The sequence below is a fragment of the Bombina bombina genome, chromosome 11, assembly GCF_027579735.1.
Source record: "Bombina bombina isolate aBomBom1 chromosome 11, aBomBom1.pri, whole genome shotgun sequence".
Classification (NCBI taxonomy): domain Eukaryota; kingdom Metazoa; phylum Chordata; class Amphibia; order Anura; family Bombinatoridae; genus Bombina; species Bombina bombina.
Window position 1 is genome coordinate 166,738,393 of NC_069509.1, and position 144,179 is coordinate 166,882,571.

The following is a 144,179-nucleotide window of genomic DNA, read 5'->3' on the forward strand; positions in this document are numbered from 1 at the left end:
GGGCCACCCGAGTACGCACAAGTTTGTCTGAATGCTGTTTGGCCAGTGAGGACCATCTTGGCAGTAAAAGTCACCTGTAATCAAGTGTCTACAGCTATGATCAGGGAATCAGCAATTATAGAGGCATGGTAGCTATTAACATACAAAGCATATACCGTACAGCAGGACCAAATTACGTGTGATATCCAATACCGGAACGTAGGTGGTGAGATCAATGGGATTTAATCAGTCCCTGAGAGGGGTCCCTTAGGCGAGGGTAAATCCCTCAGTAGGTCGTACCCCTAGGGATTTTCCATCTAGATTATTGTGACATCTGTGATAGACCTCAACCTGATTCTGCATATACAGTATATATCTCTTGCTTGCAATCTTTTGTTGAAATACGCTACATTACAGCTTTGGACTGCTATGAGTTTGCTTTGATTTGCATTAACCCTTGATGCTGTTTTGATTACTATTTGGCTACATGCTACACTGCAGCCTGGAACTGTTTTGAGTCATTCTGTATTAACCCCTGATGCTGCCTTGATTACATTTTAGCTATAATACCTTTCTTTTGCTGCTATTATTAACTGTATATACCAGACTAATGCTTTGAATTTGCATTGCTTTATTAATATATGTTGCTGTTAGCACATTCATTAGACTGCTAATAATAATAATAATTTTATATGCTTTGCTTTTACAGGCATAACAATGTTTTTCATCTATATATTTTTTTATCTGGTATAGAATCTAGTTTTCCTCGCCATGGCCATTGGTATTCCTTTATTTTACATCTAAGGTGTTTTATATGTGTTTTTCTAGATGTGAATTTTTTTATAATAAATAAGCTATATATATTTATATGTTTCCTTGTGTTTGCACTGACCCCTGTCACTCTCTTAGTTTGATCTCCGTATATGTTGTTTTTTTATTTATAGAGAGAGCTGGCTAGGGCATCCTTTTATATTCCCCACTTTTTTCTTCTTCTTATTTCTTCTTTTTTTACCTGTTATAATATTTTTGATGCCCCCTGAGAACCCAGGCATACACCCACTTATCCTTGGTTATCCTGTAATCTTACATTATATTGGTTTTTTTTAGCTGATGTGGTCAAATCATACTTTTTAATACAAATGTCTGTATATGTCCCCAAAAATCCAACGCACATTTCACTGGTCTGATGCCAGCTTTTTCAAGGATAGCAAACATCTGGAAGAAGCCGTACTTTTAAACCTCAAGGTGTTACTTCATTGAAGAAAATTCTCAAACGTCCTCTGTTACATCATAATCAGCTGATTTGATAGACTGCTATGGGCACCGATGTCGCACCAAGTTACTTGTTTATGTCAGCATGGGAAGAAAGGTATATTCATCTCTCTCCCATGAGTGTGGATCTGGTGTCCTATAGGAAATATATAGATTACCTATTCTGTATCTGGAAAGGCACCAAAGAGAACTTAGATACATTTTGGCAGAACCTGAATACCAATGATTGGAATATGAATCTGAAATGGGAATGCAGTCAAACAGCAGTTTTATTCTTAGATTTAGAAATATACACTAAAGATAATAACATCTATACCAAAAATTACTTTAAACCAGTTGATAAAAATAACTACATAGAACTTAATAGCTGTACCCAAAGGTCAGTTTCATAAACTGAAAAGACAAGCATAAGTGTTCAAAGATAAATTCACAGAAAAAGCATATAAGGAGGAATTTATAGAACAAAATTATAGAAGACATTTCACATAAATATAGGTCAGAATTCCTTCAATACCATAAAAAAGAACCACATTATAAATTCCACTAATGACTTAGTGGGCCCCTTGATACTGGACTATAGTATACAAAATAAAGAAGTGGTCCAAATTATAAATAAACATTGGGATACTTTAAAAAAAGATGTGAGCCTGTGAAACATTTTACCAGACAGACCGAAAATAGTTTTCAAGAAAGCTCCTCATATAAAACACAAACTGACTTGTAGCTTTTTTTAAGGGAAGAACCCAAAACTTGGTTAAATAGAGATGCTAAGGGTTTTATAAAATGTGGCTCCTGCATGGGGTGCAAAATATTCCATATACAAGATAAGACTGTAAAAGAGGTTAAGGCTTCTAATTAAAAACACTATACAATAGAACAGCTTATAAAATGCCATTCAAAAAATGTAGTCTATCTTTTGGAATGCTCATGCCACTTACAATATGAAGGACACACCTCAAGAAAACTTTCTAAACATTTGCAAGAACACTTTAACAACATAAAGAAAGGATATGACCTACAAACAGTGTCTGAGCACTTCAAACAGTACATAATAATGACCCTAACTGTATATTAAAAAATACCGGCATCAAGAGATTGGAACCCCATTGGGGAGGGGGAGATCTGGCAAATGCATTAGGCAAATCTGAAATGAAGTGGATTTTTAATCTTAATACCTTTATACCCAATGGGCTGAATAAAGAATTTGAATTATATAATTTCCTATAAGAGTGAAGGGTTTATATCCCTAGCACTCATGTAGATATGATTTATTACTTATTTATTTTGTCCTCCTAGTTATCTCCTTATTCACTTTAAAGAGTTAATTTAATTATGTAACATCTTATACTATTAGAACCTTTTTGGATTTACATTATGGGGATCAAATTTTCATTGTCTGGTGGACACGATACGCTGTAGCGTATCATGTCTGTCAGACATCGCTGAATGCCGACAGCATACACTGTCTGCATTTAACATTGCACAAGTAGTTCTAGTGAACTGCTTGTGCAATGCCGACCCCTGCAGATTCACGGCCAATCGGCCGCTAGCAGGGGGTGTCAATCAGCCAGATCATATGAGATCGGGAGGATTGATGTCCGCAGCCTCAGAGGTGGCAGACCAGTTAAGGAGCAGCAGTCTTAAGACCACTGCTTCATAACTGCTTTTTCCGGCGAGTATGAAGGCTTGTGTGGAAACAGGGGAATCAGGGGCCATTCGGCCCTTGATAAATCGGCCCCTATGTCTTTCAGGTTATGATCATTTGGTACATGTGTTTCATATCACTAGATTTTCTCTGTTTCATATGGTGTAGTGGTATTATATGCACCAAATACTTAGTTTCACTTCGGATTGACCAGTTTGATTCCAAGCAGTTATTCATCATGTAAAGAATATTTGTATGTTTTATAGGTATATTAATTAATGTATTTATGTTATTATACATTTATTCAGATATTCTAATGTTTTCATCCAATTATATGCCTTTATTTATTATTTTTATAGATTACTCCATTGAATTCTTTAGGATATTTTTTTTTTTTAAGATATATATCTAAAAAATATTTTTAACTCAAGAGTTCTCTTTATGGTGTAATGGTCTAATACACCACACACTTACATGTACCTCCTTAAAGAATTAGCAGTTTAAATGCCAAGAGGGATCGTGTTTTTCAATGTAAATTTTGCTTACTAATATACATATACAGTGGGGAAAAAAAGTATTTAGTCAGCCACCAATTGTGCAAGTTCTCCCACTTAAGAAGATGAGAGAGGCCTGTAATTTTCATCATAGGTATACCTCAACTATGAGAGACAAAATGTTGAAACAAATCCAGACAATCACATTGTCTGATTTGGAAAGAATTTATTTGCAAATTATGTTGGAAAATAAGTATTTGGTCAATATCAAAAGTTCATCTCAATACTTTGTTATATATCCTTTGTTGGCAATGACAGAGGTCAAACGTTTTCTGTAAGTCTTCACAAGGTTGTCACACACTGTTGCTGGTATGTTGGCCCATTCCAGCATGCAGCTCTCCTCTAGAGCAGTGATGTTTTGGGGCTGTCACTGGGCAAAACGGACTTTTAACTCCCTCCAAAGGTCTTCTATGGGATTGAGATCTGGAGACTGGCAAGGTCACTCCAGGACCTTGAAATGCTTCTTACGAAGCCACTCCTTCAATGCCCGGGCGGTGTGTTTGGGATCATTGTCATGCTGAAAGACCCAGCCATGTTTCATCTTCAATGCCCTTGCTGATGGAAGGAGGTTTGCACTCAAAATCTCACAATACATGACCCCATTCATCAATCGTCCTGTTACCTTTGCAGAGAAACAGCCCCAAAGCATGATGTTGCCACCCCCATGCTTCACAGTAGGTATGGTGTTCTTTGGTTGCAACTCAGCATTCTCTCTCCTCCAAACACGACGAGTTGTGTTTCTACCAAACAGTTCTACTTTGGTTTCATCTGACCATATGATATTCTCCCAATCCGCTTCTGGATCATCCAAATGCTCTCTAGCATACTTCAGATGGGCCCGGACATGTACTGGCTTAAGCAGGGGTACACGTCTGGCACTGCAGGATCTGAGTCCCTGGCGGCATAGTGTGTTACTGATGGTAGCCTTTGTTACGTTGGTCCCAGCTCTCTGCAGGTCATTCACTAGGTCCCCCCGTGTGGTTCTGGGATGTTTGCTCACTGTTCTTGTGATCATTTTGATCCCACGGGGTGAGATCTTGCGTGGAGCCCCAGATCGAGGGAGATTATCAGTGGTCTTGTATGTCTTCCATTTTATAATTATTGCTCCCACAGTTGATTTCTTCACACCAAGCTGCTTGCCTATTGCAGATTCAGTCTTCCCAGCCTGGTGCAAGTCTACAATTTTGTTTCAGGTGTCCCTCGACAGCTCTTTGGTCTTCACCATAGTGGAGTTTGGAGTGTGACTGTTTGAGGTTGTGGACAGGTGTCTTTTATACTTATAGCAAGTTCAAACAGGTGCCATTAATACAGGTAATGAGTGGAGGACAGAGGAGCCTCTTAAAGAAGAAGATACAGGTCTGTGACAGCCAGAAATCTTGCTTGTTTGTAGGTGACCAAATACTTATTTTCCACCATAATATGCAAATAAATTCTTTCCAAATCAGACAATGTGATTGTCTGGATTTGTTTCCACATTTTGTCTCTCATAGTTGAGGTATACCTATGATTAAAATTACAGGCCTCTCTCATCTTCTTAAGTGGGAGAACTTGCACAATTGGTGGCTGACTAAATACTTTTTTGCCCCACTGTATGTTTTATGTCCTACTATGAAACTTTTGGTGTAGTGGTAACACACTCACCTTTTAGCTTTACTCTTTTTGGAACCATTTATCCAGTGATTTGATTCCCAGTTTATTTTATCTTTTTTATGCAATTTTACTATTATTTATTCTTTTGTGATTCTTCAATACATTGGGGCCTATTTAACAATGGTCTGTCGGACCTGATCCGACAGTGCGGATCAGGTCCGACAGACCTCGCTGAATGCGGAGAGCAATACACTCTCCGTATTCAGCATTGCACCAGCAGCTCTTGTGAGCTGCTGGTGCAACGCCACCCCCTGCAGATTCGCGGCCAAATGACCGCCAGCAGGGGGTTGTCAATCAGCCCGATCGTACTCGATCGGGTTGATTTGTGGCGATGTCTGTCCGCCTGCTCAGAGCAGGTGGACAGGGTTATGGAGCAGCGGTCTTTAGGTCTTTAGACCGCTGCTTCATAACTGGTGTTTCTGGTGAGCCTGCAGGCTTGCCAGAAACACGGGCCCTCAAGCTCCAACCGGAGCTTGATAAATGGGCCCCATTGTGTCTTTTGAATATTATATCTATATATATATATATGCTATTTTCCTAAGTGTAATTCAGATATATAATGGATCATCTAACAAATCAGCTGATTATGATGTAACAGAGGACAGTTGAGATTTTTCACCAATCAAGGAACACCTTGAGGTCCGGCTTCTACCAGATGTTTGCTATCCTTGAAAAAGCTGGCATCAGACCAGTGAAATGTGGGTTGGATTGTTGTGGACATTTGTATTACCTCACGGTCAGAACTTAAGGGCTTCCGGATTATTGCAAATTGTAAAGCAGTTTGGCTGTTTGCTTTTGCCGGTTTTGTCTTATGCCCATTCAGTATCTGACTAATACAGTCTGTTTTTCTGTCCTTGCTTTTAAAAAAAATATTTTAACTACTATATCCTTGTGAGCCGTGGGGCCTTATACCTACCTGCAGCATCACTAAGAGTTTAGCTATACCTCTCTCCAATGTGAGTATTGTTCCCTGTGGGATTGGATTAGTGGATCCATATATACTTCACTATATTTGCCTTTTTTCCTTCCATGCATATCTTCCTGTGATCCTCTACAATCAAGCACCTGAGGCAGATTTTCGGCCTATTTGGACTTTCTCTTCACATATCCTTGCTTATTTGCACTTTTGTTGTTTTGTATTGGTTTTTGTACTTTGCAGCATTTTGGAAACCAAGGTTAGAAAGATAGATTTCTGGCCTCCCTCTTTAACGAATGCCCTCTTGTCAAAAATATTTTTTTTGGTTATTAATAGAGCTCTTTCTAATTCAAGGGCACCCAATCATCTTTATTTGGAAGGCTAGTGACCCATGCTAAGATTCCCTGTGGGGCATATTACATTTTATTTTCCTTCATGTTAAAGAGAGTGCTTTAAAATAAAATTATATTGTAATCATATTTTATTTAAGAATTCATAGAAAATTAGTTACTCAATGATTTAACTTTGCATGCTACTCAAAATTTGGTAAAAATGTGCATACTTAAAGGAACATGAAACTCAAAGGTAAATTCTAATTCCTCAGATGGAGAATGCAGTTTAAAAAAAAAATCCAGTTTGCTTCTACTATCAAATATACTTTGTACTTTTGGTATTATTTGTTGAAAAGCATACCTAGGTAGGCATGGAAGCAACAATGCACTATTGGGAGTTAGCTGGGGATTGGTGGCTATACACATATCACTCCCAGTAGTACATTGCTGCTCTGGCACTGATTTTAACTATGTGTTTAACCAATTTTCAGGTGGTAAACACACGGTTACATACAAACAACAATGCAATAATACAATGCCCTAAAACATTTCCATTTTCTTTTTGCACTGTTACATCCCTTTAACCCTTTCATCCCGGGGGAACGTGTTTAACATCAAATGTTAACACTTGCTTAAAATAGAAATCACGTGATCATTGATGTGATCATGTGATTTCAGGGCCGGGATTGGATCACTGAGGACTGCCTAGATTGCTAGGCACGCCCCCAGTCCGATTTCCCATTGAAGAAAAGGAGGAGGGTGCAGGACGCCTAAAAAGGTAGGACGTTCCATGCCATCCTAAAGGCGTTAAAGCCCAGCACTCTTAAGTTGGCATGGGACGCCATAACAGCATTAAGTGGTTAATTACCTATTGAGAAGTGTGGAACTACTATTTTGATTAGAAATCACATATGTCTGCTTTTTGGCTTTATGGCTTTTTACTCAGTGGCGTTGATTGAGACATAGAAAACCTTGGAAGATCCCATGTGGTCATTGGGCCATATTTTAGACAGCCCTGCTTAATATGGACCATGAATATAAAGAAAAAAGAAATACAATTTAGCTCAATTAAGCACATAGATTTAAAGGGCCAAAATAGTAAAAAAAAAATTAAAAAATGACGCTCTGATTTGTCAGAGTTTGTAATTTTAAGACTATTGACCCTGCACTTATGTGTTTTTAACCCCTGCAAATGAGTTAAACACAAAGTAGAAGTACCACTCAGGACCTGCAGAGCACTGCAGGTCTGGAGCGTAAAACACCAAAGATTGAATCAGCATCGCTAGTCCACATTTGAGTCATGTGACTAGGACTGCTGATTGGATCAGCAGCATTTTCCGCTTGGCACCTACAGTGATCTGAGGGCCCCAAGTGCTACATCTACTGTGTGTTCAACCCCTTTGTGAGGGTTTAACACATAATAGTGCAGGGTCGATAGTCTTAAAACCAGATGCTCTAACAAATTAAAGCATGTCATTTTTTTACTATTTTGGCCATGTAAACAGTTTGCTTTTGTGATGTAAGTTCATTGTAATTGCTAGGAGAAATCCTTACTCCCGACGACTTTTCAAAATGTTTTAGGAGCTCCATCAAATGTGTTTGGTGTCTTAAATTGGGCATTCTTTGAACTATAGTAGCTCATGAACATTTGAGTAAAGTCCTTTTGGGTGGACAGAGTAACGCTTTGAGTGGATATCTGACCCTGTATTTTATTTGAGGTCTACAAAATTCTGAAGGAAGGCATGTCTATCCAAATAAAATATATTTGTGAATATATTCTCATCAAGTTAAACATATAGATTGTTGAATTAGAAAAGGGTTTAAAACTGCAGGTGGAAATATAAAACACAGAGCTCTCTATCTTCTTAATTAATGACCAAATTGAGTAGTGAGCATATGAAGTCCTTGAAAATTTAAATCTAAATTTTATTATTCTGAGAACCCATCAACAATTAGCATTTTCTCAAGGTCTAATGAATCCTTAGTTAACGTAAAGGGAAAGACAGCTACCCATCAACAGACACACCATACTAGCCTTAAAAAGGTTCATAACTATTTGTTGATAGCATTGTTATAAAATGTTGTTCTCATACATCATATACTGTAAAATAAAATAAAAAATAAAATATATATATATATATATGTCCAGCATCGATCACTGCAGTTAGGGAAGAGTCTTTTTAGTCGAACAGGTGGTAAATACCCTCTTGTCAGGATTTTGTAATTAATTTTAATTAATTTGGCAGGGGTGGATGGTTTTTTAGTATTAGTGTACATTTTTGACCAATTTGAAATGGGGAGTTTCCTTACCAGCTCCCTATGCCAACAATAAATGTATGAAGGCAGGCCCCCAACACCAACCCCTGTCATAAGTTTCCCAAACAAAGATAAAGAACCTCTAAGTGGAGATTCAATGAGGCATGCTTCTTCAAAAGGCACAAGCAGTCTAAAAAAAAATATCTTATTTTATTATGAGGTGATTAATTTGGCTGTATTGCAGCCAATTTGTATATAATCCTCCTATTTCATCAGACAATTAGCTTGAGCTTTCCATTGTTCAGTAATTTACAGATAGTGATAGATTAACCCAAGTTATGTGACCCTTCATGGCTACTCCATCTCCAAGGCCACCAACCATCTCTACATTAGCTAAAACCATTACAATGCGGATCATAGCGAGGAGATTGTTTGGATATTTGGTCAATATTTTCCCCCAAAAGCAGATAACATTATTGAATAATGGGAATGATTTAGATAGAGCATGAAATTTTAAGTAACTTTCTAATTTACTCCTATTATCAAATTTTCTTTATTCTCTTGGTATCTTTATTTGAAATGCAAGAATGTAAGTTTAGATGCCGGCCCATTTTTGGTGAACAACCTGGGTTGTCCTTGCTGATTTGTGGATAAATTCATCCACCAATAAAAAAAAGTGCTGTCCAGAGTGCTGAACTAATTAAAAAAAGTTTAGATGTTTTCTTTTTCAATTAAAGATAGCAAAAGAACGAAGAAAAAATGATAATAGGAGTAAATTAGAAAGTTGCTTAAAATTGAATGTTCTATCTGAATCACAAAAGAAAAAATTTGGGTTCAGTGTCCCTTTAAGAAGGGACGACACTTATTGACTGAATGGAAGAACATTTTAACCAAGTCATCTAACAAAGTATTCAAGCACTTGATGTATAATTAAGATTAGGTAGCCCTATGAAATTATCTAGGAATTAAGATAATAAGGTAATAGAAATACAGAATAGAGAATTATAGCCTGAAAGTCACTAAACATCTAGAATGGAGCTATAATAAATTGCTAATCAACTGGTGCCCTTGTTATTACTACTCACACTTGGTCAGAACAGTAGGCTGCATATGCATTTGTGTGACAAAATTATATAGTGGATACAGTGCCTCTGACATTATCAGATCTAAAATATATTATTAAAGTTTCTAATTTTATATTGTTGAAAACATCGAAATTAAATGCAGTACCCCTGAAGGATCATAGAAAATATTAGGTTACAATTATACTATATTTTTGTTTTCTCTTTCTCCGCTTTCCCTTTTTCCCCTTTCTTTTCCTTGTCCTCCTTTCCTTCTATCAGGTGAAAAACTATATTATAATAAGAAATAGTCATAAGAACACAACACAATTAAGAACAGGATATACCCACACAGGGTAATAAAGTAAAAAAGCTGCAAACAAAACATTATAAGACTCTTGTTTCAATCTTCATGACATTCATGTAGACAGAATAGAAAAATCCAATCTGAACATTGGACTCCAAGGTTGTCGTCTGGAGGGAGAGAGTTTTAAAATGAGTCCTTAATAAAGGAGTCAGCGGTCTAATCAGACAGTCAACCCCCTCTGGTCCTCCAGGTCTCCCCAAACTTCCAATTCAGCAAAGCTAGAAGAGCTCTCCATGGGTAAAAAAAATGGTACCGGCAGTGCCAAGTTCATCATGGAGCAGTTTGTTGTGTTATCCAGGTAGGCTCAGGCTACAGGACAGCTCATGGGGACAGCTGAAACCGCAACCGTGGCTAAAAGCAAGCAATCCTGAGACAGCATCAGACAATGTCTCTAAAAATAGTGTAGGGAGCGCATGCGAGGGGAACGTCCTAAGGGAGGGGCTGCTGGGGGAGAACAATAGGAAGGCTAGGTGTGCCAAGTGGGGGTTGTTTAAGAAAGGATAAGAGGAAAAGGCTGCTGGGGCCAACAAGTGGCCATTGGTCAGGAGAAAGGACAGGGGAGGGGCAGAGCAAAGGGGATATAAGGAGGGGGCCAGCAGGAAGTGGTCACTAACCTTTTTTTTCTCTGTTTCCCACCCTCCCACCCTAGAAACAGCAGAAAATGATGCAATAATCCAGAGAGGTCACATGAAGAGAACAGTAGCAGCACGGCTAAGGGCAGGACATTGACTAATTGGTTTAGTCGTAGTAAGACCGCCAGTGCTCCTCCATAAGGGGAAGAACACAGCGCAATCGAAGGGCAGCAGGTTACCTGGCTTTCTACGCTGGCTGGAGGATACAAATACGGCAGCTGTTTTTTGTAGTTAAGTGGTACAATCACAACAAGCGGTGAAGTTTGGGTCCGGCACGTGGGTGGGGCAGAAAGGGGGGTGGGAGGATCCCGCGGCATACTCAGCCCTGAGGGGTGATCCGGTGGTCTATCTAGGGGAAGGGTTGTGCCGTGGGGTTCTCCTTTCTTCACCTGCCCTGCCAGGGGGGGGGGGGGTATTTGTGGTCCACCCCCACTAGGCGTGGGTCCCAAAATTCTTGGTTAATGCAGTGGCATTGTTTGGTGTTAAAATTATCCTATGGCTGAATTTTGCAATACAAAGCTTAAAGGTGGCAAAATTCATTTAATTTAATAAATAGTGACCTTTCCACATTTCGCCATAGCAACTGTGTCCGTGTGTTTATTTTTAGATAAGATTTAGATAAGTTAAAGTTGGGATACGTGTTTAAATTTGGGTTATGGGAATTGGTCAAAGGAATGCAGCCTCCTGACCTTAGGTATTTCCCCTTCTCACTAGCTTAAGGCATCCCTTGGATGCATGTTTCCTAGCAACCAGACTCCATACCAGCAGAATCAGTGGCTCCGTAGGCATTAAGCGTTACAGCAAAGTTCACCACCTTACTCCTTGAAATTTTGACGTTAGTCTTATCATGCCATCCTGCAAACTCTGTAGGATCTATTTCTATTTAGTCCCTCAAAGAATCATTAAAGGCAGATAATGAACGCTGGGGCCCCAAAACGCCATCACTATTATAATCCTCTGTAGTGAGACCGTTCTGGAAAAAATTGCTCTGCAGTACAAACATTAGCGGGTTGAAACAGCATTTTAAGCATCTTTTGAAATACAACTTGGTAACTATCTAAGAGGTAACTCAACTCCCTGATAATATATCCAGCAGACTCCTTTAGGTTTATACAGCAGGTATTCAATATTGTTGAAGAAATTTGCAATGCAGCATTACCTATATGTTACTTAACCCAGTTTCTTCGGAGGGGGGATTGTGCAGCAGCCCCGTCACGTAGATGATCAGCCTTGCCGTAAATGGCAATCACTTCACAGCTCAACAGAAGGACATAGGCAGTCAGCAATCTTGTGACTCCTCCAACTCCTCAAATCTCCCTAGGGCACTCCAGAGGTCTTACATACAGGTCACCTTACACTAATTAAGGTCACCTTACACTAATTAAAGGTGACCTGTATGTAAGACCTCTGGAGTGCTTCATGTTTCGTGTTATGTCAATTGTTTGATTAGCACCCGAGGCTATTGCTGCTTGAAATTTGGAGTGCACTTTGCTTGACTTTTATATATATATATATATATATATATATATATATATATATATATATATATATATAAACAAATACCTTGAAGTTAGTCCTTAAACGTTAGATTAGAGCCGGGAGCTCCGCTCAGATGTGTACTGCCGCTTCAGCTATACGCTTAGCCCCCCCTCCTTTTCTTATTTTTAGCTGTTTCCTTGTACTAAAGACTAGTTTTTCATTTATTAAAAGTTCCTCTAAATCATTTTCCACCTCTGTTTTGCCAAGGCTTATCCTATTTAGCTAAGAGGTACCATGCTTATTTCTGCTTGCAAAATTTGAAATCCTGTATCAATGTGAAAGCTCATTTGTCATTTACCAGCCCATTCTTGCAGTTTTTGCAAATTCGTTTGCAGACTCATTATAGTGTACTTTGCAGAAAATACTGAATTGTATAAGGTTATGGGTCAAAGATAAATATGTTGCTATCTAATCTATCCATGTAGGCCACTTATTCAAATAACAGCCACCAAAATTGATCCTTGAGGGGTCATTCTTATTACTTTGGTTCTGTTTGACTATGATACATTTACTACAACTCTTTGCTCCGTTTCTTTAAACCTTACAAGGGAAAATGTTATGTGCTATGTCATGTCCCTATTTTTAGGTAATAATCTCAAGTGGAACACTGTATCAAATGCCTTTGCAAAATGAAATTAATCACAAAGTCTATCACATCATCTGGTTCACTTTCATCTTTGTTACTATTTCATTATATAAACAATTTTATAAGCTCGTTATCTGGTTTTCATGCATATACTCTTTTTTGAATATAGGGGATGGCTCTAATCCTTCCGCTACTGTTTATCAGCAGTTTTTTTGGTTCCTGATGCATGATTTTCAAGCGAAAAAAAACATAATTTCAATATTGGAAAAAGTTTGCATCAGATATGACCAGATAGTGGGAAAATCACGCATACATTGCATGGAGAGCGATGATTTCAGCAATATTAATCCTCCCGACCATGGGTTTTGTACTTTCTTTCAGCAACAAAATGGACACATACATTTCAATACACAAAGGGTCTGATAAAGTGCATATCTGACAGTATTTCAAGGTGATTTAGAATAATTAAATTATCCTGCACATGTGCAATAAACTCTGAAACACAGAGACCATTCTAGATGTATATATCAATATATAGAGGCCTATTTATCATATGTCTGTCGGACCTGATCCAACAGTGCAGATCAGGTCCGACGGACATTGCTGAATGCGGAGAGCAATACGCTCTCCGTATTCAGCATTGCACCAGCAGCTCACAAGAGCTGCTGGTGCAACGCCGCCCTCTGCAGACTCACGGCCAATCGACCACCAGCAGGGGGGTGTCCATCAACCCGATCGTACTCGATCGGGTTGAATTCTGGTGATTCCTGTCCGCCTCATCAGAGCAGGCGGACAGGGTTATGGAGCAGCGGTCTTTAGACCGCTGCTTCATAACTGGTGTTTCTGGCAGTATTTTCATCTTTAGAACCAGGATTTCCCTTGGCAATCTTGTTTTTTGAAATGCATCAAAGAAATACCCCATTCTGTACAGTGAAATTGAGTTTTTGTTGCAAACATGATCTGCAACTTTAGACTATCTGTAAAACCTCATCACTTAGCGGTTTCATGATTTATAGGGCTCCATTTATTAAGCTTCAGTATGAGCTTTGGAGTGCCGTCAGACTGCTGGTTCTAAACCCACTTCACCACCTGTTATATGGGATATCTAAATTCCCCTGGACTATTCTGACCAGGGAGATTGACAGCACCTGCTTGCATGTGATTGACTGCATGTGAATGTGAGCAGGTGGCAGCATTACACACTAGCTGTAGTGTGCAATGAAAAATGTAAGCAGCGTATTACTGCCCGCTAGATGAGATGCTGGGTGGACAGGGTTAACGATGTGCATCCCTGTCTGTCTGGACTTTGTTAAACCTGGCCCATATTGTGAGAACTGTTAAAATCCAATAATAGTGTGGCCACTTTCGTCTAATGGAAATATCCCACAGTGTTCTTAATTTTAGATTAATATCTCACCAAAACAGAAAACTTGGCTTTCTTAATGAATTTAAACATTTATCAGAAATGCTCAGTATACAAATCATGCCCATATAAAAATGGTATTTATACTGTTTAACACTTGTCCTAAAGAGTAGACCACTCTATCCAGTTGCAGTACACAGTCACGGACTCCATTAACCCTTTTTATCCATTTGCTATTTCAGTGATCAACATCTATTATCAGGAGTTTTGAGTGCTACCTGGGAAAAAAAAAAGAGATCAAATATTGTTTGTGTTAACAATCTACACTGTTTGATCACTTTAATAACAAAAAAACAATAAAAATAATGTATGTTCCGTTTTCATAGATGTGATAAAGATATGATATAGAGTTATAGAGTTATAATATAGAGATGATGTATAGATGATATAGATATGAAATAGATATGATATAGATATGATATAGCTAGAAAGATATGATATGTATATATATATATATATATATATATATGATATAGAGATTATATAGATACGATATAGATATGATATAGTGATTATACAGCAATGATATAGATATGAAAAAGAGATTATATAGAGAAGATATAAAGATATAGGGGTAGATTTATCATGCCCCGGGCGGACATGATTCGCTATAGCGAATCATGTCCGCCCTGCATCGCTAAATGCAGAGAGCCTACGCTGTCGGCATTTACCATTGCACAATCAAGTCTGATGAACTGCTTGTGCAATGCCGCCTCCTGCAGATTCGCGGCCAATTGGCCGCTAGCAGGGGGTGTCAATCAACCCGATCGTATATGGCAGACGAGTTAAGGAGCAGCAGTCTTAAGACTGCTGCTTCTTAACTCCTGTTTCCGGCAAGCCTAAAGGCTCATGCGGAAACAGCTTCATTAGGGGCAATACATGCCTTAATAAAGCGGCCCCATATGTATTGGTTACTTGTAAAGCGCGGCTTATTACCTGTAAGGGTCTCAAGGCGCTGCTCTTTTTTTTTTTATCGACCTCGGAAGGATGAAAGGCTGAGTGGACCTCACTGGGGATCGAACCTGCAACCCTTGGGATTATATAAAGATATAGAGCTGATATAGAGATATAGAGATGATATAGAGATGATATAGCGATGATATAGATAAGATATAGAAATTATGTAAAGATATAGAGATGATATAGAGTTATAGAGATAATATAGAGATTCTATAGAGATAGAGATGATATAGAGATGATTTAGAGATATAGAGATGATATAGAGATGATAAATAGATATAGAGATGATATATAGATGATATAGAGATATAGAGATGATATAAAGATATATAGATGATATACAGATATAGAGGATATAGATATGATGTACAGATGATATACAGATATAGAGATGATATAGCGATGATATAGATAAGATATAGAGATGAAATAGAGATGATATAAAGATATAGAGATGATATAGAGATAATATAGAGATTATATAGAGATATAGAGATAATATAGACATGATATATAGATGATATAGAGATATAAAGATGATATAGAGATAAATAGATATAGAGATGATATAGAGATGATATAAAGATAGAGAGATGATATAGAGCTATAGAGATGATATAGTTATGATGTAGAGATGATATAGAGATATAGAGATGATATAGTGAGGATATAGCGATGATATAGCGATGATATAGCGATGATATAGAAAAGATATATAGATGAAATAGAGATGATATAAAGATATAGAGATGATATAGAGATAATATAGAGATTATATAGAGATATAGAGATAATATAGACATGATATATAGATGATATAGAGATATAAAGATGATATAGAGATAAATAGATATAGAGATGATATAGAGATGATATAAAGATAGAGAGATGATATAGAGATATAGAGATGATATAGTTATGATGTAGAGATGATATAGAGATATAGAGATGATATAGTGAGGATATAGCGATGATATAGCGATGATATAGCTAAGATATAGAGATGAAATAGAGATGATATAAAGATATAGAGATAATATAGAGATATAGAGATGATATAAAGATATAGAGATGATATAGAGATGATATAGATATGATGTAGAGATGATATAGAGATTTAGAGAAAATATAGAGATGATATAGAGATGCTATAGAGATAAAGAGATGATATAGAGATGTACAGATAAAGAAATGAAATGGATTTGATTTAGAGATATACAGATTAAGGGATGATATAGAGATATATAGATGATATAGAGATGTACAGATATAGAGATGATATAGAGATAAAGAGATGTTATAAAGATATACAGATAAAGAGATTATATAGAGATGATTTAGAGATATACAGATAAAGAGATGATATAGAGATACAGATATAGAGATATAGCAATAAAGAAATTATATGGAGATGATATAGAGATGATTTAGAGACATACAGATAAAGAGATTATATAGAGATGTAGAGATCAAGAGATGGTGTAGAGATATACAGATAAAGAGATGATATAGAGATGATATAGACATATAGAGATAAATAGATGATATAGAGATGATATTGAGATGATATAGAGATATACAGATAAAGAGATGTTATAAAGATATACAGATAAAGAGATTATATAGAGATTATATAGAGATGATTTAGAGATATACAGATAAAGAGATGATATAGAGATACAGATATAGAGATGATATAGAGATATAGCAATAAAGAAATTATATAGAGATGATATAGAGGTGATTTAGAGACATACAGATAAAGAGATTATATAGAGATGTAGAGATCAAGAGATGGTGTAGAGATATACAGATAAAGAGATGATATAGAGATAATATAGACATATAGAGATAAATAGATGATATAGAGATGATATTGAGATGATATAGAGATATACAGATAAAGAGATGATATAGAGATGATATTGAGATGATATTGAGATGATTTAGAGATGAAATAGATATGATATAGAGATGATATAGATATGATATAGAGATGTACAGATATAGAGATTATATAGAGATATACAGATATAGAGATGATATAGAGATGATATAGAGATATACAGATAAAGAGATGCTATAGAGTTTATATACAGATATACAGATATAGAGATGATATAGAGATAAAGAGATGATAAAGAGATAAAGAGATGATATTTAGAGAAGTGGTTATGCAGAGATATAGAGATGAAGAGCTTATATAGAGATGATATATAGATGTAATAGAGATGTAGAGAGGATAAAGAGAGATACAGATATAAAGATGATATAGAGAGTTATACTGTAGATGGTATAGAGATAGAGATGAAATAGAGACATGAAATAGAGATTATATAGAGATAGAAATTATATAGTGATAGAGGTGATAGAGATGATATAGAAATATAGCGATATAGATATAAAGCTATGAAGATATAGAGATACAGGGATATAGAGATGATATAGGGCTCTATGTACTAAGCAGACAGTTCGCTTTCCATGTAAATTTTCACGTTTTTATCCGCGCGCAGATCAAGATTCGCTTAGAGGCATAGAGATGAAGAGATGATATAAAGTTACAAAGATAATAGAGAGATATATAGATAATATAGAGATATAGAAGTGATATAGAGATATATAGATGATAGAGAGATTTAGGGGATAAATATACATATTCACATACAGACATACATATACATGCTTACATACATACACTAGATTTGAATGAAGTATAAAGTTGATGTACAAGGGAACTGCGGCAAGAGAATGGAAGAAATACATAAACAAAATAGGTAATACATTTACTGATACTGAAGATTCATAAAATCATGTTATTTTTTTAATAAGCAATTTATTTATAAGATTTAAAATAGAGTAAGCAATTCTAAGAAACTTTTCAATTTACTTCTATTATAAAATGTACTTATAGCATTTTCTTTAACAATGTTATCCCTTTAGGGGTTTTGGGTAAACAGGTTTAGGCTTACATTCAAAAATATTATTAGGGTTACTTTTATCATAATGTCAGGGTTATGATAAAAAGGTATAATGGTTCAAGAAACATTGTGACAAAAACGAAGGATACTGTTTTTGTTGGATTTTTTTTATTATTATTATTTTTTTTTTAAATAACCATAAATGTATTCTCTAAATCTTTTGTACTGAACAATTAGGAGAACTGGGCAATATGCAATGCTTTGCAAATATAACGGTGTGTATATATGTATATATATATATATACATGTAAAAGAAATTAAAACATAACAATTAAATAGCAATGAAACAATAACTGATTAATTAATAAATCTGGACTTACTTTAAATATTCAAAACTATTTACAGTATAATTTTGTTTCTTTGGTTAACATAATTATAAATAATTTAAAAATTCGATACAAAGTAGTAAATTCACTTGAGCATATACAGTAACCGTCACAGCATTACAAAAACACAAGAAAACATTGATATAATTCAAACAAACATATAGACTGATAACAAAAATCCCAAAACGGACAGAAAATCCAAGCAGGCTGTCTTCCCTGAAAAATATAAGTAAAATAATTATTATATAAAATCTAGCTCACATTTTTTCTGTATCTGCATATGTTAAATATATATTAATGAGACAGTAAAGTCAACAATAAACTTGCATGGTTCAGACAAAGCCTACAATTTTAAACAGCTTTTCAGTTTATCGTGTTTGCCATGTTCCTTGTTCGGAGAAGGATTGCCTGATATTTTGGGGCCTGACTGACCTTGATAGGCAGGATCAGACTGGTATACTTCAGGAAAGTTTTCCTCTGTGAAAAGCACAATTGGGCTAAAAGAGGCTGCTCCCAAGTAGTGAATCGCCATAGAACAAGCAACTGAGCTGTTGTTCGTTCCTGAGAGAGTGTTTTTCTTTCTGTATGTACTCCTATTATCTAATTTGCTTCATTCTCTAGGTATCCTTTGTTGAAAATCATATCTAGGTAGGCTCAGAAGCAGCAATTCACTACTGGGAGCTTGCTGCTGAATTTGTAATGTGAGCCTAGGTAAGTCTCCCTAAGGGTGTTGGGGAAGCCAGACGTGGACTCCTTGCCAATGTGCTTAGAGGAATATGGCTGCACCTCACTGATGAGGTCAAAGAAGGCCGAAACAAAAATCTAGGGGATATCGTGTTTCTTGTTCAGAGGAGAAATGTCTGGTGTTTTAGGGGCTGGACTGACCTTGTTATGGGGGATCAGACTGATATACTTCAGGAAATGTGTTCTCTGTGAAAAGCACAATTGGCTAAAAGAGGCTGTTCCCAAGTGGTAAATCGCCATAGAACAAGCTACTGAGCTGTTGCTCGTTCCTGAGAGATTGCTTCTCTTTCTGTATGTACTCAAATGATCTATTTGCTTCATTCTCTAGGTATCCTTTGTTGAAAAGCATATCAAGGTAGGCTCAGAAGCAGCAATTAACTACTGGGAGCTAGCTGCTTATTGGTGGCTGCACATATATGCCTCTTGTCATTGTCTAACCTAATGTGTTCAGCTAGCTCCCAGTAATGCATTGCTGCTTCTTTAACAAACGATATCAAGAGAATGAAGCAAATTTGATAATAGAAATAAACTAGAAAGTTGTTTTAAAATAGTATGCCCTATCTGAATCTCTAAATTAAAATTTAAGTTTAACATCCTTTTAAGTTTTTGATAGTCTTTATCAAGTGAGAACTCTGCACCGTTATGGATATTTCACTCACCCACAAAGTTTCTCCCACTAAAAAAATAACTAATTTGCAAATAGCAAGGGAATGACAGCATGAATTTAAAGGGACATACACATCAATGGTGATGTTTGCAAGGCCTTTTTCAGTTATGTAAACACTGGTTTGGCACCACTAAAATGACTCTAGGAGGCCTATTTATGAAATGTCTGTGCGGATCAGGTCCGCCAGACCTCGCTGAATGCGGAGAGCAATATGCTCTCCGTATTCAGCATTGCACCAGCAGCTCTTGTGAGCTGCTGGTGCAACGCCGCCCCCTGCAGATTTGCAGACTATCGGCCGCCAGCAGGGGGTGTCAATCAACCCGATCGTACTCGATCGGGTTGAATTGTGGCCATGTCTGTCCGTCTCCTCAGAGCAGGCGGACAGGTTATGGAGCAGAGGTCTTTAGACCACTGCTTTATAACTGGTGTTTCTGGCGAGTCTACAGACTCGCCAGAAACACGGGCCCTCAAGCTCCATCCGGAGCTTGATAAATGGGCCCCTAGATGTTGATTTGAGAACATACATGGCAGCCTATTGGTAAGTACCCTGACAAGCAAGATTGTGCAGCACGTATCCAACAATTAGCAGACGTGAAAGCTCTGAAAATGGAATTGGGTATCTGCACATGGTACCTTTAAAAAATAAATAATTCAGAATACTTTAATGCTCAGTATTCTATAGTAAGATATAAAAGCATACTGGAGTATTCTATAGTAAGATATAAAAGCATACTGGAGTATTCTATAGTAAGATATAAAAGCATACTGGAGTATTCTATAGTAAGATATAAAAGCCTACTGGTAACAGCCCTAGGATTTATTGGCTTGTATTTGTCTTTCATTACACACAGACACTAGTTTTATTTAATGTCTTATTAGTAGAAAATCTACTAGAAAACTACAAATTATAATTTAGTATAATAGAGATTTAAAAAAACAAAGTATTATAAATTGTAACTTACCAACACCATCGCCGTCACCGATACCAGCGTCTGATAAAATTAAACACATTATTACTTTCTGAAAGCAGCTAGTAATCAAGCAACAAATTATATTACAGAGTAAATTTCAGATGTTATAACTTACAATGTAAAAAAAGTCTCTCCATCTGTCTGTATGTCTGCCTGTCAGTCTGTCTGTCTGTCTGTCTATCTATCTATCTATCTATCATCTATCTATCTATCTATCTATCTATCTATCTATCATCTATCTATCATCTATCTGTCTGTCTGACTGTCTATCCATCTATCTATCAATCTATCTATCTATCTATCTATCTATTATCTATCTTTCTATCTATCATATATCTATCTATCTATCTATCTATCTATCTATCTATATATATCTATATATATATATATCTATATATATATAAATAAATATATATCAATCTATCCATCTATCTATATACTTTAAAAAATACTATCCATCAGTTTCAAATCATAACATCTTCTTCCTAGAAAACAAGAGGTTTTGATTTAAAGGGACACTGTACCCAAAATTTTTTCTTTTGTAATTCAGATAGAGCATGCAATTTTAAGCAACTTTCTAATTTACTCCTATTATCAATTTTTCTTTGTTCTCTTGCTATCATTATTTGAAAAAGAAGGCATCTAAGCTTTTTTTTTGGTTTCAGTACTCTGGACAGCACTTTTTTATTGGTGGATGAATTTATCCACCAATCAGCAAGGACAACCCAGGTTGTTCACCAAAAATGGGCCGGCATCTAAACTTACATTCTTGCATTTCAAATAAAGATACCAAGAGAATGAAGAAAATTTGATAATAAGAGTAAATTAAAAAGTTGCTTAAAATTTCATGCTCAATCTGAATCACGAAAGAAAATTTTTGGGTACAGTGTCCCTTTAAAGATGACAAAGCGTTCAGCCTGGATTACTACAGTAAATTAAATTTGTAACACATATATGCATAACACTGTTTAAAGGATGAATAATACCTACACTTTTCGATAAAGATTATATGAACCTGCTGGATTTTTTTTGGTTTGCTTTCTCTTATTTATAATATAAATAATTATTTTTCTGTATGTATACGAAAATAAAAATTAAGATTAATTCTAGGAACCTAAATTAATTATACCACGACATACCACTAGATGGCACTACAAAGCTTAATGTTCAAAGTTGACAAGATTGTTATATAACCTTAGATCAGGGGTGGGCTAGACGTAGATCGCGGCCTACCAGTGGAATTTTGAGGTGACCGCCTGTAAGATTTCAAAAGTCTGCATAATAAGAGAAAGATTCTCACACTATGGCGACGAGGCTCTTCACTCAGAATCTAGAATTTTAGATAGAATCACCGTAGATGTGTGAGAAATATTTCTCTTATGCAGACTTTTGAAATCGGCTATGACTTTGAGTCTATGATGGCGGTATGGACACTATATTTCAGCATGCGTGAAGGGGCTGTAGCTCAACTTGCTGCCCCAGCTTTGGTTACAAGACTTGCCCCCTAATCAAGCCAATAAAATTACTTTGTAGAATGAGTCTTGAGCCGTCTTGATTGTGAGACTACTTATCATACGCAGGCGCAGTACACAGAGTGACGTAAAGAGAGAGCTCTCGCAGTAAGTAATTAGTTATTTGTGTCAAAAATACCCTTTTCAGCCAGCAGGTCCTATTTGTGGCAAAAATGCAATTTTCAGCCAGCAGGTCCTATTTGTGACAAAAATACAATTTTCAGCTAGCAGGTCCTATTTGTGACAAAAATACAATTTTCAGCCAGCACGTCCTATTTGTGACAAAAATAAAATTTTCAGCCAGCAGGTCCTATTTGTGGCAAAAATACAATTTTCAGCCAGCAGGTCCTATTTGGGGCAAAAATACAATTTTCAGCCAGCAGGTCCTATTTGGGGCAAAAATACAGTGTGTGCTGGACTATTCTTTGTGTTTTTGAATAAATACATTATTGTAATTACTAGTCCTAAAGCCCGTGTACCCGGACCAATTTTTTTTAAGTACCGCGGTTCCAACCCTTGCTCCCTCTCTCTCCCCCCTCTCTTTTGCGCTCTCTCTTTCCCGCCCCTCTTCTGCTCTCTCCCCCCCCCTCTTTTGCTCTCTCTCTCTCCCCCTCTTTTGCTCTCTCTCCCCTATTTTGCTCTCTCTTCTTCCTCTTTTGCGCTCTCTCCCCCCTCTTTTGCGCTCTCTCCCCCTCTCTTTTGCGCTCTTTCCCCTCTCTTTTGCTCTCTCTCCCCCCTCTTTTGCTCTCTCTCCCCTCTCTTTTGTGCTCTCTCCCCCCTCTTTTGCGCTCTCCCCCCTCTCTTTTGCGCTCTCCCCCACTCTTTTGCTCTCTCTCTCCCCCTTCTTTTGATCTCTCTTTAGCGCTCTCTCCCCTTCTCTTTTGCGCTCTCTCTCCCCTTCTCTTTTGCGCTCTCTCTCCCCCCTCTTTTGCGCTCTCTCCCCCTCTCTTTTACTCTCTCTCCCCTCTTTTGCTCTCTCTCCTCCTCTTTTTCTCTCTCTCCCCCATATTTTTCTCACTCTCCCCCCTCTTTTGTGCTCTCTCCCCCCTCTATTTTGCGCTCTCTCCCCCTTCTCTTTTGTGCTTTCTCTCCCCCTTCTCTTTTGCGCTCTCTCTCCCCTTCTCTTTTGAGCTCTCTCTCTCCCCTTCTTTGATGCTCTCTCTCTCCCCCTCTCTTTTGAGCTCTCTCTCCCCCTCATTTGTGCTCTGTCTCTCCCCCTCTTCTGCTCTCTCTCCCCTCTCTCTTTTGCTGACTCTCTTCCTCTCTTTTGCTTTCTCTTTTCCCCCCTCTTTTTGCTCTCTCTCCCCCTCTCTTGTGCTCTCTCTTTTGCTCTCTCTATGCCCCTCTTTTGCTGTCTCTCCCCCCTCTATTTATCCCTCCTCTTCTGCTCTCTCTATCCCCCCTCTGTCTCTCACTGCACATTCGGCCCCGCCCACGCCCTGCCCGACCACGCCCCATCTGTGTCACGTCCGGCCCCGCCCCGCCCGCCAACGTCACGCCCATCCAGCCACGTCCACTCCACGCCAGATGCCAGGTGAGGTAGGCCAAGTGTGCTTGTCCTCACGCGTAGTCTCTACTGCGCATGACAGCTTCGGACAAACACACTTGGCCTTTTATTATATAGGATTATTATCAAGACTGGTGGGTTTCTTTTTTTAGTTAGGTGACCATGTCACTTGGAATAAAATTAGAGGTAGCCCTTGCCTTACAAAAGTCTTCCCACCACTGCCTTAGATTGTAAATTTTAACTCATCTGCTTGAGAGAGTCATATAATAATTTAGATTACTGTATGTCTTTTGAAAGAATGCTTGACCACGTTCATTAAAGTTATGTGAAAGCCACATTTTTTTCTTTCAGGATTCAAATAGAGCATGCGATTTTAAGCAACTTTCTAATTTACTCCTATTGTCATTTTTTCTTCATTCTCTTTATTTGAAAAAACAGGAATGTAAGCTTAGGAGCCAGCCTATTTTAGGTTCAGCACCCTGGGTAGCGCTTGCTGATTGGTGGCTACATTTAGCCACCAATCAGCAAGTGGTACCCAGGTGCCGAACAAAAAAATGGGCCGGCTCCTAAGCTTACATTTCTGCTTTTCAAATAACGATATCAAGAGAAATAAGAAAATTTGATAATAAGAGTAAATTAGAAAGTTGCTTAAATTTGCATGCTCTATCTGAATCCTGAAAGAAAACAATTTAGATTTAATTTCCCTTTAAAGGGCCATGATACCCAATTGATGAAACACTTGAAAGTGATGCAGCATAACTGTAACAATCTAACTAGAAGATATCGCCTGAACATCTCTATGTAAAAAAGAAAGATATTTACCTCAAAATGTCCTAAGAATTCACACCCCTTGTAAAGGACTTTAAGCAGCAAATCAGTAGGTCTGTCCTGGGACAGGCAAGGGAGTGAGCTTCATGCACACTCATCTTATTTCCCTGTTCAGTTTAAGGAAGTTTACTATGAAATCTCATGAGAGTTAAGTGAAATCTCATGAGATCACAGTAAAAGAGTTTATGACGTCAGCACTGCTGATGCCGATTAGCTGCTGTTCATTTCTTCATTTTTTTTATTTTTTATTTTAAACCTGCAGCTGGACAGTAACTAAAAGATACATTTTTAAAGAATACTTACTCTGGTGAACTGGGGAAGTTGTGAGGTAAAATTTCTTCCTTTTTTTTACATAGGGATGCTCAGGTGATATTTTCCTGTGAGCTTTTTACAGTTATACTGCATCATTTTCAAGTTATTTAGCATATAAGTATTATGTTCCTAGTAAATAAGATGAAATATGCCCTGATTTGTAAAGGGCATGAAGGTGTAAAGTATTCCCCTAACCCAGGGGTGTTCAACCTTTTGGAAATCAAGGGCCACACAATAGTTAACTCATATACAATACAATGTATGGCAATGAAAGGAATGAAAAATTCAGTTAATGAGAACGCTGACTCTGCTTATTTTTTTATTAATAATTGAATGTTAGGGACTATTTCTGTGGTAGCTAATCGGAGGCAGTGCTCTAGATGACAATCTACTTTGTTGCATGTTTTGTGTCATAATGTCTTTCAAATTGTATTCCTTGACAACAGCTATTGACTCCTGACATATTAAACAAACATGTTTTCCATCAACTTCTACAAAGAAGAATGAATCGATCAATTTTTCCTTGAAATTGCGAACAACTTCACTAAAAACAAGTTTTTTGCTGTTACCTGCCATTTTGAATTTGCTATTTCCTCTTAGATTGTTGTTGGGTTTTTTTTTTATCTAGTTTGCTATTATGGCCTTAATAGTATTGCCTTGTCAAATAGTTAGTTAGGTGAAGGCATCCCAGGATCTCAATCTGCATGAAATTATTGAGGTCAATACATTAGCCCTTGCAATGGCTTCTCTGTATTTACCGGGGGGGGCAGCTCGAGATATAACTTCCTGGGGTTTGGGGTGGCCGCTTGTAAGGGGAACTGCAACTTACCAACTAAATTTTAGCCACTGAAATAAATTTTGCATGCGCCTAAGAGGCAACACCCCTAACTGTGGGACATCAGTAAAATTATTTTTGCGCATGCTTATTGAGAAGCTGAGCTTTTCTGGTTATACCAGCTCAGCTTCTCAATGAGAAGTTACTATACTGCACTATTACTATATTTGATGAATGTTTTTGTGGACAAGATTGAAGAGTCCAGAGGGCCACAAGTGGCTAGTGGGACATGGGTTGCCCACCCTTGCCTTAACCAATGCAGAAACAATGAAGCAGTAGCTTTAAAGTATGTAAAAGTTACCTTGTTTGAAAAATGGTCCCACCGTCATAATACCTTCCGCAGAACTGGGTTGATCACGGAGAGATCTGACTCCAGTGCAAGGCTATAAGAGAGTAATGCCAAATATTGCTTATTAGTGTTAAAGAAGGGAAGGAGAGAGAGAGAGAGAGAGAGAGAGAGAGAGAGAGAGAGAGAGAGAGAGAGAGAGAGAGAGAGAGAGAGAGAAATAATATTTCCTTATCTACCATATTTTCTAACTTCTTTACAAAGCCAACCTCTGGCATTCTCTTAATGTTTGGATAACTCTATGGGGCCAATTTATCAATGTCTGTCTGACATGATACGCTGTAGTGTATCATGTCATGCCAACAGCATATGCTGTAAGCATTTATCATTGCACAAGCAGTTCACCAGAATTGCTTGTGCAATGCTGCCCCCTGCAAATTTGCGTCCAATCGGCCACTAGCAGGGGGTGTCAATCAGCCCGATTGTATAGGATCTTTAGACCACTGCTTCAAAACTAAACAAAAAAAAACTAAACAAATTTAAAAATAAAATAAATAAAAAATAAAAAAAAAACCTACACAAGCCACTGGCAGACTAGCTTACAGTACCTAAGATGGCTGTGACAAGTGTGAGCTGGGAGGGTTCCAGAGCTGTTTGGGGGGAATTAGGGAGGTTAAGGAAAGATCCTTACACTACAGAAAAATAAATTTATAATAAATAGATAAATAAAATAGGTGCTATACAATGTACTGGCAGATTGTCTACCAGTACCTAAGATGGTGGTGACCAATAACCAGTAGCGATAGAAGGTGGTAGTCTACCTTAAAAATATATATATATCTTTGGGCAGTTCTGCTATACTTAATGTTGCCCATTGCATCATTTTAGACATAGCTTTAGATAAAAACCTTAAAATGATCAAAAACAATAAACAAACATGTTTGGTCTTAGCTAAATGAGAGGATGCCAATAAACAAATATTGAGATTTTTTTTCTACAGTTAGAAAGGTAATTAATATCCCACTTTATATCTATCTATCTATCTATCTATCTATCTATCATCTATCTATATACTGTATATATATCCAGCTCATTTTATGATAAATATATATATATATATATATATATATATATATATATATATATATATATATATATATATATATATATATATATATATATATATATATATATATATATATATATAGTTTAAACTGAGTGATAACAAAAATTCTAACAATTCTCTGGACTTTTGACATTTTTCTCAGAAATTCCCCTAAATATTCTCTGGACTTTTGACATTTTTCTCAGAAATTACTCGGCTGGAATTTGAAAACTCTTTAAAAGCCATCCAAGGTACTTTGTACTGGAAGCCTGGGCTGGGATATAGACCACTGATTTAACGCTTATCCAACAAAGGAAGAGTTTCCTATTTCAAATGATTATTTACATTGCATTTTTTTTAACCAACCAGGCACATATTTACAAATTAAAAAGGACACCAGTTATTGTCAAGACTTTGCCAAACACTTTACAGAATTTGTAAATTATAGAAATATAAATGTATGTATGCTTTGCATTTGTACCCAATTGTCTAATGAATCATAGGTTTTTAGTTGTCTTAAATCCATGGAAAGCACTGCTAGTTAAATATGTGTATTGTGTACTTACAGGTTGACATGAATATGATGAATTATCACACAGTTTAATTTGACAGTGCAGGAAGACGCGGCTGTAATCCCCGACAAATTTAAACATCTGGACAGAAAACTGTCCTCTACTTGAGATTCCATTTGCATAAACCTTTATTGTGGAATCCTGATTATTAGGGCAGCTGGAAAGATAATAATATTTTATTAATAAAAAAAATAACATTTTTTACATTTACAGCACAAGAAGAGCGGGTACTAATGCCAAGTCTCAGATTATAGAATAGCTGTTTTTGTCTTTTTAATAGAAACATTTTAGTGCAGGAGTGACAGCCTCAAATCCATTACTGTTAGGATGTCCTTGACACTGCAACAAGCAGAGTTTCCCTATGTCTCATTTAGGCAGTTAGGATTCTGCCTATGGTTTCTGTGTATCCAGAAGTGGTCACTTTAATGAATTGTTGCTGAATAGCTAGCTCTGACTATAAAAGAATGTGGCAAAAATATACTCAAAAATGTTCTATCATCCATACAATGGAACAGCATGTAAACATTCAGAATGTTTTTTTTCTGTTTTTTTTTTTTTTTTGCTTGAAAAACAATATGTAAAAGTTGTATAAATATAAATTAAAGTTAATACAGCAGTATCAGTTATGTACCTCCTACTAATGCTTATTAGCTAATACCAGCTTCTGCTAATGTTCACTGGTTGATGTTTATTACTCTCTAATGCTCATTGGTTGATATTTGTTATCTGCTAATGCACATTGGTTGATATTTGTTACCTGCTAATGCTCATTGGTTGATATTTGTTACCTGCTAATGCTCATTGGTTGATATTTGTTACCTGCTAATGCTCATTGGTTGATATTTGTTATCTGCTAATGCACATTGGTTGATATTTGTTACCTGCTAATGCTCATTGGTTGATATTTGTTACCTGCTAATGCTCATTGGTTGATATGTGTTACCTGTTAATGCTAATTGGTTGATGGCTATAATGAGAAAGTTCACAACTGATACTGGTGTTTAAGTTTAAAGGGCCAGTAAACAAGTGCAGCGCTAATTTGCGCTCCAGCTTGAGCGTTTAATTGCACTAGAAGTTAGCTTTTTGTGCTCGTCGGGTTGCTATCGTATTATGAGTTGAAAACCGAAAAGCACAAAAAGCTAAACTTACAATATTGTGTGCGTGTTCACATATTCCCTCACAGAAGTCAATGGAGAAATACTAAACTCTCACACTAACCGACATAAAAATATGAATATTTCACATTCAATGTTCTACACATAGCAAAATATGTTCTATTTAGTCAGAAATATATATATATATATGATGTTTTTGTGGTACAATTTATATCTATAACTATATATATATAGACTACAAAGATGATGCACTCTCAGGTCTTTTTTTACATGTTTTTATCTACTTAACTACAAAGGGCCACAATACACTTCTATAAATGTCTATATTTATATGTAATTATATGTTTATATGTGTATATATTTCTGTAAGTACATATATACACATTTAAATACATATGAACACATAAATAGACATCTTTAGACATGTATATGTATGTATGTATCTCAATATTAAAGCCCTTCTGCCTTTTTTTTCTAACACCTGAGACCTCATATCTTTAAGCCTTTATAACTTTTGTTTGCAATAGTTTTTTAAGAACAATTTTTATTAGACAGTGTTATTATGAGTGTAACTATACTTTCTTTGAAATTTATTTTTGATGTGTTTTGTGCAAGTTTTTATTTTTTTGCAAAATAGTTAACCACAGCTCTGAAGATGCGGTAATCATTCTAGCGTAAATCGCGATCGCATTTACTTTCCACTCATAATACCAGAGGTAAGCGCAAACCCCCGCGATAAACCCCTTATCGCTCTGACCCAAACTTTTGCACTCCACTTGTAATCTGGCCCTTTGTAATTACAAGACATTTCTGTTGTCTTGCTATAAAATAACATATCAGCCAAGTCTAAATATTTTTAAATCAAATTAACATGATGCCCCGGGTTTCCGGCGAGCCTGAAGGCTCGTCGAAAACAGAAGTTATGAAACAGCGGTCTAAAGACTGCTGCTTCATAACCTGTCTGCCTGCTCTGAGGCGGCGGACAGAAATCGTCAGAAATCAACCCGATCAAATACAATTGGGTGGAGTGACACACCCTGCTAGACTTTCTGAGTGACTGAGCATTTGAAAAATGCTACTGAGCATGTGCAAAAGTTCACAGTGTATACATATGTGAGTCTGTGATTGGCTGATGGTTGTCATATTATACAGGATCAAGGAAATAGAAGGAAATTATGAAATTATCAGAAAAAAATGTACCACTCATTTAGTGCTATCATATATATATATATTTTAATTATGTGTTTGTCTTTAATGCAATTCTGTTTTACTTTATGGACTTGTAATTCATTATTGATAATGGCTGTTTCGTGTTAGAACATATGTGTTTTTTTTTACATAATTACTAATACTGATTACTGACTGTTTTTACCAAGAAATATATATATAAGCCATTTTTAAATATACATAAGGCACTGGTTTTCAAACCTTTCTTTAGGTCCCCTAACAGGCCACAATTTGAGGATATCTGAACTAGAGCCCAGGGGAACCAATCAGCTGATTAGTAAACATGGTTATTTAACCTGCTCTCATCCAAGGTAACCCAGAAAACCTGGACTGTTGGGGAGGCCTGAGGACAGGTTTGAAAACCAGTGACCTAAGGTAATGACATTCACTACCTCCTTAGGCAATGAGTTCCACAATTTGATTGCTCTAACAGTGGAGATTAAATCTCCTTTCCTCTAGTCTTAAAGGGATATGGAACCCATTTTTTTTTCTTTCATGATTCAGATAGCGCATGCAATTTTAAACAACTTTCTAATTTATTTCTATTGTCATTTTTTGTTCTCTTTCTATCGTTTGTTGAAAATCAAAGATCTAAGCTCAGGAGTGTACATGTGTCTGGAGCATTACATGACAGCAGTTTTGCGAGAATGTTATCTATTTGCTAAAGCACTAGGGGCCCCATGTATTAACTGGCATGCGGAGAAGGTTCTCAACTTGAGAAGCTGTCTGCACGCCTTCGCTGCTTACGGACAGTGGATTTGTTTATTCGCTGGTCCATTCACCATTACACACTCCAATGAGTGTGTAATGTCCGTCCCTTCACTTGCGCAACCAATCGCGTAAGAAAAGGGACTGTCAATCACCTAGAGCAAGCGAGCTCTTGGTCATTTCTCTTCCCCATCACAGAGGTGGCGAAGAGTGTAAGAAGCGCAGTCTAATGACATTGCTGGGAGCAGGCTTGCATGTGTGAAACTGCCCCGCAAAGGTTTCGGAGCAGCTTATGCTGCTTCGTACACGGAGCACTAGATGGCAGCCCTAATTTTTTGCCATATAGGGCTCCAGACACCTAACTAGGTATCTCTTCAACAAAGGATACCATGGGAACTAAGCAAATGTGATGATAGAAATAAATTGGGAACGTTTAAAAAAATTGTATTCTCTGTCAGTCGCAAAATAAATTTTTTGGGGTTTCATATTCCTTTAAATTGTGAACTCCTGACACACATATAAATCCATATAAATATTTAGGAAATCACGTTTATTTACCATGAACTCACCTGTCTTTGATAATGTAATATTTTACCGGATCATCATAATTTTTGGTAGGAGTAGCGAAGCAGTTTTTCATCACCATATAAAATTGAGAAGTGTCTCCCTCGACTAGAAATACGCCAACATACAATATTGATTTTGTTGACAGAGTCACTTCGGACCCTTCATACGGTATAGTGTAGCCAGAATCTTGATAAAGGGCCATAACGACTTTAAATTGTCCTGTGCCTTCTATGCTGATATTCACACAGCTTAAAAAACAAACAAAAAAAATGTTGAAGCTGGTGAGAATACAACAAATGAATGGCTAAGTGTATATACGTTAATAAAACCTTATGTGTTATAGATTAATACATTCAACACTAAATTAATGATATATAGAATCATTTATTCAAAGCAAAGACCGGCCTAAGAATAATATAATTATATTAGTATTTTAATTAAAATTAAGTGTAATATTTTAGTTCATCTCCCTGAAAACGTTCCAATAAATATGTGAATTTTGGTTTACTTAAAAGGTCCTGAGAGTGCATTTACTTTGTACAATATTTACTACATTTCTGCACCCAGGCCAATGACCATTGCAGGGCAACACTGTATCTTGGACTTTGTATATTTATGTATATATATATATATATATATATATATACAGGTGGCCCTCGTTTTACAACGGTTCAATTTACACCGTTTCAGAATAACAACCTTTTTTTCCAGTCATGTGACTGCTATTGAAAAGCATTGAGAAGCAGTGCATTTATTAAAATAGCCAGTAGGTGGAGCTGTCCGCTTGTGTTGCAGCAAAGCCAAGCAAGCTGAAATTAATCAGTTTAACCAGACCTGAGCTATCGAGCAGATTTCAAAGGAACAAGATCTTCCTGTCTATAAATCAATCCAGATTGGAATGCATAGAAATAACTGTTTGCTGAAAAATGCAAGTGAAGTCTGTGTTGTGTGATTATTTTATTAGGTTCGTAATGCTGTTTAGCAAATGTTTTTGTTCATTTAACTTAGTTTAATTATATATTCTGTGTTGGGTGATTATTTTATTAGGTTTATAAAGATGTTTAGCGTTTAAAGTCTTTATTTCAAAGCTTTAAAAATAATGTATTAGGTGTTACTTATGACAATTTTGAGAGGGGCCTGGAACCTATCTCCCTCACTTCCCATTGACTTACATTATAAACTGGGTTTCAATTTACAACGGTTTTGATTTACAACCATTCCTTCTGGAACCTAACCCCGGCGTAAACTGAGGGCTACCTGTATATATATATATATATATATATATATATATATATATATATATATATATATATATTATCGGTTATTTGTAGAGCTTCAACAGATTTTGCAGCGCTATAAACAAAGACGGAGTGCAACAAAACATTTATAGGGATCAAACAGGTAGAGAGCCCTGCCAAGATTTGCACTGTTGTAGTCAGCTCTTAAGAAGGTGATCTACAAACAGCTGGACTCTTAGGCTTACATGCTAAGGGGGTTCAGGAGAGGAACTGGTATAAAGAAAGGTTAGTGTAGGTTGTATGCATCCCTAAATAGTAGAGTCCTTAGGGAGCACTTGAAGCTTTCAAAACTAGGGGAGAGTCTTGTGGAGTGAGGCAGAGAGTTCCACAAGATGGGAGTCAGCCTGGAGAAGTCCTGTAAATGGGAGTGTGATGAGGTAACAAGAGAGGAGCAGAATAGGAGGTCATGAGCAGAGCGAAGGGGATGGGTGGGAGAGTATCTGGAGACAAGGTCTGAGATATAGGGGGAAGCAGTGCAGTTGAGGGCTTTGTATGTCAGAGTGAGAATTGTGTGTTTAATCTTAGAGGCAAGAGAAATTCAGTGAAGGGATTGGCAGAGAGGTGCAGCAGATGAAGAGCAACATGTAAGGAAGATAAGCCTGGTAGAGGCATTCATTATAGATTGTAAAGGAGCTAGGCAGCAGCTGGGGAGACCAGAGAGGACAGAGTTGCAGTAATCAAGGTGGGAAAGGATGAGCGAGTGGATTAAAATCTTAGTTGTGTCTTGTGTAAGTAAATGTCTAATTTTAGAGATGTTTTTAAGGTGGAAGAGGCAGGTTTTAGACAAGGACTGAATGTGAGGAGTGAAAGAAAGATCTGACCCCAAGACATCGGGCATGCAGGATAGTGGTAATGATGGCGTTTCCAACAGTTATAGAGAGATTGGGGGTGGAGATTTTGGAAGAAGGGGGACAATAAGGAGCTCAGTTTTGGAGAGTTTTAGCTTGAGGTAGTGAGAGGACATCCAGGAAGAGATGTGAGAAAGACAGTTAGTGACACAAGTTAGCAAGGAAGGAGATAGGTCTAGTGTAGAGAAGTAGATTTGGGTGTCGTCGGCATACAATTGATATTGGAAACCATGGGACTTAATTAGGGAACCTAATGATGATGTGTAGATTGAGACGAGAAGAGGACAGAGGACAGAGCCTTGCGGTGCACTGACAGAAAGTGGTGATGGGGTAGAGGAGGCCCCAGAGAAGGCTACACTAAAAGTACGGTTTGACAGGTAGGAAGAGAACCACGAGAGGGCTGTGACACAAATGCCGATATATATATATATATATATATATATATATATATATATATATATACAGGGAGTGCAGAATTATTAGGCAAATTAGTATTTTGACCACATCATCCTCTTTATGCATGTTGTCTTACTCCAAGCTGTATAGGCTTGAAAGCCTACTACCAATTAAGCATATTAGGTAATGTGCATCTCTGTAATGAGAAGGTGTGTGGTCTAATGACATCAACACCCTATATCAGGTGTGCATAATTATTAGGCAACTTCCTTTCCTTTGGCAAAATGGGTCAAAAGAAGGACTTGACAGGCTCAGAAAAAAATAGTGAGATATCTTGCAGAGGGATGCAGCACTCTTAAAATTGCAAAGCTTCTGAAGCGTGATCATCGAACAATCAAGTGTTTCATTCAAAATAGTCAACAGGGTCGCAAGAAGCGTGTGGAAAAACCAAGGCGCAAAATAACTGCCCATGAACTGAGAAAAGTCAAGCGTGCAGCTGCCAAGATGCCACTTGCCACCAGTTTGGCCATATTTCAGAGCTGCAACATCACTGGAGTGCCCAAAAGCACAAGGTGTGCAATACTCAGAGACATGGCCAAGGTAAGAAAAGCTGAAAGATGACCACCACTGAACAAGACACACAAGCTGAAACGTCAAGACTGGGCCAAAAAATATCTCAAGACTGATTTTTCTAAGGTTTTATGGACTGATGAAATGAGAGTGAGTCTTGATGGGCCAGATGGATGGGCCCGTGGCTGGATTGGTAAAGGGCAGAGAGCTCCAGTCCGACTCAGACGCCAGCAAGGTGGAGGTGGAGTACTGGTTTGGGCTGGTATCATCAAAGATGAGCTTGTGGGGCCTTTTCGGGTTGAGGATGGAGTCAAGCTCAACTCCCAGTCCTACTGCCAGTTTCTGGAAGACACCTTCTTCAAGCAGTGGTACAGGAAGAAGTCTGCATCCTTCAAGAAAAACATGATTTTCATGCAAGACAATGCTCCATCACACGTGTCCAAGTACTCCACAGCGTTGCTGGCAAGAAAGGGTATAAAAGAAGAAAATCTAATGACATGGCCTCCTTGTTCACCTGATCTGAACCCCATTGAGAACCTGTGGTCCATCATCAAATGTGAGATTTACAAGGAGGGAAAACAGTACACCTCTCTGAACAGTGTCTGGGAGGCTGTGGTTGCTGCTGCACGCAATGTTGATGGTGAACAGATCAAAACACTGACAGAATCCATGGATGGCAGGCTTTTGAGTGTCCTTGCAAAGAAAGGTGGCTATATTGGTCACTGATTTGTTTTTGTTTTGTTTTTGAATGTCAGAAATGTATATTTGTGAATGTTGAGATGTTATATTGGTTTCACTGGTAAAAATAAATAATTGAAATGGGTATATATTTGTTTTTTGTTAAGTTGCCTAATAATTATGCACAGTAATAGTCACCTGCACACACAGATATCCCCCTAAAATAGCTATAACTAAAAACAAACTAAAAACTACTTCCAAAACTATTCAGCTTTGATATTAATGAGTTTTTTGGGTACATTGAGAACATGGTTGTTGTTCAATAATAAAATTAATCCTCAAAAATACAACTTGCCTAATAATTCTGCACTCCCTGTATATATATATATATATATATATATATATATAGGGAAACATTACAAGACATGTACAGTATGTTATGTTACTATAGAGCAACATATCAGCCAAGTTTTAACTTTTTTTAGTCCTCAGATAACAAGGCTAGTCACTGTCATATAGTATAGTATAAAATATATTGTTTTGCAGTTGCTATCTGATTAATCCATGTAGAGAAGGATATGTAGCAGACTAGCAGGTACATTTCAAGTGCTGAGAATTAGATTTTTTTAAATTACTGTACATGAAAAGGAAGCATTTTTTTTTTATTTACAACATCAATGTGTTTACTGTCCCTTTAAGTCTGGTGTCTGCACTTATGCTTTCCAATTCCTGTTGAAAGTATATTTTTAAAAATTAAATTACAAGTATAGGGCATAAAGTAATTAATTAAAGTAAAGTGCATTTGTTTACTATATTTAATTAAACATATATTTAAATCTCAAACGGCTAGATTACAAGTTTTGCGGTATGAGTGAAAAAGCAGCGTTATGGGTCATAACGCTGCTTTTTCACCTACCGCTAGTATTACGTCTTGGCAAAAAAGCTGTACCGCTCACTTTTTTTACCATAATTGGCAATACCGCAAATCAACTTACGCAATTTGTGTAAAGTGTTTTTTCAATGGGACTTCCATAGCGCCGGTATTACAAGCTTGTCCTGGGAGGACAAAAAGTGAGCGGTACAGCCCTTACCGCCAAGATCCGTAACGCATTCTAAAGTCAGTAGTTATGAGTTTTACGCTACAAAGCTGTAGCATAAAACTCATAACTAAAGGGTTAAAAAGTACACTAACACCCATAAACTACCTATTAACCCCTAAACCGAGGCCCTACCACATTGCAAACACTAAAATAAAATTATTAACCCCTAATCTGCCGATCCGGACATCACCACCACTATAATAAAATATTAACACAAAACCGCTGCACAACCCGCATCGCAAACACTAGTTCAATATTATTAACCCCTTATCTGCCGCTCCAGACATCGCCGCCACCTACCTACATTTACTAACCCCTAATCTGCCACCCCCAACGTCTCCGCCACTATACTAAATTTATTAACCCCTAAACCTAAGTCTAACCCTAACACCCCCTAACTTAAATATAATTAAAATAAATCTAAATAAAAATTACAATCATTACCTAAATAATTCCTATTTAAAACTAAATACTTACCTATAAAATAAAACCTAAGATAGCTACAATATAACTAATAGTTACATTGTATCTAGCTTAGGGTTTATTTTTATTTTACAGCTAAGTTTTTATCTATTTTAACTAGGTAGAATAGTTATTAAATAGTTATTAACTATATAATAACTACCTAGCTAAAATAAATACAAATTTACCTGTAAAATAAAACCTAACCTAAGATACAATAAAACGTAACATTACACTACAATTAAATAAATTAACTAAATTAAATACAATTACCTAAATTACAAAAAAAACACTAAATTACACAAAATAAAAAACAAATTACAAGATATTTAAACTAATTACACCTAATCTAATAGACCTATCAGAATAAAAAAGCCCCCCCCCCCAAAATAAAGAAAAACCCTAGCCTAAACTAAACTACCAATAGCCCTTAAAAGGGCCTTTTGCGGGCATTGCCCCAAAGAAAACAGCTCTTTTACCTGTAAAAAAAAATACAAACACCCCCCCAACATTAAAACCCACCACCCACACAACCAACCCCCAAATAAAACCCTAACTAAAAAAAACTAAGCCCCCCATTGCCCTGAAAAGGGCATTTGGATGGGCATTGCCCTTAAAAGGGCATTTAGCTCTTTTGCAGCCTAAAAACCCTATGCTAAAATTAAAACCCACCCAATACACCCTTAAAAAATCGTAACACTACCCCCTGAAGATCCACTTACAGTTCTGAAGACCGGACATCCATCCTCAAGGAAGCGGCAGAAGTCTTTATCCAAGCAGCAGAAGTCCTCATCGAAGTCGGCAGAAGTCTTCATCCAACCGGGCAGAGGATGCTCCGTGCCGAATGTCTTCAAGATGGACACGCTCTGCGCCGGATGGATGAAGATAGAAGATGCCGTCTGGTTGAAGACTTCTGCCCGTCTGTATGAAGACTTTAGCCCGGTTGGATGAAGACTTCGGCCCGGATGGATGAAGACTTCTGCCGGCTTCGATGAGGACTTCTGCTGCTTGGATGAAGACTTCTGCCACTTCCTTGAGGATGGATGTCCGGTCTTCAGAACTGTAAGTGGATCTTCAGGGGGCAGTGTTACGATTTTTTAAGGGTGTATTGGGAAGGTTTTAATTTTAGCTTAGGGTTTTTGGGCTGCAAAAGAGCTAAATGCTCTTTTAAGGGCAATGCCCATACAAATGCCATTTTCAGGGCAATGGGGAGCTTAGGTTTTTCAGTATTTTATTTGGGGGGTTGGTTGTGTGGGCGGTGGGTTTTACTGTTGGGGGGTGTTTGTATTTTTTTTTACAGGTAAAAGAGCTGATTTCTTTGGGGCAATGCCCGCAAAAGGCCCTTTTAAGGGCTATTGGTAGTTTAGTTTAGGCTAGGGTTTTTTTTATTTTAGGGGGGCTTTTTTATTTTGATAGGGCTATTAGATTAGGTGTAATTAGTTTAAATATCTTGTAGTTTGTTTTTTATTTTGTGTAATTTAGTGTTTGTTTTTTTTTGTAATTTAGGTAATTGTATTTAATTTAGTAAATTAATTTATTTGTAGTGTAATGTTAGGTTTTATTGTAACTGATGACTCAAAGTCCAAATAGGTGATTATTGTTATTGCTTACCAGAGATAAATGCACCGTATTATAACCGGTGCTGACAGGCAGGCTAACACTTTCAGTGGTTAGCACACTGGGTGGCCTCAGGCAGGCTGTACACAGGTGGTACTCAGCGTTCGCTTGATTGGTGTGCGTCTGTGCAGCTGATGTGTGAGACACTGCGGTGGATCAAACACTTTGAAACCTTTACCAGGAAGGATCGAAAGAAGAACAAAGGACAACTTCCGTGTATAAAATAAAAGAGATTTAATCCATACAAACTGCTACGCGTTTCTAGACCTACACCGGTCTTTTCTTCAGGCATACAAACAATGGATACAAATTTCTTAAGATAACAATCTTATATACAATTAAAAACGGAAGTTGTCATAGTTTTCAGCAAGGACCAATGGGCTGTAGATGGATACTCTGTATCTCATTTATGCTAATTGGGCTTGGTCACCTGTGAACATCATTAACCTTGGCATTATATATCCCAAAGGACCCATAAATATAACTAAAACAATTTAAAGAGTCCCGTCACAATCTGCTACAATAATCACCAATGTATTAGAGTGTGCCTACATAAACGTTTACAATATAATGTGTGATTCGCAGATCTTAATGAAATATAAGTCGAATATGATTTTGTTAAAACCGAGTGTACCCTCATATAATAAAATGTGAAAGTAAAATTAAAATGGAATCGACTACTGGCTAAATAGCTAATGTTTGAATTCACTTGGGGGATATGTTGTTTCTTTCTTATTCTTAAAACTAAAAATGGTACGTGTGTGAGTGTGTGTAAAGGATGTGATGTGTGTTGGACATGAACCAGAAATGTTATTTTAAACAAATAAATACAATGATGTGTGTATGTAAGTAGAATATATGTACCAAACTCCATTTGGCCAGATGGATATTTAAATATCGATACATAGAATAAAGTGATTGCAGAAATTGCAACATATGGATCGAGTTCTGTTTATTCAACGCTCGATTTCGTATGATGAACCCAAATGATTAGTGTAATGAAATTAATAACTAAAATAAAGTGCGACCCCCAGCTGTGGATCATAATACACAGAGGTTCTTTTGCATGCAAATGTTATAAAACGAACATACATGTTCATAAAACAACTGGTGTTTCTATGTGTGTATATAGTCTAACACATCTGTAATCAGTGATTATAGCGTAGACCTTTTGTTGTTTAGCTGATTTTGATCCTGTGGTGTCTGAACTTTTGTAATAAGAACAAAAGGGTAAAAATGTCGATTGAGTAAATAATCTTTGTTTGTATTCTTTATTTGAGGAATTAATTTTTGATTTATATTTCAAAAAGTTGAAAAGCATCTGATGTATCTGATGTGGCCAGTACGCCAAAGTTGATCAGACAATGATAATGTCCAATGGGAATTGGGACTGCTGTTAGTGTGATGTTAGTGTCAATATTTTGCTTGTGTTGTTCTGTACAAAGTGTTTTTGATGTTTGTGAAAGAGAATTGGTTAGTGGATTTGTGGAGTCGATTTCATGTTATTGCTAAATAAGTCTATAGGCTAATTCAAGGTGTTGAAATTGTTCTGATGTATTTAAAGTGACCAGTATATCAACGTTATTCAGACTAGTTCAGTGTACTGCATGAGTGTTCGAGCAAATATATTCTATCGTTGGTCATAAGTTTGGTTGTTAATTAAATGCTGCTAAATCTAAATTTGCATTTAAGCCATCAGGAAAAAGTGTTTTTAAGTTAAAAATCCAAAAAGTTTCTCGTTGTCTGAGTTTATTCGTTCTATTGTAATCGGCAGACCTAGGGATGAAATCTATAGGTGTGTATTTGAAAGTGTATGGATTGCCTTGATGTTTTCTTAGACAATGGTTTGGCACACTGTGTTTGATTTTCGTTTTCTTACAGTTTTTACAATTACGCAGGTGTTCTCCCCACCTTGTTTTGACTTTTCTACAGGTGCGGCCTACATATTGTAGGCCGCATATACACTCCAATAGGTATACCACAAAAGAAGAATTGCAGTTATAAAAACCCTGAATGGGATATGTATCACCAGTGGTGTGGGATCTGAAAGATTTACTACCATGTTTAATGTATTGACACGAATTACAACTGGTTTTTCCACATTTGTATGTTCCTTGTAGACCAAATATACCATTTTTGGTTTGTGTGTTGTTCTTGGATCTGTGTTGTATATGTTTAACTATTTTGCTTGGTGCTAGTTTACTTCTCAAGGTGGGAGCCCTCCTGTAAACTATCTTAGGTCTATCTTGTACAATATTTCTTAAAACCGGATCCCTTTGAATGACATGCCAATGTTTGTATATTATCTGATTTATTTTTTGAAAATTGTTGTTGTATTGTGTAATGAACATGATCTCGTCTTGGTTTGTTGTACTGTTGGTTGTTCTTTTGTTTTTGTTATTGTTGAATAATATATCATTTCTGTTTAACCTTTTCGTTCTTGTTAGTGCGTTATCTAAAATGTGGACCGGGTAATTCCTTTCCGTAAATCTATTGTAAATGATCTGACTTTGTTCAAGAAAGGTGTTAAAATCTGAACAATTTCTCCTAATGCGTCTGAACTGACTGTACGGTACGTTGTTAATCCAACTTCTGTGGTGGTTGCTGTGGTATTCTAAATAGCTGTTGCTATCAACATCTTTAAAAAAAGTTTTTGATGTAATGGACCAATTGGGACCCCAACTAAGTTATTGCACTAATACACTGGGAGCTAGCAGCACAATTATTACATCTTTTTGTATACACACCAAGTTTTATCTATCATTAACACATTTTCCCAGTTATATTATCAGACTCCATCAACCAGAGTGTTACTTGCAGCACCGGCCAACTAACATCAAACCTCTATAAAACCCCATTATTACTTTGAAACACATTACATATACACTTAATATTCAAACCACTTGTGATATCCACAAACCACACACCTCTGTCTCACACTGACCAGTGCATACACCTATTACATATTCGGTTTTCACACTGAACATTCACGCATCGCCTATTAGGTCACATTTTACACCTCCACATACACATACTTTTATTATAGCACTTTCACTTCTAGAATCCTAGGAGACCTTATTAGTAATTACTTTTAGTTCCACTACACACCATGCAATCCAAGGAAGAACGTAGTTCCAAAAGACTCAGTTTCAATCTTTCAAAAGATAATAACATTTCAGACATTATATTGGAAAGCAATGAAATCAAACCCATGAGGGACCTCTTCTATTTATTAGAGGAAGAACTAAACAAAGAACACAGACACTGGTGGGACCTCACAGCTCTGGAAAAATACACAGAGGTTAAATACATTCCTAGAGGTCTTAGGATTTTGAAACATTGTTCATTCAAAGACGATCCGGTACTTTTAAAAAAGTGGTATGAGGTACTCAATGAGTGCTCCTTTAGTCTAATAAAAATTCTAATAGAACACAGACGCCAACTTTATAGCCAGAGTAGTACCAATATAGAAAAAATACAAACAGACCTTAGAGTCTACCAGCAGAATCCGGATTATAATAAGATTTTGAAAGAAATTAACGAACGTACAGACAGGTTTCAGGAAAACATTGTCCAAACTAAAAATAAAAAATTACAAAGGGACCATGAAGACTACATTAATGATAGTGTATACACTTTTAACCGCAAGGCTAAATTTTCTCCAACATATGACCATCAGGAACTCAGACCAACACAACACAATAGGAGCAATAATAATTATTATAGACCTTCCCATTCCCTCCAAAACCGATCAAATTCACATCATCCCACACATCATACTCGACCTCATTACAGTACTACGCAATCTGATTTTGAACAAACAACAAATAATGAAGACCAACACAGATCCAACTGGGTTCCATCCAACAACAGAGCACAACACAATCAATATCCTACTCCTAAGGGCCCATACCAATCACACTCATACAAATCGCAACATTATCACCAATCTTCTAATAGAGATCATATGCCTTATAATAACAGAGAATTCAAATTTAGGCACAACACCAATAAGGACTCATATAACATGTCTTACCAGACAGCTCAAACATATCATCACAAAGGTACATACCAAGGAAACAATAGAAATCAAAATGGCAATTATAGATTCCAGGCTGAAAATTCCAGTAGACATGACTATAATAGTCATAATGACACAACACATCAGTCTAGACGACCAACAATCAACTCATCATCTAACCAGTTTTGGGTTAACAATGAGAACCCACATACCCCAACTACACCGTATGAACAATACGAACAACACAACAGATTCAGTCCACTCTTAACCATAAGAGATGACGAGAGTCCTAGTACCAGTAGCAATCCACCACCACCTTTTTTAGGAATAGGCCACAATACAAGAACGGAAAATTTTCCAACCAGATCAACAAAAAGACCTCTCATAACAGAAAACGAGGCAGGAGGGGCAGAGGCCTTACCGCCAAGAAAGCGGAATTATCCAGACTAGATCAGGGCCTCTTTAACTTATCATCACACACATTATCTGTAGAGGAAAAAAGAGTACTTAAAAAAGGCCTTTCCTTTTGTCCACCTAGTTCACCAAATATTTTCAATTTATTGGTTGATGTGAACAATTTCACACGAAAGCTATCCGTACAGAAGTATTTTGCAAACAAAAAACTAGTTAAAGACCAACTACACAACAATAATTTACAAATAATATTAACTGACAACATGCCGTCTGACAAATCAACACCATGTGTTATAACAAATATTGAAGACATAACTGATCACCTATTTGAAGGATATATACACACCAATGTGAAAAACAAATCTAACTTCAATCCCAATATTAGCAATAACAAATATATAGAATTATATCAAAATATGGTTCTAGAAGATTGCGAAAAATTACTAAAAACAACAGCCAAAAAAAACAATTATTCTTTTCACAGACATAAAAAAGCTTTACACAGTTTACAAAACAATCCTAATATCATCATCCGCGATGCGGACAAGGGGGGGGGCATTATCATTCAAGATTACAAAGATTACATTAAAGAAGCAGAGAGAATCCTAGGAGACGTTAACTATTACAGAATTCTACCTAGAGATCCTACCCCTATTTTCAAATTAACATATCAGAAATTAATAGATAAAGGCGCACTACAGGGCATTTTAAACAAAGAAGAAAGAGAATTTTTGAAAACAGACTATCCTAGCATAGCACATTACTACCATCTTCCAAAAATCCATAAGGACAAAAATAACCCCCCCGGTCGTCCTATCATAGCAGGGATTGGCAATCTGACCTACAATTTATCTTTTAATATTGACAAATTTTTACAGAAATTTGTTACCACACTTCCTTCTTACATTAGGGACAGCACTCATCTTTTACAATTATTACATGATCTCACTTTCACTAATGATAAAAAATTTTGGATTACATGTGATGTCAGTTCGCTTTATTCAAATATCACTCACAATTTAGGATTGTTGGCAGTTTCTCATTTTTTGGAACAGGATCCCTTTTTACCTGAGGACCAAAGAACATTCATTCTGGAATGTATTAAATACATTTTACAACATAATTATTTCTTATATTTGGATCGATATTATTTACAGACAAAGGGAACGGCCATGGGTACCAGGTTCGCCCCAAGTTTCGCGAATCTCTTCATGGGTTATTTTGAGGAGATCTATATACATCAAGCGAACCTTGGGGAGAACCTGGTATTCTATGGCCGTTACATAGACGATCTTATTCTAATTTGGAATGGCAGTTTAGAAGCAGCGGAATCATTCATAACACAACTCAACAATAACAACATGGGGATCACGTTTACAGCTAACATTCAACCAGATTCAATAGAATATTTAGATCTGATACTTAGTTGGGGTCCCAATTGGTCCATTACATCAAAAACTTTTTTTAAAGATGTTGATAGCAACAGCTATTTAGAATACCACAGCAACCACCACAGAAGTTGGATTAACAACGTACCGTACAGTCAGTTCAGACGCATTAGGAGAAATTGTTCAGATTTTAACACCTTTCTTGAACAAAGTCAGATCATTTACAATAGATTTACGGAAAGGAATTACCCGGTCCACATTTTAGATAACGCACTAACAAGAACGAAAAGGTTAAACAGAAATGATATATTATTCAACAATAACAAAAACAAAAGAACAACTAACAGTACAACAAACCAAGACGAGATCATGTTCATTACACAATACAACAACAATTTTCAAAAAATAAATCAGATAATATACAAACATTGGCATGTCATTCAAAGGGATCCGGTTTTAAGAAATATTGTACAAGATAGACCTAAGATAGTTTACAGGAGGGCTCCCACCTTGAGAAGTAAACTAGCACCAAGCAAAATAGTTAAACATATACAACACAGATCCAAGAACAACACACAAACCAAAAATGGTATATTTGGTCTACAAGGAACATACAAATGTGGAAAAACCAGTTGTAATTCGTGTCAATACATTAAACATGGTAGTAAATCTTTCAGATCCCACACCACTGGTGATACATATCCCATTCAGGGTTTTTATAACTGCAATTCTTCTTTTGTGGTATACCTATTGGAGTGTATATGCGGCCTACAATATGTAGGCCGCACCTGTAGAAAAGTCAAAACAAGGTGGGGAGAACACCTGCGTAATTGTAAAAACTGTAAGAAAACGAAAATCAAACACAGTGTGCCAAACCATTGTCTAAGAAAACATCAAGGCAATCCATACACTTTCAAATACACACCTATAGATTTCATCCCTAGGTCTGCCGATTACAATAGAACGAATAAACTCAGACAACGAGAAACTTTTTGGATTTTTAAGTTAAAAACACTTTTTCCTGATGGCTTAAATGCAAATTTAGATTTAGCAGCATTTAATTAACAACCAAACTTATGACCAACGATAGAATATATTTGCTCGAACACTCATGCAGTACACTGAACTAGTCTGAATAACGTTGATATACTGGTCACTTTAAATACATCAGAACAATTTCAACACCTTGAATTAGCCTATAGACTTATTTAGCAATAACATGAAATCGACTCCACAAATCCACTAACCAATTCTCTTTCACAAACATCAAAAACACTTTGTACAGAACAACACAAGCAAAATATTGACACTAACATCACACTAACAGCAGTCCCAATTCCCATTGGACATTATCATTGTCTGATCAACTTTGGCGTACTGGCCACATCAGATACATCAGATGCTTTTCAACTTTTTGAAATATAAATCAAAAATTAATTCCTCAAATAAAGAATACAAACAAAGATTATTTACTCAATCGACATTTTTACCCTTTTGTTCTTATTACAAAAGTTCAGACACCACAGGATCAAAATCAGCTAAACAACAAAAGGTCTACGCTATAATCACTGATTACAGATGTGTTAGACTATATACACACATAGAAACACCAGTTGTTTTATGAACATGTATGTTCGTTTTATAACATTTGCATGCAAAAGAACCTCTGTGTATTATGATCCACAGCTGGGGGTCGCACTTTATTTTAGTTATTAATTTCATTACACTAATCATTTGGGTTCATCATACGAAATCGAGCGTTGAATAAACAGAACTCGATCCATATGTTGCAATTTCTGCAATCACTTTATTCTATGTATCGATATTTAAATATCCATCTGGCCAAATGGAGTTTGGTACATATATTCTACTTACATACACACATCATTGTATTTATTTGTTTAAAATAACATTTCTGGTTCATGTCCAACACACATCACATCCTTTACACACACTCACACACGTACCATTTTTAGTTTTAAGAATAAGAAAGAAACAACATATCCCCCAAGTGAATTCAAACATTAGCTATTTAGCCAGTAGTCGATTCCATTTTAATTTTACTTTCACATTTTATTATATGAGGGTACACTCGGTTTTAACAAAATCATATTCGACTTATATTTCATTAAGATCTGCGAATCACACATTATATTGTAAACGTTTATGTAGGCACACTCTAATACATTGGTGATTATTGTAGCAGATTGTGACGGGACTCTTTAAATTGTTTTAGTTATATTTATGGGTCCTTTGGGATATATAATGCCAAGGTTAATGATGTTCACAGGTGACCAAGCCCAATTAGCATAAATGAGATACAGAGTATCCATCTACAGCCCATTGGTCCTTGCTGAAAACTATGACAACTTCCGTTTTTAATTGTATATAAGATTGTTATCTTAAGAAATTTGTATCCATTGTTTGTATGCCTGAAGAAAAGACCGGTGTAGGTCTAGAAACGCGTAGCAGTTTGTATGGATTAAATCTCTTTTATTTTATACACGGAAGTTGTCCTTTGTTCTTCTTTCGATCCTTCCTGGTAAAGGTTTCAAAGTGTTTGATCCACCGCAGTGTCTCACACATCAGCTGCACAGACGCACACCAATCAAGCGAACGCTGAGTACCACCTGTGTACAGCCTGCCTGAGGCCACCCAGTGTGCTAACCACTGAAAGTGTTAGCCTGCCTGTCAGCACCGGTTATAATACGGTGCATTTATCTCTGGTAAGCGATAACAATAATCACCTATTTGGACTTTGAGTCAACAATATTACGCTATGTGGCGCCCTCTTTTCTACTTCTAAATTACAGATACCTTCTTCCCGAAGACCAGAGGAGCCTTGCCGCCAGCACATCTGATTGCTTTACAAGATTCAGCACCATCATCTCACATGAACTAATATGGTTTGTCTTTAGACCAAAATCACTTATTATTTTTTTCAGCGCACCCCGCTCACGGTTCCCCTAGGGGTTCCCCTTTCATGACTGTTTATTGTAACTGAGGTTAGCTTTTATTTTACAGGTAAATTTGTATTTATTTTAGCTAGGTAGTTATTAAATAGTTAATAACTATTTAGTAACTATTCTACCTAGTTAAAATAAATACAAACTTAGCTGTAAAATAAAAATAAAACCTAAGCTAGCTACAATGTAACTATTAGTTATATTGTAGCTAGCTTAGGGTTTATTTTATAGGTATTTAGTTTTAAATAGGTTATTTAGGTAATGATAGTAATATTTATTTAGATTGATTTTAATTATATTTAAGTTAGGGGGTGTTAGGGTTAGGGTTAGACTTAGGTTTAGGGGTATAGTGTCAACGACGTTGGGGGCGGCAGATTAGAGGTTAATAAATGTAGGTAGGTGGCGGCAGATTAGGGGTTAATAATATTTAACTAGTGTTTGCCATGCGGGAGTGCGGCGGTTTAGGGGTTAATATGTTTATTATAGTGGTGGCGATGTCGGGGGAGGCAGATTAGGGGTTAATAAGTATAATGTAGGTGTTGGCGATGTCGAGGGCGGCAGATTAGGGGTTAATAAATGTAGGTAGGTGGCGGCAGATTAGGGGTTAATAATATTTAACTAGTGTTTGCCATGCGGGAGTGCAGCGGTTTAGGGGTTAATATGTTTATTATAGTGGTGGCGATGTCGGGGGAGGCAGATTAGGGGTTAATAAGTATAATGTAGGTGTTGGCGATGTCGAGGGCGGCAGATTATGGGTTAATAAGTGTAAAATTAGGGGTGTTTAGACTTAAGCAGCGCTGGTATTGGAGTGCGGTAAGTTAAGCAATGGAGCTTATTAACGCTGCCATTGTTCCAGCTAACGCACGCTTTTTACAAACTTGTAATAGTGGCGCTAGAAAAAAAGAGCGGTGCAATAACGTGCAAGTTATTACCGCACTGCTCATAACGCAAAACTCGTAATCTAGCCAAAACTTTTTAAAGGGACAGTCTATTGAAAAATTTTTATTGTTAAAAAGATAGATAATGTCTTTACTGCCTATTCCCCAGCTTTGCACAACCTGCATTGTTATATTAATATACTTTATAAGCTTTAAACCTCTAGATTTGTGCGTGTTTCTAAGCCACTGTAGGCCGCCTCTTATCTCAGTGTATTTTTATAGCTTTTCACAGCTAAAGAGGGCCAGCTCAAGATTTTTTGTTGCCTGGATCCGAGAATTAAATGAACATTACTGATTAGCATATCAACCTACTAGCCTTGCAGCTCACCTTACTAAGCCTGCCTACCTGCATGCAACTAATGCTTATGCACAATTGCGCAATAAGTGAGAAGGAAGTAAGGGAAAAGATTCACTTGTCCCACCTTTAATGTCACCCCTGACTGGTTCTGTGTCTTTGTGCATGATGAGGTCATGTTGCTGGTTGCCTGCGAAATTCCCCCATGGAGACAGAGGAAATAAAATGTCTGGGTCTGAGAGTGACTGACTCAGTCACTGAAGTGCTGCCGCTTGTCAAGTGCTGCCTGGGTCCATTGGACCCACTTTGTCCCATGGTTGAGCCGGCCCTGCAGCTAGACAATGCTAGTTTGTGTATGCCATATAGGTCATTTTGTGCTCATTCCTGTGAAGCTATTCTTGAGTCAGCACTAATTAGCTAAAATGCAAGTCTGTAAATAGCACTGAGATAGGGGGCAGTTTGCAGAGATTTAGATACAAGGTAATAACAGAGGTAAAAAGTGTATTAATATAACTGTGTTGGTTCAGCAAAACTGGGGAATGGTTTCAACAAATTAAACCAAGATAAAGAGGTCAATTTGGAACTTAGAAAGTTGTATTTTTTAATATTGTACCTTCTGTTTGAATAACAAAAACACTGGAAATTATTTATTTAAATATACTGAGAAGCATTTTATCCATATTTGTTTTTAATTTGGTTTGTCAGATATGTTAACCATCTGCAGTATAAAATTTCTATATTTACAAACAATCTTATAAGCCGTTATAAAAAATGTATCTCAGCAATTCAATGATATTTATATAAAACTACAGATGCACATTGTACAGTTAAAGAATATGATAAACCTTATAATGGGCTTCAAAGCTGCCTGAAGAGAAAGTATCATATCCAGGGGGTACACGCAGGAATAGTGAACGTAGACCTCTTCCCTCACAATAATCTGATCGGGGTCCGGTGGTAAATAAATGGTGTTGCTATATTTGGCATGTGTGGCATTTTTCTAAATGAAAACATAAAAATAACATATACTGTTTAAAACAAAACAAAAATAGTTTAGTATGTTTCTCCTGAAATACCTCAAAGGGTAAAGCCTTGATTTTGAGTGGCGCACTAACAGTTGCGTACAGACGAAAAGTGGTTTATTGGGACTGTTAACGCTTGTTGAGTTTTTCACTCGTATTACAAATTGAAAGTAAATGTGATTGCTTGAGCGCAAATGAAGGTAACGTGCATTGGGTAAGCGCAACCTCAGAGCTCTGGTTAACTGTTTTGCAAAACAAAAATGTCTCACAAAAGACATAAAAAATACATTACAAAGTACAGTTGCACTCATACACACACCATGTAATAAAATTATTAAAAATATTGCACAAAAATGTTATAAGGGCTCAAAAAAAAAAAGACTTTAAGATTAAGATACTTACATATACATGTCTAAAGGTGTATATGTATGTACAGGGCCGCCATCAGGGGGTGACAGGGGTGACTCCTGTCAGGGTCCCAATGGGCCAGGGAGGCCCCATGAGCCACCAGTGTTTTTTTTTTACATTTTGGCAGCCACCAGTGGGTACTACAGCAGAGTGCTAATTGAGCATGGGAATTGTTATTACAAGGAGTAAAGTATTAGCATTTGAGAGGATTTCTGAGTGTGCACTAAACCACTATGCACATACACATTGTCTGTTCCTTTTTAGGACATTTTGACCTTACTACTGATTATTCACATCTTTCTACAGACTTTGAGACTAACAAGACCTTTCCGGAAGTCACCAATCCACCATTTAACCTTTAAATTATTGTTTAGGCAGTTCAGGGCCCTTCCTTTCAGCCACTGCATGCTGTTGTCATCATTTAGTTGGCATCTTCCTTTACAAAAAGATAATCAGAACTCCATATTTTGTTTTCTAAATCTCATTTTTTCACAAAACTGTAGTTTACCTCATTACTTGTCAGGTCAATGTAAACAAGTGCTGAGTGTCTATTTGGGTGTCTGTGTCTGAGTGTGTTTCTTTGCGTGTCTGCTAGAGTGTCTATATGTGAATCCTTATGTGTGAGTGTGTGTGTGTGTTTCAGTGTATGAGTGTGTGTGTGTGTGTGTGTGTGTGTATGTTACTACCTTTACAACAATTCCAATTTAAATAGACACTCAAGAATAAAGTGCATATACGTTTTAGTCACTTGGTCAAAAATTGCACGTCAAAGGAGGGGGGGGGGCCCTGATCAATGGTTAAGTCAGGGGCCCCAAAATTTCTAGTGGTGGCCCTGTGTATGTATGTATATATATATATATATATATATATATATATATATATATATATATATATATATATATATATATATATATATACGTATATAAATGTCTATATATGTGTACATATGTACAAATGTATTTATATGTGTATTTATGTATTTACAGACATATATACACATATAAAAACATAAATACATAAGTACACATATAGACATATATAAGTGCTTTGGAGCCCTTTGCAGTTAAGTATTTGAAAACATGAAAAAACATATTTATGCAATATTCATATTTAATAAAAGTTTTAACTGTGTATTTACTGTAAATATTTTACATTCCAATGTTCTGCACATAGGGGAATATGTTCCAAATATTTCTAAATATATTTTCTTATACCTATCTGAAGGTATCTATACCTATATATAATTAATTTTATATATATATATATATATATATATATATATATATATATATAAATATACATTTGTGCAAAAAAAATATCATATATATATATATATAAGTTCAAGAAAAGACAGCACTCACCTGTATTTAGCAAAGTAAAAATTAGCTTTTAATGTTTCATTTTAAAAAACAAAGGGAGATTCTATGACGTTTCGGTGCTGTACTGGCACCTTTATCAAATGTTCCCAAAGTAGAGACAGTCCCGAAGTTAGTTCATCCTCAGTGTGATGTCCCACAGAAGAAAGTGTAAAAACAATACAGCTACAGTTTAATTATAGGAAATCCAGAGAGGGAACAAAAAAACAGCGCTCCAATCGCTCAAGTGATCAAGTGCGTGAAGCACGAAACGTTTGCTGTTTTTTGCACCTGTTCTTTTACTTGTATTTTGCACAATTGTGCTGACCACTTTTTACATATTTTGCATGTTTTTAATCATGTTGGAATAAAGCTGAACTTTTAACTTTTTTCTGGGCTTGGAGCGCTGTTTTTTTGTTCCCTCTCTGGATTTCCTGTGAACATGGGTGTGTGTGCAGACACACAGGGAACTATGGCTGCCGTCTGGAATCTACTATAAAAGATAGAGTTATCCCACTGTGATAATTAACTTTATACCCTCTCTCTATTTTGTGCCTAACTCACACCTTTTAAGAATAATCTAACTACCCCAAGGGTGCTCCGTTGTACAGGTTTGTTTGTTACTTTACAGTTTATTTATACCCTTCACAAATGATACAATTCCAAAAACCTGAATCGTGAAAGCGTTGCCTACGTGCACGTCCTCTTGCTACGTGGCATGTCCCAATAGGTCAGCATATTCCACCTAAGGCTTCCCCTTCAGTTAGCGTAGTAAACCACATGGCTAATTTGCATAGCTGATGACGCGGTGATGTGTTAATGCCCCTCTACAAGCGTGGTGAAGTATCATTCGTGTGCTTCTAAATGGAAAACGGATATCCAACACATGATGAAAAAGCAACTATGTTGCATATAGGCAATTTTGCTCAGTATCATGTTCCACATCTAGCAGATGATTCCGTTATTCAGACATACCAGGCTTCCGATGTTCAGCACCCGAGAGGAGCATAGGTTACTTGACTCGTAGATGTATCACGCCCACTAATGGACGACATCAAAGGGAAGTGTACTTGTCACCATTAACTGTAGAATACTGGATGAGAGATGTCAAACGCACGGTCATAAGCACTAACAGTTCCTCCAGGAGAGCTTGCTCCATCTTCATGCCCCACATATCGCGGGTGACACCATAACGTCAGGATCAATATAAAGAATATGTCCCTCTTTGTTCCCTGTTTTACGTTGGGAAAACCACTACTTCCTTTAAGGATAGAATGGCAAACCACAGATTCTCTATAAGGGAAGCATTAAAAAATGGCAAATCTGACCTGCCAGTGGCACGCCACTTTGCCACACAGAAACACAATTTGTCCAGTCTACGCAGCATGATCATTGACCATATTCCCCCACAAAAGAGGGGTGGAGATCGTGCAAAGATCGTACTCCAATTGGAATCCAGGTGGATGTACATGTTGGACACAGTATCCCCCAAAGGTCTAAATATTAAATTGGACTTTGGACCATTTCTTGGTTAAATACAGATGATATTGGCCATATAACTTCAGACCACCTGTTTTCTTACATTTGATACTATGTGCAATTATCATCACATCATCTGAGCAGTCTACAGTTTTTAATCTTCAAGACACAATCTTTTTTGTGATGTTGATATCATTATATTGTGTCTTAAAACCCTTCATCACGTAATTTTAATTTTCAAACACCTGTCATGTAAAAAGCCATTCAGTATCTCATCTCAAACTCCTTAAGGATTTTGTCACTAAGGCTACAAGGAGGGACATATTCTTTATATTGATCCTGACGTTATGGTGTCAACTGCGATATGTGGGGCACGAAGATGGAGCAAGCTCTCCTGGAGGCACTGTTAATGCTTATGACGTGCGTTTGACACCTCTCATCCAGTATTCTACAGTTAATGGTGACAAGTACACTCCTCTTTGATGACGTCCATTAGTGGGCGTGATACATCTACGAGTCAAGTAACCTATGCTCCTCTCGGGTGCTGAACATCGGAAGCCTGGTATGTCTGAATAACGGAATCATCCGCTAGATGTGGAACATGATACTGAGCAAAATTGCCTATATGCAACATAGTTGCTTTTTCATCATGTATTGGATATCCGTTTTCCATTTAGAAGCACACGAATGATACTTCACCACGCTTGTCGAGGGGCGTTAACACATCACCGCGTCATCAGCTATGCAAATTAGCCATGCGGTTAACTACATTAACTGAAGGGGAAACCTTAGGTGGAATATGCTGACCTATTGGGACATGCCACGTAGCAAGAGGATGTGCACGTAGGCAACGCTTTCACGATTCAGGTGTTTGGAATTATATCATTTGTGAAGGGTATAAATGAACTGCAGCTGTATTGTTTTTACACTTTCTTCTGTGGGACATCACACTGAGGATGAACTAACTTTGGGACTGTCTCTACTTTGGGAACATTTGATAAAGGTGCCAGTACAGCACCGAAACGTCATAGAATCTCCCTTTCTTTTTTAAAATGAAACATTAAAGGCTAATTTTTACTTTGCTAAATACCGGTGAGTGTTGTCTTTTCTTGAACGTTTGTATTATTTTTCGACATATGCAACCCGGCAGTTGTTATTTTGTGCATAGGAGTGCAATACCTTTGGGAACTTTATATATATATACAATTGTATTTATGAATAAATAGAACATATTCTGCTATGTAGAGAACATTGGAATGTGAAATATTCATATTTTCATGTCGGATTTAGCACACTTAAAAATATGGGATTGTGTTAGGTTTTTTCCACTATTTTGCTCAATTGACTTCTATGAGGGGAAATAATATTGCGCAATATTTTAAGTTCATCTTTTTACACTTGTCGGCTTAGTGTGCAAGTGAAACCTGTTTACTTTTAACTCATAATATGAGCACAACCTGAAGCACACAAAACGCTTACTTCTTGCACAGATATATAACTGACAGAGCAGTTGCAAGGTCATGTGGTCTGGTGTGATTTTTGATTGACAGAGAGGTTGCAAGGATATGAGGTCTGGTGTGATATATGACTTACAGAGGGACTGAATGGTCATGTAATCTGGTGTGATATATGTATACCTATGTATTTATGTTGTTATTTGTGTTTATATGAATTTACAGACATATATACACATATAAACACATAAATATATATGCATACATATATATATATATACATATATATATATATATATATATATATATATATATATATATATATATATATATATATATATATATAAGTGCATTGGAGCCCTTTGCAGTTACAGTGGGTATTGAAAAGAATCACCACCCTTGAAAATAATCACATGTTGTTGCTTTGCAGCCTGAAATATAAACAGAGAGAGATTTTGTTTATGCAGTTGTAATTACTCAGTGCAACTTATAACATCCATGTGAAAGATATAACACTAACATGTCAGGCAAAAATAAAGACAATTCAAAAACAGAATCACTGAGTTGGAAAAATGATCACCCCCTCCTAAAATTATTTGTAAACTCAATCAGGTGTAGCTAATCACCATCTCAATGACACACACAAAGCCATTTGACCTTTAACTGTGATCAGCTGTGGGCATATTGATTAGCTTAACATGAAAAGAGCTTTCCTGGAGCACCTTAGTCCCTGGTAGCCCTACTGAAGCAAACAATCAACTATTGGTGGCAAGGCGCTGTCAAAAGATCTCCGGGATAAAAGTTTGGACAGGCACAAGTCAGGAGATGGATACAAGAAAATATCATAGGATTTATCAATGCCTAGAAGCACAGTGAAAACTATTATTAATACGTGGAAAGTGTTTGGTACAACACAGACCATCTCTGAATCAGGATGTCGCTCCAAACTGGATGAAAGAGCCAAGAGGAAACTGGTCAGAGAGGCTACAAAGAGGCCCACAGCAACTCTGAAGCAGTTGCAGGAATTTATGACAAATATCCACAAATGTGGCTTGCATGGGAGGGTTGCAAGAAAAAAGCCACTCCTACAGACAGGCCACATGTAGTCACAATTGAGCTTTGCCATAACACACGTAGCAGATTCTGAGGCCACATAAAAAAGGTGTTAGGGTCAGATGAGACTAAAATTTAATTATTTGGCCTCAACACCAAATGATATGTCTGGAGGAAATCCAATACAGCTCACCATCCAAATAACACCATACCTACAGTAAAGCATAGAGGTGGTAATATCCTGTTATAGGGATGTTTCTCTGCAGCAGGCACTGGAGCACTTGTTAGGATAGAGGGAATAATGGATGGGGCAAAATAGCGTCAAATTCTTGAGGAAAAGCTGCTGCCCTCTGCCAGGAAGTTGTCAATGGGAAGAAGGTTTATCTTCCAACATAACAATGACCCAAAGCACACAGCAAAAATGACCACACAGTGGTTGAAGGAGAAAAAGGTGAATGTCCTTGCATGGCCTAGTCAGAGCCCAGACTTAAATCCCATTGAATATCTATCTGTGGCATAACTTGAAGACTGCAGTCCACAAATGGTCACCGTCAAATGTAACTGAACTGGAGCAGTTCTGCAAAGAAGAGTGGGCACATATTGCACAGTCTAGATGTGCAAAGTCAGCAGAGACATATCCCAACAGACTTAAAGGGCCATAATACCCAAATGTTTAAACACTTGAAAGTGATGCAGTATAGCTGTAAAAAGCTGACTAGAAAATATCACCTGAACATCTCTATGTAAAAAAGAAAGATATTTTACCTCAAAAGTTCCTCAGTAGCCTCCTCCCATTGTAAAGGATTTCTAAGCAGCATTTTAGTATGTCTGTCCTAGGACAGCTTAGGGGATGAGCCTCGTGAACTCTCATATTATTTCACCAATCAGGTAAAGGAAGCTTACTATGAAATCTCATGAGAGTTAAGTCAAATCTCATGAGATCACAGTAAGAGTTCATGACCTCAGCACTGCTGATGCTGATTGGCTGCTGTTCATTTCTTCATTTTTTTTTTATTTTTACCTGCAGCTGGGAGCAGGTGAAGTTTAACGTTTTACACAGAACTTACTCGCTGAGCTGAGGAGATTGTGAGGTAAAATATCTTCCTTTTTTACATAGAGATGCTCAGGTGATATTTTCCTGTCAGCTTTTTACAGTTATACTGCATCAGTTTCAAGTGATTTAGCATATGAGTATTATGTCCCTTTAAGGCTGTAATAAAAGCAAAAGGTGGTTCAACAAAATACTGACACAAGGGGGTGATCATTTTTCCAAATCAGTGATTCTGTTTTTGAATGGTCTTTATATTTGTCTGACATTCTGTGCTATATCTTACACTTGGATGTTAAAAGTTGCACTGAGTACCTCTTGCGAATACATTTTACTGTGCTGAATATGATTTAATATTTGACATGACGGTATTCAAGTTTCATTGTATTTTTGTATACCTATCCTGTAATGTCCTCAAAAAAAAAAAGTTGCACTGAGTAATTACAACTGGATAAACAAAAACTGTGTCTGTCTTTATTTCAGGCTGCAAAGCAACAAAATGTGATTATTTTCAAGGGTGTTGATTCTCTTCAATACCCACTGTAAATAGATAAAAACATGAAAAAAAAGAAACTTAGGCAATATTCATGTTTGATGAAGTGTTATAGTGTGTATTTACTGTAAATATTTCACTTTTCAATGTTCTTCACATATCAGAGTATATTCTATGTATTTCTAAATAGATATTCATATATATATATATATATATATATATATATATATATATATATATATATATATATATATATATATATATATATAGGTATAGATATATATTTTAACAAAAAGCCGTCAGATATATGTAGAAATATGTATTTATGAATAAATAGAACATATTCTGTTATGTGAAGAACATTGGAATATAAAATATTCATATTTTCCTGTCGGGTTGGCGCACATGAGAATATGGGTTCAGGTTAGCGCACAAGTGGGATGTTAGATTTTTTCCACTTTTTTTCTCCATTGACTTCTACGGGGAAATAGATTATCACCCAGCTAATATTCTAACTTCGGATTTTTTCGTGCATCGGGTTAGCTCACGAGCAACAACTTTTTACTTTCAACTTGTAATATGAGCACATAACTCGACACGCACAAAAAGTTTACTTCCAGTGCAGTTAGTGCACAAGTAAAAGTGCTAATAAGCGATCCACTCGTAATCTGACCCTTAGTGTTTTGGAATAAAACTTACAGTTAAAGTATTTCCACACATTCCTGATTGTAGAGGGGATGCTACAGACACAAGGCTGCCATTGCTTTCCAGGTATCCGACACAATGCCTGTCGATGAGGTGGATGTTCTCAGCGTCCAGGTCAAATGTCCTGAGCTCACATGCTCGAAATGTCACTCTAATCTCTGACTTTCCACATGTAAGTGTAGGCCGTAAGTCTTTAGAATCTTCAACAAAATAAAATATCAATAGATTTGTGTAAGGAATTGAAAACTTTTCAATTTTTTGAAACACAAATTATTAATTAAAAACAAAGTTTTAATTTGAACTGCTAATGTATTAACTATTAATGAAATAGTTAATACATTAGCAGTTCAAATTAAAACTTTGTTTTTAGACAACACATATATATATATATATATAAAATGTATATATATATATATATATATATATATATATATATATATATATCAATACAAATTCTAAGTAAAACACAGATACCTTATTACAAACTGTGCACTTCAAGACAAGGATAAAATTGTTACAAAGTTTAAAAAAGATCTAATACAGTCTTAAATCCTTTCCAGATTAAAAAAAAAAGTCTGTCGAGCGTTATCAGGATAAAAAAAAGTCCTCATATATATATATATATATCTGGTAGGTCTCCTCAAAAGGGCTTTAGCATTAAGCCGGCTGCTTCTGAAACCTGATGGCCAATTCAGGTAAAACACATGTGAATCTAAAAAGAAAAAAAGAAAAGGAAGCGCAAAAAATAAACCTCCTCTTAGTGTAGAAAATGTAATAAAATGAATAGCACATGAAACACCACACAGTGAATAAGCCCCATTTTTTTAGAACTACTCACAAAATATAACCTCAGACATGTGTGGTTTGTGCAGCATATAATAGGAGCGGGAAACCCTCGGAATATCTGTCCACTGTAATTCTGCTTTGAGGTAAGAGACTGTCTCTTCTGCACCCAACACTAACATTATCCCAGAGCCAATGGACACTGGTCCTCACTTCAGCATGTAGAGGTGTAATACAAAACATGCTTGTACTCCTCACATTTTGTGATGTTGTGGAGGGGACGTGAACTTGCGTGTTTCTTGGATATAACTTAACTTCATCAGAGGCTTTAAATGCCCTCCCTTCTTATTGCTAATTTATACTTTTGCAGCCGTCTTTGGGTCAATCCCCTCCACTTTCATTCATAATGATAAAAACCATTATAGTAAAACATATGTTTGCCTCACATAATTGTATAACATTTATAAACCACAAGGTTATTCGCAAAGACTTCATATGTTAGGAACATAGTAAGATAACAATGTATACAGTATAAAAAAATGTATGCTATAACTAATTGTAACTGTTGAAACTGTCCATATTTTATATTTTGAATCATTTTTCTGGTGGTGACAGTTTGAAACATGTAAATATCTGTCTGAGTCTGTATCCATTCTATATAATGTAATAGTTATCTTATTGCTTCCATATGGTAAAACAACATCTATGCGTTAGTTATCTTATTGCTTCCATGTGTTAGAGCAACATATAAAAATTAAATCATATCCATATCTGTGTTACTAGTGAATTTCAGATTCATATTGTTATTCCAAATACAAATGTTTTCCCAGAAGCCCATATACAAATTGGCATAATTGGGGGCAATACATGTCCCCTTTGCTGTACCGCCAATTTGAAAAATAAATTCCCCCTCAAACAAGAAATAATTAATTTTCAAAATAAACTCTATTGATTCGAGTATGAGTTTATCTTGGAATTTGAGTAAATTATCATGTTTTTCCAGGAAAAACATTACACTTCTCATTCCCTCCTCATGAGGAATACACATATATAAAGATGTCACATCTAATGTTAACCATCTATAACTACTTTTCCATTCTACTTAATTTATTTTAAAAGGTGTGGAGTATATCTAATGTATGATTCCAAATTTCTAGTGTATGATTCCAAATTAAGCAACATTGGCTTTATAAAATAACCTACATACTGAGAAAAATTACAGGTGAGAGATTATATCCCATAAATGCTGGGTCACCCTGGAGGATTCTTTAAACTCATGAATTTTTGGCAAGTAATACAAAATTGGCATTTTACATTCATGTGCTATTCATTTTTTGCTCCACTTAGAGGATTTTGTTTTGTGCACTTCCTTTTCTTTTTCCTTTTTAGATTCACATGTGTGTCACCTGAATTGGCTTTCAAATTTTGGAAGCAGCCGGCTCCTTATTTGTGGATTATTATAGTTATTTTTTACCTTTGTAACAATTTTATCCTTGTTTTGAAGTGTACAGTTTGTGATAAGGCATCTGTGTTTTACCAAACATTTTTATTGATTATTTATGTTGCTGTGGTACCAGACAGTAGCACTCATTTATCTAACTATGTCTAATTTTCATTATGGAAATTATTTTAATCCATTAGATAAAGAAAGTGTGTCCTCTCTTGAGGAAGAAGTCCCTACTACTGATTGTATAAACGTGCTATTTTTGCTGATATTGAGTATCATGCCGAGTGGGAACAATACATGACTAATTATTCCAAATATAGAGGCTGTAAATTAGAAAAAGTAACAAAATAGATTAATAAAATCAGAAATGATTTAGAAAAATACAAACATGATGCTATTTATGAAAAATTAAAGAGATAAAGCAAAAAGTTAAAATATAGGAGAATTAAATAATAATCGCCTAGATTTAGAGTTCTGCGGTAGCCGTCAAAAGCAGCGTTAAGGGCTCCTAACGTTGCTTTTGGCCGCCCGCTGGTATTTAGAGTCGTGTAGGTAAAGGTCTAACGCTCACTTTCAAGCCGCGACTTTTCCATACTGCAGATCCCGTTACGCCAATTGCGTATCCTATCTTTTCAATGGGATTTTCCTAACGCCGGTATTTAGAGTCTTGGCTGAAGTGAGCAGTAGACCCTCTACCGACAAGACTCCAGCCGCAAAAAAAGTCAGTAGTTAAGAGCATTCTGGGCTAACGCCGGTTTATAAAGTTCTTAACTACTGTGCTCTAAAGTACACTAACACCCATAAACTACCTATGAACCCCTAAACCTAGGTCCCCCCCACATCGCCGCCACTATAATAATTTTTTTAACCCCTAATCTGCCGACCGCACACCGCCACCACCTACATTATCCCTATGAACCCCTAATCTGCTGCCCCTAACATCGCCGACACCTATATAATATTTATTAACCCCTAATCTGCCCCCCCAACATCGCCGCTACCTAACTACACTTATTAACTCCTAATCTGCTGACCGGACCTCGCCGCTACTCTAATAAATGTATTAACCCCTAAAGCTAAGTCTAACCCTAACAACCCCTTAACTTAAATATAATTTTAATCTAACAAAATAAATTAAATCTTATTAACTAAAGTATTCCTATTTAAAACTAAATACTTACCTGTAAAATAAACCCTAATATAGCTACAATGTAACGAATAATTATATTGTAGCTATTTTAGGATTTATATTTATTTTACAGGAATGCTCTTAACTACTGACTTTTTTTGCGGCTGGAGTCTTGTCGGTAGAGGGTCTACTGCTCACTTCAGCCAAGACTCTAAATACCGGCGTTAGGAAAATCCCATTGAAAAGATAGGATACGCAATTGGAGTAACGGGATCTGCAGTATGGAAAAGTCGCGGCTTGAAAGTGAGCGTTAGACCTTTACCTACACGACTCTAAATACCAGCGGGCGGCCAAAAGCAACGTTAGGAGCCCTTAACGCTGCTTTTGACGGCTACCGCAGAACTCTAAATCTAGGCGATTATTATTTAATTCTCCTATATTTTAACTTTTTGCTTTATCTCTTTAATTTTTCATAAATAGCATCATGTTTGTATTTTTCTAAATCATTTCTGATTTTATTAATCTATTTTGTTACTTTTTCTAATTTACAGCCTCTATATTTGGAATAATTAGTCATGTATTGTTCCCACTCGGCATGATACTCAATATCAGCAAAAATAGCACGTTTATACAATCAGTAGTAGGGACTTCTTCCTCAAGAGAGGACACACTTTCTTTATCTAATGGATTAAAATAATTTCCATAATGAAAATTAGACATAGTTAGATAAATGAGTGCTACTGTCTGGTACCACAGCAACATAAATAATCAATAAAAATGTTTGGTAAAACACAGATGCCTTATCACAAACTGTACACTTCAAAACAAGGATAAAATTATTTTAACTAGGTACAATAGCTATTAAATAGTTATTTACTATTTAATAGATACCTAGTTAAAATAATTACAAAGTTACAAAGTTACCTGTAAAATAAGTTACCTGTAAAATAAATCCTAAAATAAATCCTAACCTAAATAAATCCTAACCTAAGTTACAATTTAACCTAACACTACACTATCAATAAATTAATTAAATAAATTACCTACAATATAGTTTGCCGGCGAATAGTTCCCGGCGAACATAGCATGCTCGCGTTCGCCGCGGCGGGCGAACATATGCAATGTTTGATCCGCCCCCTATTCGTCATCATTGAGTAATACTTTGACCCTCTACCTCACAGTCAGAAGACACATTCCAGCCAATCAGCAGCAGACACTCCCTCCCAGACCCTCCTACCTCCTGGACAGCATCCATTTTAGATTCATTTGGAAGCTGCATTCTTAGGGAGAGGAGGGACAGTGTAGCTGCTGCTGATTAATAGGGAAATCTATAGCTAGGCTAGTGTATTCAGTGTCTACTACAGTCCTGAAGGACTCATCTGATCTCTGCTGTAAGGACAGCACCCCAAAAAGCCCTTTATAGGGCTGCTTTTTATTTTCCTGTGTAATCTAATTGCAGTTGCCTGCCTGCCAGCGTGTGTGTCAGGCTCACAGCGTATACTGTGCCCACTTGCCCAGTGCCACCACTCATATCTGGTGTAACAGTAGTGTAAATTAAAAAAAAAAAAACTTTTTTGACTGTGAAACATCAGTCTGCTTGAGTAATCTAATTGCAGTTGCCTGCCTACCTGCCTGCCAGTGTGTGTGCCAGGCCCATTTGCCCAGTGCCACCACTCATATCTGGTGTAACAGTAGTGTAAATTTAAAAAAAAAAACTTTTTGACTGTGAAACATCAGTCTGCTAGTGTAATCTAATTGCAGTGGCCTGCCTGCCAGTGTGTGTGCAAGGACCACTTGCCCAGTGCCACCACTCATATCTGGTGTAACAGTAGTTTAAATTTAAAAAAAAAAACTTTTTGACTGTGAAACATCAGTCTGCTAGTGTAATCTAATTGCAGTTGCCTGCCTGCCAGCGTGTGTGCCAGGCCCACTTGCTCAGTTCCACCACTCATATCTGGTGTAACAGTAGTGTAAATTTAAAAAAAAAAATTTTGACTGTGAAACATCAGTCTGCTAGTGTAATCTAATTGCAGTTGCCTGCCTGCCAGCGTGTGTGCCAGGCTCACAGCGTATACTGTGCCCACTTGCCCAGTGCCACCACTCATATCTTGTTTAGTAGTAGTGTAAGTGTACATTTAAAAAATAAAAAAGTTTTTGGACTGTGAAACATCAGTCTTCTTTTTTGTGTCAGGCTCACAGAGTATACTGTGCCCACTTGCCCAGTGCCACCACTAATATCTTATTTAATAGTAGTGTAAGTGTACATTTAAACAAATAAAAACTTTTTGGACTGTGAAACATCATTCTGCTTTTTTGTGTCAGGCTCACAGCGTATACTGTGCCCACTTGCCCAGTGGCACCACTCATATCTTGTTTAATAGTAGTGTAAGTGTACATTTAAAAAAAATGACAGGCAGAGGCAGGCCACCCCGCAGATGCCGTCATGGTCGTGGTGCTGTGATTCCCTTTGGCCCTAGAATAATGCCCAGTGTTCAGAGGCCACGTACCATGAACTCGAAAAGTTCTGAGGACAGAGTTGACTTTTTAACACAGGACACCTAATCTTCTATAGCTTCCGCTCCGAACCTTGACGCACCATCCTCCTCCAGCTTAGCTTCGGGCAGCACCTCTCAAGTTACCACTCGCCCGCCTGCCGCCACCACCAACACTAGCACCACAGCCGCTTCACTTGATCTGTCAGAGGAGTTATTTACACATCAGTTGGAAGAAATGAGTGATGCGCAACCATTATTGCCAGAGGATGTAGATAACAGGGATATGTCTCAGTCAGGCAGCATTACACACATGGACGTACGGTGTGATGATGATGATGATGTTGTACCCACTGCGGGAGTTTGGTCTGTCATTGTGAAGTGGGCGTAACCCTTACACTACCTGATTGATACAACATCATAGAGAAGTATTGCACTCACAGCGCTTAAAGGACCAATAGCTCCTGTCTAGGGTGGGCCCCCACTGCCCACAAGAATAAATACTGTTGGATATGGGTTTGGACAGGAGCGCCAGTAAAGTCAAGGTCTGGTGTGTGTGTGAAGAATGTGTTCATACTAATATAGATAGAACCCTTAAATAAGGGCTAAATTCCTATGATTAACTGCAGAGACTATAATACTTATAGAACAATGTGGATAAAAGTTATAATCACAATTTTAATACAGACATAAATTAAATAGCTAAACACGGATCCAAGGTATATAAAAACATATAAGCTTAAAAACAATATAAAATAATGATATGTAAAATTCAAGGGAAAAATGTCCCTCCAGGAACAAAATGTCCCAAATCTTGGTAACTGATAAAATGTAATAGTGGCAGTACCGTTATATTATTATGGGTATGAGAGTGGTACACAGAGAGTGGTAGATGTTTGTTAGACTTAACTACCCTCTACTCCATAGGGATTGAGTCTATCCAAATGGGTGATACAAAAAATTGGTAGAATAGTGTCTACCAATGTAGTAGATACATTATTAACAGATAGAAAAGCAACAGAACATATAATTCACATGTGAAGAAAAACAAAAAATGAGAGAGGGTGATCAAAAAATTCAACTAGTGTGTACACAAGCTAGTGTTGATCAAAAAAATAATAAAAATGTTGACACAAAAAAGCTGACTGACAAATCACTCAGTGAGTGGTGTGTGAAAATGATATGTGACAAAAAAGTGAAAAATGTGTAAGAACAAAAAAGAGTTGAAAAATATGTCAAGTGTAAAACGTTACAGATAAGTAAACATATGTATATTCTTGACAGTGTCCTAATCAAAAATAAAATAATAATAATACAAACTATTGTCCATAAACATCAGATGGTGGTGACATTATGGTGATCCTGATGAAAAAGTGTGTCCAAAGCATATAGTGAAAGTTAATAGTTCCAATGAACAGTTCAAATCCTCCAATTAATCCAATAAGTAAAAAACAGTTCCAAACCTTGAGGACAAGGCAAAGAAAAAATTAAAATACCAATGTGAAAAAATTGATATAAAAATAAAAAATAAAAATAAAAATAGAAGCTGGGAAATCCTCAAAACCTAAGGACAGAAAAAATAACATAGTATAATATTGCTTAAATATAAATGAATCAAGAAATATAGCTCACCATATAGTTGCCAACGCGTTTCGGCCCTCAGTTTGGGCCTTTCTCAAGACTAGTATATGGCTAGGTGAGCACGGTCTTATATATCTGTATGCTACCAATCAGATTATACTTCAAATGGCGCCAAAAAAGTAACTATTGACATCGGAAGTACTTTACCGGAAGTATCAGTTTAAACCCGGATATAGTGTCTTTGGTTTTATAAACAAGGCTATATGTGGTATAAACACTAGTTTATTCAATTTGCTTGTTGCCAAAATAATCAGCAGATATGTGTGTTGTTTGTTTTTACCATCTATAGAACTCTTACTTTTTTGGCGCCATTTGAAGTATAATCTGATTGGTAGCATACAGATATATAAGACCGTGCTCACCTAACCATATACTAGTCTTGAGAAAAGCCCAAACTGAGGGCCGAAACGCGTTGGCAACTATATGGTGCTATATTTCTTGATTCATTTATAATTAAGCAATATTATACTATGTTATTTTTTTCTGTCCTTAGGTTTTGAGGATTTCCCAGCTTCTATTTTTATTTTTATTTTTTATTTTTATGTCAATTTTTTCACATTGGTATTTTAATTTTTTCTTTGCCTTGTCCTCAAGGTTTGGAACTGTTTTTTACTTATTGGATTAATTGGAGGATTTGAACTGTTCATTGGAACTATTAACTTTCACTATATGCTTTGGACACACTTTTTCATCAGGATCACCATAATGTCACCACCATCTGATGTTTATGGACAATAGTTTGTATTATTATTATTTTATTTTTGATTAGGACACTGTCAAGAATATACATATGTTTACTTATCTGTAACGTTTTACACTTGACATATTTTTCAACTCTTTTTTGTTCTTACACATTTTTCACTTTTTTGTCACATATCATTTTCACACACCACTCACTGAGTGATTTGTCAATCAGCTTTTTTGTGTCAACATTTTTATTATTTTTTTGATCAACACTAGCTTGTGTACACACTAGTTGAATTTTTTGATCACCCTCTCTCATTTTTTGTTTTACTTCACATGTGAATTATATGTTCTGTTGCTTTTCTATCTGTTAATAATGTATCTACTACATTGGTAGACACTATTCTACCAATTTTTTGTATCACCCATTTGGATAGACTCAATCCCTATGGAGTAGAGGGTAGTTAAGTCTAACAAACATCTACCACTCTCTGTGTACCACTCTCATACCCATAATAATATAACGGTACTGCCACTATTACATTTTATCAGTTACCAAGATTTGGGACATTTTGTTCCTGGAGGGACATTTTTCCCTTGAATTTTACATATCATTATTTTATATTGTTTTTAAGCTTATATGTTTTTATATACCTTGGATCCGTGTTTAGCTATTTAATTTATGTCTGTATTAAAATTGTGATAATAACTTTTATCCACATTGTTCTATAAGTATTATAGTCTCTGCAGTTAATCATAGGAATTTAGCCCTTATTTAAGGGTTCTATCTATATTAGTGTGAACACATTCTTCACATGATACAACATCATACCTGATGTTTTAAAGCACGTTATTCCAAACAATTTAGGAATGTTAGGTGATTTATGCCCTTTATGGATTAAAACAAGACTCTGCATCAACTATATCATTTTCCATGGGAGTTTTGCCATGGATCCCCCTCCGGCACGCCACAGTCCAGGTGTTAGTCCCCTTGAAACAACTCTCCCATCACTATTGTGGCCAGAGAGAGTCCCTGTGGGTTTTAAAATTCGCCTGCCCATTGAAGTCAATAGGGGTTCGCCCGGTTCGCCGGTTCACGAACTTTTGCAGGAGTTCGCGTTCGCAGTTCGCGAACCCAAATTTTTAGGTTCGCGACATCACTACCTACAATTACATACAATTAAATAAACTAAACTAAATTACAAAAAAAAACCCACTAAATTACAAAAAATAAAAAAAGATTACAAGAATATTAGGCTAATTACACCTACTCTAAGCCCCCTAATAAAATAAAAAAGCCCCCCAAAATAATAAAGGTCTCTACCCTATTCTAAATTAAAAAGTAACCAACTCTTTTACCAGCCCTTAAAAGGGCTTTTTGCGGGGCATGCCCCAAAGTAATCAGCTCTTTTGCCTTTAAATAAAATACCATCCCCCCAACATTAAAACCCACCACCCACATACCCCTACTCTAACCCAAACCCCCTTTAAATAAACCTAACACTACCCCCCTGAAGATCTCCCTACCTTGAGTCGTCTTCACCCAGCCGGGCCAAAGTCTTCATCCGATGGGGCAGAAGAGGACATCCAGACCGACAGAAGTTTTCATCCTATCCGGGCAGAAGAGGACATCCGGACCGGCAGACATCTTCATCCAAGCGGCATCTTCTATCTTCATCCATCCGACGAGGAGCGGCTCCATCTTCAAGACCTCCAGCGCGGAACATCCTTCTTGACCGACGACTACCCGACGAATGAAGGTTCCTTTAAATGACGTCATCCAAGATGGAGTCCCTCGAATTCCGATTGGCTGATAGGATTCTATCAGCCAATCGGAATTAAGGTAGGAAAAATCTGATTGGCTGATTGAATCAGCCAATCAGATTAAAGTTCAATCCGATTGCCTGATCCAATCAGCCAATCGTATTGAACTCGCATTCTATTGGCTGTTCCGATCAGGTCTTGAAGATGGAGCCGCTCCTCGTCGGATGGATGAAGATAGAAGATGCCGCTTGGATGAAGATGTCTGCCGGTCCGGATATCCTCTTCGACCCGGATAGGATGAAGACTTCTGCCGGTCTGGTTGTCCTCTTCTGCCCCATTGGATGAAGACTTCGGCCCGGCTGGGTAAAGACGACTCAAGGTAGGGAGATCTTCAGGGGGGTAGTGTTAGGTTTATTTAAGGGGGGTTTGGGTTCGAGTAGGGGTATGTGGGTGGTGGGTTTTAATGTTGGGGGGGTTGTATTTTATTTAAAGGCAAAAGAGCTGATTACTTTGGGGCATGCCCCACAAAAAGCCCTTTTAAGGGCTGGTAAAAGAGCTGGTTACTTTTTAATTTAGAATAGGGTAGGGACCTTTATTATTTTTGGGGGCTTTTTTATTTTATTAGGGGGCTTAGAGTAGGTGTAATTAGCCTAATATTCTTGTAATCTTTTTTTATTTTTTGTAATTTAGTGTTTGTTTGTTTTTGTAATTTAGTTTAGTTTATTTAATTGTATGTAATTGTAGGTAATTATTTTATTGATAGTGTAGTGTTAGGTTTAATTGTAACTTAGGATAGGATTTATTTTACAGGTAACTTTGTAATTTTAGGTTAGGATTTATTTTACAGGTAACTTTGTAATTATTTTAACTAGGTAGCTATTAAATAGTAACTACATAACTATTTAATAGCTATTGTACCTAGTTAAAATAAATACAAAGTTGCCTGTAAAATAAATATAAATCCTAAAATAGCTACAATATAATTATTTGTTACATTGTAGCTATATTAGGGTTTATTTTACAGGTAAGTATTTAGTTTTAAATAGGAATACTTTAGTTAATAAGATTTAATTTATTTCGTTAGATTAAAATTATATTTAAGTTAGGGGGGGTGTTAGGGTTAGGGTTAGACTTAGCTTTAGGGGTTAATACATTTATTAGAGTAGCAGCGAGGTCCGGTCGGCAGATTAGGGTTTAATAAGTGTAGATAGGTAGCGGAGACGTTGGGGGGGGCAGATTAGGGGTTAATAAATATTATGTAGGTGTCGGCGATGTTAGGGGCAGCAGATTAGGGGTACATAGGGATAATGTAGGTTGCGGCGGTGTCCGGAGCGGCAGATTAGGGGTTAATTTTGTAATGCAGGTGTCAGCGATAGCGGGGGCGGCAGATCAGGGGTTAATAAGTGTAAGGTTAGGGGTGTTTAGACTCGGGGTTCATGTTAGGGTGTTAGGTGCAGACTTAGAAACTGTTTCCCCATAGGAAACAATGGGGCTGCATTAGGAGCTGAATGCTGCTTTTTTGCAGGTGTTAGGTTTTTTTTCAGCCCAAACTGCCCCATTGTTTCCTATGGGGGAATCGTGCATGAGCACATTTTTCCAGCTAGCCTCTACCGTAAGCAACGCTGGTATTGAGAGTTGAAGTGGCGGTAAATATGCCTTTATGCTCCCTTTTTGGAGCCTAACGCAGCCCTTCAGAGAACTCTAAATACCAGCGTTGTTTAGAAGCAGCGCTAGAAAAAAAAGACGCGTAGCTTACGCACCCCTTCGGCCGCAAAACTCTAAATCTAGGCAAATGAGAATAAATAAGAAATTAGAGGGATTTGATGGAATTTAACGAAAATAAGGATAAAGAACAACAACAAGAAATTGAGGTATTTCAGGATCTTGAAACTTAAAGAAAAAAAGACAGCAGGCATAATAAAATAAATCAACAACCTAAGAAGGGTAAAATAATTACTAGAAACAAAAAAGGAGACAGAAAATGGAACTAAGAGATTAAGATAATTAAAAATCTTAGAACCAGATTACAAGTGGTGCACTAATAGTTGCACTCGAGCGATATTGGGTTTTGTCGCAGAAGTAGTGAGTGCATTACAAATTGAAAGTATTCCTTGAGTGCAATTGTATTTAACACCTGTTTGCATAGTGCGACCTTAGAGCTCTGGTTAACTGTCAGATTGATGAAGGGGAGTGTTCAATCCCCGAAACGTCACTTTGAATTAAACATTCATTTTTTGTGTCCATTGAGTGCGGACCTTTACTACAGTGTATATATCCTACGTTCCTGTCACCCTGGCATGCTGCATTGGTTATTGTATATATATAATCTTACACTTGTATTCTCTTCTGTTGTCATAGCAGATGGTGTTATCTAAAAAGAGGGGGATGTGCCATTCTAATAGACAGATAGTGCTAGACACTAGTGTGAAAATAATTGCATGTTATGAGAACACTCTCATTTTGCTAAAATGCTTGCTAAATGTAATAATATGATTGACATAACATTAGACATGCCTTCTACACTAATGGTTTAATTATTAGAATTGCTATGTAGGGGCAGGAGAGTCTGCTAGGTATCATCTTGTACAGAAGTTTTATACAGCATCTGCCTATGTTCCACTAAATGATGACTCTGAGCAATTTTGAATGCCTGCCTCTTTGCCATTGAACAATATTAATGCCTTATCTGAAACCCGAAAATAAGAAAGCTTTTATAGTTTAATCACTGCTTTGTTTTATAACTTTTAGAATCAAGTTCATAACTGCTAAACCATACTATTTATACAACAAAGAAATGGACTTCAATATCCATTTAAAATATGCAATGAACCATTTAATTTAATGTAAGGAAGAGCTATGATGGACAAATCTGTACTTTTTTACAACAATCGTCTGTTTAATTTGATTTCATACCAGTAATGCTGGGTCCATATTTGCAGACACATTTATGGATTTTACCAACCAATCGGCATTCCTCATCTGCAGCACATAGGCAGGAGGGAGGTTCAACAGTAGCTGGAGCTGAGTATGAAAATAATACTGATTTAACCATGTGTTAATAAAACGTATTATTATAATACTTAATGCCATAATAAATTTACATTACCTGTACAATATGACAAGCTGCAGGCTGGAGTTCCATTTAATTTGTAGACATGGTATCCACCAGAACAAGCCTTAATATAAATGTCTGATGACCAATAACAGCAATGTCCGCTCCAGGCAGCACATGTAGTTTTACGTACAATACCATCTCTGAGCATAGAGTGGGCCTCATTTAACCACATTGGGGCAGCTGTACCGCAGCTATTTTCAGGCACACAGACTTCTGGCATTTGACTTCCTCCAATTCCTTCAAATCGATGCCACCCATATTTGTCACTGTCACAGTGTATAGGATATGCAGCTGTGTTATCAGTGCTTCTCCAGGGCTCATTAACACTTGTATAATTAAGACATGGGTCATAACAATAAGCCGATCCACTGTGTTCGATGCATTCCATCCCAAATCCACACACACCAGTGCCGCATAAATTCAGTTTACAGTAATATCCATCTCCAGAATATCCAGGATCACATGTACAAGTATAATTACCTATGTAGTTGGTGCATGTGGCGTCAGGATGGCAACTGTTGAGTTCAGGCCTTGAACACTCATCAATATCTACACAAACACCTCCTGAGGTCATGTTGTATCCACTTGGACAAAGACAGCTATAAGAACCCACAGTATTAATGCAGACATAAGTACAATTATTTGTCCAAGAATAAGCACATTCATCAATATCAATGCACGAAAATCCATCTCCATTATATCCCTCTTGGCAGACACATGTCTGAATGCCAAAATGTTCTTCACATACTGCATAGTGGTGACATAGTGAGCAGTTACTAGAAGCTAAGGAAAAAGAAACAAATAAAAAAATGTTGGTAATTTTAGTCTTCTCTTGTGAATTGATTTGCATTAAGAGGGCAATGTTAAAATATTACAACTTCCTGCTCCGCCCTACCTACTCCCACCTGTCCCTGACACTTATATGATATAACTTCACCCATGCTCTGCCACAAATCTACCTCTTCCCAAGTAAACCTCCAGCATCCCTATCTTGTATAGTCTAAGGACATGTAGAGAGAAATCACACAACACACTTTCATCACCATTTAAATTATGCAAAAGTGTTTTAACAATTTAGAAATAATGTTTTAGGCCAAGTGACCATTGCTGATGTTAACTTTGAGAAGCAAAGCATAAAACAATTTAGCTGGCAAGTTAGCATCCTCCCCCCCACCTCCCATTTTGATTTAACATACAGCAACTTGCTAATTGGCAGAGGAAACTGGTATTGTACTTCCCCTGTGAATCTTCCCCTGTGATTGCCACAGCCGACTCAGCAGCAGTAGACATACACAAATATTTAAAATATGTTCTAAACTAACTGATTTGCATCTATGTCAACCTATGGCATCTACTTATCAACCCGTCAACTTACCTGCATTCGCCGGCACCAATACGCTCGCCTAAGATCGCCTAACATCGCTGCCATGGACCTGAATACGTTCTCCATATTTAACAAAAAAGCTGTCAAAAAGCCACGCACCAAGTACGGGGCGATGAGCAGCGGACTGTTGATAACTAACAGTCATCGATCTCGCTGCTCTTCGGCTTTTTCACAGCTTTATTTGTATACTGTCACTAAACACCCACACTATACTAAAATGTTTAACCCCTAAACCGCCACTCCCGGAGCCCAACACCACTCGGATAAATTTATTAACCCCTAAACTGCTGCTCCCGGACCCAGCCACAACGAAATAAACTGTTTAACCCCTAAACCGCCACTCATGGAGCCCACCGCCACCTACATAATACTTATTAACCCCTAATCTGCCGCCCCCTACACCGCCGCTACTATTCTAAATGTATTAACCCCTAAACCTAAGTCTAACCCACTAACCCTAAAACCCCCTAACTTAAATATTATTTTAATATATCTAAATAAAAATTAATATGATTAACTAAATTATTCCTATTTAAAACTAAATACTTACCTGTAAAATAAACCCTAAGCTAGCTACAATATAACTAATAGTTACATTGTAGCTATTTTAGGGTTTATTTTTATTTTACAGGCAAGTTTGTATTTATTTTAACTAGGTACAATAGTTATTAAATAGTTATTAACTATTTTATAACTACCAAGATAAAATAAATACAAAAGTACCTGCAAAATAAAACCTAACCTAAGTTACAATTACACCTACCACTACACTATAATTAAATAAATTAAATACAATTAATTACAATTAAATAAAATTATCTAAAGTACAAACCCCCCCCCCACTAAATTACAGAAAATAATAAACAAATTACAAGATTTTTAAACAAATTACACCTAATGTAATCCCCCTAACAAAATAAAAAAGCCCCCCCAAAATAAAAAAGCCCTACCCTACACTAAATTACAAATAGCCCTTAAAAGGGCCTTTTGCAGGGCATTGCCCCAAAGTAATCAGCTCTTTTACCTGTAAAAAAAAAAGTACAACCCCCCCCCCACATTAAAACCCACCACCCACACAACCAACCCTACTCTAAAACCCACCCAATCCCCCCTTAAAAAAACCTAACACTAACCCCTTGAAGATCACTTTACCGGGAGACGTCTTCACCCAACCGGGCCGAAGTATTCAACAAAGCCGGGAGAAGTCGTCATCCAAGCCTGGCAGAAGTGGTCCTCCAGACAGGCAGAAGTCTTCATCCAAACGGCATCTTCTATCTTCATCCATCCGGCGCGGAGCAGGTCCATCTTCAAGACATCCGACGCGGTGCATCCTCTTCATCCGACGACTCCCGACAAATGAAGGTTTCTTTAAGTGACGTCATCCAAGATGGCGTCCCTTCAATTCCGATTGGCTGATTTAGAATTCTATCAGCCAATCGGAACTAAGGTAGGAAAAATTAAAATTAAGGTAGGAAAAATCCTATTGGCTGATGCAATCAGCCAATAGGATTGAAGTTCAATCCTATTGGCTGATCCAATCAGCCAATAGGATTGAGCTGGCATTCTATTGGCTGTTCCAATCAGTCAATATAATGCCAGCTCAATCTTATTGGCTGATTGCATCAGCCAATAGGATTTTTTCTACCTTAATTCCGATTGGCTGATAGAATTCTATCAGCCAATTGGAATTGAAGGGATGCAATCTTGGATGACGTAACTTAAAGGAAACTTCATTCATCGGGAGTCGTCGGATGAAGAGGATGCTCCTTGTCGGATTGTCAGGGTGCCAGGAATCAGACTGAGACGAGAAGTGCAAAAATAATCGCACCTTTATTAATAGCAAAAAATAATAAAAAGTCCACAAGTAAAATAACAAGCCAGGATTCAAAACCAGAGCTGGTAGTCAGACGAGCTGAGTCAGGAGCCAAAGCGAATAGTCAGACGAGCCGGAATCAGGAACAAGGAAAACAGCAGAGTCAGGAACAAGCCAGGGATCAGGAACCAGGAAGGACGTCAGGCAGCCAGGTAATACACAGGAACTCTCACAAACAGGTCTGAGACAACGCAAAGGCAAAGCATACTGAACAGAGACCCTTTAAATAATAAGTGATGAAATTACAATTCTGAGACTGCATCACGTCTCACATGGATGCACACCAGTCTGGCCATAAAAGGAAGTGCAGGAAATGAGCAGCATCCCCCACAATGCACCATAGTCAGGAAGAGAGGTGAGTAAAATGGCTGCCAGCAGCACATGGCAAACAACAGGGAAAAAACCCTGACAGTACCCTCCCCTCAATGACCCCTCCCCCGTGGGAGGACAAAAGTCTTATTGGGGAAATGGGCATGGAAGGCACGGAGGAGGGCTGGAGCATGAACATCAGAGGAGGGAACCCAAGAACGCTCCTCCGGACCGTAGCCCCTACAGTGAACCAAATACTGTACACGGCCCCTGGACATACGAGGGTCAATAATGCTGCTGACCTCATACTCCTCATGGTTGTCAACAAAGATAGGATGGGGACGAGGCAACACAGTGGTAAACCGATTACAAACCAATGGTTTCAAGAGGGAGACATGAAAAACATTGGAGATGCGCATAGCAGGAGGAAGGTCAAGAGCATAGGCCACAGGATTAACCCGTCGGAGTAATCGAAAAGGACCAACATAACGGGGAGCAAATTTATTGGAAGGCACATGAAGGTTCAAGTTGCGGCAGGACAGCCAAACTCTCTCACCAACCTGGTAGGAAGGTGCGGGCAGATGCCTACGATCAGCCTGGAACTTTTGGCACTGCATAGAACGATGAAGGCAATCCTGAATCTGCACCCACGTGGAACGGAGTTGCCGGAGATGCTCCTCCAAAGCCAGAATACCCTGAGACATGAATGAATCGGGCAACAAGGATGGTTGAAACCCAAAATTCGCCATGAACGGGGATAACTTGGAGGAAGCATTAATAGCACTATTACGAGCAAACTCTGCCCAAGGTAACAGTTCAGACCAATTATTGTGGTGATCTGAGACATAGCAATGGAGGAACTGTTCCAGAGCTTGATTAGACCGTTCCGCAGCCCAATTGGATTGAGGGTGATATGCCGAGGAGAAGGAAAGCTGAATCCCCATTTGAGCACAAAAGGAACGCCAAACTGGCTACCCCGGTCCGACACTATCTCCTTGCGTAACACATGTAAACGGAAGACCTCCTGGGCAAAAATCAAAGCAAGCTCCTGAGCGGTAGGCAGCTTCATCAAGGGAATGCAATGTGACATTTTAGAAAAACGGTCAACCACCATAAGGATAACAGTATTGCCATTGGAAACAGGGAGCTCGACGATGAAGTCCAAGGAAAGATGTGTCCAAAGACGCTCACCATTAGCAATAGGTTGAAGAAGACCCACAGGAAGACGTTGAGGAATCTTATTCTGTGCACAAACTGAGCAGGAGGCAACATACGCAGCAATATCAGAATGAATAATCAAAAAATGGGTTAGAAAATGCTCACCCTGAAAAAACTTATATCCCAAAAGTTTTCTTAGAAAACATCAAGCGGCACTAACCACCGCACTACATCTGCATCCAGCGAAGATGAGATCGGTCACTGACCGAAAGGAGAAAAGGAGGAGAACATCAAATGACACTAAACACCACACTGTCTTCTCATCCAGGATAAAGTCCCTAAGCAAGAGAAAGGCAAAGAGAGGTTTTTTCTAGCGGCGTATATTTAACCGCGTAAAAACCCTAGACATCAAGATTCAGCAACCTACGGAACTCCAGGCTGAAACGGAGAAATATAGTTCGGTCACTGACTGACAGGCAACACCACGGATAGCGGCATATATTTAACCGCAAGAATACGGATGAAACCAACAAAGGTAACTTTTACTTAGAGAACTTAACATACCGGGCCTAACCGCTCCGTTCCTACGGTCAAAATTCTGGCTCATTATAAAACCACATGAAGGTTGCGTAGAATTTTACTAACACACATATAGGAACAAGGGTAATTACTCAACTCATATGTAACAATTTACCCAAATACACAATACGTTAAATTGTGATATCGTTACAGTGATTTTATATCTGTGTATTTTTTACAAGATTTATTATATGTTTTTATATGTTTTTATACATATATATTTTATCAGCCAAATTGTACTGACACAGGTGTCAATTTTTTTATAGTGTGCATTAAGCTTATCCACAATAAATATACTTGTACTCACATCAATACTGACAATACTGTTGTATTTTATAGAAGAAAAGGAATAATCAATTCAAGGGCATTGCACTACCCAATATAATATATTGCACCCATTTATATTAAGAATAAGTTCAACACGGGAAATAGCATTTTGCACCACCCACTAATATCAGAATGAATACCTGGCCACCAGAATTGTTGAGTGACAGACCAAAGCAAAAGTTTAGTTCGAAGATTCTGAGGAACAAAACACTTACCACTAGGTTTCTCAGGAGGTGCATTGGTTTGTGCAGCCAGGATCTCCTCCCCCAAGGGAGAAGTCAAATTAGTACGTATGGTAGCCAATATATGGTCAGGAGGTATAATAGGAGTAGGTACAGACTCCTCCTTGGAGAGAGGCGAAAATTGTCAAGAGAGGGCATTCTTACTACCAGGCAGGTAGGAGAACACATAATTAAACCGAGACAAAAATAGCGCCCATCTTGCCTGTCGGGGCGACAAACGAAACAATTTCTTAGAGAAGAAACCACACAGATGCAAGGAACCGTCAGGCGTAGGACGTTGAGACAAGAAGGCACCTACTCCAGTCTCAGACGCATCATCCTCAAGAACAAAAGGCAGGACAGGGTTAGGATGAGCCAGAACTGGAGCGGCAGCAAAGGCAGTCTTAAGACTATCAAAGGCCTTAATGGCAGTAGGTGACCAATGGAGTGGATCATTCTCTTTACAGGTCATGTCTGTGATAGGTTTGACCAAGGAAGAAACGTTTTTAATAAACTTTCTATAGTAATTGGCAAACCCCAAAAAACATTGAATAGATCGAAGACTAACTGGACGAGGCCACTGCAGAACTGCAGATAACTTGTCAGGATCCATGGAGAACCCTGCAACAGAGATAACATAACCTAGGAAGGTTACTTGAGTCTGATGGAACTCACATTTCTCGAGTTTACAAAACAGGCCGTTCTCACGTAGTCTCTGAAGAACCTGTGTGGATGAGTGTATGAGGATGTCGTCTAAGTACACCACAAAACACTGTTGCAACATATCTCGTAGGACATCATTAATAAATTCCTGAAAAACAGCAGGAGCATTACATAGGCCAAAGGGCATTGCAAGATACTCATAATGCCCGCTCCTGGTGTTAAATGCTGTTTTCCATTCGTGACCCTCCTTAATCCTAACGAGATTGTACGCTCCTCTCAAATCAAGTTTAGTAAAGAACATAGCTCCCTTGAGGCGGTCCAAGAGTTCCATAATGAGTGGAATAGGGTAAGCATTCTAATGGTAAGACGATTAAGACCCCTATAATCGATACATGGTCTTAACTCGCCACCCTTTTTCTTCACAAAGAAGAAGCCAGCCCCTGCAGGAGAGCAGAATTTGTGGATGATTCCCCGCAACAGAGCATTGGCAACATACTCCTCCATAGCACAATTCTCTGCAACAGACAGAGGGTACACCTTGCCCCGAGGAGGAATGGCTCCGGGTTGCAGGTCTATGGCACAATCGTAAGACCGGTGAGGAGGCAACGTACCGGCACGCACCTTGTCAAACACATCTAGGAACTCTCGGTACTCCTCTGGCAATTGAGATACCGAAGAAGTGCACAAGACTTTAACTGGTTTCCGAAGACAAGTGGAAATACATTGCGGGGACCACGACAAAATTTCGGACCTGCACCAGTCAAGACTGGGATTGTGCTTTTGGAGCCAGGGATAACCCAGAACAACCGGAAAATGTGGAGAATTTATCACCTGGAACTGGAGGTTTTCAAAACGGAGAGGCCCAACAGCCATGGACAACGTAGCAGTTTCGTGAGTAACGAGTGCGGGCTGAAGGGGCCTGCCATCAATGGCCTCAATAGCAAGCGGAACGGACGGCAAAACAGGAATGGAGTGCTTTGATACAAAAGCACTGTCAATGAAATAGCCCGCAGCACCGGAGTCAACAAGAGCCTGAGTGACTATGGAGGAGTCCACCCAGGAAAGAACAACTGTGACAAAAGGTTTCTCCTTAAGTGGTTCTGGGGACGAGGATAAACCACCCAAGGTCTGCCCCCGACAGGACCTTAGGTGTGAGCGTTTCCCGGCCGTGTAGGACAAGACTTCAAAAGGTGGCCCTGTAACCCACAATAGAGGCAGAGCCCCTCCCTCCTCCTAAAGGCCCTCTCCACCGTGGAGAGATGCGTGAATCCCAACTGCATTGGCTCAGCAGTACCTGGTAACTCGGGACCAGGAGGCATGGGAGGAGAGGGAGGCATGGGTGGGAACGAACACATAGGAGACAACGGAACAGGAGGCTTCAGCAAGCGCTCCTTGAAAGAGGGCCTCTCTCTGAGTCTGATGTCAATTAGGATCAAAAAAGACATCAATGCCTCGAGATCCTCTGGTAAATCTCTGGCAGCAACTTCGTCTTTAATCGCATCAGAGAGCCCATGAAAGAAGGCGGCAACAAGGGCTTCATTGTTCCAACCTACCTCTGCGGCAAGCGTACTAAACTCAATAGCATACTGAGCAACAGATCTTGTACCTTGCTGAATGGACATGAGTCGTTTAGCAACAGAGGAGGAGCGAGCCGGAACATCAAATACCCTTCGAAAGGACACCACAAATTCAGGGTAATTTGAAATCACAGGATTATTAGTCTCTTACAAGGGATTAGCCCAGGCAAGAGCTGTGTCAGAGAGTAACGAGATGAGAAATCCCACCTTAGCTCTGTCAGAGGGAAACGCCTGAGGTAGCATCTCAAAGTAAATGCCTACCTGGTTCAAAAACCCTCTGCACTGAATAGAATTGTCTCCATATCGCTGAGGTAGAGGTGCAGAACCGGACATGCTCCTGGTAGGCATAGGTGCAGCAGCGGAAACAGGAGCAGCCATAACTTGCGGGACACTTTGGTCCAAATGTGCAGTGCGAGTCAGCAGGGTTTGCAGGGCTAGTGCAAATTGATCCAAGCTGTGATCCTGTTCATCCATCCTGGAAATGATGGCAGGTAAAGGTGGATTATTAGCACCATCAGGATTCCTGGCCTTTGCGTAATGTCAGGGTGCCAGGAATCGCACCTTTATTAATAGCAAAAAATAATAAAAAGTCCACAAGTAAAATAACAAGCCAGGAGTCAAAACCAGAGCTGGTAGTCAGACTAGCCGAGTCAGGAGCCAAAGCGAATAGTCAGACGAGCCGGAATCAGGAACAAGGAAAACAGCAGAGTCAGGAACAAGCCAGGGATCAGGAACCAGGAAGGACGTCAGGCAGCCATGTAATACACAGGAACTCTCACAAACAGGTCTGAGACAACGCAAAGGCAAAGCATACTGAACAGAGGCCCTTTAAATAATAAGCGATGACATCACAATTCTGAGACTGCATCCTGTCTCACATGGATGATGCACACCAGTCTGGCCATAAAAGTAAGTGTAGGAAATGAGCAGCATCCCCCACAATGCACCATAGTCAGGAAGAGAGATGAGTAAAATGGCTGCCAGCAGCACATGGCAAACAACAGGGAAAAAAACCTGACACAGATGTCTTAAAGATGGACCCGCTCCGTGCCGGATGGATGAAGATAGAAGATGCCGTCTGGATGAAGACTTCTGCCCGTCTGGAGGACCACTTCTGCCCGGCTTGGATGAAGACTTCTCCCAGCTTCGTTGAGGACTTCGGCCCAGTTGGGTGCAGACGTCTCCCGGTAAGGTGATCTTCAAGGGATTAGTGTTAGGTTTTTTTAAGGGGGGATTGGGTGGGTTTTAGAGTAGGGTTGGTTGTGTGGGTGGTGGGTTTTAATGTTGGGGGGGGTTGTACTTTTTTTTTTTTTTACAGGTAAAAGAGCTGATTACTTTGGGGCAATGCCCTGCAAAAGGCCCTTTTAAGGGCTATTTGTAATTTTGTGTAGGGTAGGGCTTTTTTTATTTTGGTGGGGCTTTTTTATTTTGTTAGGGGGATTAGATTAGGTGTAATTAGTTTAAAAATCTTGTAATTTCTTTATTATTTTCTGTAATTTAGTGTATGTTTTTTGTACTTAATTTATTTAATTATAGTGTAGTGTTAGGTATAATTGTAACTTAGGTTAGGTTTTATTTTACAGGTACTTTTGTATTTATTTTATCTAGGTCGTTATTAAATAGTTAATAACTATTTAATAACTATTGTACCTAGTTAAAATAAATACAAACTTGCTTGTAAAATAAAAATAAACCCTAAAATAAGTAACTCTTAGTTATATTGTAGCTAGCTTAGGGTTTGTTTTATAGGCAAGTATTTAGTTTTAAATAGGAATAATTTAGTTAATAATATACATTTTTATTTAGATTTATTTAAATAATATTTAGGTTAGGGGGTGTTAGGGTTAGAGTTAGACTTCGGTTATATATAGAACTATTCTATATAAATATAGAATAGTGGCGGCAACATTGGGTGCGGCAGATTAGGGGTTAATAACATAATGTAGGTGGCGGTGGGCTCCGGGAGTGGTGGTTTAGGGGTTAATAGGTTTATTTTGTTGTGGCGGTTTCCGTGTGGCAGATTAGGGGTTAATAAGTATAATGTAGGTGGCGTCGATGTCAGGGGCAGCAGATTAGGGGTGTTTAGACTCGGGGGTTATGTTAGGGTGCTAGGTGTAAACATGGGATATCGGGCAGCATTGAACATGAGCTTTCGCTGCTTTCAGACTCCCATTGATTTCTATAGCATCCGCCGCCTCCAGGGCGGCGGATTGAAAACCTGGTACGCTGGGCCGGAATAGTGGCGAGCGTACCTGCTAGTTATTTGATAACTAGCAAAAGTAGTAAGATAGTGCTGAATTTGCATTCGGAACATCTGTAGTGACGTAAGCATCGATCTGTGTCAGACTGAAACCGGCGGATCGTATGTTACGTCACAGATTTCTACTTTTGCTGGTCTGTAGCCTTTGATAAATAAGGTGAATCAAGCTCTCCACAATTATGCTGCGGAATTGCAGCGTATTTGCGGTTGACGGCTTGATAAATAGATGCCTATATGTTTAGATGATATAGTCATCTTATGATTTTAAATAATACAATTATATAATGGTGAATTATTAGTTATTACTTGTATATATAATATTTAAGAATTTTTTATTTTCAAATTTGTAGGTAACTTTAATATGTAAACTCTTAGGGGTAGATTTACCAAGCAGCTGATGCTGCTATCTACCCCGTACTTTACGGCTCAACGGAAATGTAAGTTAAGAAGCAGCAGTCTTAAGATCGCTGCTCCTAAACTCGTCTGTCACCTCTGAGGCGGCGGACAGCAATCAGCCCGATCGGATATGATCGGGTTGATTGACACCCTCTGCTAGTGGCCGATTGGCCATGAATGTGCAGGGGCAGCATTGCACAAGCATTTCACAAGAAATGCTTGTGCAATGATAAATGCAGACAGCGTATACTGTCAGAATTTATCGATATGCAGCAGACATAAACCGCTACAGAGGATCATGTGCGCTCGCACTATGTTAAATCGGCCCCTTAGAGTCAACATAAGTCTAGGTTTTATGAATGTGTTTGTTTTACCTGCTTTTAATGTGTTTTATCGATTTGTAACACAAGTCCTAAAGGACATTTTGAACCCCTAGGAGATGTTGTCAAAAAAATGTATGTTCCTATATATTAAGCGAAAAACAGTTATGTCTAGATTACAGGTGGTGCACTATTGTTAGCAAGAGTCACGATAACAATATTGCGTCCGTGCTAAATTTAATGCGGTATTACAAGTGGAAAGTAAGCACGAACACTGGAGCACAAACTAAGAAGTTAACGCAATCGCAGTATCCGAAGTCCTGAAATTTGCTTGTGTCGGGTTTCACTCGTGCGCAAACAATTTACTATCAACTTGTAAAATGAGTATTAGCCACGCGCATACAAATTTACATCCAGCAGTGTTTACGCTTTAGCTATGAAATCTTGGTTGATGTAGCATTTGGGAAAAAATAACTTATGGTTATACAAAATAATGTTTAGCATTATTTAAAGGGCCAGCCAACATTCAAATTAATGTTACATGATTCTGCACCATGTGCAAAATGATGTAACATTAACCTAGCGACATCTGCAAAAGAAAAAAGGATTTTAAAGATTTAACCCGCCAAAAGCTATTGGCTGCTTTACGCAACGCAGGAGGTACATGTAGTTGATTAGGATGACCGATTGCACTATTATTAGACAGGGCGACCATGACGCACTGTTGAAGAAACCAAAAGAGCAGTAGAGGTTGGTGAAGAAGATAAGGTAAGTGAGGTTTTTGGGGAGGGAGTTAAATCTTTAAAAATCCTTTTTTTATTTTGCAGGTGCCATTAGGTTAAAGGGATATGAAACCAACATTTTTTTCTGTCTTGATTCAGATAGAGCATGCAATTTTAAGCAACTTTCTAATTTACTTCTATTATCAAATTTTCTTTGTTCTCTCTGTATCTTTATTTGAAAAGCAGGAATGTAAGCTTAGGAGCCCCCCCCTTTTTGGTTCAGAACCTGGGTAGCACTTGCTAGTCACGTGCTGAACCAAAAATTGTCTGACTCCTTAGCTTACATTCCTGCTTTTTCAAATAAAGACACCAAGAGAATGAAGAAAAAATAATAATAGGTATAAATTAGAAAGTTGCTTAACATTACCTGCTCTATCTTTGGGTTTAATATCTTTTTAATGTTACATAATTCTGCGCAATTAATTTGAACGTTGACTGGTCCTTTAACCTTAATTTAACTTTACAAAACATTATAATGATTTTAAAATAAATCCACTCCACAATAATTAGGGTGTGTTATACACAGATGTTTAAACCATACCACTTGACATCAGACTGATTTATGTTTTTCTTAGGTACATAAAAGCAAACTTACTTGTGATGTTGTCTGCAAATATAGAAAAGAGAAAAAAAGTTACAAAATAGTTTTGCAATAAGGCTTCAAATGATCAATAGCTATGATTAAATGATTAACAGGAAAACTGGAAATCTACTATATCTGAAACTATACAAAATAAAGATTTTCTGTAAGATGCCCCTTTTAAAGGTACATACAACTGATTTTTTTTTCTTTTATGATTCAGACATAATATACAATTTTAAACACAACTTACTTTCTAATTTACTCATATTATTAAATTTGCCTCATTATCTTGCTATCCTTTGTTAAAGGATCAACACTGCACAACTGAGAGTTAGCTGAACACATTAGGTGAACCAATGACAGAAGACATATAGGCAGCCACAAATCAGCATCAATATTGAAATGTGAGGAAACCAATGGCACTGCTTGTATATAATTCTGGACTCTTACACCTTATGGGGCCAAATTATCAAACTCAGAACGGAGCTTGATGCCGCTTGTTTCCGGCGAGCATTCAGGCTCGATGGAAACAGAAGAAAATCTAAGTTATGAAGCAGCGGTCTAAAGACTGCTGCTACATAACTTGTCCGCCTGCTCTGAGGTCGCGGACAGAAATCAACCCAATCGGGTTGATTGACACCCCCTGCTGGCGGCCGATTGGCCACGAATCTGCAGGGGCGGTATTGCACCAGCAGTTCACAAGAACTGCTTGTGCAATGATAAATGCCAAGAGCATATGCTGTCAGCATTTATCGATGTGCAGCGGACATGATCCGCTATATTGTATCATGTCCGCTCGCACTATGATAATTCGGCCCCTATATGTTTACCTCTGTTTTAGAGAGTAAATTAAATAGGTTGTGGTGCTGTGTATTAAGAAATCTATCATACAAACAGAAAGGGGGTTATAGAGCCCCCCTCCCAGAAAGAATACACTAAATAGCACTCAAGAGTCAATTTAACTGTAGTTTAGTTAGAAATTTTATATTCCATCAACTCAGTGGGTAGGGGAATACTGTGGCTTGAATATATAAAACTTAACTTTTATTGGAAAGCCATTATAAAATTACATATACAAGGGACAAAAACAACTTTAAAAACACACATGTAAGGAACTGCTTATATATCATTGCTGATTGAGTATATCACTATAGTAATTCAATGGCGATAATGTGAAAAATGTGTGTGTTACACATATTGTCATCTACTGGGTTTTGTACACATAGATGGTACAATAAGATGTATGTATTGGTTAGACAGTATGGGGTGAGGTAGTAAAGGGTTACAGAAATTGTAGTGCTTGACCCTTTGACAAAGCCGGCAACAGCGAAACATGTTATTGAGTCATTAGGGATTTGGTGAGAAGTCATATGAACTCCTCAGTTAAATAGCCATCGGATGTGGACTTAAAGGGACACTAAACCTAATTTTTTTCTTTCATGATTCAGAGAGAGCATGCAATTTTAAGCAACTTTCTAATTTACTGCTATAATCATATTTTCTTCGTTTTCTTGCTATCTTTATTTGACAAAGAAGGCATCTGAGCTAAGGAGCCAGCCAATTTTTGGTTCAGAACCCTGGATAGCATTTAGCCTTCAATCAGCAAGCACAGCCCAGGTTGTGAACCAAAAATGGGCCGGCTTCTTAACTTACATTTTTTGCTTTTCAAAAAAAGATAGCAAGAGAATGAAGAAATTTTAATAATAGGAGTAAATTAGAAAGTTGCTTAAAATTGCATGCTCTGTCTGAATCATGAAAATCCCTTTAATATTAGCCTTAACTTCTATGTTGAGTATCAACAATACTGGCGATATTTGGTGTACTAAGCACATTGGTGAAAATGGCATTACAGATAGAGGGGGTCAACTAACTACGGTCTGAGTAACTATTTTGGTTACATTGTGCACTGATCAGCGATAAGGTTACTTATATGTTTGTCAAATGGAGCGGTGATCAGATATCACCAATTGTGGGAAGTTTCACTTCTAATACTCAACGGATAAATTGCTAGTGACAATATAATTTTGCATAGAACAGAAATACCAACAGTTGCTAACTGACATTAAAGCTATACATTCGGAATAATACATTTAATTTAAATTATGTGTTTTTCAATATTACCAATGCTGTAATGTCAAGTCTAGCGGTTTTTATCGCTTTATTTTGATTTAGCAATTAACAAATACTGAGCAAACAACTATACACTCTTTTAACAGTCGGCTAGATTACGAGTTTTGCGTTAACAGGTCCTAACTCTGCTTTTTCACGCCCGCTGGTATTACGAGTCTTGCAGGGCACCGCACACTTTTTTGGCCTGAACGCAAAGCAACTTATGTAAATTTTATAAAGGCTTTTTTCAATGGGACTTGCATAGCACCGATATTACAAGCTTGTCCTGGGAGGCCAAAAAGTGAGTGGTACACCCTATCCTGCAAAGATTCCTAACGCATTTTAAAGTCAGTAGTTATGAGTTTTACACTACAAAGCTGTAGCATAAAACTCATAACTAAAGTGCTAAAAAGTACACTAACACCCATAAACTACCTATTAACCCCTAAACCGAGGCCCTCCCACATCGCAAACACTATAATAAAATTATTAACCCCTAATCTGCCGCTCCGGACATCGCCGCCACTAGAATAAACATATTAACCTCTAAACCGCCACACTCCCGGGGGTTAATAAATATTATGTATTTATTATTGAAAAGGAAGATTATATAGCAACCGCAATTAGATTGCTATATGGATAGACAGGGATTTCAGCACAAAGAAATCTAATTGTGGTTGCTATATAATCTTCCTTTCAATAATAAATACATAAATAGTTTAAGGGTCTGCACATCTGTATTTTTTCCTTCATATAAGGTTTTCAATCACCTGGGCGTTGCCTTACAGCTCAAGGTAAAGATATAATTTTTAGGCTTTTCTAGCCTCCCTTTCCCTAACTTATTTTAATAAATATTAACCCCTAATCTGCTGCCCATAACATCGCCGCCACCTACCTACATTTATTAACCCCTAATCTGCCGTCCCCAACATCGCCGCCACTATACTAAAGTTATTAACCCCTAAAGTCTCAGCCTAACACCCCCTAACTTAAATATAATTAAAATAAATCTAAAGAAAACCTACTATTAATAACTAAATAATTCCTATTTAAACTAAAAACTTACCTATAAAATAAACCCTAAGATAGTTACAATAAAACTAATAGTTACATTGTATTTAGCTTAGGGTTTATTTTTATTTTAAAGGCAAGTTTGTATTTATTTTAACTATGTAGAATAGTTACTAAATAGTTATTAACCATTGGATTAGCCAATAGGATTGTAGTTCAATCCTATTGGCTGATTGCATCAGCCAATAGGATTTTTTCAACCTTAATTCCGATTGGCTAATAGAATTCTATCAGCCAATCGGAATCTAAGGGACGCCATCTTGGATGACGTCACTTAAAGGTACCTTCATTCATCGGGTAGTCATCGTTGGAAGAGGATGCTCCGCGACGGATGTCTTGAAGATGGACCCGCTCCACGTCAGAAGAATGAAGATAGAAGATGCCATCTGGATGAAGACTTTGGCTCGTCTGGAGGACCACTTCTGCCGTCTGGAGGACCACTTCTGCCGGCTTCGTTGAGGACATCTTGTCGCTTGAATGAAGACTTCTCCTTTTCAGGGCAATGGGGAGCTTAGGTTTTTTTAGTTAGGGTTTTATTGGGGTTTGGTTGTGTGTGTGGTGGGTTTTACTGTTGGGGTGGGGGTGTATTTTTTTTTACAGAACTGATTTCTTGGGGGCAATGTCCCACAAAAGGCCCTTTTAAGGGCTATTGGTAGTTTAGTTTAGGCTAGGTTTTTTTTATTTTGGGTGGGCTTTTTTTTATTTTGATAGGGCTATTAGATTAGGTGTAATTAGTTTAAAGATCTTGTAATTTGTTTTTTATTTTCTGTAATTTAGTGTTTGTTTGTTTTTTGTAATTTAGCTAATTGTATTTGATTTATTTAATTGTATTTCATTTAGGCAATTTATTTAATTGTAATGTAGTGTTAGGTGTTAGTGTAACTTAGGTTAGGTTTTATTTTACAGGTAAATTTGTATTTATTTTAGCTAGGTAGTTAGTAAATAGTTAATAACTATTTAGTAACTATTCTACCTACTTAAAATAAATGCAAACTTGCCTGTAAAATAAAAATAAACCCTAAGCTAGATACAATGTAACTATTTGTTATATTGTAGCTATCTTAGGGTTTATTTTACAGGTAAGTATTTAGTTTTAAAAAAGAATAATTTAGTTAATGATAGTAATTTTATTTAGATTTATTTAAATTATATTTAAGTTAGGTGGGATAGGGTTAGACTTAGGTTTAGGGGTTAATAAATATAGGTGTCGGCAATGTTGGGGGCAGCAGATTAGGGGTTAATAAGTATAATGTATGTGGCGGCGATGTCGGGAGCGACAGATTAGGGGTTAATAAATATAATGTAGGTGTCAGCGATGTCGGGGGCGGCAGATTAGAGGTTAATAAGTGTAAGATTAGGGGTGTTTAGACTCAGGGTTCATGTTAGGGGTTAATAAATATAATGTAGGTGTCGGCGATGTCGGGGGCGGCAGATTAGGGGTTAATAATAATAAGTGTAAGATTAGGGGTGTTTAGACTCGGGGTTCATGTTAGGGTGTACATAACAATAAAATGTGTTTCTCCATAGGAATCAATGGGGCTGCGTTACTGAGCTAAACGCTGCTTTTTTGCAGCTGTTAGGCTTTTTCTCAGCCGGCTCTCCCCATTGATGGCTATGGGGAAATCGTGCATGAGCAAGTACAACCAGCTCACCGCTGACTTAAGCAGCGCTGGTATTGGAGTGCAGTGTGGAGCTCAATTTTGCTCTACGCTCACTTCTTGCCTTTTAACGCCGGGTTTATAAAAACCTGTAATACCAGCGCTGTAGGGAAGTGAGCGGTGAGAATAAACTGCAAGTTAGCACCGCACCCCTCATTACGCAAAACTCGTAATCTAGCCGAGTGTTTTTGCCTATAAGTTGGTATTTTAGAGGCATGCAATAAGAGATACTACAATTTAGTAGTGATTGTCTGTAAGACTAGTATCTTTTTGATACCTGCCCTAATGTGAACTTCAAGCGCTACAATTTCTGTAACCCTTTACTACCTCACCTCATAACCTCATACTGTCTAACCAATACATACATCTTATTGTACCCTCTATGTGTACAAAATCCAGTAGTTGACCACATGTGCAACACCCAAACTTTCAACTAATATAGTGATATACTCAATCAGCAATGCTATATAAGTAGTCCCTCCCATGTGTGTTTTTAAAGTTGTTTTTGTCCCTTGTATATGTCATTTTATAATGGTTTTCCAATAAAAGTTAAGTTTTATATATTCAAGCCACAGTATTCCCCTACACACTGAGTTGATGGAATATACAATTTCTAACTAAACTACAGTTAAATTGACTTGAGTGCTATTTATTAGTGTATTCTTTCTGGGAGGGGGACTCTTTAACCCCCTTTCTGTTTGTGTGATAAATCAGCAGCTAGCTCCTAGTAATGCATTACTGCTCCTTATCCTAGGTATTCTTTTCAGCAAACATATTAAGAGAACAAAGCAAATTATATAATAGAAGTAAGTTAGAATGTTGTTTAAAATTACATGTTCTATCTGAGTCATGACAGAAAATGTTAGGTTTTATGTCCCTTAACATACCATTTGTGCTGTGATTTAGCCAAATGTTTCTTAGCTTCAGGCACTAGACATCACAGATAATAGTTCCGATTGTAATGATAACGAAACTGCAATATCTAGTTCCTTTGTGACTCTTAAAAACCATAACACAAAATATTAAGAGAAAGATAGATGATAGACAGACATACACGTAGGTAGATAGATAGATGATAGACATACAGATAGATAGATAGATACAAACAGACAGATGGACATATTGATAGAAGATAGATATAAAGATAGACAGACAGATAGATAGATAGATAGATAGATAGATAGATAGATAGATAGATAGATAGATAGAGACAGACAGAGAGACAGACAGACAGATAGATGATAGATAGATAGATAGATAGATAGATAGATAGATAGATAGATAGATAGATAGATAGATAGATAGATAGATAGATAGATAGGTATAGACAGGCAGATGAGTATAGAGAGTGGTACATTCTTAGATATAAAACTTCATAACTTAATATTGAATCCATCTTTGGAAGAGACACAATCATTATCTCTCTAGTCTAGAATTAGAGTTGTTGCCTTGTCTAGAAAATAGTACCAGCCATGCTAATTAGCATCATTTTGCATAAAATAATTATACAGCATATTTATTTCCTGGGTGGCAACCCTATACAGAATAAATATAAACACAAATAAAATGTCAGACAGACAAATAGGTAGATTAGATGATAGATAAATTATGTAGATAAATTAATGTAACTTTGGCTTTATACTTTACCTGTTAGTCCCTGCACTCGTATAGAATAAGGACCTCCCGCATATCCTTCTATACTCCAGTTACCAATTATTGGATATTTCAGAACATATATGGCACCCCAAACTTCCGACACTAGAATTTTTGGTGTTTCATAGACTCCTGAAAAATAAAAAATGTATTTTCAAATCATCCTCCTTTTAATGCAGATTATAACTGCTAAATTATTGAAGAGATTAGCTATTAATTCTGAGATTTTTAGTCTTTGTTTTATTTTTTCAAATGTTACACATTCATATAAACATAAAATCAAATATCAGCTTTCAAGAATTTGCTCACTATTGGTATGGGAACCACTGATTATAGTGGTGCCAGTATTACATCTGAACTGGAAATAACAATAAGTGACCAGGATAATGAAGATATAGGTCATTACAATTTAAAACCTAGTATCTTGGATAATGTTAATTACTTTTACATAAAAAAGAAGACAAGTTTTTTTTCACTCCATTGGTACTTCAGTATATATCTTTGCATCCCTTTATACTGAAATAAAGAATCATTTTAAAATGTACAACAGAAGCCCATATAAACAGCACCCTCTCGCTTCTCCTGTTATTATGTTCCAGGATGAAACTTTCTTATTGAATGCAATTAAAGGGACATGAAACCCAAAAATGTTCTTTGTGATTGAAATCAAGTCTTACATTTTAAACAACTTTAAAATGTATTCAGACTTGCTTTATTCTATTTGCTGAAGGTGCAGCTATGCACTACTCAGAACTTACTGAACACATTGGATAAGCCAGTGATAAGAGGTATATATGAGCTGCCACCAATCAGAAACTAGTTCATAGTAGTGCCTTGCTGATATTGAGCCTACACAGGTATGCTTGTTAAGACAGGATATCAAGAGAACAAAGCAAATTTAGTAACAGGAGTAAATAGGAATGCTTTTTTTTTAATGAATGCTCTATCTGAATTATAAACGTTTACTGTCCCTTTAATTGCTGAATCTTGTTGATTATTATATATTTCAGTTTAGAAATATAGGTTAAGGGAAAAGACTGAAACACTGCTGAGAGGAGGACATGTGAGAATGTTCTTTTTTTAAGTATTTTTAAAAAAAATTCTTACATTAAAAATGATGGTATATCTTATATGCAGGTGCATCTTATATATTAAAAAACATATGGTTTTCATACTTACCATTAGGATTTAAAAAGTTAAGAAAATATATAGATCCATCAGTGGTCACTAATACAGATGAATAATTCTGATTAATAAAAACCTTGTCTGAAAAACTGCCAGCATAAGCATTATCGTCTCTAGAAAACAATCTGGTTGAGCTATTGAGAGCTGTTGAAAGGATGGTCTCCAAGTAGAAAAATACCTGAAAGAGATAAATAATATAACTCTAGCACAAGATTAGAAATGCATGGGTTGGTAAATCCAAAACCAAACAACTTAATCAGAAAACCAGTGGTAGTTCATCAATCTTTTTTATTTTATTTTTTTAATAGTGGGGGCTAACACTTAACCTGCAGAGCATCGTGCTTAGACAGGAAGCTAGAGACAAAGGGTAGGTGATCTAACATTGACCAGATCAAACATAAAAAAAACTTTGCTGTACTTAGGGTATTTTCTAAAAAAAAAAGGGTTTGTTCCTACAAGATGTGAGATGTCACCCATACAAAGTAATAGAGCTCACTGGGGCCCTGATATTCAAAACCTCTCTGCTCAGGTGAGATGATGTCAAATGATCCTTCAACACTGCGAGATCCCTAGTGAAATTTTCCAAAGGCAGATATTGCTTTATTTCTCCAAGGGGCATTCCCTACATTTCTGTATGTGAAGGAGAGACAAGCCCAGTGCAATATAGCTTTGCATGACATGACAGTTCTGCTGCATTTACACTTTGTTCCTCATATTTTTTATATCACTTTACACTTCAGATTACATTTTATTACATTTGAACTTTGCACTTTCTATTTTGGGGCCCATTTATCAAGTTCTGTACGGAGCTTGAAGACCGCTGCTCCATAACCTATCCACCTGCTCTGAGGAGGTGGACAGACACACAAATCAACCCGATCGAATATGATCTGGTTGATTGACACCCCTTGCTAGCGGCCATCTGCAGGGGGCGGCGTTGCACCAGAAGTTCCCAGGCCTTCCATAAATAGGCCTCTTTGTATTTTATTTTGTATACAGTAGTGTATTTAGGATTATGATTTTCCAAATTCTGATTGTGCCTTCACAGTTTCTGTGTAACTTTAACAAATTAGGCTCATACTTTGTATATTTATGTGTATCTACTCAAAGGAACAATCTAAAGTGTAAAGCAAACTAAAATACAAAGCAGAAAGTGTAACAAAAATCTTATATCATACAGTGCTGTATTGCAGTGGGTTTGTCTCTCCTTCATTTATAGAAATGAGAGAGATTGTGTAGTACTGGAGAGTTCCACTCTTTGGGGCCCATTTATCAAGCTCCGAACGGAGCTTGTGGGCCCGTGTTTCTGGCGAGTATTCAGACTCGCCAGAAACAGAAGTTATGAAGCATCGGTCTAAAGACTGCTGCTCCATAACCCTGTCCGTCTGCTCTGATGAGGCGGACAGGAATCGCCGGAAATCAACCCAATCGAGTACGATCGGGTTGATTGATACCTCCCTGCTGGCGGCCGATTGAGAGCTGCTGGAGCAATGTTAAATGTGGAGAGCGTATTGCTCTCCGCATTCAGCGAGGTCTTGCAGACCTGATCCGCACTGTCGGATCAGGTCCGCAAGACCTTTGATAAATAGGCCCCATTATCTTTTGAATATTAAATGAGTCAGCCTCTATGAAGTCAGAACTGCAATTTCTCTCCAAGCTGGAGAACCTTTGAATATCAGGGCCTGGGAGTTAGCAGGGAGTAGGGGGCACATTTTAAAAATGTAATAGTGGATAAAATACAAATCAGATTACCCTGCTTTCTGTATATAGCATATTAAAGTTGCCTCTTTTTTGTATACAAATGTTTTTCTATCTTGGTAATGTGCTTAGTGTATTTTAACACAATCTCATCACCTTTCAGTTTAAGAAATAAAACTATGAGATCTAAAGAGGCCAAAGGAGAATATGCCAGACCTCACAGAGAACTTTCAGCTATGCCCAAAGAACACCCCTTTTCCACCCAAAAGAGAAACAGGGTATTTCTTTTATGAATTTCGCAGTATTTTTTACATGTATTGTTTTCTTACAATTTCTACTGTTTTCCTTAAAATGTTTTCTTTTTCCAGATTAATTTTAACAAAATTATTATTTTTCCATATTTTTATTTTTAAATAAAATGCATTTTTACATATTATTTTGTGCATATTTAAATCCTATTAAATACAATTTTTTACTGAGTGTTTTTATTTCAATATTCATTTCAATATTAATTTTATAGGATTTTCAATTTTTGTGAGAACTATTGTAATATATACATCTCCTTACAAGACACTGCTTTAAAAAACTGCCTTTAGATAAATCTAACAGGGGCATCATACTACTGGTTTCTTAGAGGAAATTCTCCTATTTTAAATGATTCCCTTTGCTGGGTCAAGCACACAGCCGAACAGGGTTGATAGTCTTAAAATGACATACTATAACAAATCATTTTTTTATTATGGTTCTTTAAATCCCAACTAAAGTCAAGCTAGACCATTATTGTTAAATACATAACATAGGGAGAAATGCACAAAATTATTTTTTTATGTAACTTTACTTACTTTACCAATGTCTGAAACGCCAACTTGGAAAACATGACCAAAGCTCATTGATGATACTTTTCTGTAGACCATGAAGTTAGGGTTAAATATACTTGAGCAAAGTCCAGTCACCACGAAGATGACCTAGAAAAAAAAGTCATAATTTATTTTTAATATTATAATTGTGATATTTGAGAACATAAGATTGTAGATGGATTGTAGATGGAGAAAACAGATAAGTTTTTTTTTAATCTCCTGTCATAATTTTTACATAAAAGGGGTTGATCAAATCTTGTACTTACATTTTGAACATCAGAAATATAAGGGTTGATCAAAGTCCTTTAGAAAACTGTATCAACTGATTTTTCTAAAAACAAAAACGCCATAAACTTTAATGATGTTTTTCTGCTGATACATTTTTCTAAAGGATCGTGATCAACTCCATTGTGAGTGTGTTTTTCAAGTGATCACAATCACACACTGCTCAACGCAACAAAACACAATTGTTATATGCACACAAAGTGACAAGGGCACTATAAAGGCAATCTCCTCTGTTATGTAAATTATAAGATACTTTATATATCTGTGTCAATTTCAGTTTTCTAACGGAGGAGTGGTGCTAGCATTTAAATTGAACATGCAAACAACTTGGGAACAAAAGTCCCTGAAGAGAAATGCTTTGTTAGCACTCTTTGCCCAGACTAATTGTAAAGACAGAAAATGCTTAAAATATAACTTTTATTTGAACTTTTTAACAGATGGGTGAACACAACAAATTAAAATCTCTATCATGAGCAATTGTGACGTATGAATATCTGCAAGTCCCTGGCTTATTATAGGCTATTTGGCCTTCTACTATTGTTAATGTATCAGGTGACACTGTAGTGTTAAAACCTTCTTCTATATACAGGATTGCCTCTTTGTTTGTGAGTTAGAAAGATCTGTAGAACCTCTATCTCAGTCTCCTCTGAGTGATATCTATTTTTGGGTAGTACTGGATTTATACCATACTTTCCCCAATTCTATGTATATTTGATGTAACCTTTAGTTATAACTTGTCGTATTTATACATGAAATGGTTACTTATGTGTTGTATGTGGTTGGCGTCCACGCTGGTATTATATATTTTTAGTTAGATTTGCTATTGGCGCTTTGCCCCAATGTGTGTTCTAGTGTCCCCAGTGTTAATGAATCCACAAAATATTATATACTATTATCAAAAAGTTTACATCCAAATTGATGCTCTACATGAGTTGCTTGTGTATAATGTTGTTACATAACTTGTGTTCATTAATTACGCTAGTATTGTGATTCACCAGCGCTCCCAGTATTGCATCAAAGTTCACATAAATGCTTTTGGCCTTGCCAAAGCAGCTATTGCACAAATTGTATATTCGAGCAGTGTTGATACATACATACAAAATGTTATATACTATTATCTAAGTAGCTTACATCTAAATTAATCCACTGTATAAGTCGCTTGTGTATAATATTGTTACACTACTTTTGTTTAACTAATTGCGCTAGTATGGTAATTCAACAGCGCTTACAGTATTATATCAAAGTTTACATAATTGCTTCTGGCCTTGCCAAAGCAGCTATTGCACAAATTATATATCCAGGCAGTATTGGTATCATTATCGTTGCCCTTGCAAGAGCAGCTATTACACAAGTTATATATCTGGGCAATATTAAATGTCATTGCCCACTTGAGGACTGGAATAACAATTTATAGAGGTGCCATGATTTTTTTCTCTAAAGAAGTACGCTGTTACCTATAACATTGCGTTATCTCCGTATATAGCAATTCTATTAATATTGGGTGTTACACGTACCCTTGTATTTTAACATCAACTAAGCTCAGATAGATTTAAAATCTCAACAATTGGGACCCCATCGTCCCACTCAACCCCCCAGTCCACAAGTGGGCAATGACATTTAATATTGCCCAGATATACAACTTGTGTAATAGCTACTCTTGCAAGGGCAAAGATAATGATACCAATGCTGCCTAGATATATAATTTGTGCAATAGCTGCTTTGGCAAGGCCAGAAGCATTTATGTAAACTGTTATAATACTGTGAGCGCTGTTAAATTACCATACTAGCGCAATTAGTTCAACAGAAGTAGTTTAACAATATTATACACAAGAGACTTATACAGTATATTAATTTAGATGTAAGCTACTTAGATAATAGTATATAACATTTTGTATGTATGTATCAACACTGCTCGAATATACAATTTGTGCAATAGCTGCTTTGGCAAGGCCAGAAGCATTTATGTAAACTTTTATGCTATACTGGGAGCGCTGGTGAATTACAATGCTAGCGTAATTAATGAACACAAGTTGTGTAATAACATTATACTCAAGCAACTCATGTAGAGCATCAATTTGGATGTAAACTTTTTGATAATAGTATATAATATTTTGTGGATTCATTAACACTGGGGACACTAGAACACACATTGGAGCAAAGCGCCAATAGCAAATCTAACTAAAAATATATAATACCAGCGTGGACGCCAACCACATAACACACATAAGTAACCAATTCATGTATAAATACGTCAAGTTATAACTAAAGGTTACATCAAATATACATAGAATTGGGGAAAGTATGGTATAAATCCAGTACTACCCAAAAATAGATATCACTCAGAGGAGACTGAGATAGAGGTTCTACAGATCTTTCTAACTCACAAACAAAGAGGCAATCCTGTATATAGAAGAAGGTTTTAACACTACAGTGTCACCTGATATATTAACAATAGGAGAAGGCCAAATAGCCTATAATAAGCCAGGGACTTGCAGATATTCATACGTCACCATTGCTCATGATAGGGATTTTAATTTGTTGTGTTCACCCATCTGTTAAAAAGTTTTAAAAAAAAGTTATATTTTAAGCATTTTCTGCCTCTACAATTAGTCTGGGCAAAGAGTGCTAACAAAGCATTTCTCTTCAGGGACTTTTGTTCCCAAGTTGTTTGCAACACACAATTATTATTTGTCTAGTTAATCACATAATTTCTAAATTCAAAAACAAAAGTGTCGGAAATAGTGACAAACAAAAAGGAGATTTGTGGGTTTAGAGATTACATTATAGGATGAAGGGCCTGTGTGTTGGTCCATCCCTTTGAAAAGTTTGTAGTGATGCTTATAGTTGAAATGTGTGCAGTTAGCCTTTTGTGCTCCAAAACCATAGATATATATTTGTGTATGTATTGTAACTGGGGGATTTGAACAGGGAGATTACCAGTTCTGTAGGCATATGTGTTTGTTGAGTTACTAACTTGAATCATTTTTGTTTGTGTAAAAGCGTTATTATTTTTTAACTCTAATTCATTGAGCAGGTAGTGTTTGTATCTGGTGACATTGCTTTCTAATATCACACAGTAAGACAGGGGTAATTTCAGTGTGTTTTGCCCATGTGTAAAACCAATATTCTATTCAAAAACATTTTGGGGTACTTGTTAACAATTAGAAAATAATTGTCCTGATTTTATTAAGTCCTTTTACCTGTTGAATTCAATGGGGCCTACAGGGAGTGCAGAATTATTAGGCAAGTTGTATTTTTGAGGATTAATTTTATTATTGAACAACAACCATGTTCTCAATGAACCCAAAAAACTAATTAATATCAAAGCTGAATAGTTTTGGAAGTAGTTTTTAGTTTGTTTTTAGTTATAGCTATTTTAGGGGGATATCTGTGTGTGCAGGTGACTATTACTGTGCATAATTATTATGCAACTTAACAAAAAACAAATATATACCCATTTCAATTATTTATTTTTACCAGTGAAACCAATATAACATCTCAACATTCACAAATATACATTTCTGACATTCAAAAACAAAACAAAAACAAATCAGTGACCAATATAGCCACCTTTCTTTGCAAGGACACTCAAAAGCCTGCCATCCATGGATTCTGTCAGTGTTTTGATCTGTTCACCATCAACATTGCGTGCAGCAGCAACCACAGCCTCCCAGACACTGTTCAGAGAGGTGTACTGTTTTCCCTCCTTGTAAATCTCACATTTGATGATGGACCACAGGTTCTCAATGGGGTTAAGATCAGGTGAACAAGGAGGCCATGTCATTAGATTTTCTTCTTTTATACCCTTTCTTGCCAGCCACGCTGTGGAGTACTTGGACGCGTGTGATGGAGCATTGTCCTGCATGAAAATCATGTTTTTCTTGAAGGATGTAGACTACATCTTGAAGGATGTAGTCGGACTGGAGCTCTCTGCCCTTTACCAATCCAGCCACGGGCCCATCCATCTGGCCCATCAAGACTCACTCTCATTTCATCAGTCCATAAAACCTTAGAAAAATCAGTCTTGAGATATTTCTTGGCCCAGTCTTGACGTTTCAGCTTGTGTGTCTTGTTCAGTGGTGGTCGTCTTTCAGCCTTTCTTACCTTGGCCATGTCTCTGAGTATTGCACACCTTGTGCTTTTGGGCACTCCAGTGATGTTGCAGCTCTAAAATATGGCCAAACTGGTGGCAAGTGGCATCTTGGCAGCTGCACACTTGACTTTTCTCAGTTCATGGGCAGTTATTTTGCGCCTTGGTTTTTTCACACGCTTCTTGCGACCCTGTTGACTATTTTGAATGAAACGCTTGATTGTTCGATGATCACGCTTCAGAAGCTTTGCAATTTTAAGAGTGCTGCATCCCTCTGCAAGATATCTCACTATTTTTGACTTTTCTGAGCCTGTCAAGTCCTTCTTTTGACCCATTTTGCCAAAGGAAAGGAAGTTGCCTAATAATTATGCACACCTGATATAGGGTGTTGATGTCATTAGACCACACCCCTTCTCATTACAGAGATGCACATCACCTAATATGCTTAATTGGTAGTAGGCTTTCGAGCCTATACAGCTTGGAGTAAGACAACATGCATAAAGAGGATGATGTGGTCAAAATACTCATTTGCCTAATAATTCTGCACTCCCTGTATTTATTATGGTGCGTCTGGATATGATCCGATATAGCAGATCATGTCCGCTGCACATCGATAAATGCCGAAAGCATACGCTCTTAGCATTTATCATTGCACCAGCAGTTCTTGTGAACTGCTGGTGCAATACCGCCCCTTGCAGATTCGCGGCCAATCGGCTGCTAGCAGGGGGTGTCAATCAACACGATCGTATTCGATCGTGTTGATTTCTGCTGTTTTCTGTCCGCCGCTGTCCGCCGCTGCTTCATAACTTCTGTTTCCGGTGAGCCTGAAGGCTCACCGGAAACACGGGAAGGTCCATATGAAGCTTGATAATTATGCCCCAATAAGTGAAAAATAGAAACAATTCAATAAGTGAAAAATAGAAACATAGAATCAGAATTTGAAGGTAGATAAGAACAAAAAGGCCCATCAAGTCTATCCATGTCACTTACGCAGTGTAAACCTACTGATTTCTTAAAATAGCACAATTTTGTGTGTCCCAGGCATTCTTTATTCTTTTAAAGTCCTTGTGTTTGCCACCTCTATAGGAAGTTTATTCCATGGTGTCCATTTATCAAAGGCCGGGCAGACATTTACACCTCTGTCTGTTTGGCATCACAGTTAGTGGGAAGCAATATGCTCTCAGCATTAATCATTGCATAAGCCAATAACTCCGGTTGGACAAGTCAAGGGGAATTGAAAAATGCCAATTAAGAGTTGGCGTAGTAGGTTAAGAAGTAGCGACTCCAATGCTGCATTCATAGCTTCTTAAAAGGAGCCATGTAATTCAACCACCCTGTCTGTAAAAAACTGCTTCCTCACATTTCTCCTAAACCTGCAATCCACTAATTTAAGATTGTGACTCCTTGTTTTGGCATTTTCTTTTTTTGTGGAAAATGCTTTCAGCTTCCACTTTATTAAGTTCCTCTATATATTTGAAGGGTTTGATCATGTCACCATGCCTTGTAAATGTGTTGCTAAGTTTAAAGAATATGTATTGTAATCAGCCAAACAGGGTTGGCACATGTTATGTATAAGGTCATTTTTCACCAAACCGATGAAAAAAGCTGCAAATAAACAATGAAAATGGATGATTGTAATCTCATTTATACCCTAAACAGCTCATCTGCATATGTTAATATACTGATATAATTATCCAACTATATATAGTGGTCAACCCCCAATTTATCTATTTATTTTTAGATATGCAATCTAAAAATTTACCAGTAAATCAAATATTTTAAGGAGTGATTGGTGAACATATTCAACAAACTAAGCTACCAACATTTCAAACGCTTGCCAAAAATTTGAACATTAACCTTTTCAGTTAGGATTATTAGAACTTGTATAAAAAGTTATAAAACTTGTTTTAAAAGATATAGTCCATATAATAAAATCAACATTTGAACTGAAGGAATATGGTATTCAGATGTTGATTCTCTAAGACTGAAAGGGACATTAAAAGGGTCTTTTGTACCAAAATGTTCAAAACAGCCAATAGGATGAGAGCTACTGAAATCCTATTGGCTGTTCAAATCAACTTCAGTGTACGGCGGTGACTGTATGAAGAGGATGGGATCGGCTTTCAGGATAGCTCCGTTCAGTGCCTCCGGGATGAAGATAGAAGACATCCCCAAGATGGATAAAGGTGTCGCCGCCTGAATGAAGACTTCTCACCGCCTGGATGAAGATGGATGTCTGGACTTCAGGAACCGTGAGCAGATTTAATGGGGTTAGTGTTAGGGTGGGCGGCAGATTATGGGTTAATAGGTTTATTTAATAGTCGCAATGTGGGTGGGCAGCAGATTAGGGCTTAATAGGTTTAATATAGTGTGTGCGATGCGGTAGGGTGGCGGTTTAAGGGTTTCTAAGTAGTTTATGGGTGTTAGTGTACTTTGTAACACTTTAGTTATGAGTTTTGTGAAACATTTTTGTTTTGCAAAATCAATAACTACTGGTCTCAGATGGCGGTATGGATCGTGTTGGTATAGGCTGTAATGCAAGCATTTTAGCAAGACCGCACAACCTATAATACCGGCGCTATGAAAATCCCACACAAAAACGTCATTTTTTTGAGTGCGTAATGGACGTTGCGTTACAGGCTAAAATGCTTGCGGTATAGCTATACCGACAACTCGTAATATGCGTTCCTGGCCATTCCAGCGTAATGGCCATTTTTTCAGTGTTAAAAGCCGTACTGCACCGTAACGCAAAACTCGTAATCTAGGTGTATGTTTCTAATGCATGTTCATCTAAGGGTTATATCATAGCAGTCCTGGTGCATGGCTAGAGGTTCCTAGGCTCTCACTAGTATCCCCTTAGTAGAGGTAAGCATTTCTGTACAGGTTTTAGGTGGCCCTGTTTCATATAGGGAAAGAAAGGACAAAAGAACAGAGCTACTAAACAGCATGCTGGGTGGCAGGGAGCTGATCATGCAAAAATAATATGACTTCACAGTTTTTAAAGAATTAAAACATTTTTCAAACCGAACACACAAAGAATGAGAGGAATATATATATATATATATATATATATATATATATATATATATATATATATATATATATATATTTATATATATTTATACATGCTTCCCAATGCGGATCTGCCCTCTGTGAGTCAGCCACCTGAAGGTTCTGTGTATTATACAATCCTCACCAAAAACAGGATCCAGGCAGGATTTTTTCAAAAACAGGGGTCAATATATATATATATCCTCAGTGAATAAATCCTTTACAAACAAAGGAGTGCTTATGTAACATATAAAAAAGTAAATGTAGTCTTTGGAATGATTCTAAACTATGTTTTGCTCTTCCAAGTCAAATCACAGGGAATATAGAGGTGTCACAGTTAGCAACTCTCACCAAGAGATTTCATGGGAGTTTTTTGTTGTTGTTGTTGATTTGATTTAAAGTGAAGGAAAACTTTGATGAATGAAAGCCCGTTTTTTAAAAATACTATTAAAAACAGGGGCATTTTCATTCATCAAAGTTTACAAAGCAGCCACTTTGATTAAAAACTTACCTCTTTTCTTTGCACAGCCAGAGCAGCTTCCCCCACCCGGAGATCCTCTCTACACATGTCATCAATGACTCATCCAGCTTCCTCCAATCACGGCTTTCCCCCCAGGGTAGTCATTGCCTGAGGCCATGTCGTGATTGAAGGAAGCTGGATTAGTCATTGCTGACGTGTGAAGAGAGGATCACTGGGTGGGGGAAGCTGCTCAGGCTGTGAAAAAAACAAAGGTAAGTTTTTAATCAAAACGGGTGCCTTCTAAACTTTGATGAATGAAAGTGCCCCTGTTTTTAATAGTATTTTTAAAAAACGGGCTTTCATTCATCAAATTTTACCTTCACTTTAAACTTAATTTCAGGATCTCTATTTTTATATTTCAGAGTTAAATGTTGTTACCCACACCAAAATGCATAATATGTTTTAACATTACCGTTATGTCATCTAATTAGCTTCATTAACTTTCTGGGTTCCTACTTGTCTTTTTAAAAGGATTGGAAAACTCAAAGAGAAAAAACACTTATTTTTCTTGTTCAAACATAAAAAAGGTAACTGATTCTTTGAAAAGCACTAATTTTTAAAAATGTAACAAAAATCACTCAGGCGATTTACTTTTTTTTTTTAGTTAATATTAAAGTGATTTGTAAATCCTAGCGTTTGTGACAAGCTAGGATTTACCCATGCAACAAATAAAGGGGACTTCCTTTTTTTTGTCTGCAGCGTTTGCTGAGCACCTCAGGCCGTCCACGGCAGAGCGCTATTTTTCAATGCAGTAATCTAAGTCAATAGCATGCTAGATATCCGGCAAAATGCCATTTGGGCTGCATAGCTATTGGCTAAGAGGTGGAAATGTCACCTCATTGAAATAATAGCGTTCTGCTGTTGGCGTCCTGAGGCGCTCAGCGCAGCATATGCTACAGACAAATAAAGGAACTTTTGGCATAAAGTATTTTATACTTCATGACTGAAAGTCCCCTTTATTTGTTGCACTGATAAATCCTAGCGTTTCACAGACGCTAGGATTTACCATCACTTTATGATTAATTATTGTGATAGATTTGAGCAAAATGCATGATTTCAATTAAACATTATGATTGTGTAAAAAGACAGGCTTCTGACAATACATTCTAACAAACTTAATTTACAGAAATTCATGCACCAAGCAATTTCATATCTATTCTTTTTTATGAATCATTTCATTAATTATATTAATTTTAAGAATCTCAACATCGGCCCTTAAAAAGTAAATAATAGATAAACAGACAGACTTGTACAGAATTATTGGATTGGCTTAATCGATAAAAGAAAATCATATGATGAATAGATTACAAATATATTCTAATTGAAAATATAAACATTCCCCACAGTATGACATACCTGTGCTTGTTTCTTTTCCAAGAGAAGAGCAATATTTCTCATGGTATTTGCATGATTATAATCCTTAGCAGAAGCATCGGTTAGCACTAATACAAATGAATTGTATGGTGAATTTGTTAGAGCCAGCTCTAGTCCACTAATTGCCATTTCTGGGCAGTCACCTCCACCATCAATGCTTAGGTTATTAAATAGATAATTAAATTCTGTTTTTGAATAGGTGGTGCTAACAGGTCCCACACCTGTAAAATATGGTTACACTGTTAAAACTTAAATGAAGAGATCAACCTTTATCATATGACGACTTTGATGATAAGTGTAGCGGAAAACTATTAGTTTCATTGGGGCCAATTTATCAAGGGCCGAATGGTCCCTGATGTCCCTGTTTCCGTGCGAGCCTTCAGGCTTGCAGGAAACAGCTGTTATGAAGCAGTGGTTTTAAGACCGCTGCTTCTTAACTGGTCCGCTGCCTCTGATCCTATACGATCAGGTTGATTGACACCACCTGCTAGCGGCCGCCCCCTGCCGTGAATCTGCAGGGGGCGGCATTGCACAAGCAGTTTACCAGACCTGCTTGTGCAATGTTAAATGCCGACAGTGTATGCTGTCTGCATTCAGCGATGTCTGGCGCACATCATACGCTACAGCGTATCATGTCCGCCAAACTTTGATAAATCGGCCCCATTGTACATAAACATCACTTAAATGCAATCAATAGTATTTCTATTTTTGTGCTCATATTACAAGTCGTTATTTTTTATCCCTTTGTGCAAAGTTGGATCGGGTGAATGTGCTAAATCCCTCATACTGAAGACTTCTATTGTAGCTTTAGTAGAGTTTTTCATGTAGCTCTCTGGAATTATTAATAATTGTTTAGTCCAAGTCCTAATGCGCTACAAAAAAAATGTCAGCCATGTTGACATGCTTTGCTTAAATGATTTAAATACCCACTTGTAATACTAGTTTGTGTATTATTCTTTGTGTAAGTCCATGCAAAATATTACACACCCTGTGCTATTGCTTGCACTCTACTTGTAATCTAGACCAAAATGTATTTTTAATTATCTGGAGATTCATTTAAAAAAAAAAAAAATTAATTAAAAAATCAAAAATACGTGAAACGATGGAATTTTTTTTTTTTAAAAAAATCAGCATTAAAGAGACAAAATAGTTAAAAATAAAGAGCTCTTTGTTGTTAAAGTGGTTTATTATTTGATAAAAGGCATTCTTAAAATGTTTTTAATGTTACAATAAACTAACAAAATAGGGCATATTGAATTCCACCCCAAATTAAACTATAATAGAACTATTTTAGTGTGCCAGCTTCAAAATTAAGCCAAGAAAGTTTTGAGATGCTAAAGTTAATTGTTATTTTTAATGCTTTATACATCTTTTAGGAAGAATTACATTTCTGAAATATATTCAACTATTTATTTAACTCCTTGATTTCCAAAAAGGATTGCAATGACTTGCAGAGAAAAACATTGCAACTCTTTCTGGAAGGGAAGAAGTTAAACTAATTGTTTTTGAATCACTTCTAGATCTTGGCTATTTCCTCTTTTATTCTTTTTCTTAAAAACAATTATCTAAATGAAGTACTCTGTACCTTTAATATATAAAATATATAAAATAAAAGTAATTTCTTCCTCCAAGTAATATTTATTATTTTATTTTTTTTGTAATGTAATATATACGGTATAGGTGTTTTCCAAACTGAAAACTGAAAAAGACATAAGCTTTATAAAGGAAATACTCAAATGCATCAAAGCATTTTCCTATTAGTGCATTTTCATATTTCCTCAAAGAGATTATATTATATAATATTTTTAGTTAGCTCTGACCTGGCAGTGCACTCCTGTTCCAGAGCTAAAAACTGTCTATGTTCAGCTCATGATGAGCAGTTTACTGCCGCTCTGAAACTAACTTTAACTATGGGTTTACAGGGGTTTAACACATCTCTATAGATAAGCAAGAGCACAATAATACAAGTATCTAATGCATTAGACAATGTTCTTATTACAACCTTGTGCCCCTTTAATCAACCATAGAATTTTGTTTATTTTTGTTTTATTAAAGCTTTTAAATACAAATATACAATTCCTCTTAAGGACACACAACACTTCCCTAATATAATAACACTAATATCCAAGGCAACTTTGCTCAATTTTGCCTGTTCATTATTGTCCACAAAGAAAAACTTCTTGGGGAACATTTTTGTTGGATGAGTTAGGTCATCTGGCTCAGGGCAAGGGGTAAGGTGGGAGCCATGGTGAAGATGAGGCATTATTGCTGAGATTGCCTCCGTCAGTGCGGCCATAGTGAATTTTAGTCTCATAGGGCCCACAGTGAATTTTAGACTCATGATAGCCATTACAACAGATCAATATCCGTGCATAGTTACTGGCTACACATAATAGTGAAAAGAATGAGATATTAGTATTGCACAACAGCTACAAAAAAAGTAATGGCTGTCACTATTATTTGATAGCTGTCACAAAATGGCTCTGATTGCATGTGAACTGCATGTGAACTTTAATTGATAGAAATAGTACAGATTCTGCAGCGCTATAAGCATAGGTGGTATACAAGCTGACATTTATAAGGGATCAAATGAGTAGAAGGCCCTGCCGAGAGTTGCACTGTTATAGTCGGCTCTTATGCGGGTGATCTACAAACAGCTGGGCTCATAGGCTTACATGCTAAGGGGTTCAAGGGGATAGTAATGGAGTTAGGAAAGGTTAGTGTAGGTTGTATTCTTCCCTGAACAGTAGAGTCTTTAGGGAGCGCTTGAAGCTTTCAAAACTAGGGGAGAGTCTTGTGGAGCGAGGCAGAGAGTTCCACAAGATGGGAGCCAAAGAAATAGGGATATATCTGTATAGTGAACCTATCACTACAAAAGTGCAGCCCATTTTTTCACAACAGAGGCCATATAAAAAAAAAAAATTATCCCAGGAGCTAGTGTTCAAATAGTTAAATTCTGTTAACTGAAACAAAGTCAAATAGGTCTCAACTGACAAAATTCAAAGAAACAGTTTTTAGCAGTTGTTGAAAACCTATATTGCTGGTCAAAAAATATTCAAATATATTACCTGGGTCATTAAATTCCACCATTGTATATTGCCGTACTCCACATGGCAGTCGCAGGGACACACTTTCCAGAAGCCAGCTGTTAGCTAATTGTAGCTCCTGAATGGAACTCCCCATTGATCCAGTTGTATCCACTAAGTAGGTTAGTGATGCAGATTCTACAGAAATAATACTTTGTTCAAAAATAAAGTTTCAATATAAACTTAATCATTTGCACTTGACTGGAGAAAAGTCCACAGATCGTTTTGGGTCTTATAATTTATTCTTGACAGTTAATTTGATTTAGCACTTTATCATATGTACTTATACTCCAATTAACTTCATAGATTGTAAAGTATTATAGGAATTATTATGAAACAGTCACCGGTTGACTGAGAAACACATTGCTTGGTTTTATACTTGTTTTAATAAAGTAAGTTTTGCACTTACTTCTTGCCTTTATACCATTTATTCTGCTGCACACCTGACTTTTGGTGGATTATCTGCTACTGGGATATTGTATCCTACTATTTTGGAGTTTGAGTCACACCGGAGGTCAGTCTGCTGTGTAACTGTTAGATTCCAGCCTGCTCAACTTGCACCAAGAGGGGTGCTTCACTAAATGTGTGTAAATGTCTTATACATTATCTCACATCTAGGCCACGTGGCGCTTATCTAGGCCACGTGGCACTTCTGTTCCTTTATATTCTCTGCAGATTGCTGATCTTGGCCTTGGATCCGAACACAGACAGGTGCCTTGACCTGTATTTATTATTCATCACTGGGTTCTACTTTTAATACCCTCCCTTTTTGATATAGGGGACTTAAACACTTTCTTTATATCTACTGATTGGATATTTTTAATTTTTTGCAAAGGTTTTTTTGCTTCAGATATATTGCAATATTGTATATTATATTGTTACTTAGTAGTATCATTTATACATATTATTTAACACACTTTATTTGTTGCCCAAGGGTACCCCCTATATATATTTCTTGTATTATAGGAATTAGAGCACTGATTGTGTTGTCTAGACTTATTGCATGATATTTTCTGTATCATATATTCAATACAGTCCCTCTATAGAGCTCTAGAAATAAGGATTATCATTAATATTATTTTATTTTAAATTACTAAGGCATGCACAAAAAAGGCAAGTGTACATTATAATTATAGGAAATATAGAAAAAAAATTCTGGCCAATGTTCAGAAGTTGTTATCACCCAAAAAATAGCACACGGTTGTGATAAACCAATTCATTTTATATATTATATATTGTCCAGTTCTGTGGGTGGGTAGGGTGGAGGTGTATTTTTATTTGCTCTGTAATATTTTTTATATTCTGTCTCATCATTTTATTTTTAAAAAAAATCAAATATTTGAGTAGGTCATAAGGGCATCTACATGTTTTATTTTCAATAAGGAAGCCATAATTTTAATTTTTTGTTAACAAATTTAATTTTGATTTTATTTTTGTTTCAAAGCTACACTGTAAACACCTTAACAATGTATAACACAAGATTAAATTAAACTTAGTGTTTCATAGGTACCAATAAAAATAAATAAACCTAAATTGATGCATAATAATAATAATAATCTTTTAAGGTTTTTTTTAGATTTTCCCTAGGTAATTATATATATATATATATATATATATATATATATATATATATATATATATATATATATATATATATATATATATATATTTAATTAGGGTTTTGTTAATTATGATTTGTTGATTTAAAATGAATCTAAGTGCATATAGAAAGCTGTGAAAGTATATATAAATTGCACTTTACCTGTCCCATTTTTACATATTTTGCTTTCATCTGTATATGGGGTTTCTGTTGCATTCTTGGTATATGGGATTTCTGCTGTATTCTTGGAATCTGGGATTTCTGTTATTCTAACAGCTGCACAAAAAAAGGAAAATAAAAAGTTATGTTTCTTCCCAAATACTCAGAAAAATACTAAAAATAATAGTGTTGGAAATTCAGCACTTCATTTGTTTGAATTGTATTCATTTTTGTAAGGGAGACGCTTGACTAGTTTGTAATGGTTGATAAAATAATTACATCAATAAGCAGACAAGATATTGTCAAATCGGCAAAAGAAATGTGTTTAAATGTTTTCTATTAAAGTTTTGGTGAATTGTTAAGCTTGAAAAAAAATATGTAATTAAACATATCTGCATGTTTATATTTCCTCCTTGTGTTGCATATTTTATATTTTCATTTAATCTTGGAGAAAAATCATCTTTAACATTCTGTTAAATTTATGTATTTGCACGCTATTTATCTAGATATCTCTTCAACAAAGAATAACAAGTGAATGATGCAAATTTGATAATAGCAGTAAACTGGAAACTTTTAAAAAATTGTATTTACTATCTGAATCATGAAAGAAAAAGTTTGTGTTTCATGTCCCTTTAACTATCAGTGAATAATCTGTCCTTACGTACAATTTGTCCGCAAGCATGTACTTTCGTAACACGGTTAAATAGTTCCAGGGGTTTAATGTCTCTGTATTCATTTTTTATATATTAAAACCTTAAAATGCTTTATAAATTACTCACTACTAGAATGTGACCCAACAAAACAGCGTGCAAGCAGGAGCACTAGAACGACAGGATACATTTCTCGTTGCTTTTGATATTTTGTCATTTACTAGAAACAAGAAATATAAAAAGTCAAAAGAATGCATTAAAAACAACCTCAACAAAATAGATATGTTTTACTTTTCCACAATCGTGTGCCATTCTATACCTAGTTTTTGTCATTTGCATATTTGGAGTCAAATTTACCAAATTGATTTTATCTTAAGTAGCAATTCCAAATATAGGTTCTTTAAATCATCTACTTACATATCAGGAGCCACTTACAGGACAAACCATCACTCATGCCAAATGTGACTTAGGGCCTTATCTTAAATAGTGAGACCGATATGTAAATATCCTTATTGCTGTGTTTCCCATATTGCACAAGCTTATTCTGATTGCAATAAAAAAGATATAAAAGAGGGTTGGGTATTAACACAGTGTCTTATACAAAATGCTGATAAAAACCTTACATTGTCAATCCATTTATACAACACAGATACATTTTTGTCTGAAAAAAATATTTATTTGTGCTTCTAAATTGTTTGATAATCTTTAACAAAAATATATGAAAATATTTATTTATATGTCGGAAATTATGTTATCAGGAAAGAAATAATTTTTTATTTTTTTTATATAAAATTAAAAATGTAGGTGTGATACAGACTCACCAAAGTCCATTAGGCTTACAAGGAGGGGTTAATATATTTATTTATAAAGTTATGGTAACGTTTCATTTATAGTAGTTTTAAAGGGACATTGAATTCAAAATTGACAATGCATAAATGTTTCTATAACATTATTTCAGTTTAAAATGATGATTTATTTTGCTGCATTTTGCTGTAAAATACATCTGACAAATGTGCTTGTTTAATGTTCGACCAGGGAGGCTTGGGGTAATACTGGTATCTACTTTCCTGTAAACTAGTGTTATCCTCACCCTCTTTTTCATCCGTCTTGTTATTTGCTCACTTAAAGTGGATTATCTTTTTTTTAATCAACAATCATGATAAGAAAAGCATTCTTTGCAATATGAGTTGGCATACTAGGTAGTTTAGGTGTGAATATTACTGGGCATATATAAATATATATTTATATTTAGCTACTAGATGGAGATTAGAAAGGAATATGTTTGTTTCTTTAAATATGTGTTTTGTAAGCTATAATTAGCGAATTTAGCTGAATCAGTGCTAAACCACCTTAAGAGAAGAGGGTGGGGCTACCCCAATTATGAATTGATATTATGATATTATGAATTGATATTATTGGTTAAAGGGACACTCAACACCAGAATTTTTGTTGCTTTAAAAGATAGATAATCCCTTTATCACCCATTCCCCAGTTTTGCTTAATCAACACAGTTATAATAATACACACTTTACCTCTGTGATAACCTTGTATCTAAGCTTCCGCTGACTGCCCCCTTATTTCAGTTCTTTTGACAGACTTGCATTTTAGCCAATCATACTCACTCCTAGGTCACTTCACATGCATGATCTCAATGTTATCTATATGAAACACATGAACTAATGCCCTCTAGTGGTCAAAATGCATTCAGATTGGAGGAAGTCTTTAAGGTCTACGAAATTAGCATATGAACCTCCTGGGTTTAGCTTTCAACTAACAATACCAAGAGAACAAAGCAAAAATGGTGATAAAAGTAAATTGGGAAGTTGTTTAAAATGACGTGCCCTATTTAAATCATGAAAGTTTTTTTGGACTTGACTGTCCCTTTAAGTGAGATAACCTGCATCCAATCATATGAGGCAGTCAGTAACAAATAATATATTAGCTGTTCTTTATTAATTCTTCTTTTGTATCTGTCAAAAACTCTACATAAATAATGGTCTGTAAAAAAAAAAACTTAATACTATTGTTTCTTATATTTTTTGTGAGATTAACTAGATTGTCCTCTTATATAACTAATTAATTTAGTTTTACTAAATCTGCTAATACATTAGAATGGCAGTAACAACCAAAAAATCATTTGAGCTATCAAACAATATTTTCAGAAAGAAATTGAGTGACATAAATAGGGGCATATGAATAAATAAATAAAAATCCAAAAATTACCAGTGATTCTTTTTTCATCAGATTTAATGGATGTGGAATCATATTAATAGGAACTATCTACACTTGCATGTTAGATGTATATCTAGATAGGTTCTGGAATGTGCATGTGTCTTGTGCACTCTATGTTAAAAATATTGTTTAAATCATTGCTGCCATATATTGCTCAAAACACGAGCACACTTCTGAGACTACTTCCGAATGCTCTCATTGAAAGGAGACCCAGAAAAAGAATTACATTTTTTTTTTAAATTCATGCTGTGTTTGAATCATGAAAGTTTAATTTTTAATTTTCAGATCCCATTAATTACCCGAGATCCTATTCTATGTGAAATTATCTAGTGATAGCTCAATTGGTTAAAGGGATAATAAAGTCCAAATTAAATCTGCATGATTTGTAAGTTTGAATACACTTTTACATTCACTTCAATGATCAAATTTTATTTGCTATCTCATTATCCTTTGTTAAATGCAATGTACTACTGGGAGCTTGCTGCCGAGTGGAGGCTACACACATATGACATTAGCTCACCAGATGTGGTCAGCTAGCTCTCAGTAGTACACATTTGCTCTGGAGCTGATGTTAACTATGTTTTTAATCGTTTTATTGCAAGCAAAAGTGCAATATTAAAATGCTCTGACATATTAGAGAATGGTATTTTTTGCACTTTTAATTCCCTATAATCAGCTTCAGTGTCTGTGCAAACTTGAAGATATAGGGGGCTACAGGGCCAGATCAACCATTTTTCCTGGCAAGGTTTGGAAAATAAGTATTATTAACCAACGGCCAGATTACGAATTTTGCGTTATGAGCGGCTCGGTAATAACCTGCAAGTTATTTCCACCGCTCACCTTTAATAGCGCTGCTATTACAGGTTTACCAAAAACCTGCGTTAGCGGGCAATATGGCAGCGTTGAGCTCCATACCACACACAAATACCAGCGCTGCTTTGAGCTGGTTTTATGTGCTGGTGCACGATTTTCCCATAGACATCAACGGGAGAGCCGGCTGAAAAAAAAGCCTAACACCTGCAATAAAGGAGCGTAAAGCTCCGTAACACAGCCCCATTGATTCCTATGGGGAAAGAAAATGTAAGTTTAAACACCCTAACATAAACCCTGAGTCTAAACACCCCTAATCTACCGCCCCCGACATCGGCAACACCTACATTAAACTTATTAACCCCTAATCTGCCGCCCCCAACATCGCTGCTACCTACCTTACACTTTTTACTCCTAATCTACTGCCCCAATTTCGTTGCCACCTACATAAATTTATTAACCCCTAATCTGCTGCCCCCAATGTTATCGCCACCTACATAAATTTATTAACCCCTAATCTGCCGCCTCCAACGTCGCCGCCACCACTATACTAAAGTTATTAACCCCTAAACCTCTGGCCTCCCACATCACTAACACTAAATAAATATATTAACCCCTAAACCTAACCCTAAGTCTAACCCTAACCCTAACACCCCTAACTTTAATATAATTAAAATAAATCGAAATAAAACTTACTAATATGACCTAAATAATTCCTATTTAAAACTAAATACTTAGCTATAAAATAAACCCTTAAGCTAGCTACAATATAACTAATAGTTACATTGTAGCTATCTTAGGTTTTATTTTTATTTCACAGCTAAGTTTGTATTTATTTTAACTAGGTAGACTAGTTAGTAAATAGTTATTAACTATTTACTAACTATCTAGTTAAAATAAATAAAAATTTACCTGTAAAATAAAACCTAACCTAAATTACACTAATACCTAACATTACACTAAAATTAAATAAATTACATTAATTAAATACAATTAACTAAATTACAAAAAAAATAAACACTAAATTACACAAAATAAAAAAGAAATGATCAAATATTTAAACTAATTACACCTAATCTCATAGCCCTATCAAAATAAAAAAGCCCCCCAAAATAAAAAAAAACCCTAGCCTACACTAAACTGCCAATGGCCCTTAAAAGGGCCTTTTGTGGGGCATTGTCCCAAAGAAATCAGCTCTTTTACCTGTAAAAAAAAATACAAACAACCCCCAACAGTAAAACCCACCACCAACACAACCAACCCCCCTCCAAAAAAACCTACCTAAAAAACCTAAGCTCCCCATTGCCCTGAAAAGGGCATTTGGATGGGCATTTAGCTCTTTTTCTGTGCCCAAAACCCTAATCTAAAAATAAAACCCACCCAATAAACCCTTAATAAAACCTAACATTAACCCCTGAAGATCCACTTAAAGTTTTTGAAGACCGGACATCCATCCTCATCCAGCCGGGAGAAGTCTTCATCCAAGCGGGCAGAAGTCCTCAATGAAGCCGGGAGAAGTCTTCATCCAAGCGGCAAGAAGTCGTCCTCAAGGCGGGCAGAAGTCTTCATCCAGACGGCATCTTCTATCTTCATCCTTCCGACGCGGTGCGGCTCCATCTTCAAGACATCCGGCGTGGAGCATCCTCTTCTTTCGCTGGCTATTCAAGAATAAAATTTCCTTTAAATTACGTCATCCAAGATGGTGTCCCTTAAATTCCAATTGGCTGATAGAATTCTATCAGCCAAACGGAATTAAAGGGTAAAAAATCCTATTGGCTGATTTTTCACAAACTTTAGGTTTCTCACTGAAATTATTTACAAACAGCTTGTGCAATTATGGCACAAATGGCTGTAAATGCTTCTCTGGAATCCCCTTTATTCATATATATATATTTATTTTATATATTTTCTGCAGTATATGATCCCCCCTTACCACCCAACCTCTCTGAGCCCCCCCAAACAGCTCTCTAACCCTCCCCCTCTACCTATTTGCCGCCATCTTGGGTACTGGCAGCTGTCTGCCAGTACCCAGTTTGTTCTAAATTAATGTTATTTAAAAAAAAAAAAATTGTGTAGCTGCCCCCCCTCATAAGCATACCTCCTCCCACATCCCCTTCCAGGCACGGATCCCACATAGAATCCCCCTCTCCTCCTTCCCCCTCCTCCCTCCTTCCCACTCACTTACCGTTTAGCATAGCGGTCCCGCCCCCTTCCCCAATTGCCCTCAAATTTAAGTGTAGTGTAGCTTAATAAAAATTTTAAAAAAGAGAAGCATTTTTATTTTTTTAAATAATAACTGCACAAAGCAAAAGGCGTTAAAGTGTGCGGGTGTGGGTTGTTAGAAAAAAAAATGGCACTGAAAAGTGCATTTGCATTGAGATCATGGGAACTGTGTGTCCCCAGTAAATAAATATATACAAGTATACCTCGTATACCTTCGCTTTATTGCGCTTCACAGATATTCCTCTTTTTAGAAATTGATGGTTTGCAGAACCCTGTGTCGAACAAGTATGTTGGTGCCTTTTACATCTAATTATTGTGTCTTGTTTGTTAATGTGTGAACTTGGAAAGCACAAAATGTTTAACGTTAAGAAAAGTCATGCAATGCTCAAGATATACTGCTGAAAAGTTAAAAAATCTAATGAAAAGATCTAACATATCACCATGCAAGGTATGGAACGTGTTATCCCAACACTAATGCATTCAAAAAGCTTATACTAACGGGTTATTGTTGCAATGTTTTTATCAAACAGATTAAAATGGCTTTTTTTTAGAAAATGAATTGGCAAATTAGACCATTCTTTAATGATAATACTTTGAACCATGAGCCTTAGTTAAACCCCATGTAATTCAATCAGCAGCAACAGTTGCATGACCCACTATCGCCAGCCTTGTTCTGCTTAGGAGCTGCAATTCATACAGCTTCCAAGTGGGACTTTACATATGTGCTTAAACCCTATGAGCCAAGTGTTAACCAGTCTGACTGGTGTAAATTGCTTTGGCCTTTTATTTTACTTCTTCTTTCCATTTTGCAAGTGCACACACATTTCATCAGCTGTTCAACATTATCCTACCCTCTTTTAGTTAAGGTTAAACAATTTTAAGAAGACAATTTCAGATTTTGTTGTTTAGCAACTGTAATCCCATGGAAGAAATCCTGTCTTACATGTGCCACCTTCACCTGTGATTGATTTAATAAGATATCAAATTTACATTTATGTCAGATTCCTATTTTTAGTAAATGTATTTTCTTCATGGTTTTAATCAATACCTTATTTATATTATATGATTATGAATTCCTTTAAAAAAATATATTCAGAATTTAATATATTTTGTAATACTTATATTTATTGGTATGTTTTGTAATTAAGATATTAGAGTCAATCCGTTTTTTAAATAGTGATCTGATTTTATTTAATCTGTGTATGTTTTGCTTCACATTTTTAAACACTAGCTGTAAAGGGCATTCTGTCCCTTTACTACTAGTAGAGTTAGACAAAGCTTGAATCAGCATTCAGTGTAAACTGAGAAAATTGAGTATTTTTCAGCAACTATTGACAAACAAAGACAAAAACAACCTTCTACTTATGTAAAACTTGAGAACTTTGTAAACTGACAAAAAAAAATTTGTTTGCAGTCATTTTAATGGTTTTCAGCCATGTGAAAAAGAATTGTTGCCATAGTATGCTAGTATCAGTAATGCAAAATGATGACATGCCCCAATGTATTAAAGCATTCAACTATTGTACTAGTTTGCTCCTTTAAGTATGGAACTAGTGATGTAGAGAAACTCTTTTTGAGGGGCAACATAAATTGTGGCAAAAAGATCTGTCTCTAGGAATATCAATGCTGAGAATAGGTAGGAAGGATCAGATGCCCTTGTTAAGGGGAGAATCAACTCTAACTGACCCTGACCCCTCCCATCACGGTCCAACAGGGCCCAACACAAAAATAGTGGAACTCAGAGAAGTGTCCCCCTTATAACTACTTTCTGAAGACACCACTGCTTATCTATAAAAATAGTTTTTTTCCATTGCCTTCCAGAGATGTTATATATATTGTATAGACTTCATATCTCGGTAGGTGCATGTGCGTGGGTGTATGTGCGTGGGTGTTTGTGTGTGTTAAATCATATGTAAAATTAACAGTAAAAGTGTATAGCAAAGAACTAAATAGAAAAAAAACGTTATTATTGCGATCAAGCGTTACCTAACTTGAAAAATTAAATTTTTTTATCTGAACGAAATTACGCACTTGGATGCCCAATAAGTATTAACCATTGACTTGTAATCTGAGCGCAGAAATGCAAATAGCATGGATTGCGCACAAGCATTATAAGTGTTTCATACATTTGTATTTTTTATGTTTGCCCTTGACTTACAATCTTGGATTTAGTCCTTTGATCTGACATTCACAGGTCCTGATCTTGCATGGTGGGTGAAGAGACAGTTGTATGTCATATATTGCATTATGTTTCTTAATCTATAAACCTCTCTATAAAACCAAGATACAATGCCAACATGGCACATAACAGCAATATGAATTTCACAAGCTGTGTTCATAACCGTTCACCTACAGTAAGGAAGCACGTTCTTTAATAATCTCACGCTACCCTATCAAACAGTAAAAATTATGATGTTTATAATAAATACTTTGTGATTATATGTAAACTGTTGTTTTTAGTTACTTTTACAGATTTTCTTCTTAACAAGAAATTGTACATTATTAGGGGCCCATTTATCAAAGGGCTTGCGGACCTGATCCGACACTGCGGATCAGGTCCGCAAGACCTCGCTAAATGCGGAGAGCAATACGCTCTCCGCATTTAACATTGCACCAGCAGCTCACAAGAGCTGCTGGTGCAACGCCGCCCCCTGCTGACTCTCGGCCAATCGGCCGCCAGCAGGGAGGTGTCAATCAACCCGATCGTATTCGATCGGGTTGATTTCCGGCGATTTCTGTCCGCCTGCTCAGAGCAGGCGGACAGGGTTATGGAGCAGCGGTCTTTAGACCGCTGCTTCATAACTTGTGTTTCTGGCGAGTCTGAAGACTCGCCAGAAACACGGCCCTTCAAGCTCCATACGGAGCTTGATAAATGGGCCTGTTTTTCTCTTTTCCATATATTCCTATCCCATGGCCAGAGCAATGTAATTTATTCCATTTGTGTGGTGTGCCATACCAGCAGACCGGGCAGATTTTGTTTTATATTTAGTAGGTATAATTAATTACACTGGTGTACATAGATTTTATACTGCCCTAGGCACTGAGAAATCATCTAAACCCCCCTCCCACAACTCTAATGTTTTCTCATAATTAAAGGCCAGGTATGAACTAAGCAATTATGCCCCCTAACCATACAATTTTAAAAAAACTTTTCATTCTACTTATTTTATCCTATTTGCTTTTAGGTAGATTACGAGTTGTGCATTCGTGTTTTAACTCTGACATTTTTTTAATTTCAGCGTTAAAACAGCAACGCAGCCATTACAAGTCTTGTTGGTATAGCTGTACCGAAAGCCTTTTAGCCTGTAACGCAAAGTAAGTCCCGCATTCGTAAAAATTATGTTTTTTCATGGGATTCCCATAGCGCGGCCATTACGAGTTTTGCGGTGAGGCTAAAAAGCTTGCAATACACCCTATATCGACAAGTTCCGTACCGCCATCTGAGAGCAGTAGTTATGAGTTTTGCGCAACAAAACTTTTACATAAAACTCATAACTAAACTGTTACAAAGTACACTAACGCCCATAAACTACCTATTAACTCTTAAACCGAGGCCCTCCCGCATCGCAAACACTATATTAAACCTATTAACCCCTAATCTACCTCTCCTAATAAAATGTATTAACCCCTATTCCGCTGCTCCCAGACATCGTTACCATTATAATAAAGTTATTAACCCCTAAACACTATTTAAATATTATTAACATTCGAAAGAGAGAGAACAGCACTCCACGAGATAGAACAAAGCTAGAATAACTTCCATGCCTGTTCATTTATATAGCAACTCAGGGTGCGCGTTCTTTTTGCACACTATGCCCCTTCACAGAGAAAAAATATCCTGCCCAATGACAGTCCATTGCCGAAATACCAGGCAATTCCTCTCTGAACAAGGAAAGCAACAACCCCAGATGATCGCTTCGGCCTCCTATGGGCCTCATCAGTGAGATGCAGTTGTATCTCTCTAAGGGCAAGTGTGGAAGGAGTCCATGTCTGGCTTCCCCATTACTCTTAGGGTGACCCAAGAGCAATTTGCATATTTTTTCTCTGTGAAGGGGCATAGTGTGTAAAAAGAAAGTGCACCCTGAGGAGTTACAATAAAAATGAACATGCATGGAAGTTATTCCAGCTTCTGTTCTATCTCATGGAGTGCTGTTCTCTCTCTTTTGAATTTTATGCAAATTGCTCTTGGGTCACCCTAAGAATAATGAGGAAACCAGACGTGGACTCCATGCACTCATGCCCTTAGAGAGATACAACTGCACCTAACTGACGAGGCCCACAGAAGGCTGAAACAATCGTCTGGGGTTGTTGCTTCCCTTATTCAGAGAGGAATTGCCTGGTATTTCGGCGCTGGACTGTCATTGGGCAGGGTCAGACTGATATGCTACAGGATATTTTTTCTCTGTGAAGGGGCATAGTGTGCAAAAAGAAAGTGCACCCTGAGGAGTTACAATAAAAATGAACATGCATGGAAGTTATTCCAGCTTCTGTTCTATTTCATGGAGTGCTGTTCTCTCTCTTTTGAATTAAATATTATTAACCCATAATCTTCTGTCTGCCCACATTGCCCCCACTATACTAAATTTATTAACCCCTATTCCACCGATTCCCGACACCGCAAAACTATAATAAACCTATTAACCCCTAAACCGCAAGCCCCTCACAACAAAATATACTAAATTAAACTATTAAGCCCTAAACCGAAAGCCCCCCACATCCCAATAAAGTAATGTAAACTAGTCATCCCTAAACCTAACGCCCCTCTAACTTTATATTAAAATTACAATTTCCCTATCTTAAATTAAAACTTACCTGTCAAATTAAAAAAAACTAAGTTTAAACTAACAATTAAACTAATATAACTATTAAACTAAAATTAAACTAACTACCAATTAAAGAAAACTAAAATACACATTAAAATAAATCCTAACACTACTATAGAAATTACAAAGTATCTAATTACATAAAATAAAAAATACTAAATTACAAAAAATAACAAACACTAAATTATCAAAAATAAAAAAGAATTACACCTAATCTAATAATCCTCTAAAATTAAAAAAGCCCACCCAAAATAAAAAAAACTAGCCTACACTAAACTATCAATATCCCTTAAAAGGGCCTTTTGTAGGGCATTGCCATAAGTTTAACAGCTCTTTTACCTGTAAAAAAAACAGACCCCCCCAACAGTAAAACCTACCACCCAGTCAACCCCCAAAATAATAAACCTAACTCTAACAAAAACCTAAGCTACCCATTGCCCTGAAAAGGGAATTTGTATGCTGTAGCTTTTGCTAGCCCTAAAAAGGGCATTCAGCTCTTTTATGAAAAGCCCAAACCCTAAACTAAAATAAAACACACCCAAAAAAGTTTAAAAAAATCCTAACACTAACCCCCGAAGATCCACTTACAGTTCCTGACATCCAGGCGGCGAGAGGTCTTCATCCAGACGGTTCCATCTTCATCTATCGCGGGACTGGCACCTTCTTTATATTGCGGACGCGGAGTGGTCAATGTGCGGAGGTCCATCGATCCGACGTGATGGTCCTCTTCATACGATCGTCCGCCGCACACTTCGAATCAGCCAATAGAATGAGAGCTGCTTAAATCCTATTGGCTGATTTCAACAGCCAATTGGATTTTAGCAGCCCTAATGCCTATTGGCTGATTCCAATTTTTCAATCATTTCAATCCTCAGTGTGCGGTGGACAATCGCATGAAGAGGACCTCCACGTCGGATCGATAGACCTCCGCCGGGACCTCCTCCCGGACTTTGGCCTGGACCTTCACCTCCGCGCATCGCCGCTCCGCCTCTGCAGGGATGAAGAAGATGCCGGTCCCGCAATAGATGAAGATGGAGCCGTCTGAATAAAGATCCCGCCTGGATGAAGATGGAGCCGCCGGGATGAAGATTGTTCAAGCGGTACTTCAACAACTTTGAGTACCTAAAGATGGGTTAGTGTAAGGTTTTTTAAGGTTTTTTGGGGTGGGTTTTTTTAGATTATGGTGGGCACTCTTAAAAGAGCTGAATGCCCTTTTAAGAGCAGCAAAAGAGCTGAATGCCCTTTTCAGGGCAATGCCCATACAAATGCCCTTTTCAGGGCAATGAGTAGATTAGGTTTTTTTAGATAGTTTTTTTATTTTGTGGGTTTGGGGGGTGGGGGTTTGTAATGTTAGTTGGTCTTTGTATTTTTTTTAGAAAAAGAGCTGATATCTTTAGGGCAATGCCCTACAAAAGGCCCTTTTAAGGGCCATTGGTAGTTTATTCTAGATTAGGTTTCTTTTATTTTTAGGTGGGGTTTTTTAAAATGGGTATTAGAATAGGAATAATTTGTATTATTTTGGATAATTTGTTTTGTTATTGTTGTGTATGTCAGCCGCTCTGGAATCAATCCGGGATGTAACCCAACTGCTAGCGTGAATTGAAAGCACACGCTAGCACACTGAGAAATATCCAGGACGTGACCCACTCAGGAAGCAGATTAGAAGATAACAAAAATGAATATTGTTCCAGAATGCAGGAAAGCCACAAAGGATAAAACGTCCCTTTAAGTAGTACAAAGAACAAAAAGGAAATGCTCTTACTTTGAAGCTTCTGAAAAAGGTCCTCTTTAGCAGGCTTGTAAAACAAAGGAAAAGTTCTCTTTTGCAGCTTGTAAAAGTATAATGTCCCTTTAAGCAGGTTTATAACAAACAGAAAGGCAAAGTTCTCTTTTGCAGCTTGTAAAAGTAAATGTCCCTTTTAAGCAGGTGTATAACAAACAGAAAGGCAAAGTTCTCTTTTGCAGCTTGTAAAAGTATAATGTCCCTTTAAGCAGGTTTATAACAAACAGAAAGGCAAAGTTCTCTTTTGCAGCTTGTAAAAGTAAATGTCCCTTTTAAGCAGGTGTATAACAAACAGAAAGGCAAAGTTCTCTTTTGCAGCTTGTAAAAGTAAATGTCCCTTTTAAGCAGGTGTATAACAAACAGAAAGGCAAAGTTCTCTTTTGCAGCTTGTAAAAGTAAAATGTCCCTTTAAGCAGGTCTTGTTTAACAAAGAATAGGTTTAAAGGTAAAGGCCAAAGCAAGGTCAGGCAGGCAGAAGTCGGCATCCAAATATCAGCAAAAGGTATAGGCAAAAGACAGGGTCAGGCAAGCAGAAGTCGGCATCCAAGTGTCAGCAAAAGGGTAATAGCTACAGGCAAGGTCAGGCAGGCAGAAGTCAATGTCCAAATATCAGCAAGTAGGGATTAGGCAAGAGGCTTGGTCAGGCAGGCAGAAGTCGGTACACAGAAGAATAAAACTGATATGGTACTCACAATCCAGGGAAACAAACAAACGGGCCCAGATTCAGATCTCCCGCCGAGATTTAAAGGGCAGGAGCGTAACCGTCATCAGAGGGGTGTGAGAGAAAGCGTCATGTTGCTAAGCAACATGACGTCAGAGACACAGAGGAGTTCCGGGAGCCGCGGCGACACGGCGATGAACGGAAGCGCTCATGACAGTGTAATGTTTTTTTTTTTCATTTTGGCCCTTTTAAGGGCCCTTGGTAGCTTATTATAGATTAGGCTTTTTTATTTTGGGGTGTTTTTTTTTGTTAAAACAGGTTACTAGAATAGAAATAATTTTTATTTTTTGGATAATTTCGTTTGTTATTTTTTGTAATGGTAGTTTTTTTTTATAATTTTAGTGAGTTTTTTGTAATTTTAGTGTTTTTTTGTTGTAATGGTAGGTTTTGAATTTTTTGTAATGTTAGGTTTTAGTGTAAGGCAGCTTAGGTTTTATTTCACAGGTAAGTTCGTATTTATTTTAACTAGGTAGTTAGTAAATAGTTAATAACTATTTACTAACTAGTCTACCTAGTAAAAATAAATACAAACTTACCTGTGAAATAAAAATAAAACCTAAGCTAGATACAATGTAACTATTAGTTATATTGTAGCTAGCTTAGGCTTTATTTTACAGGTAAGTATGTATTTAGTTTTAAATAGGTATTTTTTAGTTAATAATTGTAACTTTAATTTAGCTCTATTTTAATTATGTTAAAGTTAGGGGGTGTTAGATTTAGGGTTAGGGATAGGTTTAGGGGTTAATAGTTTAATTTAGGTTGTTACGATGTGGGGGGCTGGTGATTTAGGGGGTAATAAGTTTATTTAGTGGTAGTGATGTGGGAGGCCAGGGGTTTAGGGTTTTAATAGCTTTATTTAGTGGCAGTGAGGTCGGGGAGCGGCGGAATAGGGGTAAATAACTTTAGTAGTGGAGGCAATATTGGGAGCGGCAGATTAGGGGTTAATAGATTTATTTAGGTGGCAGCGATATCGGGAGTGGCAGGTTAGGGGTTAATAACATTATGTAGGTGGCGTTGATGTCGGGGACGGTGGATTATGGGTGTTTAGACGTGGGCTTTCTGTTAGGGTGTTAGGTTTAAACGTTCATTTTTTCCCCATTGACATCAATGGGGCTGTGTTCCGGAGCTTTTCATTCCGCGATCGTAGATGTTAGATTTTTTTCTCACACGCTCTCACCATTGATGTCTATGGGGAAAGCGTGCACAGGCACGTCAAAACAGCGCTTGTATTTTGTGCGGTATGGAGCTCAATGCAACCATATCGCATGCACAAGCCGGCTGTTTGAAAACTTGTAGTGGCAGCGCTATGAAGGGTGAAATAACACAACTTTTGTTGCGTTCGTTAAATACTCTTTAACGCGTATAACTTGTAATCTACCTGTTTGTTCCCTTGGTATCCTTTGTTGAAAAGCATACCTAGGTAGGCTTAGAAGTTGGTAGCTCACTTCTGATTGGTGGCTGCACATATATATGCCTCATGTTATTGGCTTACCAATATGTTCAGCTAGCTCTCAGTAGTGCATTGATTCACATTCAATAAAGGAAAACCAAGAGAATGAAACAAAATTGATAATAGAAAATGTATGCTCTATTTCAGGGTTTTTCAAACCTGTCCTCAGGTTTAGCCCTCTAGCATGACTTCTTAGAGCCTGAGTCACAAATGAATATAGGTATACAAGAAAGACTCTTCTCTCTTTTTCATAGGTTTTTTAACATTTATTTTCCAACGTTTCGGCCCCAACCTGGGCCTTTGTCAAGGTAACATACAATGCAAACTAACACAATATTTATACCCTGTTAAACCACTCCCCCACTCACTCAGGTGATGCTCTATGGCCCTGTGATTATCTGATTTTCTTAAGGTAGAATCTGAATTCTGTTCACTTAACTGTTTACTGGAATTTTCCTTTTCTCTACCTAAAATAAAGCATTAATACATTAGAATACTATAGTCACATGTGCATCACTAGAAAAACTTGTTAGGATTACAGGGTAATAAACATATTCACAAATAACTATTAAAACTGATTTATAAACCAACTACTATAGTAGTTAGGTTATATTAGTTATATAAAATGATATAGTTATAATAGTAATCAGTTAAGTGAGCTGAATTCAGATTCTACCTTAAGAAAATCAGAGAATCACAGGGTCATAGAGCATCACCCGAGTGAGTAGGGAAGTGGTTTAACAGGGTGTAAATATTGTGTTAGTTTGCATTGTATGTTACCTTGACAAAGGCCCAGGTTGGGGCCGAAACGTTGGAAAATAAATGTTAAAAAACCTATGAAAAAGAGAGAAGAGTCTTTCTTGTATACCTATATATATATATATATATATATATATATATATATATATATATATATATATATATATATATATATATATATATATATATATATATATACTGTATATATATCTACATACATACACATAAAGGGAAATGAAAAAAGACAAAACAGCCGACTTGTTTTACTTTTCAGAGTGTGTTGCAAACAAATTGTACACATTTAATTGCGCATTCTTGTGTAAAGGTCGGAATGTAAATATGTACTATATAGCATCAGTTTTTGCAACAATGTTATGCGTACAATGTAGAAGACACGTGCATGCTCCTGAGCCTATATATATGCCATAATTGTAAAAGCAGCGGCTTGTGCAATGATAAATGTGGGCAGCATATTGCTGCCTGCTTGCTGCAATTCTGACTCATCGGAGATGTCTAAATAATTAAAGGTGCACAGTAGAAAGTGTAATAAAACTACACAGCAAATGCAAAAAAACACTGGGAGAGTATTTATAATAAGACATTTATTGCATATGCCTTTTCCTTATTATAAATGAGCTTCCCAGCCTCTGCTAGTGGATGAACAAGGGTTTAGATAGGTGTACCTGAAATCTATCCTCTAGGTCTGGCATATCCTGTAAACATTTTTCCCTGCAGGCCTCGCTGTTTTTTTCTTGCAAACTTAAAGGGACAGTAAACCTAAAAAATAATGTTATAGAATTCTGCACATAGTGCAGAATTATATAACGTTATTTTAGTGCTATAGTTATAAAAGCTATAGTCACAGCCCGGCCCGACCGCGCCATAACATTAAGTGAAGCTCGCTCCTGCTGTCAGACAGAGCAGGAGCGAGCTGCACTTAGTCTTATGGCGCGGTCGGGCCGGGCTGTGACTATACAGCTGGCCCGATGCGCTGAGTAAAAAAAACAGACCCGCTCAGCAGAGAGCAGAGAGCGGGTCTGTAAAAGCGGCATATTTTTAAAATATTAAAAGGGAAAAAAGGCTTTTATAACTATAGCACTTTATAACATTATTTTTAGGTTTACTGTCCCTTTAAAGGTGGTGAGATTGTGTCAAAATACACAAAACACTTATCACCCTAATAGGAAAACACATGTATACTAAATAGAGGGGATTATAAAATACTATACAAAGAAAGCAGAGTAAATGTGTATTGGTTGTAATGTTTAATTTTTATTGTGTGCTCCCTGCTCTGTGATAACTGCACTTGAACACAGTTTACCTTTCTAGCAAGCTTTATTACTTTCTACAGAGAAACATCTCACAACTTGCAGGGATAGCCCCTTTGAGTGTTGGCGTGAAAAACCAGGTCTGACTGAGCAAAGCTTTTAGAATAGGGCCCTAAATCTTACAGCTTACTCCAGTTATCTTGATGACCCAAATTTCCTCAATTTAAAATTAGTGTCTCAAGATAGTTGCTTACTTGATTTATGTAGCCCAAATTTTTCATAGCATACGGATCAGTCATAATTCTCATGAATCAAAAGTTTATCGAATGTTTTTCTATTTCTATTGATTAAAAGTTTTGAAGTATTTTAATATGCAAGTTATTGACATAATGGTATTAAAATTGGCAATCTGATAAGAAACAAAAAAACTCTTATTTTATTAAGAAGTGTTTAGTGTTAGAGAATGTGGGAATGACTGATTATCAAGAATACCCAGTTCCTTTTGCATATCTCATATAAAGTACAGGAAGTCTCTCTAGGATATAATTTATCATACAGTGAACATGACATTTAATTAACAAATAAGGTCAAACCGGCACTACAATCCAAAAGTGTTGGAAAAACTTATCAAATAAAATTATTTTTATGAGATAAGGTGCTAATCCTCCAAAAATAAAATTTAAATTACACAAAAAGAAGAACATATGGGGACTTACAGCATTATTCCCTACGGATTAAACATAGCCTAATAAATAAATTAAAACCATTAACAGAAGGTTATATCACATCTAATCACCCTGCTCACATACCCCCTCTCACTGGGTAAGGTTACATAGTATTGAAAAAAGCAGAGTGAATAAGAAAATAAACAGAACACATTCTAAAAGAAAAGAAAGCATCACGCTAATCATAAAGAGTCCTGGCCGATATACTGGAACCCCGGCATCAGGTGGGATAGTAGAGAGGCAAGTTAGAAAAGATAGTGTAGCAAACAAGTTTTGGCACTACACTGCCTTTTTCAATGCTAAAACCCTGAACATACCTGAGTCGTCCTACATACTAGACATGTGCGTAGAAAAAAAAATCGGTTAGTTTTCTGAATATTCGGCTGCCATGCTATTTGGTATTCATTATGTCATAAACAAAATAAATACTGGATATTTGCGGAACATTTAAATCCATTTTTGTTAAACAAATGTAAAAGTTCCTTTTCTACAGGTTAAACAGCTCACCTGTAACGTTATATACTTACTTAAAGAGCACTGGAGAGCCGCACTAATCTGGACCCTTCTTCGCTGAGCCCCAGTGCACTCTAGTGGGAGGCTTAACACGATCTAAGCCTCCTATTAGCGCCCCACTGGGCTCTGTGAAGAAGTGTTGAGATTAGCGCACTATAGGTAGGTATTTTTATCCCTTAAAGTAATTTAAAGGAAACAAAATTAATATTGATGAATTTTGTCACTATTTCTTTGTTTTCTTTAAATGTCATGCTCCATTCATTAAAATATTTGTATTATGAAAACTAAACAAATATCCATGTTTTAGCATTAATAACAAAATGAAGGTACATGCCTACTATGTACACAAAGGTTCAAATTTAACAAAACAAAAGCACAGTGAGCTCACAACCTCTGAAATTATATTCATTTTTATGTGATTTTAGGCATATACTTGCCTTGTAGAACATATCAAAGTTATCAATTGACAATTTAGTATTTGTGCCTAGAATGACACTTTGTTTAACATTTCTACTTCTCTATTAGCGAACATAAGGTTGCCAACCTTTTTTTTTTAAAAAAAAAACAAAATAAGAGAGGCTAAGGAGATGACAAATTATAGAAGTTACTGAAAAACACATTATTTTACCATTTGATGCAGTTTGGTACAACACAATTCTTCATACAAATCATTCACTTAGTCTACTGTAGCTTAATACATTCAACAACTTTCAGCAAAGCTGTGAATTCTATTTATCATATGAGGCACAGTGGGAGTAAATACATTAACCTGTCAGATACATAACAAGTTATTAACTAAATAGGAGTACAATAGTACAATATTATGGGCCAGATTACAAGTGGAGTGTTAAAGAATTATTAACTAAATAATTCCTATTTAAAACTAAATACATACTTACCTGTGAAATAAAACCTAAGCTAGCTACAATATAACTAATAGTTACATTGTTTCTAGCTTAGGTTTTATTTTTATTTCACAGGTAAGTTTGTATTTATTTTAACTAGGTAGACTAGTAAGTAAATAGTTATTAACTATTTACTAACTACCTAGTTAAAATAAATACAAACTTACCTGTGAAATAAAACCTAACCTGCCTTACACTGAAACCTAACATTACCAAAAATAAAAAAAATTATCATTACAAAAAAAACAAAATTATCAAAAAAAAAAGTGTAATCCTATTCTACTACCCTTAAAAAAAAACACCCCAAAATAAAAAACCCTACTCTAGAATAAACTATCAAGGGCCCTTAAAAGGGCCTTTTGGGGGGCCCTTAAAAGGGCCTTTTGTAGGCGCTATGGGAATCCCATGAAAATACGTCATTAATACGTGTGCGGTACTGACGTTGCGGTACAGGCTAAAAGGTGTGCAATACACCTATACCGACAAGACTTGTAATGGCTGTGGTGCTGTTTTAACACTGAAAATACCATATTTTCAGCGTTACAAGCCACAACACAAAACTTGTAATCTAGCTGTTTATTTTTTAATGACATACACTACACAGTATTATGGGGGCATCTGGGGCAGATTTATAAAATTAACCAGAGATCTGATCTCTGGTTAATTTTACAAATGCTAATTGCTACTGAGAGTTTGCAGTAGCAATAACCAGCCACTTATAATGGCTGATTAATTATCGCACGCCTGCAAACGGCAAATTAGCCCGTTTCTGGACGCACAATAATTTAGCGCTTCACTTGTAATCTAGCCCTAAATGTATGAAATGAAGATTTTAAATGTTGCAAAAAATAAGGGAGAAACATGCTCTAAGAGCAGATAAGTTAGTGTCGGATATCAAAGAAAAGTTTGGGCAAATAAAGGAGATCATTGGAAATAAGTGATGGTTGGCCAACCTAAGCGAATACCATTGGCACAAAAGAATGGACTTCTGTTAGGCATGTTTTAAAGCTTATAGCATTCCCAACCATATCTCACATACTATTTCTTGCTGGTAATGGGCTACATTCATGAATGCTCGTTAGAGGTCTCATCTTTAAAACTCTTTGAGCCTCACTTTACCTATCTATTCCAGCCTATCACCAGAGAGCATTCCTGTAAAAAAAACATGTATAATTGCATGAGTTGCCCAATGCATATCTTGCCCTTCAATTCAGAACCACTAGCAACACAGAATAAAAAGTAACTATGCGCGTAATATATTGGAAACACATTTGCAAAACACATTCTGTAAATGCATGTAATTGTTAAACATATCTCTGGTTTTCTATGGTAGTACTCTCGCTTGGTAGAACAAAACCACAGACACAGATGAGAGACTGACCGTGTGCCTCTCATGCTTGGTTACGGAGTGTTCTTGAAATATGTTCCAGATTTTTCACCTAAGCCTTAAAGGGACATGGAACCCACATATTTTCTTTCATGGTTTAGGTAGAACATATAATTTTAAACAACTTTCCAGTTTACATCTATTATCAAATTTGCTTCATTCTCTTGGTATCATTTGTTGAAGGAGCAGAAATGCACTACTGGTTTCTAACTGAAGACATGGGTGAGCCAATGACAATTGGTATATATATACAGCCACCAATCAGCCACTAGAATCTAGGTTCTTTGCTGCTCCTGAGCTTACCTAGATAAACCTTTCAGCAAAGGATAACAAGAGGAAAGAAATTAAATAATAGAAGTAAATTGGAAAGTTGTTTAAAATGATATGCTCTGCTCATATACTACCCTTATTTTAAAACCTGGAAAAGATCCAACTCAGAAAGAGTCATATAGACCTATTGCTCTGCTAAACACAGACTATAAACTTTTGACATCTATTCTGGCACACAGATTACAATCCTCCTTCGCACACATAATTCACAAAACTCAAGCCGGATTTATGATTAATAGAAACTCCTCAGCTAAAATCTGTGAGTTATTTCTTACTATTGATTATGTTAACACAGAGCCAACTCAAGCTCAAGGAGGAGAACAAAGTGATATCGATAAGGCAATAGTTACAATCGAAGCCGAAAAGGCATTCGATTCGGTTAGTCATGATCATTTACTACACACACTTTCCCAATTTGGATTTAGAGGCCAGTTCCCTAAATTTATTAAAAATCTTTATGAAAAAGCTCATACTAGGTTATTAATCAATACTAGGCAGTCATCAGAAATACATCTGGCAAAAGGCACAAGACAAGGCTGTCCTTTATCCCTGTTGTTGTTCAACATCGCAATTGAACCACTAGCAATTTTAATTAGACAAAAGATCAAAGGAATTAAAATAAGAAAAAAATAACTTTAAATTGCGATATACGCGGATGATATCCTAATATATATCAGAAATACTCAGTCAAACATTCCTAAACTATTGACTATTATAACTCAATTCAGTTCATTCGCGGGATATAAGGTAAATACTAATAAATCTGAACTCTATTGGTTAAGACCCCCAGAACAATACATAGATAATATACCGTTTAAAATAGCAGAATACTCATTTAAATACCTGGGCATTATAATTACCTCAAACCCAGAACAATGGTACTCTTATAATATACCTCCAATCTTAAAGAATATTAGAGAAATAATGAAAAGTTGGCAGAATCTCCCTATATCACTCTCAGGGCGAATCGCCCTATACAAAATGATACTACTGCCAAAAATTCTTTACATTTGTCAAAATATACCAATGATCCTGAAGCAGAAAGATGTTAAGCTTTTAAACATCGCACTTAGAAAATTTCAATGGCAAGATAAGAAACCTAGAATCTCCCTTGAAAAACTCTCTTTACCTAAAAAATTTGGTGGATGCGCTCTACCAGACCTACACCTATATAATCTCGCATTCTTAGCTCGAATAGTAACAATTTGGATCTGTTTTAAGGATTACGTAACAGATAATGACTTAGAGAAGAATATAACCTTCCCTTATTTTCCTACAGCATTAATACATAATAAAATTATTGAAATACCAAAGAGAATTAAGAAATATCGCTCTATCTTTGTACCAATTAAAGCATGGTTAAAGATCTGTAATTTATTAAAAATAAATGAGAAAACCTCAAGTTATCTACCCTTAAGAGGCAACCCACAATTCAAACTAGGCTTACAAATATCACCCCTCCAAAGATGGCAGGTAAGAGGCCTCGAAAGAGCAGTGCAATTAATAGATATAACAGGGAAATGTATTAAATCATTTATAGACCTTAGAAATGAATTTGACCTCTCACAAAAAGACTTCTTTGCCTACCTTCAGGTGAGGCATTACATCTGGAAGCTAATAAATATATCAGGCTGGAACTGGTCACTGAGACCACTTGAGGATTGGCTATGCTTGATCAAAAAAGGCCAGTTCTCAATTTCTCCTTGCTACCAAATGTTAAACTCAAGAAAAGGCTCTGATAATATAATAAAAATGTAATTAAAATGGGCTTAGGGCCAACTTATTTAGAGGAGGGATATATCCAAAAATCTATATCGAAGGTTAGTCAAACAACTCTTTCCTCCACGTGGAGGGAATCACACATGAATCTTTTGTACATGACATATGTTACCCCTGAAAAGGGACATAGATGGGGCAATGCTCAATTTAATAAATGTCCAAAATGTTCCCTAGAAGCGGCTAACCTTAAGCACATGCTATGGGAGTGTCCAAAGGTGAGAATAATGTGGAAAAAAGTTGAATATTGGTTAAATACAAGAGTTGGAATAATTAATATAGATCTCTCATTTATAAATACAATATTTCTCGTAACAGACGAGAGACTTCTCCCAAAAGAGAAAAAAATTGTTAATATTACTGTACTAGCAGTAAGATACTTGATATTCAAAAAATGGAAACAAACATCAACCCCTAGTATCCCAGAGATCAGAAATTGCTTAAAAAAGCAATGTATACTCGAGCAACATGATGCAAAACTATTTAAGCCTTGCGATGTTAATAGATTTTTTCAAAAATGGTCATCATTCATAAAGATCTTCTCAAATGAGGAAATAGACCACTTAATCTACCCATTTAGAAATTCAGATTTAGTTCTCTTGGGATTGTGGTAAAATTATAAAATGTTAAGAGAGGAGATTACACAGACTCTCCCAATTCTTTTCTTCCCCCCTCTTTTTTTTTCTCTGTTCTCCCCTTCTCCTCAGTCTCGCCCCCCTTTCTACCTCCTCCGCCTCATATAAATCAAAGCAAACCCCATCCGTGAGCCAAACTAGGAAATCCAGGAATTCCAACACAGTCATACCAAAATAATAAGAATCGAAACACAATAAAATCTGTACAGTCAACCTTCCAGGGCATAAAATAATAAAATAACAAAAAATCCCAGAGCTGATAGCTGATAAAGCAGAATAGTTTCAATAGTTTATTCTGTTAATTAACAATGTACTTATTTTTGTTTGTTGTATTATAATGCCCTGCGAGGCATAACAGGAACCTACAACTGGTAGGAAGCGAATATTTTGTTGGAATCGAATAAAAATAAAAGTTAAAAAAAAAAATGATATGCTCTGTCTGAATCATGAAAGAAAAAAATTTGGGTTTCATGTCCCTTTAATTCTGCGGAATTTAAAAAGACACTTTTGGCTTTGTGAAGTATCGTCTCACAATTCTGTCTTGCTATTTGTTTTTGTTTACATATCTTGCAAGGGACTGTTTTATAGATGGTGTTTTCTACTAGTTCTTTGGATGGTAATGGTTTGAAAGCATCTTGGTGACACTGATTAAAATACAACAAAACTGGCTATGATTAAGGATGGTTAAACATCTTTATGGTTTTGGTTATTATCTCAGACTGCAATATATTTGAATATATTATTTTTTTTATACTATGGGGCCTATTTATTAATGTGCGAGCGGACACTGATAAATGCAGGCAGCATACGCTGTCGGCATTTATCATTACACAAGCAGTTCTTGTGAACTGCTTGTGCAATGCCACCCCCTGCAGATTCGCAGCCAACCGGCCGCTAGCAGGGGGTGTCAATCAGCCCGATCATATAGGATCGGGCGGATTAAAGACCGCAGCCTCAGAGGCAGCGGAAAACTTATGGAGCAGTGGTCTTTAGATCGCTGCTTCATAACTACTGTTTCCGGCAAGCCTGAAGGCTCGTGCGGAAACAGGGGCATCGAGCTCCATTCGGAGCTTGATAATTCGGCCCCAATACCTTTTCATTTAAATCTGCTTTCTGTATGGTGAATGATGCCTAATATAATTAAATTAAATAGTATTACATTATTAATGCAAGCTACTTTTTTGTCAAGGATAGTTTCTCACTGCTACATTAGCACAAACAACTTGAATAATAATGTTTACCACTGGTATATTGTTTTAGCAAGAGCATACAAAGATTTTAAAGAAATTGGGCATCACCTGCAGTTCACATTAAACACAAAGGAACAGTGAAGTTGTCAGAATTAAACTTTCATGATTCAGATACAGGATACAATTTTAAATAACTTTCTATTTTACTTCTGTTATTTAATTTGCCCAGTTCTCTTTATATCTTTTGTGAAAAGTATACATAGGTAGGCCCCAGGAGCAGCAAAGCAGTACTAGGAGCTAACTGCTGATTGGTTGCTGCATATATATGCCTCGAGTCATTGGCTCACCCAAGGTTTTTAGCTAGGCCCCAGTAGTGCATTGCTGCTCCCTCAACAAATTATACCACAAGAATGAAGATCATTTGATAATAGGAGTAAATGATTACATTTTACAATGTATAATCTGTCTGAATCATAAAAGAAAAATGTTGGGTTTCTTGTACCTTTTAACACAAATATGATTGCCATCTTTTTGTTAAATTTCTATCACTTTCAGTAACTCACGAGACTTAAGGCATGACGTCATCATTCCCTTCTCATTCATTTTATTCATTCACCCTTTGATAAATGGACCCCTTAGTTTCGTTTTTAGTAACATGATAACTATATTTTTGTCCTTTTTTTGTTTAATCTTCCTAAGTATTATACATTTATTCAGAATTCAACCTTAAAAAACAACATACAAACTTAAGCAAAGCTGCCTGCAAGTCATATAAAACAAACTTTTGCCTCATATTTTTTTTTCTTAATTTTCTATTTCAAATGTATATTTTGTATTTGAAAGTTTACTTCTTAAAGGGACAGTCAACACCAGAATTTTTGTTTAAAATGAAAGATAATTCCTTTATTACCCATTCCCCAGTTTTGCATAATCAACACAGTTATAATAATACATGTTTTACCTTTGTGATTACCTTGTATCTATGCTTCTGCTGACTGCCCCCTTATTTCAGTTCTTTTGACAGACTTGCATTTTAGCCAATCAGTGCTCACTCCTAGGTCACTTAACGTGCGTGAGCTCAATGTTATCTATATGAAACACATGAACTAATGCCCTCTAGTGGTCAAAATGCATTTAGATTAGAGGCAGTCTTCAAGGTCGAAGAAATTAGCATATGAACCTCCTAATTTTAGCTTTCAACTAAGAATACCAAGAGAACAAAGCAAAATTGGTGATACAAGTAAATGGGGAAGTTGTTTAAAATGACATGCCCCATTTAAATCATGAAAGATTTTTTTGGACTTGACTGTCCCTTTAATGCTAAATCCATTTTTAGTCAGCGCATTTCAAATAACTCCAGTTCAGAGATATCAGTTTTGGGTAAAAAGTTACAATGCCCTTCTGCAGAGACAGGATTGATAAGTATGAATCATTAGATAAGTACTTTAGAATATGAGACAATATATATGGCACATCATGATTTCGCGTATGGTAAATAACTCTTATCTTTGCTAAAAATAAAACTTCTCTAACCTCAATTGAGGATCTTTTGTCAATTGTCATTTTTTTTTTGATGAAATATTTCTTGGAAAACACTTTGTATTTCCCCTGAATGCGTATTTCCCCTGAATGCGTATTTACCCAGAATGCGTATTTACCCTGAATGCGTATTTACCCTGAATGCGTATTTACCCTGAATGCATATATAAGTTGATAGTAGCATTTCCTTGCTAGAGCTAGTAAAAAATCCTCATATAACTGGCATTAAGCCATAAAATTCAGTGTCCACTTATATCCGTATTGTAATTCTCGTAGCTATGTTTAGTTATTTTATGTTGTCCTTTGCATCTGTTCGCTGTCACTTCCCTGACTGACTGACCTTGTTAGATGGGATCAGACTGATGTACTTCAGGAAAGTTTTCAACTGTGAAAAGCACAACTGGACTAAAAGAGGCTGCTCCTGGGTGATACCTCCCCATAGAACAAGCTACTGAGATGATGTGTGTTCCTGGTAGAGGGCTTCTCTTTCTGTATGTATTTGAATAATGACCCTGGAGAAATCTCCTTAAAGCGACATGAAACCCAAAAGATTTCTTCCATGATTTAGACAGAGAACACAATTGTAAACAACTTTCCCACTTACTTCTATTATTTAATTTGCTTCCTTCTCTTGTTATCCTTTGCAGAAAGGTTTATCTAAGAAAGCTCAGGAGCAGCAAATAACATAGGTTCTAGCTGCTGATTGGTGGTTGCATATATACCGATTGTCATTGGTTTACCCATGTGTTCTGTTAGAAACCAGTAGTGCATTTATGCTCCTTCAACAAATGTTACCAAGAGAATGAAACAAATGATATAATAGGAGATAATTAGAAAGTTGTTTAAAATTGTATTTTCTACCTAAATCATGAAATAATGTTTTTGGGTTTCATGTCCCTTTAAGGGTTATAAGGGAAATTAGACAAGGACTCGTTGCCCAATGTATTTAGAGGAACATGGCTGCACTTCACTGATGAGGCCTAAAGAAGGCCAAAATGATCATCTGGGGTTGCCATGTTCCTCATTTAGATTGCCTGGTATTTCTGGGCTGGGCTGACCTTGTTGGGTGGGATCAGACTGATATACTTCAGACAAGTTCTTTGTGAAAAGCACAATTGGGCTTAAAGAGGCTGCTCCCAGGTGGTAGCCGGCCATAAAATACGCCACTAAGCTGTTATTTGTTCCTGGTTGAGCGCTCATTTTTCTGTATGCACTGTCTTTTTCCTGCCATCAAATTTTATACCTTTTTTTAAAAAGTATCAAGCATTAACGTGAAAGAGATAGTGACTTTCATTTCATGTAACGTAACCCGCTTCTGAAACTAATATCTTGTGGAAGAACTTGCCACGACATTGCAATTCAAATTGAGTAATTTAATAAAGATTTGTTCCTGAGATTGCAAGTTGTGAGTTAATTGGTCATAAAACCCTTTTTTTTCTTTCATGGTTCAGATAGAACATACCATTTTAAACAACTTCCCAGCTTAATTCTATTCTCAAATTTCTTTTTTTCTCATATGTAATTTTCTTGTTAAAAGAGGGACAATGTTCTAATGGGAGATAAAGAGGGACAATGTTCTAATGGGAGATAAAGAGGGACAATGTTCTAATGGGAGATAAAGAGGGACAATTTTCTAATGGGAGATAAAGAGGGACAATGTTCTAATGGGAGATAAAGAGGGACAATGTTCTAATGGGAGATAAAGAGGGACAATGTTCTAATGGGAGATAAAGAGGGACAATGTTCTAATGGGAGATAAAGAGGGACAATGTTCTAATGGGAGATAAAGAAGGACAATGTTCTAACGGGAGATAAAGAGGGACAATGTTCTAACGGGAGATAAAGAGGTACAATGTTCTAATGGGAGATAAAAAAGGGACAATGTTCTAATGGGAGATAAAGAGGAACAATGTTTTAATGGGAGATAAAGAGGGACAATGTTCTAATGGGAAATAAAGAGGGACAATGTTCTAATGGGAGATAAAGAGGGACAATGTTCTAACGGGAGATAAAGAGGGACAATGTTCTAACGGTAGATAAAGAGGGACAATGTTCTAATGGGAGATAAAGAGGGACAATGTTCTAACGGGAGATAAAGAGGGACAATGTTCTAACGGGAGATAAAGAGGGACAATGTTCTAACGGGAGATAAAGAGGGACAATGTTCTAATGGGAGATAAAGAGGGACAATGTTCTAACGGGAGATAAAGAGGGACAATGTTCTAACGGGAGATAAAGAGGGACAATGTTCTAACGGGAGATAAAGAGGGACAATGTTCTAATGGGAGATAAAGAGGGACAATGTTCTAATGGGAGATAAAGAGGGACAATGTTCTAATGGGAGATAGTTGAACACATAGGGGCTGAATTATCAAGCTCCAAATGGACTTTAAATTGCGATATACGCGGATGATATCCTAATATATATCAGAAATACTCAGTCAAACATTCCTAAACTATTGACTATTATAACTCAATTCAGTTCATTCGCGGGATATAAGGTAAATACTAATAAATCTGAACTCTATTGGTTAAGACCCCCAGAACAATACATAGATAATATACCGTTTAAAATAGCAGAATACTCATTTAAATACCTGGGCATTATAATTACCTCAAACCCAGAACAATGGTACTCTTATAATATACCTCCAATCTTAAAGAATATTAGAGAAATAATGAAAAGTTGGCAGAATCTCCCTATATCACTCTCAGGGCGAATCGCCCTATACAAAATGATACTACTGCCAAAAATTCTTTACATTTGTCAAAATATACCAATGATCCTGAAGCAGAAAGATGTTAAGCTTTTAAACATCGCACTTAGAAAATTTCAATGGCAAGATAAGAAACCTAGAATCTCCCTTGAAAAACTCTCTTTACCTAAAAAATTTGGTGGATGCGCTCTACCAGACCTACACCTATATAATCTCGCATTCTTAGCTCGAATAGTAACAATTTGGATCTGTTTTAAGGATTACGTAACAGATAATGACTTAGAGAAGAATATAACCTTCCCTTATTTTCCTACAGCATTAATACATAATAAAATTATTGAAATACCAAAGAGAATTAAGAAATATCGCTCTATCTTTGTACCAATTAAAGCATGGTTAAAGATCTGTAATTTATTAAAAATAAATGAGAAAACCTCAAGTTATCTACCCTTAAGAGGCAACCCACAATTCAAACTAGGCTTACAAATATCACCCCTCCAAAGATGGCAGGTAAGAGGCCTCGAAAGAGCAGTGCAATTAATAGATATAACAGGGAAATGTATTAAATCATTTATAGACCTTAGAAATGAATTTGACCTCTCACAAAAAGACTTCTTTGCCTACCTTCAGGTGAGGCATTACATCTGGAAGCTAATAAATATATCAGGCTGGAACTGGTCACTGGGACCACTTGAGGATTGGCTATGCTTGATCAAAAAAGGCCAGTTCTCAATTTCTCCTTGCTACCAAATGTTAAACTCAAGAAAAGGCTCTGATAATATAATAAAAATGTAATTAAAATGGGCTTAGGGCCAACTTATTTAGAGGAGGGATATATCCAAAAATCTATATCGAAGGTTAGTCAAACAACTCTTTCCTCCACGTGGAGGGAATCACACATGAATCTTTTGTACATGACATATGTTACCCCTGAAAAGGGACATAGATGGGGCAATGCTCAATTTAATAAATGTCCAAAATGTTCCCTAGAAGCGGCTAACCTTAAGCACATGCTATGGGAGTGTCCAAAGGTGAGAATAATGTGGAAAAAAGTTGAATATTGGTTAAATACAAGAGTTGGAATAATTAATATAGATCTCTCATTTATAAATACAATATTTCTCGTAACAGACGAGAGACTTCTCCCAAAAGAGAAAAAAATTGTTAATATTACTGTACTAGCAGTAAGATACTTGATATTCAAAAAATGGAAACAAACATCAACCCCTAGTATCCCAGAGATCAGAAATTGCTTAAAAAAGCAATGTATACTCGAGCAACATGATGCAAAACTATTTAAGCCTCGCGATGTTAATAGATTTTTTCAAAAATGGTCATCATTCATAAAGATCTTCTCAAATGAGGAAATAGACCACTTAATCTACCCATTTAGAAATTCAGATTTAGTTCTCTTGGGATTGTGGTAAAATTATAAAATGTTAAGAGAGGAGATTACACAGACTCTCCCAATTCTTTTCTTCCCCCCTCTTTTTTTTTCTCTGTTCTCCCCTTCTCCTCAGTCTCGCCCCCCTCTCTACCTCCTCCGCCTCATATAAATCAAAGCAAACCCCATCCGTGAGCCAAACTAGGAAATCCAGGAATTCCAACACAGTCATACCAAAATAATAAGAATCGAAACACAATAAAATCTGTACAGTCAACCTTCCAGGGCATAAAATAATAAAATAACAAAAAATCCCAGAGCTGATAGCTGATAAAGCAGAATAGTTTCAATAGTTTATTCTGTTAATTAACAATGTACTTATTTTTGTTTGTTGTATTATAATGCCCTGCGAGGCATAACAGGAACCTACAACTGGTAGGAAGCGAATATTTTGTTGGAATCGAATAAAAATAAAAGTTAAAAAAAAAAATGATATGCTCTGTCTGAATCATGAAAGAAAAAAATTTGGGTTTCATGTCCCTTTAATTCTGCGGAATTTAAAAAGACACTTTTGGCTTTGTGAAGTATCGTCTCACAATTCTGTCTTGCTATTTGTTTTTGTTTACATATCTTGCAAGGGACTGTTTTATAGATGGTGTTTTCTACTAGTTGTTTGGATGGTAATGGTTTGAAAGCATCTTGGTGACACTGATTAAAATACAACAAAACTGGCTATGATTAAGGATGGTTAAACATCTTTATGGTTTTGGTTATTATCTCAGACTGCAATATATTTGAATATATTATTTTTTTTATACTATGGGGCCTATTTATTAATGTGCGAGCGGACACTGATAAATGCAGGCAGCATACGCTGTCGGCATTTATCATTACACAAGCAGTTCTTGTGAACTACTTGTGCAATGCCACCCCCTGCAGATTCGCAGCCAACCGGCCGCTAGCAGGGGGTGTCAATCAGCCCGATCATATAGGATCGGGCGGATTAAAGACCGCAGCCTCAGAGGCAGCGGAAAACTTATGGAGCAGTGGTCTTTAGATCGCTGCTTCATAACTACTGTTTCCGGCAAGCCTGAAGGCTCGTGCGGAAACAGGGGCATCGAGCTCCATTCGGAGCTTGATAATTCGGCCCCAATACCTTTTCATTTAAATCTGCTTTCTGTATGGTGAATGATGCCTAATATAATTAAATTAAATAGTATTACATTATTAATGCAAGCTACTTTTTTGTCAAGGATAGTTTCTCACTGCTACATTAGCACAAACAACTTGAATAATAATGTTTACCACTGGTATATTGTTTTAGCAAGAGCATACAAAGATTTTAAAGAAATTGGGCATCACCTGCAGTTCACATTAAACACAAAGGAACAGTGAAGTTGTCAGAATTAAACTTTCATGATTCAGATACAGGATACAATTTTAAATAACTTTCTATTTTACTTCTGTTATTTAATTTGCCCAGTTCTCTTTATATCTTTTGTGAAAAGTATACATAGGTAGGCCCCAGGAGCAGCAAAGCAGTACTAGGAGCTAATTGCTGATTGGTTGCTGCATATATATGCCTCGAGTCATTGGCTCACCCAAGGTTTTTAGCTAGGCCCCAGTAGTGCATTGCTGCTCCCTCAACAAATTATACCACAAGAATGAAGATCATTTGATAATAGGAGTAAATGATTACATTTTACAATGTATAATCTGTCTGAATCATAAAAGAAAAATGTTGGGTTTCTTGTACCTTTTAACACAAATATGATTGCCATCTTTTTGTTAAATTTCTATCACTTTCAGTAACTCACGAGACTTAAGGCATGACGTCATCATTCCCTTCTCATTCATTTTATTCATTCACCCTTTGATAAATGGACCCCTTAGTTTCGTTTTTAGTAACATGATAACTATATTTTTGTCCTTTTTTTGTTTAATCTTCCTAAGTATTATACATTTATTCAGAATTCAACCTTAAAAAACAACATACAAACTTAAGCAAAGCTGCCTGCAAGTCATATAAAACAAACTTTTGCCTCATATTTTTTTTTCTTAATTTTCTATTTCAAATGTATATTTTGTATTTGAAAGTTTACTTCTTAAAGGGACAGTCAACACCAGAATTTTTGTTTAAAATGAAAGATAATTCCTTTATTACCCATTCCCCAGTTTTGCATAATCAACACAGTTATAATAATACATGTTTTACCTTTGTGATTACCTTGTATCTATGCTTCTGCTGACTGCCCCCTTATTTCAGTTCTTTTGACAGACTTGCATTTTAGCCAATCAGTGCTCACTCCTAGGTCACTTAACGTGCGTGAGCTCAATGTTATCTATATGAAACACATGAACTAATGCCCTCTAGTGGTCAAAATGCATTTAGATTAGAGGCAGTCTTCAAGGTCGAAGAAATTAGCATATGAACCTCCTAATTTTAGCTTTCAACTAAGAATACCAAGAGAACAAAGCAAAATTGGTGATACAAGTAAATGGGGAAGTTGTTTAAAATGACATGCCCCATTTAAATCATGAAAGATTTTTTTGGACTTGACTGTCCCTTTAATGCTAAATCCATTTTTAGTCAGCGCATTTCAAATAACTCCAGTTCAGAGATATCAGTTTTGGGTAAAAAGTTACAATGCCCTTCTGCAGAGACAGGATTGATAAGTATGAATCATTAGATAAGTACTTTAGAATATGAGACAATATATATGGCACATCATGATTTCGCGTATGGTAAATAACTCTTATCTTTGCTAAAAATAAAATTTCTCTAACCTCAATTGAGGATCTTTTGTCAATTGTCATTTTTTTTTTGATGAAATATTTCTTGGAAAACACTTTGTATTTCCCCTGAATGCGTATTTCCCCTGAATGCGTATTTACCCAGAATGCGTATTTACCCTGAATGCGTATTTACCCTGAATGCATATATAAGTTGATAGTAGCATTTCCTTGCTAGAGCTAGTAAAAAATCCTCATATAACTGGCATTAAGCCATAAAATTCAGTGTCCACTTATATCCGTATTGTAATTCTCGTAGCTATGTTTAGTTATTTTATGTTGTCCTTTGCATCTGTTCGCTGTCACTTCCCTGACTGACTGACCTTGTTAGATGGGATCAGACTGATGTACTTCAGGAAAGTTTTCAACTGTGAAAAGCACAACTGGACTAAAAGAGGCTGCTCCTGGGTGATACCTCCCCATAGAACAAGCTACTGAGATGATGTGTGTTCCTGGTAGAGGGCTTCTCTTTCTGTATGTATTTGAATAATGACCCTGGAGAAATCTCCTTAAAGCGACATGAAACCCAAAAGATTTCTTCCATGATTTAGACAGAGAACACAATTGTAAACAACTTTCCCACTTACTTCTATTATTTAATTTGCTTCCTTCTCTTGTTATCCTTTGCAGAAAGGTTTATCTAAGAAAGCTCAGGAGCAGCAAATAACATAGGTTCTAGCTGCTGATTGGTGGTTGCATATATACCGATTGTCATTGGTTTACCCATGTGTTCTGTTAGAAACCAGTAGTGCATTTATGCTCCTTCAACAAATGTTACCAAGAGAATGAAACAAATGATATAATAGGAGATAATTAGAAAGTTGTTTAAAATTGTATTTTCTACCTAAATCATGAAATAATGTTTTTGGGTTTCATGTCCCTTTAAGGGTTATAAGGGAAATTAGACAAGGACTCGTTGCCCAATGTATTTAGAGGAACATGGCTGCACTTCACTGATGAGGCCTAAAGAAGGCCAAAATGATCATCTGGGGTTGCCATGTTCCTCATTTAGATTGCCTGGTATTTCTGGGCTGGGCTGACCTTGTTGGGTGGGATCAGACTGATATACTTCAGACAAGTTCTTTGTGAAAAGCACAATTGGGCTTAAAGAGGCTGCTCCCAGGTGGTAGCCGGCCATAAAATACGCCACTAAGCTGTTATTTGTTCCTGGTTGAGCGCTCATTTTTCTGTATGCACTGTCTTTTTCCTGCCATCAAATTTTATACCTTTTTTTAAAAAGTATCAAGCATTAACGTGAAAGAGATAGTGACTTTCATTTCATGTAACGTAACCCGCTTCTGAAACTAATATCTTGTGGAAGAACTTGCCACGACATTGCAATTCAAATTGAGTAATTTAATAAAGATTTGTTCCTGAGATTGCAAGTTGTGAGTTAATTGGTCATAAAACCCTTTTTTTTCTTTCATGGTTCAGATAGAACATACCATTTTAAACAACTTCCCAGCTTAATTCTATTCTCAAATTTCTTTTTTTCTCATATGTAATTTTCTTGTTAAAAGAGGGACAATGTTCTAATGGGAGATAAAGAGGGACAATGTTCTAATGGGAGATAAAGAGGGACAATGTTCTAATGGGAGATAAAGAGGGACAATTTTCTAATGGGAGATAAAGAGGGACAATGTTCTAATGGGAGATAAAGAGGGACAATGTTCTAATGGGAGATAAAGAGGGACAATGTTCTAATGGGAGATAAAGAGGGACAATGTTCTAATGGGAGATAAAGAGGGACAATGTTCTAATGGGAGATAAAGAAGGACAATGTTCTAACGGGAGATAAAGAGGGACAATGTTCTAACGGGAGATAAAGAGGTACAATGTTCTAATGGGAGATAAAAAAGGGACAATGTTCTAATGGGAGATAAAGAGGGACAATGTTTTAATGGGAGATAAAGAGGGACAATGTTCTAATGGGAAATAAAGAGGGACAATGTTCTAATGGGAGATAAAGAGGGACAATGTTCTAACGGGAGATAAAGAGGGACAATGTTCTAACGGTAGATAAAGAGGGACAATGTTCTAATGGGAGATAAAGAGGGACAATGTTCTAACGGGAGATAAAGAGGGACAATGTTCTAACGGGAGATAAAGAGGGACAATGTTCTAATGGGAGATAAAGAGGGACAATGTTCTAACGGGAGATAAAGAGGGACAATGTTCTAACGGGAGATAAAGAGGGACAATGTTCTAACGGGAGATAAAGAGGGACAATGTTCTAATGGGAGATAAAGAGGGACAATGTTCTAATGGGAGATAAAGAGGGACAATGTTCTAATGGGAGATAGTTGAACACATAGGGGCTGAATTATCAAGCTCCAAATGGAGCTTGATGCCCGTTTCCGAGCGAGTCTTCATGCTCGCCGGAAACAGCAGTTATGAAGCAGCGGTCTTAAGGCTGTGGTTTGCAATCAGCCCAATCGGGCTGATTGACACCCACTGCTAGCGGCCGATTGGCCACGAATCTGCAGGGGGCGGCAGTGCACAAGCAGTTCTGGTGAACTGCTTGTACAATGTTAAATGCCAACAGCATATGCTGTTCTTTATTCTAAAAGCAAATTGTAAAAACTACGCTTTTGTTCCTTTACAGGTGTTTTTCAAATACAATAACTCATAGGTATAACAAGATAATAAGAGAGATGGTTAATTTTTTTCTCAGTTTCCTAAATTCAAATATTCAGGAGCAAAATGTATAATTTGTTCATTGATCTTTGTGGGGAATATAGCACAATCGGCCACTAGCAGGGGGTGTCAATCAGCCTGATCGTATAGGATCGAGCAGATTGCTGTCCAGTAAAGGAGCAGTGGTCTTAAGAACCTGAAGAATCGTGCGGAAACAGGGGGATCAGGGGCCATTTGGCCCTTGATAATTCGACCCTCTTGTATTTAAAACATTTGAAAAAAACATTCAAAATAGAGAAATTAACATTCAAATACTGATTCTTTCTTACAATACATTCAATGTTCCCAATTCAACAATCAAAATTCAAATCATTCTTTTTTATATCTGAATATTTTTTCTAAATGTTAGATTAAAAATAGCTAAACGTAAAACTGGTTTTATAGGAATATTTGATGAAAGAAAGAAAATAAATAGCTGACATTTGTTATACCTTTTAAATCTCATTTTCTAAGCGTTCACCCATCCCTACATAGGAGACAGAGTGTTATCTGCTCTTGATCAGTAGGATTTATATTTTTATGAGTAGAAAAAAAGTAAAAAGTAAAAAGGGCAAGTTTGGCAAGCGAACACATAGAAAATATTGTATTGCACATAGAAGCTGAAGGTTTACAATAATATGTGACAATAAACAGATAACCATGAAATGTGTTAATACAGTCATCATTTTATTGCATATTTATAAAAAAAAACATTAAGACCTGCCCAGAATGTTATAAATGTGTGAAAGGTAGGCAATAAAAAAAAAAAACTGTGAGACAGAGATGGGAGAGCCACTGTATTATACCTATTCTAAAACAGACCACAGTTTCATAGTTTCATGAGACATTAGGCACGTGCATTAAAATTTGGATAAATAATAAAAAAAACACTAACAGCTAGATTACGAGTTATGAGCGCTATAGAGAAATTAACGAATGCCACAAAAGATACGTTATTTAATTTTCTATAGCGCTTCTAGTACAAGTTCTCAAACATACGCCTTTTGCGTGCAATGTGGTTGCATTGAGCTCCATACCGCACACAATCAGAGCACTGCTGGGACGTGCTTGTGCACGATTTCCCCATAGACATCAATGGGGAGAGCCGGCAAAAAAAAAAAACTAAAACCTGCGATTGTGGAAACAAAAGTTCCGTAACGCAGCCCCATTGATGTCTATGGGGAAATTAAAATACGGTTTAAACCTAACACCCTAACATAAACCCTACGTCTAAACACCCCTAATCTGCTGCCCCTGACATTATTGACACCTGCCTACAGTTATTAACCTCTAATCTGCCGCTCCCAATATCGCTGCTACCTAAATAAAATTATTAAACCCTAATCTGCCCCTCCCGATATCGCCGCCACTATACTACAATTATTAACCCCTAAACCGCCAGTCCCCCACATCGCAACAAGCTAAATTAAACTATATTACCCCTAAACCTAACCCTAACGTAACCCTAACCCTAACGTAACCCTAACCCTAACACCCCCTTAACTTTAACATAATACAAATATAGCTAAATTAAATTTACACTTATTATCTAAATAAACCTATTAGCC

General features: G+C 36.8%; 1 protein-coding gene across 1 annotated transcript; it reads right to left on the bottom strand.

Annotated features, from left to right (window-relative positions):
- Positions 1-16,162: 16,162 nt before the first annotated feature.
- LOC128641727 (uromodulin-like) lies at positions 16,163-105,696 on the bottom strand. Its single transcript, XM_053694252.1, has 14 exons — positions 105,546-105,696; positions 102,460-102,698; positions 93,143-93,265; positions 90,597-90,780; positions 89,407-89,549; positions 83,170-83,179; positions 70,486-71,277; positions 70,293-70,400; positions 57,434-57,639; positions 49,268-49,422; positions 31,434-31,679; positions 27,809-27,971; positions 26,153-26,234; positions 16,163-16,320 (listed from the first exon to the last, which is right to left on the bottom strand). Exons 1-14 carry the CDS (start codon positions 105,658-105,660, stop codon positions 16,163-16,165), a joined length of 2,724 nt encoding a protein of 907 aa, XP_053550227.1. The 5' UTR covers positions 105,661-105,696.
- Positions 105,697-144,179: the final 38,483 nt, after the last annotated feature.

Bases quoted from the DNA above. Each gene is read 5' to 3' on its own strand.
- LOC128641727 (XM_053694252.1), bottom strand. From the start codon at position 105,660: ATGGGGAGTTCCATTCAGGAGCTACAATTAGCTAACAGCTGGCTTCTG. The intron at 89,550-90,596 runs GTAAGTATGAAA...TTTATTTTTCAG, and splicing joins TAACTTTTTAAATCCTAATG to GAGTCTATGAAACACCAAAA. The intron at 26,235-27,808 runs GTAAGTACACAA...ACTCTCTTATAG, and splicing joins CATCATATTCATGTCAACCT to CCTTGCACTGGAGTCAGATC.